This window comes from Moschus berezovskii, chromosome 14 (assembly GCF_049115385.1).
Source record: "Moschus berezovskii isolate FMDL1 chromosome 14, NW_MosBer_1.0, whole genome shotgun sequence".
NCBI lineage: Eukaryota > Metazoa > Chordata > Mammalia > Artiodactyla > Moschidae > Moschus > Moschus berezovskii.
The window spans coordinates 2227413-2371016 of record NC_142473.1 but is presented as its reverse complement, the minus strand read 5'-3'; positions in this window follow the sequence as shown (position 1 = coordinate 2371016).

The window sequence follows — 143604 nt, the reverse complement described above, 5'->3', positions numbered from 1 at the left end:
AGCCCTTTATTGGGAATAGGACCTCTTCTCGAGTTGAGTCCATAAAGTGTGTTCTCCTCTCCAATGGGGACGGATGTTAGGAAACTTTCTGAGTGGCATAAAGTGTGTCAAGTACCCTTTTGCCTTTCAAGCGGGAATGTGGGATTTTTCTTGAGATGCTGCAGCGCAAAATTACCTCATCTCGCATTGAGGGGATAATTTTTTGGTATTTCTCGAATTTCGGCAGGAACCTGGGGGTACTTCTCGAGTTTTGACGGGGACTTTAGGAAATCGCTCAGGTTGCTTCAAGAAGTCAAGTCCTCTTTTGTGTTGCAAGGGGAACTTCCGGATTACTCTCTAGCCCTTTAATGGAAATAGGGCCTCTTCTCGAGTTGCATCCATAAAGTGTGTTCTCCTCTCCAATGGGGATGGAAGTTAGGGAATTTTCTGAGTGGTATAAAGTGTGTCAAGTACACTTTTGCCTTTCAAGCCAGAATGTGGGATTTCTCTTGCGATTCTGCAGCGCAAAATTGACTCATCTCACACTGAGGGGATAATTTGGTGGTTTTTCTCGAGTAGCGTCGGGAGCAGGGTGTAATTCTTGAGTTGCGACGGGGACCTCAGGAACTCGTTCCGGTTGCTTCAGCGAAGTTAAGTCTCCTTTTGTGTTGAAAGGGGAACTTCTGGATTACTCTCGAGCCGTTAAATGGGAATATTGCCTCTTCTCGATTTGACTCCATTAAGTGTGTTCTCCTCTCCAATGAGGACATAGGTTAGGGAACATTCTGAGTCGCCTCAAGGGAGTCAAGTACCCTTTTGCTTTCAAGCAGGAATGTGGGATTTCTCTTGAGATTCTGCAGGGCAAAATTTCCCCATCTCGCATTGAGGGGATAATTTTTTGATATTTCTCAAGTTGCGGCGGGAAGCTAGGGGTACTTCTCGAGTTTTGACGGGGACCTCAGGAACTCGCTCGGGTTGCTTCAGGGAAGTCAGGTCACCTTTGTGTTGGTAGGGGAAATTCCGGTTTACTATCGATCCGTTAAATGGGAATAGGGGATCATCTCGTATTGAGTCCATAAAATGTGCTTTCCTGTCCAATGTGGACTGATGTTAGTGAAATTTTTGAGTCACATAAAGGGAGTCAAGTACCCTTTTGCCTTTCAAGCGGGAATGTGGAATTTCTCTTGAGATTGTGCAGCGCAAAATTTCCTTATCTCGCATTGAGGGGATAATTTTGTGGTGTTTCTATAGTTGAGCGGGAAGCTGGGTGTATTTCTCGAGTTCCGACGGGGACTTCAGGACCTCGCTCGGGTTGATTTAGGGAAGTCAGGTCCCCTATAGATTTGGAAGGGAAACTTCGGGTTTACTCTCGAGCCGTTAAGTGGTAATACCGGCTCATCTCGAATTGTGTCCATAAAGCTTGTCCTCCACTCTAATGGGGACAGATGTGTGATGGAACTTTCTGAGTCGCATCAAGGTTGTCAAGGGCTCTTTTGCATTTCAAGAGGGATTGTGGTATTTCTCTTGAGATTCTGCAGCACCAAATTTCCTCATCTCGCATTAAGGGAATAATTTTGTGGTGTTTCTTGAGTTGCGACGGGAAGCTGGGGGGTACTACTAGATTTGCGATGGGGACCTAAGGAACTCGCTCGGGTTGCTTCAGAGAAGTCAGGTCCCCTTTTATGTTGGAAGGGGAACTTCCGGTTTCCAATCGAGCCGTTAAATGGGATTAGGGGCTCATCTCGAATTGAGTCCATAAACTGTGTTCTCCTGTCAAATGGGGACAGCCGTGTGAGGGAAATTTCTGAGTCGCATAAAGGGTTTCAAGTACCTTTTTGCCTTTCAAGAGGGAATGTGGTATTTCTCTTGAGATTCTGCAGCGCAAAATTGCCTCATCTCGCATTGAGCGGAAAATTTTGTGGTGTTTCTCAAGTTACAGTGGTAAGCTGGGAGTACTTCTCGATTTGTGATGGGGACCTCAAGAACTCACTCGGGTTGCTTCAGGGAATAAGGTCCCCTTTGGTGTTGGAAGGGGAACTTCCGGTTTACTCTCGAGCTGTTAAAAATGAAGAGGAACTCATCTCGATTTGAGTCCATAAATTGTGTTCTCCTCTCCAATGGGTTCTGAAGTTAGTGAAATTTCTGAGTCGCATAAAGTGTGTCAAGAACACTGTTGCCTTTAAAGAGGGAATGTGCTATTTCTCTTGAGATTCTGTAGCGCAAAATTTCCCCATCTTGCATTGAGGGGATAATTTTGTGGTTCTCGAGTTGCGGCGGGAAGCTGGGGATACTTCTCGAGTTGCGACGCAACCTCAGGAACTCGCTTGGGTTGCTTCAGGAAAGTAAGGTCCCCTTTGGTGTTGGAAGGGGAACTTCCGGTTTACTCTCGATCCCTTGAATGGGAATAGGGGCTCATCTCGAATTGAGTCCATAAAGTGTGTTCTCCTCTCCAATGGAGACTGATGTTAGTGAAATTTCTGAGTCGCATAAAGGGTGTCAAGTACCCTTTTGCCTTTCCAGAGGGTATGTGGTATTTCTTTTTAGATTCTGCAGCGCAAAATTTCCTCATCTCGCATTGAGGGAATAATTTTGTACTGTTTCTCGAGTCGCGGCGTGAAGCTGGGGGTACTTCTCGAGTTGCAACAGGGACCTCAGGAACTCGCTTGGGTTGCTTCAGGGAAGTCAGGTCACCGTTTGTGTTGGAAGGGGAACTCCGGTTTACTCTCGATCCGCTAAATGGGAATAGGGCCTCTTCTCTAATTGAGTCTCTAAAGTGTGTTCTCCTCTCCAATGGGGACTGATATTAGTAAAATTTCTGAGTCGCATAAAGGGTGGCAAGTACCATTTTGTCTTTCAAGAGCGAATGTATTATTTCTCATGAGATTCTGCAGAGCCAAATTTCCTCATCTCGCATTGAGGGGATAATTTTGTGGTGTTTCTCGAGTTGCGGCGGGAAACGGGATTTACTTCTCAAGTTGCGACAGGGTCCCCAGGAATTCGCTCGGGATGCTTCAGGGAATTTAAGTCCCCATTTGTGTTGGAAGGGGAACTTCCGGATTACTCTCGAGCCATTTAATGGTAATAAGGCCTCTTCTCGATTTTAGTCCATAAATTGTGTTCTCCTCTCCACTGAGGAGGAATGTTAGGGAATTTTCTGAGTGGCATAAAGTATGTCAAGTACCCTTTTCCTTTTGAAGCTGGAATGTGGGATTTCTCTTGAGATTCTGCAGCGCAAAATTACCTCATCTCGCATTGAGGGGACAATTTTGTGATGATTCTGGAGTTTCGGCAAGAAGCAGGGGATACTTCTCCAGTTGGTATGGGGATCACAGGAAATCACCTGATTTGCTTCAGGGAAGTTAAGTTCCCTTTTGTGTTGGAAGGGGAACTTTCGGATTACTCTCGAGCCGTTAAATGGAAATATTGCCTCTCTTGATTTGAGTCCATAAAGTGTGTTCCCCTCTCCACTGAGGACTGATGTTAGGTAATATTTTGAGTCGCGTAAAGGGAGTCAAGTACCCTTTTGCCTTTCAAGCGGGAATGTGGGATTTCTCTTGAGATTCTGCAGCGGAAAATTTCCTCATCTCGCATTGAGGGAATAATTTTGTGGTGTTTCTTGAGTTGCGGCGGGAAGCTGGGGGGTACTACTAGATTTGTGATGGGGACCAAAGGAACTCTCTCGGGTTGCTTCAGAGAAGTCAGGTCCCCTTTTGTGTTGGAAGGGGAACTTCCGGTTTCCAATCGAGCCGTTAAATGGGATTAGGGGCTCATCTCGAATTGAGTCCATAAAGTGTGTTCTCCTGTCAAATGGGGACAGCTGTGTGAGGGAAATTTCTGAGTTGCATAAAGGGTTTCAAGTACCTTTTTGCCTTTGAAGAGGGAATGTGGTATTTCTCTTAAGATTCTGCAGCGCAAAATTTCCTCATCTCGCATTGAGCGGATAATTTTGTGTTGTTTCTCAAGTTACAGCGGTAAGCTGGGGGTACTTCTCGATTTGTGACGGGTACCTCAAGAACTACTCGGGTTGCTTCAGGGAAGTAAGGTCCCCTTTGGTGTTGGAAGGGGAACTTCTGGTTTACTCTCGAGCTGTTAAAAATGAAGAAGAACTCATCTCGATTTGAGTCCATAAATTGTGTTCTCCTCTCCAATGGGTTCTGAAGTTAGTGAAATTTCTGAGTCGCATAAAGTCTGTCAAGAACACTGTTGCCTTTAAAGAGGGAATGTGCTATTTCTCTTGAGATTCTGTAGTGCAAAATTTCCCCATCTCGCATTGAGGGGATAATTTTGTGGTGTTTCTCGAGTTGCGGCGGGAAGCTGGGGGTACTTGTCGAGTTACGACGCGACCTCAGGAACTCGCTTGGGTTGCTTCAGGAAAGTAAGATCCCCTTTGGTGTTGGAAGGGGAACTTCCGGTTTACTCTCGAGCCCTTGAATGGGAATAGGGGCTCTCCTCGAATTGAGTCCATAAAGTGTGTTCTCCTCTCCTATGGAGACTGATGTTAGTGAAATTTCAGAGTCGCATAAAGGTTGTCAAGTACCCTTTTGCCTTTCCAGGCGGAATGTGGTATTTCTTTTTAGATTCTGCAGCGCAAAATTTCCTCATCTCGCATTGAGGGAATAATTTTTCTAGTGTTTCTCGAGTCGCGGCGTGAAGCTGGGGGTACTTCTCGAGTGGCGGACCTCAGTAACTCGCTTGGGTTGCTTCAGGGAAGTCAGGTCACCGTTTGTGTTGGAAGGGGAACTCCGGTTTACTCTCGAGCCGCTAAATGGGAATAGGGCCTCATCTCGAATTGAGTCTCTAAAGTCTGTTCTCCTCTTCAATGGGGACCGATATTAGTGAAATTTCTGAGTCGCATAAAGGGTGGCAAGTACCCTTTTGTCTTTCAAGAGGGAATGTGGTTTTTCTCTTGAGATTCTGCAGCGCAAAATATCCACATCTCGCATTGAGGGGATAATTTTGCGGTGTTTTTTGAGTTGCGGCAAGATGCTGGGGTACTTCTCCAGTTGCGACGGGGACTTCAGGAACTCGCTCGGGTTGCCTCAGGGAAGTCAAGTCCACCTTTGTGTTGGAAGGGGAATTTCTGGATTACTCTCGAGTCCTTTAATGGGAATAGGGCCTCTTCTCGAGTTGAGTCCATAAAGTGTGTTCTTCTCTCCACTGAGGACGGATATTATGGACCATTTTGAGTCGCATACCGGAACTTAAGTACCCTTTTGCCTTTCAAGCAGGAATGTGGTATTTCTCTTGAGATTCTGCAGCCCAAAATTTCCTCATCTCGCATAATGGGATAATTTTGTGGTATTTCTCGAATTGCGGCAAGAACCTGGGGGTACTACTGGATTTGCGAGGGGGACCTCAGGAATTCACTTGTCTTGCTTCAGGGAAGTCAGGTCCCCTTTTGTGCTGGAAGGGGAACTTCCGAATTACTCTCTAGCCCTTTAAATTTAATAGGGCGTCTTCACGTGTTGAATCCATAAAGTGAGTTCTACTCTCCAATGGGGACAGATGTTAGGGAAATTTCTGAGTGGCATAAAGTTTGTCAAGTACCCTTTTGCCATTCAAGCGAGAATGTGGGATTTCTCTTGAAATCCTGCAGCGCAAAATTACCTCATCTCGCATTGAGGGTATAATTTTGTCCTGTTACTTTAGTTGCGACGGGAAGCCGGGGGTACTTCTGGATTTGCGAAGGGACTGTCAGGAAGTCGCTAGGGTTGATTCAGGGAATTCAAGTCCCCTTTTGTGTTGGAAGGGGAACTTCCGGGAAACTCTCGAGCCGTTAAATGGGAATATTGCCTCTTCACGATTTGATTCCATAAAGTGTGTTCTCCTCTACACTGAGGTCGGATGTTAGGGAACATTCTGAGTCGCATAAAGGGAGTCAAGTAACCTTTTGCCTTTCTAGCGGGAATGTGGGATTTCTCTTGAGATTCTGCTTCACAAAATTACCTCATCTCGCATTCAGGGGATAATTTTGTTTGTTTCTTTAGTTGCGGCGGGAAGCCGGGGGTACTTCTAAATATGGGAAGGGAACGTCTGGAACTCGCTAGAGTTGCTTTAGGAAAGTCAAGTTCCCTTTCGTGTTGGAAGCGGAACTTCCGGGTAACTCTTAAGCCGTCGAATGGGAATATTGCCTCTTCTCAATTTGAATCCATAAACTGTGTTCTCTTCTCCACTGAGGACGGATGTTAGGGAACATTCTGAAAGTCACAAAGTGTGTCAAGTATGCTTTTGCCTTTCAAGCAGGAATGTGGGATTTCTCTTGAGATTCTGCAGCACAAAATTTCCTCATCTCGAATTGAGGGCATAATTTTGTGGTATTTCTCTAATAGTGGTAGGAAGCTGGGTGTACTAATGGAGATGTGACGGGGACCTCAGGAAATCACTTGAGTTATTTCAGGGAAGTCTGGTCGCCTTTTGTGCTGCAAGGGGAACTTCTAGATTACTCTCTAGCTCTTTAATTGGAATAGGGCCTCTTCTGGTGTTGAATCCATAAAGTGTGTTCTCCTCTCCAATGGGTACGGATGTTAGGGAACTTTCTGAGGGGCATGAAGTGTGTCAAGTACCCTTTTGCCTTTCAAGCGGGAATGTGGGACTTCTCTTGAGATTCTACACCACAGAATTTCCTCATCTCACTTGGAGGGGATAATTTTGTGGTGTTTCTCGAATTGCGGCGGGAAGCTGGGGGTACTTCTCAAGTTGTGACTTGGACCTCAGCAACTCATTCGTGTTACTTCAGGGAAGTCAGGTCCCGTTTTTTGCTAGAAGGGGAATTTCTGGATTACTCTCGAGCCCTTAATAGGGAATATTGCCTCCTCTCGATTTCAGTGCATAAATTGTGTTCTCCTCTCCTTGAGGACGGATGTTAGGGAACATTCTGAGTCGCCTAAAGGGAGTCAAGTGCACTTTTACGTTTCAAGCGGGAATATGGGATTTCTCTTGAGATTCTGCAGCACAAAATTTCCTCGTCTCGCTTTTAGGGGATAATTTTGTGGTGTTTCTCGAATTGCGGCAGGAAGCTGGGGGTACTTCTCGAGTTTCGACGCGGACCTCAGCGACTAACTCGAGTTACTTCAGGGAAGTCAGGTCCCCTTTTTTGCCGGAAATGGAACGTCCGTATTACTTTTGAGCCCTTTAAAGGGAATAGGGCCTGTTCTCGATTTGAGTCCATAAAGCATTCTCCACTCCACTGAGGACGGATGTTAGGGAACATTCAGAGTCACATAATGGGTATCAAGTACCCTTTTGCCTTTCAAGCGGAAATGTGGGATTTCTCTTGAGATTCTGCAACGCAAAATTACCTCATCTCGCATTGAGGGGATAATTTTGTCGTGTTTCTTTAGTTGCGACCGGAAGCCGGGGGTACTTCTGGATTTGCGAAGGGAACGTCAGGAAGTCGCTAGGGTTGCTTCAGGGAATTCAAGTCCCCTTTTGTGTTGGAAGGGGAACTTCCGGGTTACTCTGGAGTCGTTAAATGGGAATACTGTCTCTTCACGATTTGAGTCCATAAATTGTGTTCTCCTCTCCACTGAGGACTGATGTTAGGGAACATTCTGAATGGCAAAATTGTGTCAAGTACGCTTTTGCCTTTCAAGCGGGAATGTGGGATTTCTCTTGAGATTCTGCTTCACAAAATTACCTCATCTCGCATTGAGGCTACAATTTTGTGATGATTCTAGAGTTTCGGCGGGAAGCAGGCCGTATTTCGGGAGTTGCGATGGGGATCACACGAACTCGCTCGATATTCTTTAGGGAACTCAAGTTCCCTTTTGTGTTGGAAGGAGAACTTTCGGATTACTCTCGAGCCCTTAAATGGAAATATAGCCTCATTTGATTTGAATACATAAAGTGAGTTCCCCTCTCCACTGAGAATGGATGTTAGGGAACATTTTGAGTCACATAAAGGGAGTCAAGTGCACTTTTTCCTTTCAAGCGTGAATGTGGGATTTCTCTTGAGATTCTGCAGCGGAAAATTTCCTCATCTCGCATTGAGGGGATAATTTTGTGGTATTTCTTGAATTGCGACGAGAAGCTGGTGTACTTATCGAGGTGCGACAGGGACCTCAGGAACTCACTCGAGTAACCTCAGGGAAGTCAGGTCTCCTTTTGTGCTGGAAGGGGAACTTCCGGATTACTCTCTAGCCCTTTAATTGGAATAGGGCCTCTTCTCGTGTTGAATCCATAAAGCGCGTTCTCCTCTCCAATGTGGACGGATGTTAGGGAACTTTGAGAGTGGCTTAAAGTGTGTTAAGTAACCTTTTGCCTTTCAAATGGGAATGTGGGATTTCTCTTGAGATTTGCAGTGCAAAATTACCTCATCTCGCATAGAGGGGATAATTTTGTGGTGTTTCTCGTGTTGTGGCGGGAAGCAGCAGGTACTTTTTCGATTTGCGACGGGAACCTCAGGAACTCGCTCCAATTGTTTCAGGGAAATCAAGTCCCCTTTTGTGTTTGAAGGGGAACTTCCAGGTTACTCTCGAGCCGTTAAATGGGAATATTGCCTCTTCTCGATTTGAGTCCATAAAGTGTTCTCCACTCCACTGAGGATGGATGTTAGGGAACATTCAGAGTCGCATAATGGGTATCAAGTACCCTTTTGCCTTTCAAGCGGAAACGTGGGATTTCTCTTGAGATTCTGCAACGCAAAATTACCTCATCTCGCCTTGAGGGGATAATTTTGTCATGTTTCTTTAGTTGCGACTGGAAGCCGGGGGTACTTCTGGATTTGCGAAGGGAACGTCAGGAAGTCGCTAGGGTTGCTTCAGGGAATTCAAGTCCCCTGTTGTGTTGGAAGGGGAACTTCCGGGTTACTCTGGAGTCTTTAAATGGAAATACTGCCTCTTCACGATTTGAGTCCATAAAGTCTGTTCCCCGCTCCACTGAGGACTGATGTTAGGGAACATTCTGAGTCACCAAGGGGAGTCAAGTACCCGTTTACTTTTCAAGCGCGAATGTGGGATTTCTCTTTAGATTCTGCAGCACAAAATTTCCTCACCTCCCATTGAGGGGATAAATTTGTGGTGTTTCTCGAATTGCAGCGGGAAGCTGGGGATAATTCTCGAGTTGCTATGCCGACCTCAGGAACTCACTCGAGTTACTTCAGGGAAGTCAGGTCCCCTTTTGTGCTGGAAGGGGAACTTCCGAATTACTCTCTAGCCCTTTAATTGGAATAGGGCGTCTTCACGTGTTGAATCCATAAAGTGTGTTCTCCTCTCCAATGGGGACGGATGTTAGAGAACTTTGTGAGTTGCATAAAGTGTGTCAAGTACCCTTTTACTTTCAAGCGGGAATGTGGGATTTCTCTTGAGATCCTGCAGCGCAAAATTTCCTCAAATCGCATTGAGGGGATAATTTTGTGGTGTTTCTCGAATTGCGGCGGGAAGCTGAGGGTACTTCTCGAGTTGCGGCAGGGATCTCAGGAACTCGCTCGGGTTGCTTCAGGGAAGTCAAGTCCCCTTTTGTGTTGGAAGGGGAACTTATGGAATACTCTCGAACCATTAAAAAGGAATATTGCCTCTTCTCCATTTGAGTCCATAAAATATGTTTCCTCTCCGCTGAGGATGGATGTTAGGGAATATTCTGAATCGCATAAAGGGAGTCAAGTACCCTTTTTTTTTCAAGCGGGAATGTGGGATTTCTCTTGAGATTCTGCAGCGCAAAATTTCCTCATCTCGTATTGAGGGGATAATTTTATGGTGTTTCTCGAATTGCGGCGGGAAGATGGGGGTTCTTTTGGATTTGCGACGGGGACCTCAGGAACTCACTCCAGTTACTTCAGGGAATTCAGGTCCCATTTTGTTCTTGAAGGGGAACTTCCGGATTACTCTGGAGCCCTTTAAATGTAAAAGGGCCACTTCGGGAGTTGAGTCCATATAGTGTATTCTCCTCTCCAATATGGAAGGATGTTAGGGAACTTTCTGAGTGACATAAAGGGAGTCAAGTACGCTTTTGCCTTTCAATTGGGAATGTGGGATTTCTCTTCAGATTCTGTAGCACAAAGTTTCCTCATCTCGCATTGAGGGGATAATTTTGTGGTGTTTCCCGAATTTCGGCGGGAAGCTGGGGGTACTTCTCGAGTTTCAGCGGGGACCTCAGGAACTCACTGGAGTTACTTCAGGGAAGTCAGGTCTCCTTTTGTGCTGGACGGGGAACTTTCGGATTATTCTCGAGTCCTTAAAAGAAATAGGGGCTCTTCTGGAGTTGAGTCCATAAATTGTGTACACCTCTGCAATGGAGACGGATTTTAGGGAACTTTCTGAGGGGCATAAAGTATGCCAAGTTCCCTTTTGCCTTTCAAGCGTTAATGTGGGATTTCTCTTGAGATTCTGCAGTGCAAAATTACCTCATGTCGCATTGAGGGGATAATATTGTGTTGTTTCTCGAATTGTGGTGGGAAGTAGGGGATACTTCTGGAGTTGAAACGGGAACCTCAGGAACTCTCTCGGGTTGCTCTAGGGAAGTCAAGTCCCCTTTTGTGTTGGAAGGGGAACTTCTTGATTATTCTTGAGCCTTTAAATGGGAATATTGCCTCTTCTCGATTTCAGTGCATGAAGTGTGTTCTCCACTCCACTGAGGATGGATGTTAGGGAACATTCTGAATCGCATAATTGGAGTCAAGTACCCTTTTGCCTTTCAAGAGGGAATGTGATATTTCTCTTGAGATTCTGCAGAGCAAAATTTCGTCATCTCGCATTGAGGTGATAATTTTGTGGTGTATGTCGAGTTGAGTTGGGAAGCTGGGGATACTTCTCGAGTTGCGATGGGAACATCAGGAACTCGCTCGGGTTTCTTCAGGTAAGGCAGGTCCCGTTTTGTGTTTGAAGGGGAACTTCCGGTTTACTCTCGAGCCGTTAAGTGGCAATCGGTCCTCCTCTCGAATTGAGTCCATAAAACCTGTTCTCCTCTCCAATGGGCACTGCTGTATGATGGAACTTTCTGAGTCGCATAAAGGGTGTCAAGAGTCGTTTTGCCTTTCAAGAGGGAATGTGGTATTTCTCTTGAGATTCTGCAGCGCAAAATTTCCTCATCTCACATTGAGGGGATAACTTTGTGGTGTTTCTCGAGTTGCGGCTGGAAGCTTGGGGTATTTGTCAAGTTGCGACGGCGACCTCAGGAACTCGCTCGGGTTGCTTCAGGGAGGTCAGGTCCCCTTTTGTGTTGTAAGGGGAACTTCCGGATTACCCTGGAGCTGTTAAATGGGAATAATGCCTCTTCTCAATTTGAGTCCATAAAGTGTGTTTTCCTCTCCACTGAGGAAGGATGTTAGGGAACATTCTGAGTCACCTAAAGGGAGGCAAGTACCCTTTTGCCTTTCAAGCGGCAACGTGAGATTTCTCTTGAGTTTCTGCAGCGCAAAATTTCCTCATCTCGCATCGAGGGGTTAATTTTGTGGTGTTTCTCGAATTGCGGCAGGAAGCAGGGGGTACTTCTAGAGTTGCGGCAGGGACCTCAGGAATGCACTCGAGTGACTTCACTGAAGTCAGGTTCCAGTTTGTGCTGGAAGGGGAACTTCCGAATTACCCTCGAGCCCTTTAATGGGAATAGGGACTTTTCTGGAGTTGAGTCCATAAAGTGTGTATGCCTCTGCAATGGGAACGGATGTTAGGGAACTTTCTGAGGGGCATAAAGTGTATCAAGTTCCCTTTTGCCTTTCAACTGGGAATGTGGGATTTCTCTTTGGATTCTGCAGCGAAAAATTTCCTCATTTCGCATTGAGGGGATAATTTTGTGGTGTTTCTCGAGTTGTGGCAGGAAATAGGGGGTACTTCTCTAGTTGCAGTGGGGACCTCAGGAACTCGCTCGGGTTAATTCAGGGAAGTAAAGTCCCCTTTTGTGTTGGAAGGGGAACTTCCGGATTACTCTCCAGCTGTTAAATGGGAATATTGCCTCTTCTCGATTTGAGTCCATAAAGTGTGTTCTCCTCTCCACTGAGGAGGGATGTTATGGACCATTCGGAGTCGCCTCAAGGGAGCCAAGTACACTTTTACCTTTCAAGTGGGAATGTGGGAATTCTCTTGAAATTCTGCAGCGCAAAATTTCCTCATGTTGCATTGAGGGAATAATTTTGTGCTGTTTTTCGTATTGTGGCGAGAAACTGGCGGTACATCTCAAGGTGCCATGGGGACTTCAAGAACTCACTCGAGTTACTTCAGGGAAGTCAGGTCCCCTTTTGTGCTGGAAGGGGAATTTCCGGGTTACTCTGAGCCGTTAAATGGGAATATTGCCTCTTCTCTATTTGAGTCCATGAAGTGTGTTCTCCTCTCCAGTGAGGATAGATATTGTGGAACATTCTGAGTCGTATAAAGGGAGTCAAGTAACCTTTTGCCTTTCAAGTGGGAATGTGGGATTTCTCTTGAGATTCTGCAGCGCAAAATATCCTCATCTTGCATTGAGTTGATAATTTTGTGGTGTTTCTGGAGTTGTGGCGGGAAGCTGGGGGTGTTTCTCGACTTGCGCCGGGGACCTTAGGAACTCGCTCGGGTTGCTTCAGGGAATCAGGTCCCCTTTGGTGTTGGAAGGGGAACTTCCGGTTTCCTCTCGAGCCCTTAAATGTGAACAGGGGCTCATCTCGAATTGAGTCCATAAAGTGTGTTCTCCTCTCCAATGGGGACTGTTGTGTGAGGGATCTTTCTGAGTCGATTAAAGAGTGTCAATTTCCTTTTTGCCTTTCAAGAGGGAAAGTGGTATTTCTCTTGATATTCTGCATCGCAAAATTTCCTCATCTCGCATTGAGGCGCTAATTGTGTGGTGTTTTTCGAATGGGGCAGAAAGCAGGCATTGCATCTCGAGTTGAAATGGAGACTTCAGGAACTCGCTCAGGTTGCTTTAGTGAAGTCAAGTCACCTGTGTATTGGAAAGGGAAATTCCGCATTTCTCTCGAGCTCTTAAATGGGAATATCGCCTCTTCTCCATTTGAGTCCATAAAGTGTGTTCTCCTCTCCTATGAGGATGGATGTTAGGGAGCAGTTTGAGTCTCCTAAAGGGAGTCAAGTACTTTTTTTGCCTTTCAAGTGGGAATGTGGGATTTCTCTTGAGATTCTGCAGTGCAAACTTTCCTCATCTCGCTTTGAGGGGATAATTTTGTGGTGTTTCTCGAGTTGCGACGGGAAGCAGGATGTACTTCTCGAGTTGAAACGGGGACCTCAGGAAGTCGCTCGGGTTTCTACAGGGAAGTCCGGTCCCCTTTGTTGTTGGAAGGGGAACTTCCGGTTTACTTTCCAGGCTTTAAATAGGAATAGGGCCTCATCTCGAATTGAGTCCATAAAGAGTTTTCTCCTCTCCATTGGGAACAGATGTTAGTGAAATTTATGAGTGCATATAGGTTGTCCAGTAACCTTTTGCCTTTCAAGAGGAAATGTGGTGTTTCTCTTGAGATTTGCAGCACAAAATTTCGTCATCTCGCATTGAGCGGATAATTGTGTGGTGTTTCTCGAGTTGCGGCGGGAAGCTGTGGGTACTTCTCGAGTTGCGACAGGGACCCCAGGAACTCGCTTGGGTTGCTTCAGGGAAGTCAGGTCCCATTTGGTGTTGGAAGGGGAACTTCCGTTTTACTCTCAAGCGCTTAAATGTGAACAGGGCTTTCTCAGTGGCATAAATTGTGTCAAGTACACTTTTTCCTTTCAAGCGGGAATATGGGATTTCTCTTGAGATTCTGTAGCACAAAATTACCTCATCTCGCATTGAGGGGATAATTGTGTGGTGTTTTTCGAGTTGGGGCGGAAAGCAGGCGTTGCATCTCGAGTTGCAACGGAGACCTCAGGCACTCGCTCGCGTTGCTTCCGGGAAGTCAAGTACCTTTTGTATTGGAAAGAGAAATTCCGGATTACTCTCGAGCCCTTAAATGGGAATATTGCCTCTTCTCCATTTGAATCCATAAAGTGTGTTCTCCTCTCTAATGAGGATGGATGTTAGGGACCATTTTGAGTCTCCGACTCTTGAGAGTCCCTTATACTGCAAGGAGATCCAACCAGTCCATTCTAAAGGAGATCAATCCTGGATGTTCATTGGAGGGACTGATGCTAAAGCTGAAACTCCAATACTTTGGCCACCTCATGCGACGGGTTGACTCACTGGAAAAGACTCTGATGCTGGGAAAGGTTGGGGGCGGGAGGAGAAGGGGACGACGGAGAATGAGATGGCTGGATGGCATCACCGACTCTGTGGACATGAGTTTGAGTGTACTCCGGGAGTTGGTGATGGACAGGGAGGCCTGGCGTGCTGTGATTCATGGGGTCGCGGAGAGTCGGACACGACTGAGCGACTGAACTGAACTGAACTGAACTGAAAAGGAGTCAAGTACCTTCTTGCCTTTCAAGTGGGAATATGGGATTTCTCTTGAGATTCTGAATCACAAAATTTCCTCATCTCGCATTGAGGGGATATTTTTGTGGTGTTTCTCGAATTGCGTCGGGAAGCTGGGGGTAATTCTGAAGTTGCGACGGAGACCTCAGGAACTCCCTCGGTTTGCTTCAGGGAAGTCAGGTCCCCTTTGTTGTTGGAAGGGGAACTTCCGGTTTCCTCTCGAGCCTTAAATGTGAACAGGGGCTCATCTCAAATTGAGTCCATTAAGTGTGTTCTCCTCTCCAATGGGGATGACTGTGTGAGGGAACTTTCTGAGTCGAATAAATGGTGTCATGCCTTTTGGCCTTTCAAGAGGGAATGTGGTATTTCTCTTGAGATTCTGCATCGCAAAATTTCCTCATCTCACATTGAGGGGAAAATTTGGTGGTGTTTCTCGAGTTGCGGCGTGAAGCTGGGGATACTTCTCGAGTTGCGACGGGGACCTCAGGAACTCGCTCGGGTTGCTTCAGGGAAGTCAGGTCCCCTTTTTTTCTTGAAGGGAAGCTTCCGGATTACTCTCGAGCTCTTTTAATGGAATAGGACCTCTTTGCGAGTTGAGTCCTTAAAGTGTGTTCTCCTCTCCTTGGGGAAGGATGGTAGGTACTTTCTGAGTGACATAAAGGGAGTCAAGTACGCTTTTGCCTTTCAATTGGGAATGTGGTATTTCTCTTCAGATTCTGCAGCGCAAAGTTTCCTCATCTCGCATTGAGAGGATAATTTTGTGGTGTTTCCCGAATTCGGCGGGAAGCTGGGGGTACTTCTCGAGTTTCAACGGGGACATCAGGAACTCACTGGAGTTACTTCAGGGTACTCAGGTCCCCTTTTGTGCTGGACGGGGAACTTCCGGATTACTCTCGTGCCCTTTAAGGGAATAGGGGCTCTTCTGGAGTTGAGTCCATAAATTGTGCACGCCTCTGCAATGGGGACGGGTTTTAGGGAACTTTCTGAGGGGGATAAAGTATGCCATGTTCCCTTTTTCAAGCGGGAATGTGGGATTTCTCTTGAGATTCTGCAGCGTAAAATTTACTCATCTCGCTTTGAGGGGATAATATTGTGTTCTTTCTCGAGTTGCGGCTGGAAGCATGGTGTACTTCTGGAGTTGAAACGGGAACCTAAGGAACTCTCTCGGGTTGCTCCAGGGAAGTCTAGTTCCCTTTTGTGTTGGAAGGGGAACTTCTTGATTATTCTTGAGCCTTATAATGGGACTATTTCCTCTTCTCGATTTGAGTGCATGAAGAGTGTTCTCCTCTCCACTGAGGATGGATGTTAGGGAACATTCTGAGTCGCATAAAGGGAGTCAAGTACCCTTTTGCCTTTCAAGCAGGAATGTGGGATTTCTCTTGAGATTTTGCAGCGAAAAATTTCCTCATCTCGCTTTGAGGGTATAATTTTGTGGTGTTTCTCCAGTTGCGTCGGGAAGAGGGGGTATTTCTCGAGTTGCGGCGGGGACCTCAGGAACTCACTCGGGTTGCTTCAGGGAAGTCAATTCCCCTTTTGTGTTGGAAGGGGAACTTCCGCATTACTCTCGTGCCGTTCAAAGGGAATATTGCCTCCTCTCCATTTGAGTCCATAAAGTGTGTTCTCCTCTCCAATGAGGACGGTTTTAGGGGCCATTCTGAGTCGCCTAAAGGCAGTCAAGTTCCCTTGTGCCTTTCAAGTGGGAATGTGGGATTTCTCTTGAGATTCTGCAGCAAAAATTTACCTCATCTCGCATTGAGAGCATAAATCTGTGGTGATTCTCGAGTTGCTACGGGAAGCAGGGTTTAATTCTCGAGTTTCGAAGGGGAACTCAGGAATCGCTCGGGTTGCTTCAGGGAAGTAAAATCCCCTTTTGAGTTGGAAGGGGAACTTCCGGTTTACTCTCGAGCTGTTAAATGGGAATATTGCCTCTTCTCGATTTGAGTCCATAAAGTGTGCTCTGCTCTCCCTTGAGGAGGGATGTTAGGGCTTATTCGGAGTCGCCTCAAGGGAGCCAAGTACACTTTTGCCTTTCAAGTGGGAATGTGGGATTTCTCTTGAAATTCTGCAGCTCAAAATTTCCTCATGTTGCATTGAGGGGATAATTTTGTGGTGTTTCTGGAATTGCGGCGGGAAGCTGGGGGTACATCTCGAGGTGCCAAAGGGACTTCAGGAACTCACCCCAGTTACTTCAGTGAAGTCAGGTCCCCTTTTGTGCTGGAAGGGGAATTTCCGGGTTACTCTGGAGCCGTTAATTGGGAATATTGCCTCTTATCGATTTGAGTACATAAAGTGTGTTCTCCTCTCCAATGAGGACAGATGTTAGGGAACATTCTGAGTCGTATAAAGGGAGTCAAGTACCCTTTTGCTTTTCAAGCGGGAATGTGAGATTTTTCTTGAGATTCTGCAGCGCAAAATTTCCTCATCTCGCATTGAGGCGGTAATTTTTTGGTGTTTCTCGAATTGCGGCACGAAGCTGGGTGTACTTCTGGAGTTGCGATGGGGACCTCAGGAATTCACTCGAGTTACTGCAGGGAAGCCAGGTCCCCTTTGTGCTGGCAGGGGAACTTCCGGATTACTCTCGAGCCCTTTAATGGGAATAGGGCCTCTTCTGGAGTTGAGTCCATAAAGTGTGTTATCTTCTTCTCTGAGGACGAATGTTAGGGACCATTCTGAGTCGCCTAAAGGGAGTCAACTACCCTTTTGCCTTTGAAGCAGAAATGTGGGTTTTCTCTTGAGATTCTGTAGCGCAAAATTTCCTCATCTCACATTGCGGGGATGATTTTGTGGTGTTTCTCGAGTTGCGATGGGGACCACAGAAACGTACTCGAGTGTCTTCAGGGAATCAAGTCCCATTTGTGCTGGAAGGGAAAATTCAGGATTAGTTTCGAGATCTTTAATGGGTATAGGGCCTCTTCTGGAGTTGAGTCCATAAAGTGTGTATGCCTCTCCAATGGGGACGGATGTTAGGGAACTTTCTGAGTGGCATAAAGTGTGTCAAGTTCCCTTTTGCTTTCAAGAGGGAATGTGGGATTTCTCTTGGGATTCTGCAGGACAAAATTTCCTCATCTCGCATTGAGGGGATAATTTTGTGGTGTTTCTCGAATTGCGGCGGGAACCTGGGGGTACTTCTCCAGTTGCGACAGAACCTCAGGAAATCCCTCGAGTTACATCAGGGAATCAGGCCCTTTTGTGCTGGAAGGAGAACTTCCAGATTACTCTTGAGCCCTTTAATGGGAATAGGGCCTCTTCTGGAGTTGAGTCCATAAAGTGTGTTATCCTCTCCTCTGAGGACGAATGTTAGGGATCATTCTGAGTCGCCTAAAGGGAGTCAAGTACCCTTTTGCCATTGAAGTGGAAATGTGGGATTTCTCTTGAGATTCTGCAGCACAAAATTTCCTCATCTCACATTGTGGGGATAATTTTGTCGTGTTTCTCGAGTTGCGTAGGGGACCACAGAAACTTACTCGAGTTACTTCAGGGAATCAAGTCCCATTTGTGCTGGAAGGGGAACTTCCGGATTAGTCTCGAGAACTTTAATGGGAATAGGGCCTCTTCTGGAGTTGAGCCCATAAAGTGTGTATGCCTCTCCAATGGGGACGGATGTTAGGGAACATTCTGAGTGGCATAAACTTTCTGAGTGGCATAAAGTGTGCAAATTACCCTTTTGCCTTTCAAGCGGAAAGGTGGGATTTGTCTTGAGATTCTGCAGCGCAAAATTACCTCATCTCGCATTGAGGGGATAATTTTGTGGTGTTTATCCAGTTGCGGCGGGAAGCAGGGTGTACTTTGGAGTTGCGACGGGGACCTCAGGAACTCATTCGAGTTACTTCAGGGACGTCAGGTCACCTTTTGGGTTTTTAAAGGGAACTTCCGGATTATTTACGAGATGTTAAATGGGAATATTGCCTCTTCTCGATTTGAGTCCAAAAAGTGTGTTCTCCTCTCCACTGAGGACCGATGTTAGGGACCATTCTGAGTGGCCTAAAAGGAGTCAAGTACCTTTTGCCTTTCAAGCGGGAATGTGGGATTTATCTTCAGATTCTGCAAGGCAAAATTTCTTCATCTCGCATTGATGGGATAATTTTGTGTTGTTTCTCGAAAAGGGACGGGACGCTGGGGGTACGTCTCGAGTTGCGACGGGGAGCTCAGGAACTCACTCGAGTTACTTCAGGGAAGTCAGGTCCCCTTTTGTGCTGGAAGGGGAACTTCTGGATTACTCTCGAGCCCTTTAATGGGAATACGGCCTCTTCTCGAGTTGAGTCCATAAAGTGTGTTCTCCTCGCCTATGAGGACGTATGTTATTGAACTTTCTGAGTGGCATAAAATGCGTCAAGTACCCTTTTGCCTTTCAAGCGGGAATGTGGGATTTCTCTTTAGATATTGCAGCGCAAAATTACCTTATCTCGCATTGAGGGGATAATTTGGTGGTGTTTCTCGAGTTGCGGCGGGAAGCAGGGGGTACTTCTCGATTTGCGACGGGGACCTCAGGATCTCGCTCAAGTTACTTCAGGGGAGTCAAGTCCCCTTTTGTGTTGGAAGGGGAACTTCCGGATTACTCTCGAGCCTTTAGATTGGAATATTGCCTCTTCTCGAGTTGAGTCCATAAAGTGTGTTCTCCTCTACAATGGGGATATATGTTAGGGACCTTTCAGTGGCATAAAGTGTGTCAAGTACCCTTTTGCCTTTCAAGCGGGAATGTGGGATTTCTCATGAGATTCTGCATAGCAAAATTACCTCATCTCGCATTGAGCGAATAATTTTGTGGTATTTCCAGAGTTGTGGCGGGAAGCAGGGGGTACTTCTCGAGTTGTGACGGGGATCTAATTTACTCGCTCGGGTTGCTTCAGGGAAGTAAAGTCCCCTATTTTTTTGGAAAAGGAACTTCCAGATTTTTCTCGAGCAGATAAATTTTAGTATTTCCTGTTCTCGATTTGAGTCCATAAAATGTGTTCTCCTCTCCAATAAGAACGGATGTTAGGGACCATTCTCAGTCGCCTAAAGGGAGTCAAGTACCCTTTTGCCTTTCAAGCGGGAATGTGGGATTTCTCTTGAGATTTTGCAACGCAAATTTACCTCATTTTGCATTGAGGGGATAATTTAGTAGTGTTTCTCGAGTTGCGGCGGAAAGCAGGGGGTACTCTCGAGTTGCGACGGGGACCTCAGGAAATCACTAGGGCGCTTCAGGGAAGTGAAGTCCCCTTTTGTGTTGGAAAGGGTACTTCCGGATTACTCTCCAGCCGTTAAATGGGAATATTGCCTCTTCTCGATTTGAGTCCATAAAGTGTGTTCTCCTCTCCACTGAAGACGGATGTTAGGGACCATTCTGAGTCGCCTAAAGGGAGTCAAGTACTCTTTTGCCTTTCAATCGGGAATGTGGGATTTCTCTTGAGATTCTGCAGCGCAATATTTCTTCATCTCGCATTAAGGAGATAATTTTGTGGTGTTTCTCGGATTGCGACTGGACGCTGTGTGTACGTCTAGAGTTGCGACGGGGACCTCAGGAACTCACCCGAGTTACCTCAGGGAAGTCAGTTTCCCTTTATTGCTGGAAGGGGAAATTCCAGATTACTCTCAAGCCAAAAAATAAGAATATTGCCTCTTCTCGATTGGAGTTTATAAAGTGTATTCTCCTCTCCAATGAGAACGGATGTTAGGGACCATTATGAGTCGCCTAAATGGAGTCAAGTACCCTGTTGCCTTTGAAGAGGGAATGTGGAATTTCCCTTGAGATTCTGCAGCGCACAATTTCCTCATCTCGTTTTGAGGAGATAATTTTCTGGTGTTTCTCGAGTTGCGGCAGGAAATAGGGGTTACTTCTCGAGTTGTGACGGGGACTTCAGGAACTCGCTCGGTTTGCTTCAGGGATGTAAAGTCCTCTTTTTTGTTGGAAGGGAAACTGCCAGATTACTCTCGAGCCTTTAAATTGGAATATTGCCTTTTCTCGAGTTGAGTCCATAAAGTGTGTTCTCCTCTACAACGGGGACGGATGTTATTGACCTTTAAGTGGCATAAAGTGTGTCAAGTACCCTTTTGCCTTTCAAGCGGGAATGTGGGATTTCTCTTGAGTTTCTGCATTGCAAAATTACCTCATCTCGCATTGAGCGAATAATTTTGTGGTGTTTCTGGAGTTGCGGCGGGAAGCAGAGGGTACTTCTCGAGTTGTGATGGGGATCTAATTTACTCGCTCTGTTTGCTTCAGAGAAGTCAGGTCCCCTTTTGTGTTGGAAGGGGAACTTCCTGCTTACTCTCGAGCCATTAAATGGGAATAGGGGCTCATCTCGAATTGAGTCCTTAAAGTGTGTTCTTCTCTCCAATGCGGACTGATGTTAGTGACATTTCTGAGTCGCATAAAGGGTGTCAAGTACCCTTTTGCCTTACAAGAGGGAATGTGGTATTTCTTTGAGATTCCGCAGCACAAAATTTCCTCATCTCGCATTGAGGGGATAATTTTGTTGTGTTTCTCGAGTTGCGGCGGTAACCTGGGGGTACTTCTCGAGATGCGACGGTGACCGCAGGAACTGGCTCGGTTGGCTTCAAGGAAATCAGATCCCCTTTTGTTTTGGAAGGGGATCTTCCGGTTTGCTCTCGAGCTGTTAAATGGGAATAGGACCTCATCTCGAATTAAATCCATAAAGTGTGTTATTTTCTTCAATGGGGCCTGATGTATTCAAATTTCTGAGTCGCATAAAGGGTGTCATGTACCCTTTTGCCTTTCCAGAGGGAATGTGGTATTTCTCGTGAGATTCAGCAGCGCCAAATTTCATTTCCCACTTAGGGGATAATTTTTTGGTGTTCTCGAGTTGCGGCGGGAAGCTGGGGGTTCTTCTCGAGTTGCGACGGGGACCTCAGGAACTAGCTCGGGTTGCTTCAGGGAAGTCAGGTCCCCTTTTGTGTTGGAAGGGGAACTTCCGGTTTACTCTCGGGCCGTTAAATGGGAATAAGGCCTGATCTCGAATTGAGTCCGTAAAGTGTGTTCTCCTGTCCAATGGGGATGGCTGTGTGAGGAAACTTTCTGAGTCCCAAAAAGGTTGTCAAGGACCCTTTTGCCTTTCAAGAGGGAATGTGGTATTCCTCTTGAGATTCTGCAGCAAAAAATTTCCTCATCTCGCATTGAGGGAATAATTATGTGGTGGTTCTCAAGTTGCGGCGGAAAGCTGGGGGTACTTCTCGAGTTGCCACGGGGACCTCAGGAACTCGTTTGGGTTGCTTCAGGGAAGTCAGGTCCCGTTTTGTGTTAAAAGGGGAACTTCCGGTTCACTCTAGAACCGTTAAATGTGAATAGGACCTCAGCATGAATTGAGTCCATAAAGTGTGTTCTCATCACCAGTTTGGAATAATGTTAGTGAAATTTTGAGTCGCATAAAGTGTGTCAAGTACCCTTTTACTTTTCAAGAGGGAATGTGGTATTTCTCTTGAGATTCCGCAGTGCAAAATTTCCACATCTCAATTGAGGGGATAATTTTGTGTTGTTTCTCGAGTTGCGGCGGGAAGCTGGGGGTACATCTCGAGTAGCGACGGGGACCTCAGGAACTCCCTGGGGTTACTTCAGGGAAGGCAGGTCCCCTTTTGTGTTGGAAGGGAAACTTCCGGTTTACTCTAGAGCCGTTAAATGCGAATAGGGCCTCATTTCCAATTGAGTCCATAAAGTGTGTTCTCCTGTCCAATGGTGACGGCTGTGTGAGGGAACTTTCTGAGTCGCAAAAATGGTGTCAAGTACCCTTTTGCCTTTCAAGAGGGAATGTGTTATTTCTCTTGAGATTCTGCAACGCAAAATTTCCTCATCTCGCATTAAGGGGATGATTTTGTGGTGTTTCTCGTGTTGCAGCGGGAAGCTGGGCGTACTTCTCGAGTTGAGTCGGGGACTTCAGGGACTCGTTTGGGTTGCTTCAGGGAAGTCAGGTCACCTTTTGTGTTAAAAGGGGAACTTCCCTTTTACTCTCGAACCGTTAAATTTGAATCAGGCCTCATAATGAATTGAGTCTATAAACTGTTTTCTCATCTCTGGTTTGGGCTGATGTTAGTGAAATTTTGAGTCGCATGGTCAGAAAAGAGTCCGAAATGCAGTACTTGGATGCAATCTTAAAAACGACAGAATGATTTCTGTTCGTTTCCAAGGCAAACCATTCAACATTACAGTAATCCAGGCCTATGCCCCAAACAGTAACCCTGAAGAAGCCGAAGTTGAACGTTTCTATGAAGACCTACAAGACCTTTTAGAACTAACACCCGAAAAAGATGTCCTTTTCATTATAGGGGACTGGACTGTAAAAGTAGGAAGTCAAGAAACACCTGGAGTAACAGGCAAACTTGGCCTTGGTACACGGAATGAAGCAGGGCCAAGGCTAATAAAGTTTTGTCAAGAGAACGCACTGGTCATAGCAAACACCCTCTTGCAACAACACAAGAGAAGACTCTACACGTGGACATCACCAGATGCTCAACACCAAAATCAGATTGATCATATTCTTTGCAGCCAAAGACAGAGAAGCTGTATACAGTTAGCAAAAAAAGACCAGAAGCTGACTGTGGCTCAGATCATGAAATCCTAATTGCCAAATTCAGATTTAAATTGAAGAAAGTAGGGAAAACCCCTAGACCATTCAGATATGACCTAAATCAAATCCCTTATGATTATACAGTGGAAGTGAGAAAAAGATTTAAGGGACTAGATCTGAGAGATAGAGTGCCTGATGAACTCTGGATGGAGTTTCGTGACATGGTACAGGAGACAGGGACCAAGAGCATCCCCATGGAAAAGAAATGCAAAAAAAGCAAAATGGCTGTCTGAGGTGGCCTTACAAATAGCTGTGAAAAGAAGAGAAGCGAAAAGCAAAGGAGAAAGCGAAAGACATAAGCATTAGAATGCAGAGTTCCAAAGAATACCAAGGAGAGATAAGAATGCCTTCCTCAGTGATCTATGCAAAGAAATGGAGGAAAAAAAACAGAATAGGAAAAACAAGAGATCTCTTCAAGAAGATTAGACATTCCAAGGGAACATTTCATGCAAAGATGGGCTTGATAAAGGACAGAAATGGTATGGACCTAACAGAAGCAGAAGATAATAAGAAGAGGTGGCAAGAATACACAGAAGCACTGTACAACAAAGATCTTCACGACCAGGATAGTCACGAAAATGTGATCACTGACCTGGAGCCAGACATCTTGGAATGTGAAGTCAAGTGGGCCTTAGAAATCATCACTACGAACAAAGCTAGTGGAAGTGATGGAATTCCAGGTGAGCTTTTTCAAATATTGAAAGATGATGCTGTGAAAGTGCTGCACTCAATATGCCAACAAATTTGGAAAACTCAGCAGTGGCCACAGGACTGGAAAAGGTCTGTCTTCATTCCAATCCCAAAGAAAGGCAATGCCAAAGAATGCTCAAACTACCGCACAATTGCCCTCATCTCACACGCTGGTAAAGTCATGCTCAAAATTCTCCAAGCCAGGCTTCAGCAATATGTGATCCGTGAACTCCCAGATGTTCAAGCAGGTTTTAGAAGAGGCAGAGGCACCAGAGATCATATTGCCAACATCCACTGGATCATGGAGAAAGCAAGAGAGTTCCAGAAAAACATCTATTTCTGCTTCGTCGACTATGTCAAAGCCTTTGACTGTGTAGATCACAATAAACTGTGGAAGATTCTAAAAGAGATGGGAAGCCCCCGCCACCTGAGCTGCCTCTTGAGAAACCTGTATGCAGGTCAGGAAGCAACACTCAGAACTGTACATGGAACGACAGACTGGTTCCAAGTAGGAAATGGACTTCGTCAAGGCTGTATATTGTCACCTTGCTTATTTAACTTATATGCAGAGTACATCATGAGAAATGCTAGGCTGGAAGAAACACAAGGTGGAATCAAGATTGCTGGGAGAAATATCAATAACCTCAGATATGCAGATGACACCACCCTTAGGGCAGAAAGTGAAGAGGAACTCAAAAGCCTCTTGATGAAAGTGAAAGAGGAGAGTGAAAAGGTTGGCTTGAAGCTCCACATTCAGAAAACAAAGATCATGGAATCTGGTCCCATCACTTCACTGGAAATAGATCGGAAAACAATGGAAACAGTGTCAGCCTTTATTTTTGGGGGCTCCAAAATCACTGCAGATGCTGATTGCAGCCATGAAATTAAAAGGCGCTTATTCCTAGGAAGGAAAGTTATGACCAACCTTGATAGTATATTAAAAAGCAGAGACATTACTTTGCCAACAATGGTCCATCTAGTCAAGGCTATGATTTTTCCCGTGGTCATGTATGGATGTGAGAGTTGGACTGTGAAGAAAGCTGATCGCCGAAGTATTGACGCTTTTGAACTGTGGTGTTGGAGAAGACTCTTGAGATTCCCTTGTACCGCAAGAAGATCCAACCAGTCCATTCTAAGGGAGATCAATCCTGGGTGTTCATTGGAAGGATTGATGCTAAAGCTGAAACTGCAATACTTTGGCCACCTCAGGCGACGAGTTGACTCACTGGAGAAGATTCTGATGCTAGCAAAGGGTGGGGCTGGGGGAGAAGGGGACGACAGAGAATGAGATGGCTGGATAGAATCACAGATTCTGTGGACATGAGTTTGAGTGAATTCCGGAAGTTGGTGATGGACAGGGAGGCTTGGCGGACAGTGATTCATGGGGTCGTGGAGAGTCGGACACGACTGAGCGACTGAACTGAACTGAAGTGAAAAAAGTGTGACAAGTACCCTTTTGCCTTTCAGGCGGGAATGTGGAATTTCTCTTGATTGTGCAGTGCAAAATTTCCTCATCTCGCCTTGAGGGAGTAATTTTGTGGTGTTTCTCGAGATGCGGCTGGAAGCTGGGGGTTCTTCTCGAGTTGCGACAGGGACCTCAGGAACTCTCTCGGGTTTTTACAAGGAAGTCAGGTCCCCTTTTTTATTGGAAGTGGAACTTCGCGATTACTCTCGAGCCGTTAAATGGGAATATTGCCTCTTTTCGATTTGAGTCCATAAAGTGTGTTCTCCTCTTCAATGGGGACAGATGTTAGGGTAATTTCTGAGTGGCATAAGGTGTGTCAAGTACCCTTTTTTCTTTCAAGCGGGAATGAGGGATTTCTCTTGACATTCTTCAGCACAAAATTTCCTCATCTCTAAATGAGGGGATAATTTTTGGTGTTTCTGGATTTGCAGCGGGAAGCTGGGGGTACTTCTCCAGTTGTGACGCGGACCTCAGGAACTCGCTCGGTTGCTTCAGGGAAGTCAACTTTTTGTGCTGAAAGGGGAACTTCCGGATTACTCTTGAGCCTTTAATTGAGAATATTGCCTCTTCTCGATTTGAGTCCATAAAGTGTGTTCTCCTCTACACAGAGGACGGATGGTAGGGACCATTCTGAGTCGCCTAAGGTGTGTCAAGTACCCTTTTTCCTTTCAAGCGTGAATGTGTGATTTCTCTTGAGATTCTGCAGCGCAAAATTTCCTCATCTCGCATTGAGGGGATAATTTTGTGGTGTTTCTCGAGTTGCTGCGGGAAGCAGGGGTTACTTTTGAGTTGCAACGGAGACCTCAGGAACTCGCTCGGTTTGCTTCATTGAAGTCTAGTCCCCTTTTGTGTTGGAAGAGGAACTTTCAGATTACTCTCGAGCCGATAAATGGGAATATTGCTTCTTCTCGTTTTGCGTCCATAAAGTGTGTTCTCATCTCCAATGAGACCGGATATTAGAGACCATTCTGAGTCGCCTAAATTGAGTCAAGTACCCTTTGAACTTTCAAGCGGGAATGTGGGATTTCTCTTGAGATTCTGCAGTGTAAATTTACCTCATTTCCTAATGAGGGGTTAATTTTGTGGTCTTTCTTAAGTTGGGGCTTGAAACAGGGGGTACTTCTCGAGTTGCGATGGGGACCTCAGGAAGTAACTCGAGTTAATTCAAGGATGTCAAGTCCCCTTTTGTATTGGAAAGGGAACTTACGGATTACTCTCGAGCCGTTAAATGGGAATATTGCCTCTTCGCAATCTGAGTCCATAAAGTGTGTTCTCCTCTCCACTGAGGACGGATGTTAGGGAACATTCTGAGTCGCCTAAAGGGAGTCAAGTACCCTTTTGCCTTTCAAGCGGGAATGTGAGATTTCTCTTGAGATACTGCAGCACAAAATTTCTTCATCTCGCATTGAGGGGATAATTTTGTGGTGTTTTTCGAATGCAACGGGACGTTGGGGGTAATTCTCGAGTTGCAACGGGGACCACAGAAACTCACTCGAGTTACTTCAGGGAAGTCAGGTTCCCATTTGTGCTGGAAGGGGAACTTCCGGATTACTCTCGAGCCCTTTAATGTGAATAGGGCCTCTTCTCGAGTTGAGTCCATAAATTGTGTTCTCCTATTCAATAGGGACTGATGTTAGGGAAATTTCTGAGTGGCATAAAGTGTATCAAGTACCCTATTGCCTTTCATGCGTGGATGTGGGAAATGTCTTGAGATTCTGCAGTGCAAAATTACCACATCTCGCATTGAGGGGATAATTTTGTGGTGTTTTCGTGTAGCGGCGGGAAGGAGGGGGTACTTCTCGAGTTGCGACTGGGACCTCATGAACTCGCTCGGGTTGCTTCAGAGAAGTCAAGTCCCCTTTTGTGTTTGAAGGGGAACTTCCGGATTACTGTTGAGCCGTTAAATGGGAATATTGCCTCTTCTCGGTATGAGTCCATAAAGTGTGTTCCATTCGCCACTGAGGACGGATGTTAGGGACCATTCTAAGTCGCCTAAAGGGAGTCAAGTACCCTTGGCCTTTCAAGCGAGAATGTGGGATTTCTCTTGTGGTTCTGCAGCGCAAAATTTCCTTATGTCGCATTGAGGGGATAATTTTGTGGTGTTTCTCGAATTGTGGCGTGAAGTTTGGGGTACTTCTCGACTTGCGACGTGGACCTCAGGAACTCACTCGAGTTACTTCAGGAGAATCAGGTCCCCTTTTGTGCTGGAAGGGGGACTTCCGGATTACTCTCGAGCACTTAAATGGGAATAGTGCCTCTTCTCGAGTTGAGTCCATAAAGTGTGTTCTCCTCTCCAATGGGGACGGATGATAGGGAACTTTCTGAGTCGCATAAAGTGTGTCAAGCACCCTTTTCCCTTTCTAGTGGGAATGTGGGATTTCTCTTGAGATTCTGCAGCGCAAAATTACCTCATCTCGCATTGAGGGTTTAATTTTGTGGTGTTTCTCGAGTTGCGGCGGGAAGCAGGAGGTACTTCTAGAGTTGTGACAAGGACCTCAGGAACACGCTTGGGTTGCTTCAGGGAAGTCAAGTCCCCTTTTGTGTTGGAAGGGAAACCTCCAGATTACTCTCGAGCCGTTAAATGGGAATAGGGCCTCTTCTCGAGTTGAGTCCATAAAGTGTGTTTTCCTCTCCAATGGGAACGGATGCTAGGGAACTTTCTTAGAAGCATAAAGTGTTTCAAGTACCCTTTTGCCTTTAAAGCGTTAATGTGGGATTTCTCTTCAGATTCTGTAGCACCAAATAACCTCATCTCGCATTGAGGGGATAATTTTGTGGTGTTTCTCGAGTTGCGGCGCGAAGCAGGGGGTACTTCTCGAGTTGCGACGGGTACCTCAGGATCTCGCTCTGGTGGCTTCAGGGAAGTAAGTCCCCTTTTGTGGTGGAAGGAGAACTCCAGATTACTCTCGAGCCGTTAAATGGGAATATTTCCTCTTCTCGATTTGAGTCCATAAAGTCTGTTCTCCTCTCCACTGAGGACTGATGTTATGGACCATTCTGAGTCGCCTCAAGGGAGTCAAGAACCGTTTTGCCTTTCAAGCGATAATTTGGGATTTCTCTTGTGATTCTACAGCACAAAATTTCCTCATGTCGCATTGAGGAGACAATTTTGTTGTGTTTCTCGAATTGCAGCGGGAAGCAGGGGGAACACCTCGAGTTGCGACGGGAACCTCAGGAACTCACTCGAGTTACTTCAGGGGTGTCAGGTCCCCTTTTGTGCTGGAAGGGGAATTTCCGGATTTCTCTGGAGCACTTTACTTCTCAAGTTGCGACGGGTACCTCAGGACCTCGCTCTGGTGGCTTCAGGGAAGTCAAGTCCCCTTTTGTGGTGGAAGGGGAACTCCGGATTACCCTGGAGCCGTTAAATGGGAATATTGCCTCTTCTCGAGTTGAGTCCATAAAGTGTGTTCTCCTCTCCAATGGGGAAGATTGTTAGGGTACATTCTGAGTGGAATAAGCAGTGTAAAGTACACTTTTGCCTTTTAAGAGGGAAGGTGGTATTTCTCTTGAGATTCTGCAGTGCAAAATTTTCTCATCTCGCATTGAAGGGATAATTTTGTGGTGTTTCACGAGTTGCGGCAGGAAGCTGGGGGTACTTCTCGAGTTGTGACGAGGCCTAGGAACTCACTCAGGTTACTTCAGGAAAGTCAGGTCCACTTTTGTGTCGGAAGGGGAACTTCCGGTTTACTTTCGAGCACTTAAATGGGAATAGGGGCTCAACTCGGAATGAATCCATAAAGTGTGTTCTCCTCTCCATTGGGGCCGGCTGTGTGAGGGAACTTTCTGAGTCGCATAAAGGGTGTCAAGTACCCTTTTGCCTTTCAAGAGGGATTGTGGTATTTCTCTTGAGATCCTGCAGCTCAAAATTTCCTCATCTCGCATTGAGGGGATAATTTTGTGGTGTTTCTCGAGTTGCGGTGGTAAGCTGGGGGTACTTCTCGAGTTTCGACGGGGAACTCAGGGACTCGCTCGGGTTGCTTCAGAGAAGTCAGTTCCCCTTTGGTGTTGGAAGGGGAAGTTCCGGTTTACTCTCGAGCCGTTAAATGGGAATAGGGGCTCATCTCGAATTGAGTCCATAAAGTGTGTTCTCCTGTCCAATGGGGACTGCTGTGTGAGGGAACTTTCTGAGTCGCATAAATGTTGTCAAGTACCCTTTTGCCTTTCAAGAGGGAATATGGTATTTCTGTGGAGAATCTGCAGCGCAAAATTTCCTCAACTTGCATTGATGGGATTATTTTGTGGTATTTCTCGAGTTGCGGCGGGAAGCTGGGGGTTTTTCTCGAGTTTCCACGGGGAACTCAGGAACTCGCTCGAGTTGCTTCAGAGAAGTCAGTTCCCCTTTGGTGTTTGAAGGGGAACTTCCGTTTTACTCTCGAGCCGTTAAATGTGAATAGGGGCTCATCTCGAATTGAGTCCATAATGTGTGTTCTCCTCTCCAACGGGGACTGATGTTAGTGAAATTTCTGAGTCGCAAAAAGGGTGTCAAGTACTCTTTGCCTTTCAAAAGGGAATGTGGTATTTCTCTTGAGATTGTGCAGCGCAAAATTTCCTCATCTCGCATTGAGGGGAAAATTTTGTCGTGTTTCTCGTGCTACGACGGGAACCTTGGGGTAATTCTCGAGTTGCAGCCGGGACCTCAGTAAGTCTCTCAGGTTTCTAGAGGTGAGGAGGTGCCCTTTTGCATTAGAAGGGGAACGTCAGGTTTACTCTCGAGCCCTTAAATGTGAATAGGGTCTAATCTCGAATTGAGTCCATAAAGTTTGTTCTCCTCTCCAATGGGGACTGATGTTAGTGAAAATTCTGAGTCGCATAATGGGTGTCAAATACACTTTTGCCTTTCAAGAGGGAATGTTTTATTTCTCTTGAGATTCTGCAGCGCAAAATTTCCTCATTTCGCATTGAAGGCATAATTTTGTGGTGTTTTTCGAGGGCGGCGGGAAGCTGGGGGCAATTCTCGAGTTGCCACAGGGACCTCAGGAACTCGCTCGGGTTGCTTCAAGGAAGGCATGTCCCCTTTTATGTTGGAAGTGGAACTTCCTGTTTACTCTCTACCTGTTAAATGAGAATAAGGGCTTATCGCGAATTGAGTCCATAAAGTGTGTACTCCGCTCCAATGGGGACTGATGTTATTGAAATTTCTGAGTCTCATAAAGGGTGTCAAGTACCTTTTGCCTTTCAAGAGGGAATGTGGTATTTCTCTTGGGATTCTGCAGCGCTATATTTCCTCATCTCGCATTGAGGGGATAATATTGTGGTGTTTCTTGAGTTGCAGCTGGAAGCTGGGGGTACTTCTCGAGTTGCGACGGGGACCTCAGGAACTCGCTTGGGGTGCTTCAGGGAAGTCAGGTCCCCTTTGTTGTTGGAAGGGGAACTTCCGGTTTACTCTCGAGCCGTTAAATGGGAATAGGGGCTCATCTCGAACTGAGTCCATAAAGTGTGTTCTCCTCTCCAATGGGGTCGGCTGTGTGAGGGAACCTTCTGAATCACATAAAGGGTGTCAAGTAACCTTTTGCCTTTCAATAGGGAATGTGGTATTTCTCTTGAAATTCTGCAGTGCAAAATTTCCTCATTAGGCATTGAGGGGATAATTTTGTGGTGTTTCTCGATTTGCGGCGGGAAGCTGGGGGTATTTCCCGAGTTGTGACGGGGACCTCAGGAAATCGCTCTGGTTGCTTCAGGGAAGTCATTTCTCCTTTGGTGTTGGGAGGGGAACTTCCGGTTTACTCTCAAGCCGTTAAATGTGAATCGTGTCTCAGCTCGAATTGAATCCATGAAGTATGTTTTCCTGTCCAATGGGAAAGGCTGTTTGAGGGAACTTTCTGAGTCGCATAAAGGAGGTCAAGTACCCTTTTGCCTTTCAAGAGGGAGTGTGGTATTTCTCTTGAGATTCTGCAGCGTAAATTTCGTCATCTCGCATTGAGGGGATAATTTTGTGGTGTTTCTCGAGTTGCAACGGGGACGTCAGAAAACTCGCTCGGGTTGCTTCAGGGAAGTCAGGTCCCCTTTGGTATTTGAAGGGGAACTTCAGGTTTACTCTCGAGCCGTTAAATGGGAATATTGCCTCTTCTCGAGTTGAGTCCATAATTGTGTTTTCCTCTCCAATGGGGACGGCTGTGTTATGGAACTTTCTGAATCCCATAAAGGTTGTCAAGTTCCCTTTCGCCTTTCAAACGGGAATGTCGGATTTCTCTTGAGATTCTGCTGTGCAAAATTTCCTCATCTCGCATTGAGGGGATAATTTTGTTGTGTCTCTCCAGATTCGGCGAAAAACTGGGTGTACTTGTCGAGTTGCGACGGGGACCTCAGGAACGTGCTCGGTTGGCCTCAGGGAAGTCAGTTCGCCTTTTTTGAAGAAAGGGGAACTTCGGGATTACTCACGAGCCATTAAATGGGAATAGGTCCTCTTCTCGAGTTGAGTCCATAAAGTGTGTTCTCCTCTCCAATGGGGACGGATGTTAGGGAACTTTCTGAGTCGCATAAAGGGTGTCAAGTAACCTTTTGCCATTCAAGCGGCAATGTGGGATTTCTCTTGAGATTCTGCAGCGCAAAATATCATCATCTTGCATTGAGGGGATAATTTTGTGTTGTTTCTCGAGTTGCGGCGGGAAGCTGGATGTACTTCTTGAGTTGTGAAGGGGACCTCATTAACTCCCTTGGGTTAATTTAGGGATGTCAGGTCCCCTTTTGTGTTGGAAAGGGAACTCCCGGATTACTCTCGAGCCATTAAATGAGATAACGCCCTCATCTCCAGTTGAGACCAAAAAGTGTGTATTCATCTCCAAAGGTAACGGCTCTCTGAGGGAACATTCTGACTCGCATAAAGGGTGTGAAGTACCTTTTTGCCTTTCAAGCGGGAATGTGCGATTTCCCTTGAGATTCTGCAGCACAAAATTTCCTTATCTATCTTTGAGGGAATAATTTTGTGGTTTTTCCCGAGTTTCGGCGGGAAGTTGGTGGTACCATTCGAGTTGCCATGGGGATCTCAGGAACTCGCTCGGGTGGCTTCAGGGAAGTCAGGTCCCCTTTTGTGTTGGAAGGGGAACTTCCGGATTACTCTCGAGCCATTAAATGCGAATAGGGCCTCTTCTCGAATTGAGTCCATAAAGTGTGTTCTCCTCTACAATGGGGACGGATGTTTGGGAACTTTCTGAGTCGCATAAAGGGTGTCTAGTACCCTTTTGCTTTTCAAGCGGGAATGGGGTATTTCGCTTGAGAATCTGCGGGGCAAAATTTCTTCATATCGCATTGAGGGGATGATTTTGTGGTGTTTCTCGAATTGTGTTGGGAACCTGGGTGTTCTTCTCCAGTTGTGACAGTGACCTGAGGAACTCGCTCGGGTTGGTTCAAGCAAGTCAGATCACCTTTTGTGTTGGAAGGGGAACTTCCAGATTACTTTCGAGCCTTTAAATGGGAATAGGGCCTCATCTCGCGGTGAGTCCAAAAAGTGTCTTTTCCTCTCCAAAGGGGATGTCTGTTTCGGGGAAATTTCTGAGTCGCATAAAGGTTGTCAAGTACTCTTTTGCTTTTCAAGTGGGAATGTGGAATTTCTGTTGAGATTATGTAGCATAAAATTTCTTTATCTCGCATTGAGGGGATAATTTTGTGGTGTTTCTCAAGTTTCGGGGGGAAGCTGGGGGTACTTCTCGAGTTGCAACGGGGACCTCAAGAACTCGCTCGGCTTGCTTCAGGGAAGTCAGGTCCCTTTTGTGTTTGAAGGGGAATTTCCGGATTACTCTAGAGCCGTTAAATGGGAATAGGGCCTCTTCTCGAGTTCAGTCCATAATATGTGCTCTACTCTCCAAGGGGACAGTTGTTTGAGGGAATTTTCTGAGTCGCATAAAGGGTGTCAAGTTTCCTTTTGCCTTTAAAGCCTGAATGTTGGTTTTCTCTTGAGATTCTGCAGCGCAAAATTTCCTCATCTCGAAATTAGGGGATAATTTTGTGGTGTTTCTCGAGTTACAGCGGGAAGCTTGGGGTACTTCTCGAGTCGCGTTGGGAAACTCAGGAACTCGCTAGGGTTGCTTCAGGGAAGTCAGGTCCTCTTTTTGTTGGAAGGGAACTTCCGGATTACTCTCGAGCCTTTAAATGGTATTAGGGCCTCTTCTCGAGTTGAGTCCAAAAAGTGTGTTTTCCTCTCCAATGGGGACGGCTGTTTGGGGATAAGTTCTGAGTCTCATAAAGGGTGTCAAATACCCTTTTGCCTTCAAAGCGGGAATGTGGGATTTCTATTGAGATACTGCAAGGCAAAATTTCCTCATCTCGCATTGAGGGGATAATTTTGTTGTTTCACTCCAGATTCGGCGAGAAGCTGGGTGTACTTCTCGAGTTGCGACGGGGACCTCAGGAACTTGCTTGGGTTGCCTCAGGGAAGTCAGTTCCAGTTTTCTGAAGGAAGGGGAACTTCGGTATTACTCTCGAGCTGTTAAATGGGAATAAATCCTCTTCTCGAGTTGAGTCCATAAAGTGTGTTCTCCTCTCCAATGGGGACGGATGTTAGGGAACTTTCTGAGTCACATAAAGTGTGTCAAATACCGTTTTGCTATTCAAGCGGGAATGTGGGATTTCTCTTGAGATTCTGCAGCGCAAAATTTCCTCAACTCTCATTGAGGGGATAATTTTGTGATGTTACTCGAACTGCGCCGGGAGGCAGGGGTATTTCTCGAGTTGTGATGGGGACCTCAGGAACTCGCTCGGGTTGCTTCAGGGAAGTCAGGTCCCATTTTGTGTTGGAATGGGATCTTCCGGATTTCTCTCGCGCCGTTAAATGGTAACAGTGCCTCTACTCGAGTTGAGTCCATAAAGTGTTTTCTCCTCTCCAATGGGAATGGCTGTTAGGGAACTTTCTGAGTCGCATAAAGGGTCTCAATAATACTTTTGCCTTTCAAGCGGGAATGTGGGATTTCTCTTGAATACTGCAGCGAAAAATTTCCTCCTCTCGCATTGAGGGGATAATTTTGTGGTGCTTCTCGAGTTGCGGCGGGAAGCTGAGGGTATTTCTCGAGTTGTGACTAGGCCCTCAGGAACTCGCTCGGGTTCCTTCAGTGAAGTCAGGTCCCCTTTTGTATTGGAAGGGGAACTTCTGGATTACTCTCGAGCCGTTAAATCGGAATAGGGCCTCTTCTCCAGTTGAGTCCATAAAGTGTGTTCTCCTCTAAAATAGGGACGGATGTTGGGGAACTTTCTGAGTGGCATAAAGGGTGTCAAGTACACTTTTGCCTTTGAAGGGGGAATGTGGGCTTTCTGTTGAGATACTGCAGCGTAAAAATGAGGTCAATCCTGGGTGTTCTTTGGAAGGACTGATGCTAAAGTTGAAACTGCAATACGTTGGCCACCTCATGCGACGAGTTGACTTACTTGAAAAGACTCTGATGCTGGAAAAGGTTGGGGGCGGGAGGAGAAGGGGACGACAGAGAATGAGATGGCTGGATGGCATCACGGACTCCGTGGTCATGAGTTTGAGTGTACTCTAGGAGCTGGTGATGGACAGGGAGCCCTGGCGTGCTGTGATTCAATGGTTCGCGGGGAATCGGACAGGACTGAGTGACTGAAATGAACTGAACTGAACTTTGTGGTGTGTCTCGAGTTGCGACGGGAAGCTTGGTGTACTTTCCGAGTTGCGACGGGGACATCAGGAACTCTCTCGGGTTGCTTCAGGGAAGTCAGGTCCCCTTTTGTGCTGTAAGGGGAACTTCGGCATTACTCTTGAGCCTTTAAACGGGAATAGGGCCTCTTCTCGAATTGAGGCCATAAAGTGTGTTCTCCTATCCAATGTGGATGTCTGTTAGGGAACTTTCTGTGTCGCATAAAGGGTGTCAAGTATCCTTTTGCCTTTCAAGCGGGAATGTGGGATTTCTCTTGAGATTCTGGAGTGCAAAATATCCTCATCTTTCATTGATGGGATAATTTTGGGGTGTTTCTCGAGTTGCGGCGGGATGCTGTTGATACTTCTCGAGTTGCGACTGGGACCAGAGGAATTTGCTCGGGTTGTTTCAGAGAAGTCGGGTCCCCTTTTGTGTTGGAAGGGGCACTTCGTGATTACTGTCCTGACGTTAAATGGAAATAGTGCCTCATTTCTATTGAGTCCATAAAGTGTGTTCTCCTCTCCAATGGGGACGGCTGTGTGAGGGAACCTTCTGAGTGGCATGAAAGCTGTCAAGTACACTTTTGCCTTTCAAGCGGGGATGTGGGCTGTCTCTTGAGATTCTGCAGTGCAAAATATCCTCATCTCGCATTTAGGGGATATTTTTCTGGTGTTTCTCGAAATTCGGCGGGAAGCTAGGGGTACTTCTCGAGTTGTGACGGGACCTCAGGAACCAGATCGGGTTGTTTCAGGGAAGTCAGTTCCCCTTTGTGTTGGAAGGGGAACTTCGGGATTACTCTCAAGCTGTTAAAAGGGAATAGGGCCTCTTCTCGAGCTGAGTGAATAAAATGTGTTCTCCTCTTCAATGTGAACGGCTGTGTGAGGGAACTTTCTGAGTCGCATAAAGGGTGTCAAGTAACTTTTGCCTTTCAAGCGGGAATGTGAGATTTCTCTTGAGGTGCTGCAGAGCACATTTTCCTCATCTCGCATTGAGGGGATAATTTTGTTTTATTTCTCTAGTTGCGGCGGGAAGCTGGGGATATTCTTGAGTTGTGACGGGGACCTCAGGAACTCGCTCGGGTTGCTTCAGGGAAGTCAGATCTCCTTTTTAGTTGGAAAGGGAACTTCCGGATTACTCTCAAGCCGTTGAATTGGAATATGGCCTCTTCTCGAGTTGAGTCCATAAAGTGTGTTCTTCTCTTCAAAAGGTACGGATGTTAGGGAATTTTCTGAGTCTCATAAAGTGTATCAAGTACCATTTTGCCTTTCAAGCGGTTGTGGGATTTCTCTTGAGATTCTGCAGCGAAATATTTCCTCATCTCGCATTGACGGGATAAATTGTGGTGTTTCTCGAGTTGCGACGGGAAGCTGGGAGTTCATCTCAATTTTCGACGTAGACCTCACAAACTCACTATGTTTGCTTCAGGGAAGTAGGTCCCCTTTTGTATTAGAATGACAACTTACTGATTACTCTCCAGCCATTAAATGGGAATAGGGCCTCTTCGTGTGTTGAGTCCATAAAATGTCTTCTAGTCTCCAATTGGTATGACTATGAAGGAACTTTCTGAGTGGCATAAAGTGTGTCAAGTACCCTTTTTCTTTCAAGCGGGAATGTGGGATTTCGCTTGAGATTCTGCATCGCAAAATTTCCTCATCTCGCAGTGAGGGGATATTTTTGTGTTTTTTCTTGAGTTTCGGGGGGAAGCTAGGAGTACTTCTCGAGTTGCAACGTGGAATACAAGAACTTCGTCGGGTTGCTTCAGGGAATTCAGGACCACCCCTTTTTTTTGTTGGAAGGGGAAATTCGGGATTACTCTCGAGCTGTTAAATGGCAATAGGGCCTGTTCTCCAGTTGAATCCATAAAACTTGTTCTCCTCTCCAATGGGGACGGTTGTTTGTGGGAACTTTCTGAGTCGCATAAATGGTGTCAAGCACATTTTTGCCTTTCAAGCGGGAATGTGGGATTTCTCTTGAGATTCTGCAGCGCAAAATTTCCTTATTTCGCAAGGAGGGGATAATTTTTGGTGTTTCTCGAGGTAGGGCGGGAAGCTGTGGGTACATCTCAATTTGCGATGTAGACCTCAGGAACTCGCTTTGGTTGCTTCAGGGAAGTCAGTTCTCCTTTTTGTTGGAAGGGTAACTTACTGATTACTCTCAGCCATTACATGGGAATAGGGCCTCTGCTTGTGTTGAGTCCATAAAGTGTCTTCTCCTCTCCAATTGGGACGGCTATTAGGGAACTTTCCGAGTCACACAAAGAGTGTCAAGTACCCTTTTCCCTTTCAAGGGGGAAGGTGGGATTTCTCTTGAGATTCTGCGGCACAAAATGTCCTCATCTCGCATTGAGGGGATAATTTTGTGGTGTTTCTCGAGTTGCAACGGGAAGCTGGGGGTATATCTCGAGTCGCGATGGAGACCTCAGGAACTGGCTCGGGTGGCTTCAGGGAAGTCAGGATTCCTTTGTGTTGGGAGGGGATCTTCGGGATTACTCTCGAGCCGTTTAATGGGAATCGGCCTCTTCTCGAGTTGAGTGCATAAATTGTGTTCTCCTCTCCAATGGGGACGGCAGTTTGAGGGGACTTTCTGAGTCGCATAGAGAGTGTCAAGTACACTTTTGCCTTTCCAGAGGGAATGTGGGATTACTCTTGAGATTCTGCATTACAGAATTCTTCATCTCGAATTGACGAGATAATTCTGTGGTGAGTCTCGAGTTACAGCGGAATGCTGAGAGTACTTCTTTAGTTGCGACGGGAACCTCAGGAACTCGCTCAGGTTTCTTCAGGGAAGTCAGGTCCCCTTTTGTGTTGTAAGGGGAACTTCCGAATTACTCTTGAGCTGTTAAAAGGGAATAGGGCCTCTTCTCGAATTGATTCCATAAAGTGTGCTCTCATCTCCAATGGGGATGGCTGTTTGAGGGAACTTTCTGAGTCGCATAAAGGGTGTCAAGTACCCTTTTGCCTTTGAAGGGTGAATGTGGGTTATCTCTTGAGATTCTGCAGCGGAAATTTTCCTCATCTCGCATTGAAGGGATAATTTTGTGGTGTTTCTCGAGTTGCAGCAGGAAGCTGGGGGTACTTCTCCAGTTGTGACGGGGACCTCAGTAACTCGCTTGGGTTGCTTCAGGGAAGTCAGGTCCTCTTTTTGTTGGAAGAGGAGCTTCGGAATTAAACTTGAGATGTTAAATGGGAATTGGCTTCTTCTTGATTTGAGTCCATAAATTGTGTTCTCCTCTCCAATGGGGACGGCAGGTGGAGGGAACATTCTGAGTCGCATAAAGGGTTTCAAGTACCCTTTTGCATTTCAAGAGGGAATGTGGGATTTCTGTTGAGATTCTGCAGGGCAAAATATCCTCTTCTTGCATTGACGGGATAATTTTGTGGTGTTTCTCGAGTTGCGGTGAGAAGCTGGGGGTAATTCTCGAGTTGCGACGGGGACATGAGGAACTCGCTCGGGTTGCTTCAGGGACGTCAGTTCCCCTTTGTGTTTGAAGGGGAACTTCAGGATTATTTTCAAGCCCTTAATTGGGAAAAGGGCTTCCTCTCGAGTTGAGTCCATAAAATGTGTTCTGCTCTCCAATGGGCACGGCTGTTAGGGAACTTTCTGAGTCGCATAAATGTGTCAAGTACCCTTTTGCCTTTCAAGTGGAAAAGTTGATTTTATCTTGAGATTCTGCAGCCCAAAAAATTTCCTGGTCTCGCATTGAATGGATAATTTTGTGGTGTTTCTCGAGTTGCGGTGGGAAGTTGCGGGCATTTCTCGAGTTGAGACGGGGACCTCAGGAACTCGGTCGGGTTGCTTCAGGGAAGTCAGGTACCCTTTTGTGCTGAAAGGGGAACTTTTCGAACACTCTCAAGCCGTTAAATAGGAATATGGATTCTTCTCGAGTCGAGTCCTTAAAGTTTGTTCTCCTCTCCATTGGGGACGGCTGTTAGGGATATTTCTGAGTCACATAAATATGTCAAGTACCCTTTTGCCTTTCAGATGGGAATGTGGGATTTCTCTTGATATTCTGCAGCACAAATTTCCTCATCTCGCATTGAGCGGATAATTTTGTGGTGTTTCTCGAGTTGCGACGGGAAGCTCGGTGTACTTCTCGAGTTGCGACGGGGACCTCAGGAACTCGCTTGGGTTGCTTCAGAGAAGTCAGGTCCCCTTTTGTGTTGGAATGGGATCTCCGGGATTACTCTCGAGTCGTTAAATAAGAATAGGGCCTCTTCTCGATTTGAGTCCATAAAGTGTGTTCTCCTCTCCAATGGGGACGGCTGTGTGAGGGAACTTTCTGAGTCGCATAAAGGGTGTCTACTACCCTTTTGCCTTGGAGAGTGAATGTGGGATTTCTCTTGAGATTCTGCAGCGGAAATTTTCCTCATCCCGTATTGAAGGTATAATTTTTGTTGTTTCTCGTGTTGCGACGGGAAGCTGGGGATACATCTCAAGTCGAGATGGAGACCTCAGGAACTCGCTCGGGTGGCTTCAGGAAAGTCAGGATCCCTTTTGTGTTGCAAGGGGATCTTCGGGATTACTCTCGAGCCGTTTAATGGGAATCGGCCTCTTCTCAAGTTGAGTGCATAAAGTGTGTTCTCCTCTCCAATGGGGACGGAAGTTTGAGGGGAATTTCTGAGTCGCCTAGAGAGTGTCAAGTACATTTTTGCCTTTTCAGAGGGAATGTGGGATTACTCTTGAGATTCTGCATTGCAAAATTCCTCATCTCGAATTGACGAGAAAATTTTGTGGTGAGTCTCGAGTTACAGCGGTAAGCTGAGAGTACTTCTTGAGTTGCGACGGGAACCTTAGGAACTCGCTCAGGTTTCTTCAACGAAGTCAGGTCCCCTTTTGTGTTGTAAGGGGAACTTCCGAATTACTGTTGAGCTGTTAAATGGGAATGGGGCCTCTTCTTGAATTGAGTCCATAAAGTGTGTTCTCGTCTCCAATGGGGATGGCTGTTTGAGGGAATTTTCTGAGTCGCATAAATTATCTCGCATTGAAGGGATAATTTTGTGGTGTTTCTCGAGTAGCGGCGGGAAGCTGGGGGTACTTCTCGAATTGCAACGGGGACCTCAGTAACTCACTCGGGTTTCTTCAGGGAAGTCAGGTCATCTTTGTGTTGGAAGGGGAGCTTTAGGATTACTCTCGAGACATTAAATGGGAAGTGGCCTCTTCTCAATTTGAATCCATAAAGTGTGTTCTCCACTCCAATGGGGACGGCAGGTTGAGGGAACATTCTGAGTCGCATAAAGGGTTTCAAGTACCCTTTTGCATTTCAAGAGGGAATGTGGGATTGCTGCTGAGATTCTGCAGCACAAAATTTCCTCTTCTTGCATTAAGGGTATAATTTTGTGGTGATTCTCGAGTTGCGGTGGGAATCTTGGGGTACAACTCGAGTTGCGATGGGTACCTCAAGAACTCGCTCGGGTTGCTTCAGGAAATTCAGGTCCCCTTTTGTGCTGGAATGGGAACTTATGGAATACTCTAGAGCCATTAAATGGGAATAGGGCTTCTTCTCGAGTTGAGTGCATAAAGTGTGTTCTCGTCTCCAATGGGTATGGCTGTGTGAGGGAACTTTCTGAGTCACATAAAGGGTGTCAAGTACGGGAGAGAGGGGAGAGATCCCGGCCCCGGCCGTGCAGATGTGAGAGACGCCGGCCCTGCCTGCGCAGATGCGAGAGACCCCGGCCCTTTCCATGGAGTCCCGAGACACACTGACCCTACCCGCGCAGACGTGAGAGTCGCCGGCCCCAGTGCACCGACCATTCAAAGATGCACGGCTGTGAGGAGCTACCCCACGCCTGAGGCCAGGGCAGAGAGCCGAGAGGAGCTACCCAACGTCAAATAGGATGTGGCTTTGCGGGGGAGGGCCGAGAGGAGCTACTCACGTTCAAGGTCAGGAGGGGCGGCCTTGAGGACATACCCCTCATCCAAGGTAAGGTGCAGCGGCTGCACTTTCTTGAAGTAGCTGTGAAGAGATATCATACACCCAAGGTAAGAGAAACCGAAATAAGACAGTAGGTATTGCGAGGGGGCATTAGAGGGCAGACACACTGAAATCATAATCACAGGAAACTAGTCAATCTGATCACATGGACCACAGCCGAATGTGGTCCACTGGAGAAGGGAATGGCAATCCACTTCAGTATACTTGCCTTGAGAACCCCATGAACAGTATCAAAGGGCAAAATGACAGGATACTGAATGAGGAATTCCCCAGGTCGGTAGGTGCCCAGTATGCTACTGGAGATCAGTGGAGAAATAACTCTAGAAGGAATGAAGGGATGGAGCAATAGCAAAATAAGTACCCAGTTGTGGATGCGACCAGTGATAGAAGCAAGGTCCGGTGCTGTAAAAAGCAATATTGCATAGGAACCTGGAATGTTAGGTCCATGAATCAAGGCCAATTGGAAGTGGTCAAACAGGAGATGGCAAGAGTGAACATAGACATTCAAGGAATCAGTGAATTAAAATGGACTGGAATGGGTGAATTTAACTCAGATGACCACTATATCTACTATTGTGGGCAGGAATCCCTTAGAAGAAATGGAGTAGCCATCATGGTCAACAAAAGAGTCCGAAATGCAGTACTTGGATGCAATCTTAAAAATGACAAAATGATTTCTGTTCGTTTCCAAGGCAAACCATTCAGCATTACAGTAATGCAGGCCTATGCCCCAACCAGTGACGCTGAAGAATGCAAAGCTGCACGGTTCTATGAAGACCTGCAAGACCTATAAGAAGTAACACACAGAAAAGATGTCCTTTTCATTATAGGGGAATGGAATACAAAAGTAGGAAGTCAAGAAACACCTGGAGTAACAGGCAAATTTGGCCTTGGAGCATGGAATGAAGCAGAGCCAAGGCTAATAGAGTTTTTTCAAGAGAACACACTCGTCATAGCAAACACCTTCTTCCAACAACACAAGAGAAGACTCTACACGTGGACATCACCAGATGGTCAACACCGAAATCAGATTGATTATATTCTCTGCAGCCAAAGAAGGAGAAGCTGTATACAGTTAGCAAAAACAAGACCAGGTGCTGACTGTGGCTCAGATCATGAACTCCTTATTGCCAAATTCAGACATAAATTGAAGAAAGTAGGGAAAACCCCTAGACAATTCAGATATGACCTAAATCAAATCCCTTATAATTATACAGTGGAAGTGAGAAATAGATTTAAGGGACTAGATCTGATAGATAGAGTGCCTGATGAATTCTGGACGGAGGTTCGTGACACTGTAGAGGATACAGGGACCAAGAGCATTCCCATGGAAAAGAAATGCAAAAAAAGCAAAATGGCTGTCTGAGGTGGCCTTACAAATAGCTGTGAAAAGAAGAGAAGCGAAAAGCAAAGGAGAAAGGGAAAGATATAAGCATTAGAATGCAGAGTTCCAAAGAATAGCAAGGAGAGATAAGAAAGCCTTCCTCAGTGATCAATGCAAAGAAATAGAAGAAAACAACAGAATAGGAAAAACAAGAGATCTCTTCAAGAACATTAGAGATTCCAAGGGAACATTTCATGCAAAGATGGGCTCGATAAAGGACAGAAATGGCATGGACCTAACAGAAGCAGAAGATATTAAGAAGAGGTTGCAAGAATACACAGAAGAACTGTACAAAAAAGATCTTCACGACGAGGATAGTCACGAAAATGTGATCACTGACCTGGAGCCAGACATCTTGAATTGTGAAGTCAAGTGGGCCTTAGAAAGCATCACTACGAACAAAGCTAGTGGAAGTGATGGAATTCCAGTTGAGCTATTTCAAATCTTGAAAGATGATGCTGTGAAAGTGCTGCACTCAATATGCCAACAAATATGAAATACTCAGCAGTGGCCACAGGACTGGAAAAGGTCAGTCTTCATTCCAATCCCAAAGAAAGGCAATGCCAAATATTGCTCAAACTACCGCACAATTACACTCATCTCACACGCTAGTACAGTCATGCTCAAAATTCTCCAAGCCAGGCTTCAGCAATATGTGATCCGTGAACTCCCAGATGTTCAAGTAGGTTTCAGAAAAGGCAGAGGCACCAGAGATCAAATTGCCAACATCCGCTGGATCATGGAGAAAGCAAGAGAGTTCCAGAAAAACATCTATTTCTGCTTCATTGACTATGCCATAGCTTTTGACTGTGTGGATCACAACAAACTGTGGAAGATTCTAAAAGAGATGGGAATATCAGACCACCTGAGCTGCCTCGTGAGAAACCTGTATGCAGGTCAGGAAGCAACAGTCAGAACTGTACATGGAACAACCGACTGCTTCCAAATAGGAAAAGGAATACGTCAAGGCTCTATATTGTCACCTTGCTTATTTAATTTCTATGCAGAGTACATCATGAGAAACGCTGGGTTGGAAGAAGAACAAGCTGGAATCAAGATTACTGGGAAAAATATCAATAACCTCAGATATGCAGATGACACCACCCTTAGGGCAGAAAGTGAAGAGGAATTCAAAAGCCTCTTGATGAAAGTGAAAGAGGAGAGTTAAAAGGTTGGCTTGAAGCTCAACATTCAGAAAATAAAGATCATGGCATCTGGTCCCATCACTTCATGGGAAATAGATGGAAAAACAGAGGAAACAGTGTCAGACTTTATTTTTTGGGTCTCCAAAATCATTGCAGATGCTGATTGCAGCCAGAAAATTAAAAGGCGCTTACTCCTTGGAAGGAAAGTTATGACCAAACTTGATGGTATATTAAAAAGCAGAGACATTACTTTGCCAACCAAGGGCCGTCTATTCAAGGCTATGGTTTTTCCCATGGTCATGTATGGATGTGAGAGTTGGACTGTGAAGAAAGCTGATCGCCGAAGAATTGATGCTTTTGAAATGTGGTGTTGGAGAAGACTCTTGAGAGTCCCTTGTACTGCAAGAAGATCCAACCAGTCCATTCTAAGGGAGATCAATCCTGGGTGTTCTTTGGAAGGACTGATGCTAAAGCTGAAACTGCAAAACTTTGGCCAACTCATGCAATGAGTTAACTCACTGCAAAAGATTCTGATGTTAGGAAAAGTTGGGGGCGGGAGGAGAAGGGGACCACAGAGAATGAGATGGCTGGATGGCATCACCAACTCTGTGGACATGAGTTTGAGTGAACTCCAGGAGATGGTGAAGGACATGGAGTAAAGGTGTACAATTATTCATGGGGTCGGGGAGATTCGGACACGACTGAGTGACTGAACTGAACTGAATAAAGTGTGTCAAGAACCCTTTTACCTTTCAGGCGGGAAGGTGGGATTTCTCTTGTATGTGCAGAGCAAAATTTCCTCATCTCGCATTGACGGGATAATTTTGTGGTGTTTCTCGAGTTGCGGCTGGAACCTGGGGGTACTTCTCGAGTTGCGACTGGACCCCAGGAACTCGCTCAGTTTGCTTCAGGGAAGTCAGGTCCCCTTTTGTGTTGACAGGGGAACTTCGGGATTTCTCTCGAGCCGTTCAATGGGAATACGGCCTCTTCCCTCGTTGAGTCCATAAAGTGTGTTCTCCTCTCCAATGGGGACAGCTGTGTGAGGGAACTTTCTGAGTCGCATAAATGGTGTCAAGTACACTTTTGCCTTTCAAGTGGGAATGTGGAAATTCTCTTGAGATTCTGCAGTGCAAAATTTCCACATCTCACATTGAGGGGATAATTTGTGGTGTTTCTCGTGTTGCGAGGCGGACCTCCGGAACTTTCTCGGGTTGCTTCAAGGAAGTCAGGTCCCCTTTTGTGATGGAAGGGGAAATTCGGGATTTCTCTCAGGCCGTTAAATGGGAATAGGGCCTCTTCTCGTGTTGAGTCCAAAACGTGTGTTCTCATCTCAAAAAGTGGATGGCTGTGTGAAGGAAATTTCTGAGCCGCATAAAGGGTGTAAAGTACCCTTTTGACTTTATAGAGGGAATTTGGGATTTCGCTTGTGGTTCTGCAGCGCAAAATTTCCTCATCTCCAATTGAGGGGATAATTTTGTGGTGTTTCTCGATTTGCGGCGGGAAGCTTGGGGTACAACTCGAGTTGCGACGGGGACCTCAGAAACTCCCTCGGGTTGCTTCAGGGAAGTTAGTTCCCCTTTTGTGTTGGAAGGGGAAATTCCGGATTACTCTCGAGCCATTAAATATGAATAGGGCCTCTTCTAGATTTGAGTACAAAAAGTGTGTTTTCCTCTCCAATGGGGACAGCTGTATGAGGGAAATTTCTGAGTCGCATAAAGGGTGTCAAGTACCCTTCTGCCTTTCAAGCAGGAATGAGGGATTTCTCTTGAGATTCTGCAGCACTAAATTTCCTCATTTCGCATTGAAGGGATAAATCTGTGTTGTTTCTCGAGTTGCGGCCGGAAGCTGGGGGTACTTTTCGAGTGGTGTCGGGGTCCTCAGGAACTCGCTCTGTTTGCTTCAGGGAAGTCAAGTCCTCTTTTGTGTTGGAAGAGGAAGTTCTGGATTACTCTCGAACCGTTAAAAGGGAATAGCGTGTATTCTCGAGTTGAGTCCATAAATTGTGTTCTCCTCTCCAATGGGGACCGCGGTTTGAGGGAACTTTCTGAGTCGCATAAAGGGTGTTAAGTACCCTTTTGCCTTTCAAGCGGGATGTGGGATTTCTCTTGACATTCTGCAGTGCAAAATTTCCTCATCTCGCAATAAGGGAAGAATTTTGTAGTGTTTCTCTAGTTGCGGCAGGAAGCTGGGGTATTTCTCCGTTGGGCCGGGGACCTGAGGAACTCACTCGTATTTCTTCAAGGAAGTCAGTTCACCTTTTGTGAAGGAAGGGGAACTTCGGGATTACTCTTGACCGTTAAATGGGAATAGGGCCTCTTCTCGGGTTGAGTCCATATAGTGTGTTCTCCTCTACATTGGGGACTGCTGTATTAGGGAACTTTCGGAGTGGCATGAAGGGTGCCAAGTACTCTTTTGCCTTTCAAGCGGGAATGTGGGATTTCTCTTGAGATTCTGCAGCGTAAAATATCCTCATGTCGCATTGAGGGGCAATTTTGTGGTTTATATTGTGTTGTGGCGGGAAGCTGTGGGTACTTCTCGAGTTGCGATGAGGACCTCAGGAACTCGCTCGGGTTGTTTCAGGGAAGTCAGTTCCCCTTTTGTGTTGGAAGGGAAACTTCCAGATTACTCTCGAGGCATTAAATGGCAATAGGGCCTCTACTCGAGTTGAGTCCATAAAGTGTTTTCTCCTATCCAATGGGAACGGCTGTTAGGGAACTTTATGAGTCGCATAAAGTGTGTCAAGAACGCTTTTGCCTTTCAAGCGGGAATGTGGGATTTCTCTTGAGATTCTGCAGCGCAAATTTCCTCATCTCGCATTGAGGGGATAATTTTGTGGTGTTTCTCGAGTCTCGGCGGAAGCTGGGGGTACTTTACGAGTTGCAAATGGGAATACAGAGACTTCCTCGGGATCCTTCAGGGAATTCAGGACCCTTTTTTGTGTTGGAAGGGGAGCTTCGGGATTACTCTCGAGCCCTTAAATGGGAATAGGGTTTCTTCTTGAGTTGAGTTCATAAAGTTTGTTCTCCTCTCCAATGGGGACGGCTGTTTGAAGGAACATTCTGAGTCTCATAAATGGTGTCAAATACACTTTTGCCTTGGAGAGTGAATGTGGGATTTCTCTTGAGATTCTGCGGCACAAAATGTCCTCATCTCGCATTGAGGGGATAATTTTGTGGTGTTTCTCGAGTTGCAACGGGAAGCTGGGGGTATATCTCGAGTCGCGATGGAGACCTCAGGAACTGGCTCGGGTGGCTTCAGGGAAGTCAGGATTCCTTTGTGTTGGGAGGGGATCTTCGGGATTACTCTCGAGCCGTTTAATGGGAATCGGCCTCTTCTCGAGTTGAGTGCATAAATTGTGTTCTCCTCTCCAATGGGGACGGCAGTTTGAGGGGACTTTCTGAGTCGCATAGAGAGTGTCAAGTACACTTTTGCCTTTCCAGAGGGAATGTGGGATTACTCTTGAGATTCTGCATTACAGAATTCTTCATCTCGAATTGACGAGATAATTCTGTGGTGAGTCTCGAGTTACAGCGGAATGCTGAGAGTACTTCTTTAGTTGCGACGGGAACCTCAGGAACTCGCTCAGGTTTCTTCAGGGAAGTCAGGTCCCCTTTTGTGTTGTAAGGGGAACTTCCGAATTACTCTTGAGCTGTTAAAAGGGAATAGGGCCTCTTCTCGAATTGATTCCATAAAGTGTGCTCTCATCTCCAATGGGGATGGCTGTTTGAGGGAACTTTCTGAGTCGCATAAAGGGTGTCAAGTACCCTTTTGCCTTTGAAGGGTGAATGTGGGTTATCTCTTGAGATTCTGCAGCGGAAATTTTCCTCATCTCGCATTGAAGGGATAATTTTGTGGTGTTTCTCGAGTTGCAGCAGGAAGCTGGGGGTACTTCTCCAGTTGTGACGGGGACCTCAGTAACTCGCTTGGGTTGCTTCAGGGAAGTCAGGTCCTCTTTTTGTTGGAAGAGGAGCTTCGGAATTAAACTTGAGATGTTAAATGGGAATTGGCTTCTTCTTGATTTGAGTCCATAAATTGTGTTCTCCTCTCCAATGGGGACGGCAGGTGGAGGGAACATTCTGAGTCGCATAAAGGGTTTCAAGTACCCTTTTGCATTTCAAGAGGGAATGTGGGATTTCTGTTGAGATTCTGCAGGGCAAAATATCCTCTTCTTGCATTGACGGGATAATTTTGTGGTGTTTCTCGAGTTGCGGTGAGAAGCTGGGGGTAATTCTCGAGTTGCGACGGGGACATGAGGAACTCGCTCGGGTTGCTTCAGGGACGTCAGTTCCCCTTTGTGTTTGAAGGGGAACTTCAGGATTATTTTCAAGCCCTTAATTGGGAAAAGGGCTTCCTCTCGAGTTGAGTCCATAAAATGTGTTCTGCTCTCCAATGGGCACGGCTGTTAGGGAACTTTCTGAGTCGCATAAATGTGTCAAGTACCCTTTTGCCTTTCAAGTGGAAAAGTTGATTTTATCTTGAGATTCTGCAGCCCAAAAAATTTCCTGGTCTCGCATTGAATGGATAATTTTGTGGTGTTTCTCGAGTTGCGGTGGGAAGTTGCGGGCATTTCTCGAGTTGAGACGGGGACCTCAGGAACTCGGTCGGGTTGCTTCAGGGAAGTCAGGTACCCTTTTGTGCTGAAAGGGGAACTTTTCGAACACTCTCAAGCCGTTAAATAGGAATATGGATTCTTCTCGAGTCGAGTCCTTAAAGTTTGTTCTCCTCTCCATTGGGGACGGCTGTTAGGGATATTTCTGAGTCACATAAATATGTCAAGTACCCTTTTGCCTTTCAGATGGGAATGTGGGATTTCTCTTGATATTCTGCAGCACAAATTTCCTCATCTCGCATTGAGCGGATAATTTTGTGGTGTTTCTCGAGTTGCGACGGGAAGCTCGGTGTACTTCTCGAGTTGCGACGGGGACCTCAGGAACTCGCTTGGGTTGCTTCAGAGAAGTCAGGTCCCCTTTTGTGTTGGAATGGGATCTCCGGGATTACTCTCGAGTCGTTAAATAAGAATAGGGCCTCTTCTCGATTTGAGTCCATAAAGTGTGTTCTCCTCTCCAATGGGGACGGCTGTGTGAGGGAACTTTCTGAGTCGCATAAAGGGTGTCTACTACCCTTTTGCCTTGGAGAGTGAATGTGGGATTTCTCTTGAGATTCTGCAGCGGAAATTTTCCTCATCCCGTATTGAAGGTATAATTTTTGTTGTTTCTCGTGTTGCGACGGGAAGCTGGGGATACATCTCAAGTCGAGATGGAGACCTCAGGAACTCGCTCGGGTGGCTTCAGGAAAGTCAGGATCCCTTTTGTGTTGCAAGGGGATCTTCGGGATTACTCTCGAGCCGTTTAATGGGAATCGGCCTCTTCTCAAGTTGAGTGCATAAAGTGTGTTCTCCTCTCCAATGGGGACGGAAGTTTGAGGGGAATTTCTGAGTCGCCTAGAGAGTGTCAAGTACATTTTTGCCTTTTCAGAGGGAATGTGGGATTACTCTTGAGATTCTGCATTGCAAAATTCCTCATCTCGAATTGACGAGAAAATTTTGTGGTGAGTCTCGAGTTACAGCGGTAAGCTGAGAGTACTTCTTGAGTTGCGACGGGAACCTTAGGAACTCGCTCAGGTTTCTTCAACGAAGTCAGGTCCCCTTTTGTGTTGTAAGGGGAACTTCCGAATTACTGTTGAGCTGTTAAATGGGAATGGGGCCTCTTCTTGAATTGAGTCCATAAAGTGTGTTCTCGTCTCCAATGGGGATGGCTGTTTGAGGGAATTTTCTGAGTCGCATAAATTATCTCGCATTGAAGGGATAATTTTGTGGTGTTTCTCGAGTAGCGGCGGGAAGCTGGGGGTACTTCTCGAATTGCAACGGGGACCTCAGTAACTCACTCGGGTTTCTTCAGGGAAGTCAGGTCATCTTTGTGTTGGAAGGGGAGCTTTAGGATTACTCTCGAGACATTAAATGGGAAGTGGCCTCTTCTCAATTTGAATCCATAAAGTGTGTTCTCCACTCCAATGGGGACGGCAGGTTGAGGGAACATTCTGAGTCGCATAAAGGGTTTCAAGTACCCTTTTGCATTTCAAGAGGGAATGTGGGATTGCTGCTGAGATTCTGCAGCACAAAATTTCCTCTTCTTGCATTAAGGGTATAATTTTGTGGTGATTCTCGAGTTGCGGTGGGAATCTTGGGGTACAACTCGAGTTGCGATGGGTACCTCAAGAACTCGCTCGGGTTGCTTCAGGAAATTCAGGTCCCCTTTTGTGCTGGAATGGGAACTTATGGAATACTCTAGAGCCATTAAATGGGAATAGGGCTTCTTCTCGAGTTGAGTGCATAAAGTGTGTTCTCGTCTCCAATGGGTATGGCTGTGTGAGGGAACTTTCTGAGTCACATAAAGGGTGTCAAGTACGGGAGAGAGGGGAGAGATCCCGGCCCCGGCCGTGCAGATGTGAGAGACGCCGGCCCTGCCTGCGCAGATGCGAGAGACCCCGGCCCTTTCCATGGAGTCCCGAGACACACTGACCCTACCCGCGCAGACGTGAGAGTCGCCGGCCCCAGTGCACCGACCATTCAAAGATGCACGGCTGTGAGGAGCTACCCCACGCCTGAGGCCAGGGCAGAGAGCCGAGAGGAGCTACCCAACGTCAAATAGGATGTGGCTTTGCGGGGGAGGGCCGAGAGGAGCTACTCACGTTCAAGGTCAGGAGGGGCGGCCTTGAGGACATACCCCTCATCCAAGGTAAGGTGCAGCGGCTGCACTTTCTTGAAGTAGCTGTGAAGAGATATCATACACCCAAGGTAAGAGAAACCGAAATAAGACAGTAGGTATTGCGAGGGGGCATTAGAGGGCAGACACACTGAAATCATAATCACAGGAAACTAGTCAATCTGATCACATGGACCACAGCCGAATGTGGTCCACTGGAGAAGGGAATGGCAATCCACTTCAGTATACTTGCCTTGAGAACCCCATGAACAGTATCAAAGGGCAAAATGACAGGATACTGAATGAGGAATTCCCCAGGTCGGTAGGTGCCCAGTATGCTACTGGAGATCAGTGGAGAAATAACTCTAGAAGGAATGAAGGGATGGAGCAATAGCAAAATAAGTACCCAGTTGTGGATGCGACCAGTGATAGAAGCAAGGTCCGGTGCTGTAAAAAGCAATATTGCATAGGAACCTGGAATGTTAGGTCCATGAATCAAGGCCAATTGGAAGTGGTCAAACAGGAGATGGCAAGAGTGAACATAGACATTCAAGGAATCAGTGAATTAAAATGGACTGGAATGGGTGAATTTAACTCAGATGACCACTATATCTACTATTGTGGGCAGGAATCCCTTAGAAGAAATGGAGTAGCCATCATGGTCAACAAAAGAGTCCGAAATGCAGTACTTGGATGCAATCTTAAAAATGACAAAATGATTTCTGTTCGTTTCCAAGGCAAACCATTCAGCATTACAGTAATGCAGGCCTATGCCCCAACCAGTGACGCTGAAGAATGCAAAGCTGCACGGTTCTATGAAGACCTGCAAGACCTATAAGAAGTAACACACAGAAAAGATGTCCTTTTCATTATAGGGGAATGGAATACAAAAGTAGGAAGTCAAGAAACACCTGGAGTAACAGGCAAATTTGGCCTTGGAGCATGGAATGAAGCAGAGCCAAGGCTAATAGAGTTTTTTCAAGAGAACACACTCGTCATAGCAAACACCTTCTTCCAACAACACAAGAGAAGACTCTACACGTGGACATCACCAGATGGTCAACACCGAAATCAGATTGATTATATTCTCTGCAGCCAAAGAAGGAGAAGCTGTATACAGTTAGCAAAAACAAGACCAGGTGCTGACTGTGGCTCAGATCATGAACTCCTTATTGCCAAATTCAGACATAAATTGAAGAAAGTAGGGAAAACCCCTAGACAATTCAGATATGACCTAAATCAAATCCCTTATAATTATACAGTGGAAGTGAGAAATAGATTTAAGGGACTAGATCTGATAGATAGAGTGCCTGATGAATTCTGGACGGAGGTTCGTGACACTGTAGAGGATACAGGGACCAAGAGCATTCCCATGGAAAAGAAATGCAAAAAAAGCAAAATGGCTGTCTGAGGTGGCCTTACAAATAGCTGTGAAAAGAAGAGAAGCGAAAAGCAAAGGAGAAAGGGAAAGATATAAGCATTAGAATGCAGAGTTCCAAAGAATAGCAAGGAGAGATAAGAAAGCCTTCCTCAGTGATCAATGCAAAGAAATAGAAGAAAACAACAGAATAGGAAAAACAAGAGATCTCTTCAAGAACATTAGAGATTCCAAGGGAACATTTCATGCAAAGATGGGCTCGATAAAGGACAGAAATGGCATGGACCTAACAGAAGCAGAAGATATTAAGAAGAGGTTGCAAGAATACACAGAAGAACTGTACAAAAAAGATCTTCACGACGAGGATAGTCACGAAAATGTGATCACTGACCTGGAGCCAGACATCTTGAATTGTGAAGTCAAGTGGGCCTTAGAAAGCATCACTACGAACAAAGCTAGTGGAAGTGATGGAATTCCAGTTGAGCTATTTCAAATCTTGAAAGATGATGCTGTGAAAGTGCTGCACTCAATATGCCAACAAATATGAAATACTCAGCAGTGGCCACAGGACTGGAAAAGGTCAGTCTTCATTCCAATCCCAAAGAAAGGCAATGCCAAATATTGCTCAAACTACCGCACAATTACACTCATCTCACACGCTAGTACAGTCATGCTCAAAATTCTCCAAGCCAGGCTTCAGCAATATGTGATCCGTGAACTCCCAGATGTTCAAGTAGGTTTCAGAAAAGGCAGAGGCACCAGAGATCAAATTGCCAACATCCGCTGGATCATGGAGAAAGCAAGAGAGTTCCAGAAAAACATCTATTTCTGCTTCATTGACTATGCCATAGCTTTTGACTGTGTGGATCACAACAAACTGTGGAAGATTCTAAAAGAGATGGGAATATCAGACCACCTGAGCTGCCTCGTGAGAAACCTGTATGCAGGTCAGGAAGCAACAGTCAGAACTGTACATGGAACAACCGACTGCTTCCAAATAGGAAAAGGAATACGTCAAGGCTCTATATTGTCACCTTGCTTATTTAATTTCTATGCAGAGTACATCATGAGAAACGCTGGGTTGGAAGAAGAACAAGCTGGAATCAAGATTACTGGGAAAAATATCAATAACCTCAGATATGCAGATGACACCACCCTTAGGGCAGAAAGTGAAGAGGAATTCAAAAGCCTCTTGATGAAAGTGAAAGAGGAGAGTTAAAAGGTTGGCTTGAAGCTCAACATTCAGAAAATAAAGATCATGGCATCTGGTCCCATCACTTCATGGGAAATAGATGGAAAAACAGAGGAAACAGTGTCAGACTTTATTTTTTGGGTCTCCAAAATCATTGCAGATGCTGATTGCAGCCAGAAAATTAAAAGGCGCTTACTCCTTGGAAGGAAAGTTATGACCAAACTTGATGGTATATTAAAAAGCAGAGACATTACTTTGCCAACCAAGGGCCGTCTATTCAAGGCTATGGTTTTTCCCATGGTCATGTATGGATGTGAGAGTTGGACTGTGAAGAAAGCTGATCGCCGAAGAATTGATGCTTTTGAAATGTGGTGTTGGAGAAGACTCTTGAGAGTCCCTTGTACTGCAAGAAGATCCAACCAGTCCATTCTAAGGGAGATCAATCCTGGGTGTTCTTTGGAAGGACTGATGCTAAAGCTGAAACTGCAAAACTTTGGCCAACTCATGCAATGAGTTAACTCACTGCAAAAGATTCTGATGTTAGGAAAAGTTGGGGGCGGGAGGAGAAGGGGACCACAGAGAATGAGATGGCTGGATGGCATCACCAACTCTGTGGACATGAGTTTGAGTGAACTCCAGGAGATGGTGAAGGACATGGAGTAAAGGTGTACAATTATTCATGGGGTCGGGGAGATTCGGACACGACTGAGTGACTGAACTGAACTGAATAAAGTGTGTCAAGAACCCTTTTACCTTTCAGGCGGGAAGGTGGGATTTCTCTTGTATGTGCAGAGCAAAATTTCCTCATCTCGCATTGACGGGATAATTTTGTGGTGTTTCTCGAGTTGCGGCTGGAACCTGGGGGTACTTCTCGAGTTGCGACTGGACCCCAGGAACTCGCTCAGTTTGCTTCAGGGAAGTCAGGTCCCCTTTTGTGTTGACAGGGGAACTTCGGGATTTCTCTCGAGCCGTTCAATGGGAATACGGCCTCTTCCCTCGTTGAGTCCATAAAGTGTGTTCTCCTCTCCAATGGGGACAGCTGTGTGAGGGAACTTTCTGAGTCGCATAAATGGTGTCAAGTACACTTTTGCCTTTCAAGTGGGAATGTGGAAATTCTCTTGAGATTCTGCAGTGCAAAATTTCCACATCTCACATTGAGGGGATAATTTGTGGTGTTTCTCGTGTTGCGAGGCGGACCTCCGGAACTTTCTCGGGTTGCTTCAAGGAAGTCAGGTCCCCTTTTGTGATGGAAGGGGAAATTCGGGATTTCTCTCAGGCCGTTAAATGGGAATAGGGCCTCTTCTCGTGTTGAGTCCAAAACGTGTGTTCTCATCTCAAAAAGTGGATGGCTGTGTGAAGGAAATTTCTGAGCCGCATAAAGGGTGTAAAGTACCCTTTTGACTTTATAGAGGGAATTTGGGATTTCGCTTGTGGTTCTGCAGCGCAAAATTTCCTCATCTCCAATTGAGGGGATAATTTTGTGGTGTTTCTCGATTTGCGGCGGGAAGCTTGGGGTACAACTCGAGTTGCGACGGGGACCTCAGAAACTCCCTCGGGTTGCTTCAGGGAAGTTAGTTCCCCTTTTGTGTTGGAAGGGGAAATTCCGGATTACTCTCGAGCCATTAAATATGAATAGGGCCTCTTCTAGATTTGAGTACAAAAAGTGTGTTTTCCTCTCCAATGGGGACAGCTGTATGAGGGAAATTTCTGAGTCGCATAAAGGGTGTCAAGTACCCTTCTGCCTTTCAAGCAGGAATGAGGGATTTCTCTTGAGATTCTGCAGCACTAAATTTCCTCATTTCGCATTGAAGGGATAAATCTGTGTTGTTTCTCGAGTTGCGGCCGGAAGCTGGGGGTACTTTTCGAGTGGTGTCGGGGTCCTCAGGAACTCGCTCTGTTTGCTTCAGGGAAGTCAAGTCCTCTTTTGTGTTGGAAGAGGAAGTTCTGGATTACTCTCGAACCGTTAAAAGGGAATAGCGTGTATTCTCGAGTTGAGTCCATAAATTGTGTTCTCCTCTCCAATGGGGACCGCGGTTTGAGGGAACTTTCTGAGTCGCATAAAGGGTGTTAAGTACCCTTTTGCCTTTCAAGCGGGATGTGGGATTTCTCTTGACATTCTGCAGTGCAAAATTTCCTCATCTCGCAATAAGGGAAGAATTTTGTAGTGTTTCTCTAGTTGCGGCAGGAAGCTGGGGTATTTCTCCGTTGGGCCGGGGACCTGAGGAACTCACTCGTATTTCTTCAAGGAAGTCAGTTCACCTTTTGTGAAGGAAGGGGAACTTCGGGATTACTCTTGACCGTTAAATGGGAATAGGGCCTCTTCTCGGGTTGAGTCCATATAGTGTGTTCTCCTCTACATTGGGGACTGCTGTATTAGGGAACTTTCGGAGTGGCATGAAGGGTGCCAAGTACTCTTTTGCCTTTCAAGCGGGAATGTGGGATTTCTCTTGAGATTCTGCAGCGTAAAATATCCTCATGTCGCATTGAGGGGCAATTTTGTGGTTTATATTGTGTTGTGGCGGGAAGCTGTGGGTACTTCTCGAGTTGCGATGAGGACCTCAGGAACTCGCTCGGGTTGTTTCAGGGAAGTCAGTTCCCCTTTTGTGTTGGAAGGGAAACTTCCAGATTACTCTCGAGGCATTAAATGGCAATAGGGCCTCTACTCGAGTTGAGTCCATAAAGTGTTTTCTCCTATCCAATGGGAACGGCTGTTAGGGAACTTTATGAGTCGCATAAAGTGTGTCAAGAACGCTTTTGCCTTTCAAGCGGGAATGTGGGATTTCTCTTGAGATTCTGCAGCGCAAATTTCCTCATCTCGCATTGAGGGGATAATTTTGTGGTGTTTCTCGAGTCTCGGCGGAAGCTGGGGGTACTTTACGAGTTGCAAATGGGAATACAGAGACTTCCTCGGGATCCTTCAGGGAATTCAGGACCCTTTTTTGTGTTGGAAGGGGAGCTTCGGGATTACTCTCGAGCCCTTAAATGGGAATAGGGTTTCTTCTTGAGTTGAGTTCATAAAGTTTGTTCTCCTCTCCAATGGGGACGGCTGTTTGAAGGAACATTCTGAGTCTCATAAATGGTGTCAAATACACTTTTGCCTTTCAAGAGTGAATGTGGCATTTCTATTGAGATTCCACAGCAGAAAATTTCCTCATCTTGCATTGAGGGGATAATTTTGTGGTGTTTCTTGAGTTGGGGCGGAAAGCTGCGGGTATTTCTCCAGTTGCAACGGGGACTTCAGTAACTCGCCCAGGTTGCTTCAGGGAAGTAAGCTCCCTTATTTTGAAGGAAGGGGAACTTCCCGATTACTCTCGGGCAATTAAATGGGAATAGGACCTCTTCTCGAGTTGAGTCCAAAAATTGTGTTCTCCTCTCCAATGGCGACAGCTGTGTGAGGGAATTTTCTGAGTCGCATGAAGGGTGTCAAGTACCCTTTTGCCTTTCACAGGGAATGTGGGATTTCTCTTGAACTTCTGCAGCACAAAATTTCCTCATCTCGCATTGAGGGGGTAATTTTGTGGTGTTTCTCGAGTTGCGGCCGGAAGCTGGGGGTACTTCTCGAGTTGCGACGGGGACCTCAGGAACTCGCTCGGGTTGCTTCAGGGAATTCAGGTCCCATTCTGTGTTGGAAGGGGAAATTCCGGATTACTCTTAAGCCGTTAAATGGGAATAGGGCCTCTTATCGAGTTGAGTCCATAAAGTGAATTCTTCTCTCCAAAGGGGCGGATGTTAGGGAACTTTCTTAGTCGCATAACGGGTGTCAAGTACCATTTTGCCTTTCAAGCCGGTTGTGGGATTTCTCTTGAAACTCTGCAGCACAAAATTTCCTCATCTCACATTGAGGGGATAACTTTGTGGTGTTTTCGAGTTGCGTGGCGGACCTCAGGAAATTTCTCAGGTTGCTTCAAGGAAGTCAAGTCCCCTTTTGTGATGTAAGGGGAACTTCGGTAATTCTCTAGAGCCATTAAATGGGAATAGGGCCTCTTCTCGTGTTGAGTCCAAAAGGTGTGTTCTCCTATCCAATGTGGACCGCTGTGTGAGGGAAATTTCTGATTTGCATAAAGGGTGTAAAGTACCCTTTTGACTTTATAGCGGGAATTTGGGATTACTCTTGAGATTCTGCAGCGGAAAATTTCCTCATCTCGCATTGAGTGGATAATTTTGTGGTGTTTCTCAAGTTGCGTCGGGAAGCTGGGGGTACTTCTCGAGTTGTGACGGGGACCTCAGGAACTCGCCTGGGTTGCCTCAGGGAAGTCAGTTCCCCTTTTATGTTGGAACGGGAACTTCGGGATTACTGTCAAGATCTTAAATGGGAATAGGGCCTCTTCTCGATTTGAGTCCATAAGGTGTGTTCCTCTCTCCAATGGGGACGGCTGTTTGAGCGAACTTTTGAGTCGCATTAAGGGTGTCAAATACCATAGTGCCTTTGAAGCGAGAATGCGGGATTTCTCTTGAGATTCTACAGCTCAAAATTTCCTCATTTCGCATTGAGCAGATAATTTTGTGGTGTTTCTCAATTTGCAGCGGGAATTGGGGGTACTTCTTGAGGTGCGACGGGGACCTCAGGAACTAGCTCGGGTTGCTTCAGGTAATTCAGGTCCCCTTTTGTGTTGGAAGGGGAACTTCGGGATTACTCTCAAAACTTTAAATTGGAATAGGGCTTCATCTCGAGTTAAGTCCATAAAGTGTGTTCTCCTCTCAAATGGGGATTGCTGGGTGAGGGAAATTTTGGAGTCGCTTAAAGGTTTTCATGTACCCTTTCTCCTTTCAAGCGGGAATGTGGGATTTCACTTGAGATTTTGCAGCGCAAAATTTCCTCATCTCGCATTGAGGGGATAATTTTGTCTTGTTTCTCGTGTTGCGGCGGGAAGCTGGGAGTACTTCTCGAGTTAAGACTGGGACCTCAGGAATTCGTTCGTGTTGCTTAGATAAGTCAATTCCCCTTTTGTGCCAGAAGGGAAAATTCCGGATTACTGTAGAGCCGTTCAATGAGAATAGGGACTCTTGAGCTGAGTCCAAAAAGTGTGTTTTCCTCTCCAATGGGGACGGCTGTGTGAGGGAAATTTCTGTGTCGCATAATTGTGTCAAGTACCCTTTTGCCTTTCAAGTGGGAATGTGGGTTTTCTATTGAGATTCTGCAGTGCAAATTTACCTAATCTCGCATTGAGGGGATAATTTTGTGGTGTTTCTCAAGTTGCGCCGGGAAGTTGGGGGTACTTCTCGAGTTGCAAAGGGGACCTCCGGAACTGACTCGGGTTGCTTCAGGGAAGTCAGGTCCCCTTTTTTGTTGGAAGTGGAACTTCCGGATTACTCTCGAGCCCTTAAATGGGAATAGGGAGTCTTCTCGAGTTGAGTCCATAAAGTGTGTTCTCCTCTCCAATGGGGACGGCTGTGTGAGGGAATTTTCTCAGTCGCATAAAGGGTGTCAAGTACACTTTTGCCTTTCAAGCGGGAATGCGGGATTTCTCTTGAGATTCTGCAGCGCAAAATTTCCTCATCTCGCATTGAGGGGATAATTTGGTGGTGTTTCTCTAGATTCGGCAGCAAGCTGTGGGTACTTCTCAAGTTGCGACGGGACCTCACGAACTCTCTTGATTGATTCAGGGAAGAGAGGACACTTTTGTGTTGGAAGGGGAACTTCAGGATTACTCTCGAGCCATTATAAGGGAATAGGGCCTCTTCTCGAGTTGAGTCCATAAGGTGTATTCTCCTCTCCAATGGCGACGTCTGTGTGAGGGAACTTTCTGAGTCGCATAAAGGGTGCCAATTACCCTTTTGCCTTTCAAGCAGGAATGTGTTTTTTCTCTTGAGATTCTGAAGTGCAAACTTTCCTCATCTCGCATTGAAAGGATAATTTTGTGGTGTTTCTCTAGTTTTCGCTGGATACTGGGGGAACTTCTCGAGTTTTGCCGGGGACCTCAGGAACTCGCTCGGGTTGCTTCAGGGAAGTCAGGTCCCCTTTTGTGTTGGAAGAGGAATTTCGGAATTACTCTCTAGCCATTAAATGGGAATTGGCCTCTTCTCGAGTTGAGTCCTTAAAGTGTGTTCTCCTCCTAAATGTGGATGGCTGTTTGAGGGAATTTTCTGAGTTGAATAATGGGTTTAAAGTAACTGTTTGCCTTTCAAGCGGGAATGTGGGATTATCATTGAGATTCTGTCTCGCAAAATTTCCTAATCTCGCATTGAGGTGATATTTTTGTGGTGTTTCTTCAGTTTCGACGGGAAGTTGTGGGTACTTCTCGAGTTGCGATGTGGAACGTAAGAGCTCGCTCAGGTTGTTTCAGCATGGTCAGGTCCCCCTCCGTGTTGGAAGGGGAACTTCGTGTTTACTCTCGAGCGGTTAAATGAGAATAGGGCCTCTTCTCAAGTTGAGTCCATAAAGTGTTTGTTCCTCTCCAATGGGGACGGCTGTATGAGGGAACTTTCTGAGTAGCATAAAAGGTGTCAAGTACCCTTTTGCCTTTCAAGCGGGAATGTGGGATTTCTGTTGAGATTCTGCAGCGCAAAATTTCCTCATCTCGCATTGAGGGGATAATTTTGTGGGGTTTCTCGAGTTGCGGCGGAAAGCTGGGGGTACTTCTCGAGTTGCTACGGGGAACTTAGGAGCTCGCTAGAGTTGCTTCAGGGAAGTCATGTCCCTTTTTTTGGAAGGGGAACTTATGGATTACTCTCCAGCCATTAAATGGGAATAAGGCCTCTTCTCGATTTGAGTCCATAAAGTGTGTTCTGCTCTCCAATGGGGAATGCTGTGTTAGGGAACTCTCGGAGTCGCATAAAGGGTTTCAAGTACCCTTTTGCGTTTCAAGCGGGAATGTGGAATTAATCTTGAGACTCTGCCACTCAAAATTTACTCATCTCGCATTGACGGGATATTTTGTGGAGTTTCTCGAGTTTCGGCGGGAAGCTGAGGGTACTTCTCCAGTTGGGACGGGAACATCAGGAACTCGCTCGGGTTGCTTGAGGCAAGTCACTTACCCTTTTGTGTTGGAAGGATAACTTCGGGATTACTCTCGAGCCTTTAAATGGGAATTGGTCTCTTCTCGGGTTGAGTCCATAAAGAGTGTTCTCCTCTCCAAAGGGGATGGCTGTGTGAGGGAACTTTCTAAGTCACATAAAGGATGTCAAGTTGCCTTTTGCCTTTCAAGCGGAATGTGGGATTTCTCTTGAGATTCTGCATCACAAAATTTCCTCATGTCGCATTGACGGAATAATTTTGTGCGGTTTCTCGCATTGTGGCGGGAAGCTGGGGGTACTTCTTGAGTTGTGACGGGGACCTCAGGAACTCGCTCGGGTTGCTTCAGGGAAGTCAGTTCCCCTTTTGTGTTGGAAGAGGAATTTCGGCATTACTCTCTAGCCATTAAATGGGAATTGGCCTCTTCTCGAGTTGAGTCCTTAAAGTGTGTTCTCCTCCTAAATGTGGATGGCTGTTTGAGGGAATTTTCTGAGTTGAATAATGGGTTTAAACTAACCTTTTGCCTTTCAAGCGGGCATGTGGATTTATCATTGAGATTCTGTAGCACAAAATTTCCTCATCTCGCACTGAGGTGATATTTTTGTGGTGTTTCTCCAGTTTCAACTGGAGGTTGTGTGTACTTCTCGAGTTGCGACGTGGAACTCAGGAGCTCACTCCGGTTGTTTCAGGCTAGTCAGGTTCCCCTCCGTGTTGGAAGTGGAACTTCGTGTTTACTCTCGAGCGGTTAAATGGGAATAGGGCTTCTTCTCAAGTTTAGTCCATAAAGTGCCTTCTCCTCTCCAATGAGGACGGTTGTGTGAGGGAACTCTCTGAGTAGCTTATAGGGTGTCAAGTACCCTTTTGCCTTTCAAGCGGGAATGTGGGATTAACCTTGAGACTCTGCCACTCAAATTTTCCTCATCTCGCATTGAGGGGATATTCTGTGGTGTTTCTCGAGTTGCGGCGGGAAGCTGGGGGTACTTCTCCAGTTGCGATGGGAACATCAGGAACTCCCTCGGGTTGCTTCAGGGAAGTCAGGTCCCCTTTTGTGTTTGAAGGATAACTTCGGGATTATTCTCCAGCCTTTAAATGGGAATTGGTCTCTTCTCAGGTTGAGTCCATAAATTGTGTTCTCCTCTCCAATGGGGACGGCTATGTGAGGGAACTTTCTGAGTCGCATAAACAGTGTCAAGAACCCTTTTGCCTTTCAGCGGGATTGTGGGATTTCCCTTGAGATGTGCCACACAAAATTTCCTCATCTCGCATTGGGGGATAATTTTGTGGTGTTTCTCGAGTTGCGGCGGCAAACTGGGGGTACTACTCGAGTTGCGACGATGACCTCAGGAACTCGCCCGGGTTGCTTCAGGGAAATCAGGTCCCCTTTTGTGTTGGAAGGGCAACATCGGGATTACTCTTGACCTCTTAAATGAGAATAGGGCCTTTTCTCGACTTGAGTCCATAAAGTGTGTTCTACTCTCCAATATGGACGGATGTTAGGGAACTTTCTGAATCTCATAAAGTGTGTCAAGTACAATTTTGCCTTCAAGCAGGAATTTGGGATATCCCTTGAGATTCTGCAGCGTAAAATTTCCTCATCTCCCATTGAGGGGATAATTTTGCTTTGTTTCTCCAGTTTCGGTGGGAACCTGGGGTTACTTCTCGAGTTGCGACGGGGACCTCAGGAAATCACTCGGGTTGCTTCTGGGAAGTCAGTTCCTCTTTTGTGAAGGAAGGGGAACTTGGGGATTACTCTCGTGCCATTCAATGGGGATAGGGCCTCTTCTCGAGTTGAGTCCATCAAGTTCGTTCTCTTTTCCAATGGAGACGGCTGTAAATGAACTTTCTTTTTCACATAAAGCGTGTTAAGTAGACTTTTGCCTTTCAAGTATGAATGTCTGATTTCTCTTGAGATTCTGCTGCGCAAAATTTCCTCATCTCGAATTGAGTGGATAATTTTGTGGTGTTTCTCAAGTAGCGGTGGGAAGCTGGGGGTACTTTGAGTTGAGACCATAAAGTGTGTTCTCCTCTGCAAAGGAAAGTCTAGGTGAGGGACCTTTCTGAGTCGCATAAAGGGTGTCAAGTACCCTTTCGCCTTTCAAGCGGGAATGTGGGATTTCTCTTGAGAATCTGCAGCGAAAAATGTCCTCATCTCGCATTAGGGGATAATTTCCTGGTGTTTCTCAAGTTGCAGCGGGAAGCTCTGGGTCCTTCCTGAGTTGCGACGGGGACTTCAGGAACTCACTCGGGTTGCTTCAGGTAAGTCAGGTCCCATATTATGTTGGAAGGGGAACTTCCGGATTACTCTCGAGCCTGTAAATGGGAATAGGGCCTCTTCTCGTGTTGAGTCCAAAAAGTGTGTTTCTCTCCAATGTGGACTGCTGTGTGAGGGAACTTTCTGAGTCGCATAAAGTGTGACAAGTACCCTTGTGCCTTTCAAGCGGGATTGTGGGATGTCTCTTGAGATTCTGCAGCGCAAAATTTCCTCATCTCGCATTGAGGGGATAATTTTGTGGTGTTTCTCGAGTTGCGCCGGGAAGCTGCGGGTACTTCTCGAGTTGTGACGGACACCACAGGAACTCACTCGTGTTGCTTCAGGGAAGTCAGGTTCCCTTTTGTGCTGTAAGGGAAACTTCCGGATTTCTCTTGATATTTTAAATGGGAATACGGCCTATTCTCCATTTAGGCCATAAAGTGTGTTCTCCTATCCAATGAGGATGGCTGTTAGGGAGCTTACCCTTTTGACTTTCAAGCAGGAATGTGGGATTTCTCTTGAGATTCTGCAGCGGAAAATTTCCTCATCTCGCAGTGAGGGGATAATTTTGGGGTGTTTCTCGAGTTTTGGTGGGAAGCTGGGGGTACTACTACTGTTTCGATGGGGTCCTCGGGAACTCTCTCGGGCTGCTTCAAGGAAGTCAGTTCCCCTTTTGTGTTTGAAGGGGAATGTCGGGATTACTCTCAAGTCGTTAAATGGGAATAGGGACTATTCGCGAGTTGAGTCCATAAAGTGTGTTCTCCTCTCCAGTAGGGACGGCTCTGTGAGGGAACTTTCTGAGTCCCACAAAGGGTGTCAAGTACCCTTTTGCCTTTCAAGAGGGAATGTGGGATTTCTCTTGAGATTCTGCAGCACAAAATTTCCTCATCTCGCTTTGAGGGGATAATTTTGTGTTGTTTTTCGAGTTGCAGCGTAAAGCTGGGGGTACTTCTCCAGTTGCGACTGGGACCTCAGGAACTCGCTCTGGTTGCTTCAGGGAAGTCAGTTCCCCTATTTTGAAGGAAGGGGAACTTCCGGATTACTCTCGCGCCATAAAAGGGGAATAGGACCTCTTCTTGAGTTCAGTCCAAAATATGTGTTCTCCCCTCCAATGGCGATGGCTGTGTGAGCAAATTTTCTGAGTCGTATGAAGGGTGTCAAGTACCCTTTTGCCTTTCACAGGGAATGTGGGATTTCTCTTGAGATTCTGCAGCGCAAATTTTCCTCATCTAGCATTGAGGGGATAATTTTGTGGTGTTTTTCGAGTTTGGGCCGAAGGCTGGGGGTACTTCTCGAGTTGCGACGTGGAGTGACGGAACTAGCTCGGGTTGCTTCAGGGATGTCAGGTCCCCTTTGTGTTGGAAGAGGAACTTCTGGATTACTCTCAAGCCGTTAATTGGGAATGGGTCCTCTTCTCGAGTTGAATCCATAAAATTTGTTCTCCTCTCCAATGGGGACATCTGTGTGAGGGAAATTTCTGAGTGGCATGAAGGGTGTCAAGTACCCTTTTGCCTTTCATTGGGGAGTGTTGGATTTCTCTTGAGATTCTACAGCGCAGAATTTCCTCATCTCGCACTGAGGGAATAATTTTGTGGTTTTTCTCGAGTTGCGGCCGGAAGCTGGGGGTACTACTCGAGTTGTGATGGGAACTCAAGAACTCGCTCCGATTGCTATAGGGAAGTCAGGTCTCCTTTTGTGTTGCAAGGGGAACTTCCGGATTACTCTCGAGCCATTAAATGGAAATAGGACCTCTTCTCCAGTTGAGTCAAAAAAGTGTGTTCTCCTCTCCAATGGCGACGGCTGTGTGAGGGAATTTTCTAAGTCGCCTGAAGCGTGTCAAGTACCCCTTTGCCTTTCACAGGGAATGTGGGATTTCTCTTGAGATTCTGCAGCACAAAATTTCCTCACCTCGCACTGAGGGGATAATTTTGTGGTGTTTCTCGAGTTGCGGCTGAAAGCTGGGGTTATTTCTTGAGTTGCGACAGGGACCTCATTAACTTGATCGGGTTGCTTCAGGGAATTCAGGTCCCCTTTTATGTTGGAAGGGGAACTTCTGGATTACCTCAAGCCATTAAATTGGAATACGGCCTCTTCTCGAGTTGAATCCATATAAAGTGTTCTTCTCTCCAATGGGTTGTATGTTAGGGAACTTTCTGTGTTGCATAAAGCGAGTCAAGTACCGTTTTGCCTTTCAAGAGGGTGGTGGGATTTCTCTTGAGATTCCGCAGCACAAAATTTCCTCATCTCGCATTGAGGGGATAATTTTGTGGTGTTTCTCGAGTTGCGGTGGGAAGGTGGGGGTACTTCTCGAGTTGCATCGGGGACTTCAGGAACTCACTCGGGTTGCTTCAAGGAAGTAAGGTCACCTTTTGTTTTGGAAGGGGAACTTCCGGATTTCTCTCGAGCCGTTAAATTGAAATAGAGCCTTTTCTCGAGTTGAGTCCATAAAGTGTGTTCTCCTCTCCAATGGGGACGGCTGTTTGTGGGAACTTTCTGAGTCGCCTAAAGGGTATCGAGTACACTTTTGCCTTTCAAGCGGGAATGTGGGATTTCTCTTGAGATACTGCATCGCAAAATTTCCTCATCTCGCATTGAGAGGATAATTTTGTGCTGTTTCTCGAGTTGCGGCAGGAAGATGAGGGTACTTTTCGAGTTGCGACGGGGACCTCAGGAACTCGCTTGGGTTTCTTCAGGGAAGTCAGGTTCCCTTTGGTGTTGGAAGGGGAGCTTCCGGATTACTCTTGATCCCTTAAATGGGAATAGGGCCTCTTCTCGAGTTGAGTCCATAAAGTGTGTTCTCCTGTCCAAAGGGAACGGCTGTGTGAGGGAACTTTCTTAGACGCATAAAGCGTGTCACGAACACTTTGCCTTTCAAGCGGGAATGTGAGATTTCTCTTGAGATTCTAGAGCGCAAAATTTCCTAATCTCACATTTAGGGGATAATTTTGCTGTGTTTCTCGAGTTTCAGCGGGAAGCTGGGGGTACTTCTCGAGTTGCAACGGGGACTACAGGAACATGCTTGGGTTGCTTCAGGGAATTCATGTTCCCTTTTTGTGTTGGAAGGGTAACTTCAGGATTACTCTCGAGCCCTTAAATGGCAATAGGGCCTCTTATGGAGGAGAGTCCATAAAGTGTGTTCTCCTCTTCAATGGGGACGGCTCTAAGAGGGAAATTTTTGATTCGCATAAAGGGTGTCAAGTACTCTTTTGCCTTTCAAGCGGGAATGTTGGATTTCTCTTGAGATTCTGCAGCGCATATTTTCCTCATCTCGCATTGAGGGGATAATTTTTGGTGTTTCTATAGTTGCGGCGGGAACCTGGGAGTACTTCTCGAGTTGCAACGGGGACCTCAGTCATTCGCTTGGGTTTCTAGAGTTAAGTCAGGTCCCGTTTTTTGTTGGAAGGGGAACTTCTGGATTTCTCTCCAGCCGTTAAATGGGAATAGGGCCTCTTCTCGGGTTGAGTCCATAAAGTGTGTTCTCCTCTCCAATGGAGACGGCTGTTAGGGAACTGATTCAGGTAAAGGGTGTCAAGTACTATTTTGCTTTTCAAGCGGGAATGAGGGATTTCTCTTGAGATTCTGCAGCACAAAATTTCCTCATCTCGCATTGATGGGATAATTTTGTTCTGTTTCTCGAGTTGCGGTGGGAGAGTGGGGGTACTTCTCAGGTTGCGACGGGGACCTCAAGAACGTTCTCGGGTTGCTTCAGGGAAGTCAAGTCCCCTTTTGTGCTGGAAAAGGAACTTCCTTATTACTCTCTAGCCCTTAAACGGGAATAGAGCCTCTTCTACATTTGAGTCCATAAAGTGTGTTCTCCTCTCCAATGGGGACTGCTGTTAGGGAACTTTCTGATATTCATAAAGGGTGTCAAGTACCCTTTTGCCTTTCAAGCGGGAATGTGGGTTTTCTCTTGAGATTCTGCAGCGCAAAATTTCCTCATCTCGCATTGAGGTTATAATTTTGTGCTGTTTTTCGGACCTCAGGAACTCGCTCAGGTTGCTTCAGGGAAGTAGCTCCCCTTTTGTGAAGGAAAGGGAACTTCATGATTACTCTCCAGCCGTTAAATGGGAAAAGGGCCTATTCTCAACTTGAGTCTATAAAATGTGTTCTCCTCTCCAATGGGGACGGCTGTGTGAGGGAACGTTCTGAGTCGCATAAATGCTGTCAAGTACCTTTGCCTTTCAAGCGGGAATTTGGGATGTCCCTTGAGATTCTGCAGGGCAAAATTTCCTCATCTCGCATTGAAGGGATAATTTTGTGCTGTTTTTCGAGTTGCGGCAGGAAGCTGGGATTACTTCTCAAGTTGCGACAGGGACCTAAGGAACTCTCTCGGCTTGCTTCAGGGAAGTCAGTTCCCCTTTTGTGAAGGAAGGGGAATTTCCGTATTTCTCTCGCGCCGTTAAATGGGAAAAGGGCCTCTTCTCGAGTTGAGTCCATAAAGTGTGTTCTCCTCTCCAATGGGGATGGCTCTGTGAGGGAACTTTCTGAGTCGCATAAAGGGTGCCAAGTACCCTTTTGCCTTTCAAGCGGGAATGTGGGATTTCTCTTCAGATTCTGCAGCGCAAAATTTCCTCATCTCACATTTAGGGGATAATTTTTTTGTGTTTCTCGAGTTTCACCGGGAAGCTGGAGGTACTTCTCGAGTTGCCACGGGGACTACAGGAACTTACTTGGGTTGCTTCAAGGAATTCAGGTCCCCTTTTTGTGTTGGAAGGGTAACATCGGGATTACTCTAGAGCCCTTAAATAGGAATAGGGCCTCTTCTCGAGTTGAGTCCATAAAGTGTGTTCTCCTCTCCAATGGGGATGGCTCTGTGAGGGAACTTTCTGAGTCGCATAAATGGTATCAAGTCCACTTTTGCCTTTCAAGCGGGAATGTGGGATTTCTCTTGAGATTCTGCAGCACACAATTTCCTCATCTAGCATTGAGGGGATAATTTTGTGCTGTTTATCGAGTTTTGGCAGGAAGCTGGGGTACTTCTCGAGTTGCGACAGGGACCTCAGGAACTCGCTCGGGTTGCTTCAGGGAAGTCAGGTCCCCTTTTTTGCTGGAAGAAGAACTTCCGGACTACTCTCCATCAGTTAAATGGGAATAGGCCCTCTTCTCGAATTGAGTCCATAAATTGTGTTCTCCTCTCCAAAGGGGTCGGCTGCGTGAGGGAACTTTCTGAGGTGCATAAAGGGTGTCAAGTACCCTTTTTCCTTTCAAGCATGTATATGGGATTTTTCCTGAGATTCTGCATAGCAAAATTACCTCATCTCGCATTGAGGGGATAATTTCGTGGTGTTTCTGGAGTTTCAGCTTGAAGCTGGGGGTACTTCTCGAGTTATGATGGGGACCTCAGGAACTCGCTTGGGTTTCTTCAAGGAAGTAAGTTCCTCTTTTGTGAAGGAAGGGGAACTTCAGTATTATTCTCGAACCGTTAAATCGGAATAGGGCCTGTTCTCGAGTTGAGTCAAAAAGTGTATTCTCCTCCCCAAAGCCGACGGCTGTTTGAGGGAACTTTCTGAAGCGCATAAAGCGTGTCAAGTACTGTTTTGCCTTTCAAGTGGGAATGTGGGATTTCTCTTGAGATTCTGCAGGGCAAAATTTCCTCATCTTGCATTGAGGGGATAATTTTGTGGTGTTTCTCGAGTGTAAGTGGGAAGCTGGGTCTACTTTCCGAATTGCGACGGGGACCTCAGGAACTCGCTCGGGTTGCTTCAGTGAAGTCAGTTCCCCTTTTGTGAAGTATGGGGAAATTCAGGATTACTGTCGAGCCATAAAATGTGAATACGGCCTCTTCTCCATTTGAGTCCATAAACTGTATTCCCCTCTCCAATGGGGATGGGTGTTTGAGGGAAATTTCTGAGTCACATAAATGGTGTCAAGTACCCTTTTCCCTTTCAAGGGGAATTTGGGATTTCTCTTGTAATTCTGCAGCGCATATTTTCCTCATCTCGCATTGAGGGGATAATTTTGTGGTGTTTCTCGAGTTGCGGGGGGAAGCTGGGGTACTTCTCCAGTTGCGACACAGACCGCAGGAACTCGTTCGGGTTGCTTCAGGGAAGTCAGATCCCCTTTTGTGTTGGAAAGGGAGACTCGGGATTACTTTTGAGCCGTTAAATAGGAACAGGGCCTCTTTTCAGAATTGAGTCCATAAAGTGTGTTCTCCTCTCCAAAGAGGACGGTTGTGTGAGGGAACTTTCTAAATCTGAAAATGGGTGTCAAGTACACTTTGTCTTTCAAGCAGGAATGTGGGATTTCTGTTGAGAATCTGCAGCAAACAATTTCCTCATCTCGCAGCATTGAGGAGATAATTTTGTGGTGTTTCTCGAGTTGAGGCGGGAAGCTTGGGGTTCTTCTCGAGTAGTGACTGGGGCCTCAGGAACTCGCTCGGATTGCTTCAAGGAAGTCAGGTCCCCTTTTGTGTTGAAAGGGGAACTTCGGGATTACTCTCGAGCCGTTAAATGGGAATAGGGCCTCTTCTCGTGTTGAGTTCATAAAGTGTGTTCTCCTCTCCAATGTGGACTGCTGTGTGAGGGAACCTTCTGAGTCGGGTAAAGGGTGTCAAGTACACGTTTGCCTTTCAAGCGGGAATGTGGAAATTCTCTTGAGGTCCTGCACTGCAGTATATCCTTATCTCGCATTGAGTGGATAATTTTGCAGCGGTTTTGGATTTGCGCCGGGAAGCTTGGGGTATTTCTTGAGTTGGGACTGCGACATCAGGAACTCCTTCAAGTTGCTTCAGGGAAGTCAGGTCCCCTTTTGTGTTGAAAGGGGAAGTACCAGATTAATCTCTAGCTGTTATATGGGAATAGGGCCTCTTCGCAAGTTAAGTACATAAAGTGTGTTCTCCTCTCCAATGGGGTCGGCTGTGTGAGGGAACTTTGTGAGTCGCATAAAGGGTGTCAGTACCCTTTTGCCTTTCAAGCGAGAATGTGGGATTTCCCTTGAGTTACTGGAGTGCAGTATATCCTTATCTCGCATTGAGGGGATAATTTTGTGGTGTTTCTCAAGTTGCGGTGGGAAGCTCGGATACTTCTCGATTTTCGACGGGGAACTCGCTCGGGTGCTTCAGGGTAGTCAGGTCCACTTTGGTGTTGGAAGGGCAAATTCGGGATTACTCTCGAGCTGTAAAATATGAATACGGCCTCTTTTAGACTTGAGTCCATAAACTGTGTTCTCCTCTCCAATGGGGACGGCTGTTTTAGGGAACTTTCTGAGTCACATAAATGGTGTCAAGTACCCTTTTGCATTTCAAGGGGAATTTGGGATTTCTCTTGTAATTCTTCAGCGCCCATTTTCCTCATCTCTCATTGAGGGGATAATTTTCTGGTTTTTCTCGAGTTGTGGTGGGAAGCTGGTGGTTTTTGTTGAGTTACGACGGGGACCAGTGGAACTCGCTCGGGTTGCTTCAGGGAAGTCAGGTCCCCTTTAGTGTTGGATGCGGAACTTAGGAATTACTCTCGAAACTTTAAATAGGAATAAGGCCTCTTCTCGGGTTGAGTCCATAAAGTCTGTTCTCCTCTCCAATGGGGACGGCTGTGTGAGGGAACTTTCTTAGTCTGAAAATGGTTGTCAAGTACCCTTTGCCATTCAAGTGGGAATGTGGGATTTCTCTTGAGATTCTGCAGCACACAATTTCCTCATCTCGCATTGAGGGGATAGTTTTGTGGTGTTTCTCGAGTTGCGGCGGGAAGCTGGGGTTAATTCTCGAGTTGCAACTGGGACCTCAGAAACTCTCTGGTGTTGCTTCAGGTAGGTCAGGTCCCCTTTGTATTGGTTGGGAAACTTCGGGATTACTCTCAAGCCGGTAAGTGGGAATTGAGCCTCTTCTAGGTTTGAGTCCGTACCATGTGTTCTCCTCTCCAACGGGGACAGCTGTGTGAGGGAAATTTCTCAGTCGCATAAAGAGTGTCAAGTATTCTTCTGCCTTTCATGCGGGAATGTGGGATTTCTCTTGAGATTCTGCAGTGCACCATTTCCTCATCTCGCATTGAGTGGATTTTTTTGTGGTGTTCCTCGAGTTGCGGCGGGAAGATTGGGGTACTTCTCAAGTGGCAACAGGGACTTCAGGTACTCGCTCGTGTAGTCCCTGGGAATTCAGGTCGCCTTTCGTTTTTGTTGGGGAACATCGAGATTACTCTCTAGGCGTGAAATGCAAATAGGGCCTCAACTTAAGTTTAGTCCATAAATTCTTTTCTCCTCTCAAATGGGGATAGCTATGTCAGGGGATGTCTTGAGTCGCATAAAATGTGTCTAGTACCTGTTCGCGTTTCAAGCGGGAATTTGGGATTTCTCTTGAGACTCTGCAGGGGAAATTTTCCTCATCTCACCGTGAGTGCAGAATCTTGTGGTTTTTCTCGAGTTGCGGCGGGAAGATTGGGGTCCTTCTCAAGTGGCGACAGGGACTTCAGTTACTCGCTTGTGTAGTCCCTGGGAATTCAGGCCTCCTTTCGTTTTTGTAGGGGAACATCGGGATTACTCTCGAGGCGTGGAATGCGAATAGGGCCTCATCTTAAGTTTAGTCCATAAATTGTTTTCTCTTCTCAAATGGGGATAGCTATGTCAGGGGATGTCTTGAGTCGCATAGTGTGTCAACTACCCGTTCGCTTTTCAAGTGGGAATGTGGGATTTCTCTTGAGACTCTGCAGGGGAAACTTTCCTCATCTCAACTTGCGTGCACAATCTTGTGTTTCTTCAGAAGTTGCTTCAGGAAGCTTGGGGTCCAACTAAGGGGCGACAGGGACCTAACGAACTCGGTCGTGTAGTCCCTGGGAAATCAGGTCTCCTTTCGTTTGGTAGGGGAACATCGTTATTACTCTCAAGGCGAGGAGTGGTAAGAGGGCCTCTGCTAAAGTTGAGTCCATAAATTGTGTTCTCCCCTCAAGTGTGGACACGTATGTCAGGGAATGTTTTGTGTCGCATAAAGTGTGTCGAGTACCCATTCGACTTTCAACCAGAAATGTTGGGTTTCTCTTGAGACTATTCAGGGGAAATTTTCCTCATCTCACCTTGAGTGAAGAATCTTGTAGCTTTTGTCGAGTTGCGGCCGGAAGCTTGGTGTCCTCCTCGAGTTGCGACAGAGACCTCAGGAACTCACTCATGTAGTCCCTGGGAAGTCAGGTCTCCTTTCGTTTTGGTTGGGGAATTTCGGGATTACTCTTGAGAGGTGGAATGGGAATGGGGCCTCATCTAAAGGTGAGTGCATAAATTGTGTTCTCCTCTCAAGTGGAGATAGCTATGTAAGGGAATGTCTTGAGTCGCATAAAGGGTGTCAAGCACCAGTTCGGGTTTCAAAGCGGGAATGTGGGATTTCTCTTAGGACTCTGCAATGGAAATTTTCCTCATCTCACCTTAAGTGAAGAATCTTGTGGTTTTTCTCGAGTTGCCTCAGGATGTTTGGTGTCCTTCTCGAGTTGCACCAGGGACCACAGGACATCACTCGTGTAGTCCCTGGGAAGTCAGATCTCCTCTTGTGTTGGTGGGGAAACATAGGGAATACTCTTGAGGCGTGGAATGAGCATATTGCCTCATCTAAATTTGAGTCCATAAATTGGGTTCTCCTCTCATATGGGGACAGATATGTCAGTTTATGTCTTGAGTAGCATAAAGGGTCTCAAGTACACTTCACGTTTCAAGGGGAAATGAGGGATTTCTCTTGAGACTCTACAGGGGAAATTTTCCTCATCAAACCTTGAGTACAGAATCTTGTGGTTTTTCTCGAGTTGCGGCGGGAAGCTTGGGGTCCTATTCGAGGGGCGACAGGGACTTCAGGAACTCGCTTGTGTAGTCCCTGGGATGTCAGGTCTCTTTTCGTTTTGGTAGGGGAACATCGGGATTACTCTCGAAGCGTGGAGTGGGAATAGGCTCTCATTTAAAGTTGAGTCCATAAATTGTGTTCTCTTCTCAAGTGGGGACAGCTAGGTAAGGGAATGTCTTAAGTCGCATAAAGGTTGTCAAGTACCCGTTCGCGTTTCAAGCAGAAATGTGGAATTTCACTTGAGTCTCTGCAGGGGAAATTTTCCTCATGTCACCTTGAGTGCAGAATCTTGTGGTTTTTGTCGAGTTGCGGCGGGAAGTTTGGGGTCCATCTCGAGTTGCGACAGGGACCTCAGGAACTCGTGCGTGTAGTCCCTGGGAAGTCAGATCTCCTTTCCTTTTGGTTGGGGAATATCGGGATTACTCTCGAGACGTGGAATGGGTATAGGGCCTCATCTAAAGTTGAGTCCATAAATTGTGTTCTCCCTTCAAGTGGCGACAGCAATGTCAGGGAATATCTTGAGTCACATAAAGGGTGTCAAGTACCCGTTCGAGTTTCAAGAGGGAATATGCGAATTTTCTTGAGACTCTGCAGGTGAAATTTTCCTCAACTCTCCTTGAGTGCAGAATCTTGTGTTTTTTCTCGAGTTGAGGCGGGAAGCTTGGGTCCTTCTCGAGTTGCGACAGGGACCTCAGTAACTCGCTCGTGTAGTCCCTGGAATCAGGTCTCCTTTCGATTTGGTAAGGGAACATCTTGATTACTCTCGAGGCGTGGAATGGGAATAGGGCGTATTCTAAATTTGATTCCATTAATAGTGTTCTCCTCTCAAGTGGGGACAGCTATGTCAGGGTATGTCTTGAGTTGCATAAAGGTTGTGAAGTACCCGTTCGAGTTTCAAGTGGGAACGTGTGATTTCTCTTGAGAATCTGCAGTGGAAAATTTCCTCATTTCACCTTGAGTGCAGAAAATTGTGTTTTTTCTCGAGTTACGGCAGGAAGCTTCGTGTCCTTCTCAAGTTGCAACATGGACCTCAGATACTCGCTTATGTAGTCCCTGGCAATTTAGGTCTCCTTTCGTTTTAGAAGGGGAACATCGGGATTACTCTCGAGGCGTTTAATGCGAATAGGGCCTCATCTAATGTTGAGTCCATAAATTGTGATCTCCTCTGAAGTGGGGACAATATTGTCAGGGAATATCTTCAGTCGCATAAAGGGTGTCAAGTACCCTTTCGCGTTTCAAGCTGGAATGTGAGATTTCTATTGGGACTCTGCAGGGGAAATTTTCCTCATCTGACCTTGAGTGCAGAATCTTGTGGTTTTTCTCGAGATGAGGCGGGAAGATTCGGGTCCTTCTAGAGTTGCGACCGGGACCTCATGAACTCGCTTGTGTAGTCCCTGGGAAGTCAGGTCTCCTTTCGTTTTGGTAGGGGAACATCGGGATTACTCTCGAGGCGAGGAAGGGGAATTTGGCCTCATCTAATTTTGAGTCCATTAATTTTGTTCTCCTCTCAAGTGGGGACAGCTATGTCAGGGATAGTCTTGAGTCGCAAAATGGATGTCAAGTACCCGTTCGAGTTTCAAGCGGGAATGTGGGATTTCGCTTGATACACTGCAGGGGAAATATGCCTGTTCTCACCTTGAGTGCAGAATCTTGTGGTTTTTGTCGAGTTGCAGCGGGAAGCTTGGGGTCCTTCTCAAGTTGTGACAGGGACCTCAGGAACTCCCTTGTTTAGTCCCTGGAAGTGAGGTCTCCTTTCGTTTTAGTAGGGGAACATCGGGATTACTCTCGAGGCGTGGAATGGGAATAGGCCTTCATCTTATGTTGAGACCATAAATTGTGTTCTCCTCTCAAGTGGGGAGAGTTATGTCAGGGAATGTCTTGAATCGCATAAAGAGTGTGAAGTACCCGTCCGAGTTTCAAGGGTGAATGTGGGATTTCTCTTGAGACTCGGCAGGGGAAATTTTCCTCATTTCACCTTGAGTGCACAATTTTGTGGTTTTTCTAGAGTTGCGGAGGGAAGCTTGGGGTCCTTCTCGAGTTGCGACAGGGACCTCGGGAACTCACTCATGTAGTCCCTGGGAAGTCAGGTCTCCTTTCGTTTTGGTAGGGGAACATCGGAATTACTCTCGAGGCGTGGATGGGAATAGGGCCTCATCTAAAGTTGAGTCCATAAATTGTGTTTGCCTCTCAAGTGGGACAGCTATGTCAGGGAATGTCTTGAATCGCATAAAGGGTGTGAAGTTCACGTTCAGGTTACAAGCGGGAATGTGGGGTTTCTCTTGAGACTCTGCAGGGGAAATATTCGTCATCTCACCTTGAGTGCAGAATCTTGTGGTTTTTCTCGAGTTGCTGGAGAAGATTGGGGTCCTTGTTGAATTGCGACAGTGAACACAGTAACTCGCTAGTGTAGTCCCTGGGAGGTCAGGTTTCCTTTCATTTTGTTAGGGGAACATCGCGATTTCTCTCGAAGCATGGAATGGGAATAGGGTCACATCTAAAGTTGAGGCCATAAATAGTTTTCTCCTTTCAAGTGGCGACAGCTATGTCAGGGAAAGTCTTGAGTCGCATAAAGGTGTCAAGTACCCGTTCGAGTTTCATGCGGGAATGTGGGATTTCTCTTGAGACTTTGCCGGGGAAATTTTCCTCATCTCACCTTGCGTGCAGAATCTTGTGGTTTTTCTCGAGTTGCAGCAGGAAGCTTAGGGTCCTTCTCGAGTTGTGACAGGGATATCAGGAATTCGTTCGTGTAGTCCCTGGAAACTCAGGATTACTTTCGTTTTGGTAGGGGAGCAGCGGGAGTACACTCGAGGCATTGAATGGAAATAGGCCCTTATCTAACGTTGAGTCCATAAATTGTGTTCTCCTCCTAAGTGGGGAGAGCTATGTCAGGAAAAGTCTTGAGTCGCATAAAGGGTGTTCAGTGCATGTTCGAATTTCAAGCGTGAATGTGGGATTTCTCTTGAGAATCTGTCGGTGAAATATTCATCATCTCACCTTGAGTGCAGAATCTTGTGGTTTTTCTCGAGTTGCGGCGGGAAGCTTGGGGTCGTTCTCGAAATGCGACAGGGACCTCAGGAATTCACTCAAGTAATACCTGGGAAGTCAGGTCTCCTTTCGTTTTGCTAGGGGTCACCGAGATTACTCTCGAGGCATGGAATGCGAATAGGGCCTCATCTAACATTAAGTCCATAAATTGTGTTCTCCTCCCAAGTGGGGAGAGCTGTGTCAGGGAATGTCTTGAGTTGCCTAAAGAGTGTGAAGTACCCGTTCGGGTTTCATGCGGGAATGTGGGATTTCTCTTGAGATTCTGCAGGTGAAATTTTCCTATCTCACCTTGAGTGCAGAATCTTGTGGTTTTTCTCGAGTTGCAGCGGGGAGTTTGGGGTCTTTCTCGAGTTGCGACAGGGACCGCAGCAAGTCACTCGTGTATTGCTGGGAAGTCAAGTCTCCTTTCGTTTTGGTAGGGGAATATGGGGATTACTCTCGAGGCGTGGAATCTGTATAGGGCCCCATCTAAAGATGAATCCATAAATTGTGTTCTCCTCTCAAGTTTGGACACCTATATCAGTGAATGTCTTTAGTCGCATAAAGAATGTGAAGTACCCATTCGAGTTTCAAATGGGAATGTGGGATTTCTCTTGAGAATCTGCAGGGGAAATTTTCCTCATCACACCTTGAGTGAAGAATTAGGTTGTTTTTCTCGAGTTGCGGCAGGAACCTTGGGGTGCTTCTCGAGTTGCGACAGGGACCTCAGGAACTCACTCAAGTAATTCCTGGGAAGTCAGGTCTCCTTTCGTTTAGCTATCGGAACATCGGAATTACTCTTGAGGGATGGAATGGGAATAGGGCTTCCTCTAAATTTGAGTGCATTAATTGTGTTCTCCTTTCAGTTGGGGAGAGCTATTTCAGTAAATGTCTTGAGTCGCATAAAGGGTGTGATGTACCCGTTCGAGTTACAAGCGGGAATGTGGGATTTTTCTTGAGACTCTGCAGTGGAAATTTTCCTCTTCTCACACTGAGTGCAGAATTTAGTGTTTTTTCTCGAGTTGCGGCGGGAAGCATGGGGTCCTTCTCGAGTTGGGACAGGGACCTCAGGAAATCTCTCCTGTATTCCTTGGGTAGTCAGGTCTCCTTTCGTTTTGGTATGGGAACATCATGATTTTTCTTGAGGCGTGGAATGGCAATAGGGCCTCATCTAAAGTTTTGTCCATAAATTGTGTTCTCCTCTGAAGTCGGGACAGCTATGTAAGGGAATGTATTGAGTCGTATAAAGGGTGTGATGTACCCGTTCGAGTTACAAGCGGGAATGTGGGATTTCCCTTGAGACTCTGCAGGTGAAATTTTCTTCATCTCACCTTGAGTGCAGAATCTTGTGCTTTTTCTCGGGTTGCAGCGGGAAGTTTGATGTCCTTCTCGAGATGCTACAGGGACCTCAGGAACTCGCTTATGTAGTCCTTTGGAAGTCAATCTCATTCCTTTTTGGAAGGGGAACATCAGGATAACTCTCGAGGGCTGCAATGGGAATAGGGCCTCACCTAAAGGTGACTCCATTAATTGTGTGCTCCTCTCAAGTGGGGACAAATATGTCAGGGAATGTCTTGAGTCGCAAAAAGGGTGTGAAGTACCCGTTCGAGTTTCAAGCGGGAATGTGCGATTTTTCTTGAGTCTCTGCAGGGGATATTTTCCTCATCACACCTTGAGTGCAGAATCTTCTCGTTTCTCTTGAGTTGCGGCGGGAAGCTTGGGTTCCTTCTCCAGTGGCAACAGCGACCTAAGTTAATCGCTAGTGTAGTCCCTGAGAAGTCAGGTCTCCTTTCGTTTTGGTACGGGAACATCAGGATTACTCTTGAGGCGTGGATTGGGAATAGGGCCTCATCTAAATTTGAAAGCTAAAGTCTGTTCTCCTGTCAAATGGTGACAGCTTGTCAGGGACTGTCTTGAGTCGCATAAAGGGTTTCTGTACCCGTTCAAGTTTCAAGCGGGAATGTGGGGTTTCTCTTGAGACTCTGCAGAGGAAATTTTCCTCATCTCACCTTGAGTGCACAATCTTGTAGTTTTTTTCGAGTAGCGGCGGGAAGCTTGGGGTCGTTCTCGAGTTGCAACAGGGAAATCAGGAACTCTCTAGTGTAGTCCCTGGGAATTCAGGTCTCCTTTCTTTATTGTAGGGGAACATAGGGATTACTCTCGAGGCGAGGAATGTTAATAGGGATTCCTCTAAAGTTGAGTCCATAAATTGTGCTCTCCTCTCAAGTGGGGAGAGCTATGCCAGGGAATGTCTTGAGTCGCATAAACGGTGTCAAGTACCCTTTCGAGTTTCAAGCTGGAATGCGGGATTTCTCTTGAGACTCTGCAGGGGAAATTTTCTTCATCTCACCTTGAGTGCAGAATCCTGTGGTTTTTCTGGAGTTGCAGCGGGAAGATTGGGGTCCTCCTCGAGTTCTGACAGGGACCTAAGGAACTCGCTCGTTTAGTGCTGTGAAGTCAGGTCTCCTTTTGTTTTTATCAGGGGAACATCGGGATTACTCTCGAGGCGTGGAATGGGTATAGGGCCATATCTAAAGTTGAGTGCATAAATTTTGTTCTCCTCTCAAGTGGGGACAGCTATGTCAGGGAATGTCTTGAGTGGTATAAAGGGAGTCAAGTACCCTTTCGAGTTCAAGTGGGAATGTGGGATTTCTCTTGAGACTCTGCAGGGGAAATTTTCCTCATCTCACCTTGAGTGCAGAATCTTGTGCTATTTCACGAGTTGTGGTGGTAAACTTGGAGTCCTTCTCGAGTTGCCATAGGGACCTCAGGAACTCTCTTGTGTAGTCCCTGGGAAGTCAGATCTATGGTCATTTTGGTAGGGGAATATCGGGATTAATCTCGAGGCGTGGTGTAGGAATAGGGCCTCATTTAATTTGAGTCCATAAATTGTGTTCTCCTCTCAAGTGGGGACAGCTATGTCAGGGAATGTCTTATTCGCAAAAAGGGTGTCAAGTACCCGTTCGCGTTTCAAGGGGGAATGTGGGATTTCCCTTGAAACTCTTCAGGGGAAATTTTCCTCATCTACCTTCAGTGCAAAACTTGTGGTTTTTCTCGAGTTGCAGCTCGAAACTTCCGGTCCTTCTGAGTTGTGATAGGGACCTCAGGAACTCACTCTTGTAGTACCAGGAAAGTCAGGTCTCCTTTCCTTTTGGTACGGGAACATCGGCTTTACTCTCTAGGCGTGGAATGTGAATAGGGCCTCATCTAAAGTTGAGTCCATTAATTGTGTTCTCCTCTCAAGTGGGGACAGCTATGTCAGGAAATTTCTTGATTCGCATAAAGAGTGTCAAGTAGCAGTTCGCGTTTCAAGTGGAATTTCTCTTGATACTATGCAGGGGAAAGTTTCCTCATCTCACATTGAGTGCTGAATTTTGTGATTTTTCTCGAGTTGAGGCGGAAAGCTTGGGGTCCATCTCGAGTTGTTACAGGGAACTCAGGAACTCGCGCTTGTAGTCTCTGGGATGTCAGGTCTCCTTTCATTTTGGTAGGGGAACCTCGGGATTACTGTTGAGGCGATGAGTAGTAATAGGGCCTCATCTAAAGTTGAGTCCATAAATTGTGTTCTCCTCTGATGTCGGGACAGTTATGTCAGGGAATGTCTTGAGTCGTATAAAGGGTGTGAATTACCCGTTCAAGTTTCAAGAGGGAATGTGGGATTTCCCTTGAGACTCTGCAGGGGAAATTTTCCTCATCTCACCTTGAGTGACGAATCTTGTGGTTTTTGTCGAGTTGCGGCGGGAAGTTTGGGGTCTTTCTCGAGTTGCGACAGGACCTCAGGAACTTGCTCGTGTAGGCCCTTGGAAGTCAGGTCACCTTTCGTTTTGGTAGGGGAACATCGGGTTTACTCTCGAGGCGTGGAATGGGAATATGGAATCATCTAAAGTTAAGTCCATAAAGTGTGTTCTCCTCTCAAGTGGGGACAGCTATGTCAGGGAATGTCTTGAGTCGCATAAAGGGTGTCAATTATGCGTTCGAGTTTTAAGCTGGAATGTGGGATTTCTCTTGAGCCTATGCAGGGGAAATTTTCCTCATCTCACCTTGAGTGCAGAATCTTGTGGTTTTCCTCAAGTTGTGGCAGGAAGCTTGGGGTCCTTCTCAAGTTGCTGCAGAGACCTCAGGAACTCGCTCAAGTAGTTCCTGTGAAGTCAGGTCTCCTTTCGCTTTGGTAGGGGAACATCGGGATTACTCTCGAGGTGTGGAATGGGAATAGGTACTCATCTAAAGTTGAGTCCATAAATTGTGTTCTCTTCTCAATTGGGGAGAGCTATGTCAGTGAAAGTCTTGAGTCGCATAAAGAGTGTGATGTACCCGTTCAAGTTTCAAGCGGGAATGTGGGATTTCTCTTGAGACTCTGCAGGGGAAATTTTCCTCATCTCACCTTGAGTGCAGAATCTTGTGATTTTTCTCGAGTTGTGGCGGCAAGCATGGGGTCCTTCCTGAGTTGCGTCAGGGACCTCAGGAAATCGCTCCTGTATTCCCTGGGTAGTCAGGTCTCCTTTCGATTTGGTATGGGAACATCAGTATTATTCTCGAGGCATGGAATGGGAATAGGCCTCATCTAAATTTAAGTCCATAAATTGTGTTCTCCACTGAAGTGGGGACAGGTATGTCAGGGAATGTCTTGAGTTGCATAAAGGCTGTCAAGTACCCTTTCGAGTTTCAAGCTTGAATGTGGGATTTCTCTTGTGTCTCTGCAGGGGATATTTTCCTCATCTCACCTTGATTGCAGAATCTTGTGGTTTTTAACGAGTTGTGGCGGTAAGCATGGGGTCCTTCTCGAGTTGCCACAGAGTCCTCAGGAACTCGCTCCTGTAGTCCCTGGTAAGTCAGGTCTCCTTTCGTTTTGTTAGAGGAATATCGGGATTACTCTCGATGCGTGGAATGGGAATAGGGTTTCATCTTAAGTTGAGTCCATAAAGTGTTTTCTCCTCTCCAGTGGGGAGAGCTATGTCAGGGAATGTCTTGAGTCGCATAAAGGGTATTCAATACGCCTTCGAGTTTCATGCGTCAATTTGGGATTTCTCTTGAGACTCTGCAGGGAAAATATTCGTCATCACACCTTGAGTGCAGAATCTTGTGGTTTTTCTCGAGTTGCGGCGGGATGCTTGGGGTCCTTCTCGAGTTGGACAGGTACATCAGGAATTCGCTCGTGTAGTCCCTGGGAAGTCAGGATTACTTTCGTTTTGTTAGGGGAGCAGTGGAAGTTCCCTTGAGGCATGGAATGGGAATAGGCCCTCATCTAACGCTGAGTGCATAAATTGTGTTCTCCTCTCAAGTGGGGAGAGCTATGTCAGGGAAAGTCTTGAGTCGCATAAAGGGTGTTCAGTACGCGTTTGAGTTTCAAGCATTAATGTGGGATTTCTCTTGAGACTCTGCAGAGGAAAATTCCTCATCTCCCATTGATGGGATAATTTTGTCGTGTTTCTCGATTTCTGGCAGGAAGCTTGGGGTTCTTCTTACGTTGCGACTGGGATCTCAGGAACTCGCTCCTATTGCCCCAGGGAAGTCAGGTCGCCTATGTTGGTGAAAGGGGAACTTCGGAATTACTCTTGAGCCATTAAATGGGAATAGGGCCTCATCTCGAGTTGAGTCCCTAAATTTTGTGCTCCTCTCCAGTGTGGACGGCTATGTTAGGGAACTTTTTGAGTCACATAAATGGTGTCATGTACCCGTTCAAGTTTCAAGCGGTAATGTGGGATTTCTCTTGAGATTCTGCAGAAGAAATGTTCCTCATCTCGTATTGATGGGGGAACATTTTCATTTTTCTTGAGTTGCAGCAGAAAGTTAGGGGATGCCCTCGAGTTGCGACGGGGACCTCAGGCACTAGCTCGTGTTGCCCCAGGTAAGTCAGGCCTCCTGTCATGTTGGAAGGGGAACCTCGGGATTCCTCTCGAGGCGCAGCAGGGGAACAGGGCCGCATCTAGTGTTGAGTCGGTCAACTGTGTGTTCCTTGTTTGTGACGACAGGGATATCGGAGTTGGTCTCAAAATTCACCTGGGATGTCAGGCCTCATCTCATGTTAAGATATCGAACTGCGCTTTCTTCTCGAGTAGTAAAACGGGTGTTAGGTCACATTAGATTTGAATTTTTACCTGGAGATTTTATCGTGTATGCTCTGAGAGTCAGGTGTCCACTGATCCTGTGAATTGATACTTGAGGATACATTTGAATCTGTGCAGTAGAATCAGACAATATCTTGAGTGGGTGTTGACATACGTAACTTTTCCATTTCTGTTTTGAAAACCTGGGGATCCTCCTGAGTTTCAACGTGGTACACGCCTCCTCGTACTCTGTGACTGGAACATCTGAATTCCATTCCAGAGAAAGCAGAGAAATCGACTCTCATCTAGAAATGAGGACTGAAAAACAGGACAAGTTAGTTGTCAGTGTGGCAGGTAACTCAGTTTTCCTCTCGGTTGGGCTGTGCATATCGGTTTAATTTTTGAGTCGCATAAAGGATGTTAAGTAGTAACCTGTCGAGTTTCAAGCGGGAATGTGGAATTTCTCTTGCGAATCTGTAACGGAAATGTTCTTCGTCTCGCCTTCAGGGCAGAATCTTGTGGTTTTTCTCGAGTTGCCGCGGGAAGCTTGAGTTCCAACTCGCGTTGGGCCATGGATGTCTGGAACTCACTCCTGTTGCTTCAGGGATGAGAGGTCTCCTTTGTGTTGGAAGGGGAACTTCAGGATTACTCTGGGACCCTTAAATGGGAATAGGACCTCATCTCGAGTTGAATCCATAAACTGTGTGCTCCTCTCCAGTGGGGTCATCTATGTTAGGGAACTTTTTGAGTCGCATAAAGGGTGTCAAGTACCCGTTCGAGTTTCAAGCGGGAATGTGTAATTTCTCTTCAGATTCTGCAGCAGAAATTTTCCTCATCTCCAATTGATGGGGTATTTCTCGCTTTCCTCGAGTGGTGGCAGAAAGCTTGGGGTTCCTCTCGAGTTGTGACGGGGACCTTAGTAACTCGCTCGCGTTGTCCCAGGGAAGTTAGCTGTCCTTTACTGTTGGAAGGGGAACCTCAGGATTCCTCACGAGGCGCTGGAGAAGAATAGAGCGGAATGTAGTGTTGTGTATGTAAATTGTGTGCTCCACTTCAATGTGGACAGCTATGTTGGGGAAGTTTCTGGGTCGCATAAAGTGTGTCTAGTACCCGTTCGAGTTTCAAGCGGAATGTGGGATTTCTCTTGAGATTCTGCAGCGGAAAATATCTTCATCTCGCATTGAGGGGAAATTTTGTGGTGTTTCTCGTTTTGTGGCGGGAAGCTTGGGGTTCTTCTCGAGTTGCGACCTCAGGAACTCGCTCGTGTTCCCCCACAGAAGTCAGGTCTCCTATCCTGTCGGAAAGGGAACCCCGGGATTCCTCTCGAGGCGCAGCAGAGGAATAGGGCCTCATCTAACTTTAGGTCGGACAACTGTGTGATCCTTGACAGAGGTGACAGGGATCTCGCGGTTGCCTTCAAAATTCACCTGGGGAGTCAGGCCTCGTCTTTTGTTCAGACATGTGACTGCGCTTTTTCTCGAGTTGTAAAACGGGTGTTAGGCCACTTTAGAGTTGAATGTGTACCTGGAAATTGTATGCTCGGCGTGTCAGGTCTCCACTCGTCTGGTGAGTTGATAATCAAGGGCACATGTGAATCTGTTCAGGAGAATCAGACAATATCTCGAGTGGCTGGTGACATCTGCACATTTTCCATTTGTATTTTGAAAACCTGGGAATCCTCCCGAGTTTCAGCATGGTACACACTTCCTCGTACATTGCGACTGGATCGTCCGGATTCCATTCCACAGGAAGCAGAGGAATCGACTCTCATCTGGAAAAGAGGACTGAAAAACGAGGCAATTTGTCAGTGTGGCAGGAAACTCGGGGTTCCTCTAAATTGGTACTGTGTATATCAGTTTAATTTTTGAGTCGCATAAAGGATGCTAAGTAACCTGTTGAGATTCAAGAATTAAGGTGGAATTACACTTGCGAATCTCAAAGGAAATGTTCCTCATCTCGCCTTGAGGGCAGAATGCTGTGGTTTTTCTTGAGATGTGGCGAGAAGCTTGGGCTCCCTGTCGAGTTGAGCCAGGGACGTCAGGAACTCGCTCGTGTTGCTTCAGGGAAGTCAGGTCTCCTTTGTGTTGGAAGGGGAAATTCTGGATTACTCTCTCGAGCCATTAAATGGGAATAAGACCTCATCTCGAGTTGAATCCATAAATTGTGTGCTCCTCTCCATTGGGGACGGCTATTTTAGTGAACTTTTAGAGGCGCATAAAGGGTGTCAAGTACCCGTTTGAGTTTCACGAGGGAATGTGGGATTTCTCTTGAGATTCTGCAGCATTATTGTTCCTCATCTCTCATTGATGGGGGAACATTGTCATTTTTCTCGAATTGCGGCAGAAAGCTTGGGGTTCCTCTCGAGTTGCGTCGGGGATCTCAGGAACTCGTTTGTGTTGTGCCAGGGAAGTTAGGTCTCCTTTCGTGTTGGAAGGGAAACATCAGGATTATTCTCGAGTCACGTTAGAGGAATAGAGTCACATCTAGTGTTGTGTACGTAAATTGTGTTCTCCTCTTCAATGTGGACGGCTATGTTGGGGAAGTTTATGGGTCGCATAATGGGTGTCAAGTACCCGTTAGAGTTTCAAATGGGAATGTGGGATTTCTCTTGAGACTCTGTAGCAGAAATATTCCTCATCTCGCATTGAGGGGATAATTTTGTGGTGTTTCTCGAGTTGCGGCGGGAAGATTGGGGTTCTTCTCGAGTTGCGACGGGGACCTCAGGAACTCGCTCATGTTGCACTAGGGAAATAAGGTCCCCTATCGTGTTGGAAAGGGAACCTCGGGATTCCTCTATAAGGAGCAGCAGAGTAATAGGGCCACATCTAGCGTTGAGTCGGTCAACTGTTTGTTATTCTCCACTTGCGACAGGGATCTTGCTGTTGTTGCGGGTGAAATGACACAAAGACAAGACACACAAAAGACAGACAAAGACACAACTCCAGCCGGAAGAAAAATTTTGCTCAAGCCCCCTTGCGGTTTATTTTTATACCCCGGTAGCTGGACACATACCAAAATCTAAGCAATGCATTCTTCTACCAAATAAGGACAAAAAGCCAAGCACATTTCAAGGACGGGAGGAAGAAAGGGAGGAAGTGACAACATCATGTTTATTACGAAGCCTGCCGAGAACTCCAGCCTCTTCCTTATTTTTAAGGAGCGCATGTTCCTCGTATGCAAGCGGACCATTAACCTTGGGTATTGTGTGCAGGCTTCCTGGCAGAACATCCTGTTTCAAGCATGCTCTGCCCAAGCAGAGAGTCTTGTTTGCAGGCTTCCTTAACCATTCTTTCTCGTGGTCATTGTCGGGCTCCTACATTTCCCCCTTCTTTCTGAGAGGCAGTAGCAAGCTGTAAGGCGGCAATAAGGCATTGTCTGTCCTTTTTTAGTTGTTGCCTTCTCCACCAGCACCGGAAGACTAGAATAATAACACAGCATAATATTATTATGAACAAAGTATTCCCAAAGAAGTTCCAATTAGAGTAGATACATGCCCAAAAAGATTCAAATTTTTCATAACTTCCTGCAAATCCTTTAACAGATTGGACCCAGTAATATCAGGTAGCGTTTTGCTAAATGTATACAAAATTTGTTGCTCTAATTCCATAATTTCCCTGGTTAGGTTATGATGCCCTGTTAAAGACCGTTTCACCTTTTCCCAACCCTCACTCATGTTGAAAGGCACAGGTGTTATACATAATTGAGAGCAGTTCCAGTCACATTTCACACACTTCTTGTGGATAAGACAGTTAATTGATCCCCAAGCCAAGAAACAGTATGTTGAAGTTTATGCACATAATTTGCAAGTTGGGTATCCAAATCTCGTTGTTGTTGCCATAATAAATGAGAGTCTTTATGCCATTCCCGCACAAAGTCTGCTGTTTGGATTCCTTGATGCAAAGCAAGTCCAGCCATGGCAGCGGTTGTAGTAACTGAAGCCACTGCAAGAACTGAAGCTATGATTACTCCAAGCATGCATCGGGATCAATGAAGCAAAGTCTGTACAGCAGTCACCAAATGAGATACAGCTAAAGAGTCTGACCAAGGTCTTGTCAAACTTACAGGTAGCCATACTTCGGTTTGAGTTTTAACAACCACCATAGAAAACTTAGAATTGCGATTTTGTATGTCAAAATTTTTCCACCATGATTGATTTACACATTGTGTTAAATTACAATGATTACACGATATAGATCCCTCAGTTGCATTTCAAGTCCAATTCCCATACAACAATGCAAAGGTGTATTTTAAACAAGCCGTAGCAGAATAAGATTTATTAATATGCAAGTTAACATGTAAGGGATCTGAACTGTCACTTGTATCCAAAGTATAGTTTTCCGACCATATAGTGAGATTCCCGGAAACTGCCCACAATTTCCAAATATTCCCTTGGAAGTGGGGATACCCTAACAATTGCAACTGAGGGGGAATGAGTGCAAACTGCTGCCATTTTACGGTTTCATTACCGTTACCCATTAAAGTACCAATAATTCGATGCCATTTTAGAGTTTTGTTAGACCATTTTTCCAAAATTTGGCTATGATCAGGGCTCTTATCTACAATAACAAATCCAGAATAGTTCATGACTTTGAAACGCCAATGACCTTGGCAACTTTCCCATTCCAAGGATTCTAGAGAAGAAATAAAAAATTTAGAAGGGCATAATGGTATAAAGGTATCAGAATGATGACTCATTGGTGTCTTAGAAGTTTTGAATCCCCTGGTGGAAACAAGCACAGTAAAGACAGCAGGATGATAATTATTATATTATACCCCCCAAGGTATTATAAGAGTGATGATTATGCTTTTTTGTAGAAAGGCAAAAGGGATGTCCTCTAATGCACAAGGGGAGGCCCTCCACTGCAACAGTAACATTATTTATGTTATATTGATTATTATGGTGATACAAATGCTCAATTTCTCCACACGCGGGTGGTGGGAAGAATGCAGTTTCATTGGTGCATACCTATACTTCAGGTTCACCCCAAGAGACAGCTCTCACAAGAGGAGGATTAGGAACATAAACCGAATAAGTATATTCTATCGCTTGCGCATACATTACCTGACAGGTAACCACAGCCATCATAGCCAACAGCCAATTAGTAGGATTGAGAGGTTGACCAGCATTAACGAGGGTTTTTTTAGCCTCCTGTGTAAGCTTCTTCAGTTGCCCCCATGTTGGAAGGGACGCAGATAGGGGAGGGAAAGTAAAGCTCAGCTGTGCAGAAAGCTCTTCAAATTTTCGCACAAAGTGGTCATCCATGATGAATCTTGATCAACCGAGTTGGTGTCCAAAATCTTAAATTATCAACAGATATGAAAGCATAACCTCGTCCTAAATATATCAGTGATGCTGGAACCCAACCTTTTTATCATTATACCAAAGGAGTATATTCAAGATCTTCTTATCCTCATCTTTTCTTCGAAAATGCAATTCTGCTGCTGATAGAATTTCTTTGCGTCAAATATTCAAAAAATTTAAAGTAAGTAAGGTTTTATTCAAGATATCTTTTGGTTTCATAAATCTCTCCTGTTCCCCTTTTTTTATTTTTTCAATATATTTACGTAAATTACGATTAGTTCTTTCAATGGTAGCTTGTCCTTGACTATTATAAGGGATGTCAAAAGTATGAGTTATATGATATTGGGATAAAAAGTGAGCTAATTTAGCTGATTGGTAAGCAGGTGCATTATCAGTTTTTAATTCAATTGGTATTCCCATAATTGCAAAACAAGATAATAAATGAGTAATAGCAGCGTCATCTTTTTCAGAATGTAATGCAGTAGCCCATTGGAAATGTGTGCATGTATCTATAGTATGATGGACACATTTTTGTTGCCCAAAAGATGAAATAAAAATTAGATCCATTTGCCATATCTGATTTGCTTGTAGTCTTCTTATGTTGACACCTGGTTGGGTAAATGGTAAAGCAAAAGGCTCACATTTGGGACATGAGCGAACAATATTTTCAGCTTGTTTTTGAGCAATATCATAAGACATTTTTAATCCTTTAGAGTTAGTGTGTGGCAGATGATGCTCTTGTTTTGCTACTTTTATATGATAAAGTAATGCATGAATTGCAGCATTTCCGAAGGACAAGGGTCCAGGAAGGGTGGAATGAGCATGGATATGAGTAAAGAAAATTGATTTTGAATGTTGTAGAAGCAATTGCTGCACCTGATAAAACAATTTATCAATATCTGTCTTAAGAGTTATAGGTAGGGAAACTTGAAGAAGTTGAAGACAAGAGAGAACAGCATATCGAGAATTTGAAACAATGTTAACAGGAAGTTGAGGAAAATCTTGCAAAACTAAATAAATAGCCCACAACTCATCAGGCTGTGCAGAGGAGAATGAATGTGGAAGAACTTTAGAACATTCAAAAGTAAAATGTCCAGCGGTGTTTTTATTTGCATCAGTAAAAACAGTGGCTCTTTTAACTGGAACATCTGAAATCGGAGATTTCATGGCGTTGGCTCGAAGAAAATCAATCAATTTAGATGACGGATAATGATTCGAAAATGAACCAGGAAATGAAGCAAGAGAGATTTGCCAATTTTTACTAAATTGTAAACATAAAGATATCTGAGCATTTGTTAATTGAATGAAAATTTGGTGTGGTTTTTTTTCTGATAATTGTAAAATACGATTGCGACCCTTTTGTATAAGAAAGGCTAATTTATCCATATATATATATATATATAGTTAATTTTTTAGAGAAACTATTAGGTAAAAAAAAACATTTTATTAATCCTTTTCCTTGAGCAATTGCACCAGATGGAGAATGAGGGGTACGAAATATTATGAATGCAATAGTTTGAGATGCAGAAATATATGTTAAAAAAACATCATTTAATCTTTGTTCAACAAACTGAAGCTCTTGCAAAGCCAAGGGGGTTAAGATTCGGGGAATATCTAAAGCTGTGTCTCCTTTTAAAGTAGAAAATAAGTGTTGTAATTGATAAGTAGGAATCCCAAGTACCGAGTGAAGCCAATTAATATCTCCTCATAATTTCTGGAAGTCATTTAAAGTTTTTAAATGGTATCTTTTTATTTGCAAATTTTGAGGCCAAATTTGGTGTTGTTCTAATATGGTCCTTAAATAAGAAATGGGAAAATCCTTTTGAATTTTCTCTGGTGCTATCAGCAAGTTATATTATTTCAAAGCCTCCTGTACTTTTCAGAAGAATTTATCACGTTCAGCGATACAGGGAACTGCCAATAAGTGATCATCCATATGATGATAGAGAATATAATTAGGATATTCTTGACAGATAGATTGTAAGGAGCGAGTTACAAACTCTTGATATAAGTTAGGACTATATATCATTCCCTGTGGCAAGATTGTCCAATGGTAGTGCTTAACGGGCTGAGCATGATTAAGAACAGGAACCATGAAAGCAAATTTATCTCTATCTTGTAATTGTAAGGGAAGAGTAAAAGAAAAAAAAAAAAACAATCTTTAAGATCTAATACCATTAAAGACCAATTTTGTGGAAAAAGAGCAGGAGAAGGAAGGCCCAACTGTAAGGCTCCCATGGGTTCAATACATTTATTAACTTCTCTTAAATCAGTCAACATTTTCCATTTTTCAGATTTCTTTTTTTATAACAAATACAGGAGAACTCCAAGGGGAAGTAGAAGGCTCTGTATGGCCAAGTTGAAGTTGTTTGTTATTAATTACTCTAAGGCCTCGAGCATCATTTTTGGTAATGGCCACTGCTCAACGCATTTAGGAGTATTAATTATCCATTTTAATTAGAGTGCTCGAGGAGTTTGAATAGTGGCTGTTAGTTTCCCGACGGAGTGCTTACAGAGGCTCCCATGGGAGAGAGAATATCTCTTCCCCATATATTAATAGGTATACTAACAATATAAAAAGTGACAAAAACTGTTTTTCCATTATGGAACTGGCATTGTTAAGGACGAGTACTTTTTCAAACATCTGCAATGGAGCCTATTCCGGTCAACATTAGAGGACTCTTTTCTTTGCTCCAGTCTTGGGGCCGTTGTTGGGAGGATATGACTGAAACATCTGCCCCGGTGTCTATTAGCCCTTCAAAGTTCTTTCCTTGTATGGTCAAGGAAAGGACAGGATGAGAATCCTTGATGAGCATCTCCCAAAATATATGTTGCCCAGTACTTCTTAAACCTCCTGACCTTTCATAAGGAAGAGCAGAAAATGGTAGATAAGATAAAAGAAGTACTTTTGCTATACGTTCTTAAGCCAATAGTGAAATTGTAACAGAAGTAGAGACCAAAATTAAAATTTCTCCAACAAAATCAGAGTCTATTACTCAAGGAATTATGGTTAGGCCTCTTAGAGCGGCATTATTGTGGCCCAATATTAAGCCAAAAGTGCCTTTAGACAATGGGCCAAATACGTTTGTTCTTAATTTATAAATGCCACAGCCCGGAGACAAAAGAATATTTTCAGCGAGAGGCAAATCAGCAGCATCTCTTCTTGAAGTTGCAGAGCGTAAATCTGACACCATTAGAGGTTTGGTTTTTCCTGTTGTAGTGGTCATCTCTAAGGGTTGTTGGGAAACAAAGGAGTTACGTGAGGAGCAGGAGGCATGGTTAATTGCATCCCCGGCATTGATCCTGGGACCCAGGGACTGAGGCACGCTAAGTAGTTTCCGAATGTGGGTTACCAATAGGATTGCCATATTTATTAATTTTAGAGAGGCATTCATTGGTCCAATGAAGCCCTTTACCACATTGGCGGCAAAGCCCATGGGGCTTATTTTGTTTTGTATATCCTTGTTTTGCCTTTATTATTTGCTATCCTTTTTCATATGTCCAGGTTTCCCACAATGGTAACAATTTTTGCCCTTAGAGGGCTTCATAACTTGAGCCAAGGCAGTAGCAAAAACAGTAGCACTATGTTCAGTTCCTCCCACTCCCGAACAAGCTCTAATATATTTAGCTATAGAAGCCCCCTGTCCCGTTAAAGGACCAAAAATACATTTACATTCTGGCTTTGCATTTTGGAAAGCAAGTGTTTGTAAAAGTATCTCTGAAATTTCATCACGTCCAACAGCCCCTAAACAGCCACCCACAATCTAGCAAGAAAATCAGTATAAGGTTCATTGGGTCCTTGTAAAGTTTTTGTGAAAGAAGGCTGAGCGTGGCCAGTAGGTACAATATGGCGCCAAGCCCTAAGAAATACTTGGCGCACCTGTTGTAAATCCTGGTCAGAATATTGAGCCTGATCTCTTAATGCTCGAAATTGTCTTTCTCCCATCAATTTATCTTCTAAAGGACCACGAGGGTTCTGTCCCTCATTAATTTGAGCCTGTGTTTGGGCTTTTTCTTCTCACCAACTCTTTAATTGCAACTACTGGGATCCTTTAAGCAGAGCCTGGGCTATGGACTCCAAATCGAAGGGAAGAATCAATTTTGTCTTCTCTACAGAATCTAACATAGCTAATACAAAAGGGGATTGGGGACCATATTGAGCAACAGCAGCTTTAAGATCCTCGAAAAATTTATATTTAAAAGGCGAATATTGAACATTAATCATATTGTTGGGAGCTGCTTGCCATTTAATTGGAAATAACTGTGGAGGATCTGTAAAACCACCAGAGGGCACAGGGATATCATCATCATAAAACATGGACTCGGGAAATGAGAAAGAGGGCCCCTATTGGCCTACATCTGGAGAACGATGCAATACCGGAAAAAGAGAAGCATAGGGAGGGGCTGTAGGAGTAGGAACCCTCTTTGTTCCTACATTCTGTGTTTTCCACCATTGTTGAAAATTTCGGGTCACTTTATCAATATCGTCGTTCCCTTCGGACGACGAGGAGAAATCACTAGCACTATCAGATTTGATGTCTGATTCCCCATCCCTGGAATGCAAAGCAGTGGCCACGGAAGTGTCATTTAAAGCGGCACCATTTGATTTTTTGTTTGTTTGTTTCTCAATAGGACTTCCTCATAAATTACCTCAGATTTTGTAGATTTAGTTTCACTATCGGTGGAAAGCAATGCAAGTGCTTGAGTGATAGCTCTACATAGAGTCCACAATTTCAAAAGAATAATGTTCCCCTTCTGATGCTGTTGCCGTAATTCTTTCTGTATTAATTTTCATTCCTTTAAGTTTGATTGTACTTTAGGTTGGCACTTAAACCAATAACAGTGCTGCTCCACAAGGGGAAATAACTCCGATAAACGACGACTAGATGCCTTTACCCCGCTGGAGTGGAGAAGTCCTTTGACTAGCTCCATGTATTGTGCCTTTGCTGATGGGGAATTCCCCATAATTTTCCCGAAAGTTCCCCTGCCTTGGACCTACAATGCCCGAGGGGGTACTCACCCTTTCGGTTTCGCTTGGGCCCCACGTTGGGCGCCAGATGTTGTGGGCTAAACGACACAAAGACAAGACACACAAAGGACAGACAAAGACACAACTCCGGCCAGAGGTAAAATTCTGCACAAGCCCCCTTGCGGTTTAATTTTATACCCCGGTAGCTGGGCACATACCAAAATCTAAGCAATGCATTCTTCTACCAAATAAGGACAAAAAGCCAAGCACATTTCAAGGATGGGAGGAAGAAAGGGAGGAAGTGACAACATCATGTTTACTGCAAAGCCTGCCCAGAACTCCAGCCTCTTCCTTTTTTTTAAGGAGGACATGTTCCCTCGTATGCGAGTGGAACATTAACCTTGGATATTGTGTGCAGGCTTCCTGGAAGAACATCCTGTTTGCAAGCATGCTCTGCCCAAGCAGAGAGTCTTGTTTGCAGGCACATCTCTGCTTCCTTAACCATTCTCTCTTGTGGTCACTGTCGGGCTCCTAAACGCGGTTGCTCTCAAAATTTTCCAGGGGATTCATCCCTCGTCTCTTGTTCAGACATGGAACTGCGCTTTCTTCTCGAGTTGTAAAACGGGTGTTAGGCCCCATGAGAGTTGATTTAGTAACTGAAGATTATATCGAGTATGCTCAGGGAGTCAGGTCTCCACTCGTCTTCTGAGTTGATACTCAAGGCTACATTTGAATCTGTGCAGTAGAATCAGACAATATTTCCAGTGGGTGGTGACATCGGTACCTTTTCCATTTGTATGTTGAAAACCTGGGGATCCTCCCGAGTTTCAAATTGGTACCTGCCTCCTCGTACTGTGCGACAAGAACATCCGGATTCCATTCCAGAGAAAGCAGAGGAATCGACTCTCTCATCTGGAAAAGAGGACTGGAAAACGGGGTAATTTGTCACTGTGGCAGGAAACTCGGTGTTCCGCTGGATTGGGGCTGTGTATGTCGGTTTAATTTTTGAGTCGCATAAAGGATGTTCAGTAACCTGTCGAGTTTCAAGTGGGAATGTGTAATTTCTCTTGCGAAGCTGCAACGGAAATGTTCCTCATCTCGCCTTGAGGGCAGAATCTTGTGGTTTTTCTTGAGATGCAGCAGGAAGCTTGGGGTCCCTCTCGAGTTGCGCTGGGGACCTCAGGAACTCTCTTGTGTTTCTTCAGGAAAGTCTGGTCCCCTTTTGTGTTGGAAGGGGAACTTTGGGATTACTCTCGAGCCATTAAATGGGCTTAAGGCCTCATCGTGAGTTGAGTCCATAAATTGTGTGCTCCTCTCCAGTGGGGACGGCTATGTAAGGGAGATTTTTGAGTCACATAAAGGGTGTCAAATACCTCTTCGAGTTTCAACTGGAAATGTGGGATTTCTCTTGAGATTCTGCAGCAGAAAATTTCCTCATCTCGCATAGATGGGGGAACTTTGTCTTTTTTCACGAGTTGAGGTGGAAAGCTTTGGGTTCCTCTCGAGTTGCTATGGGAACGTCAGGAACTCACTCGCGTTGTCCCAGGGAAGTTGGGTCTCTTTGCTGTTGGAAGGGGAACCTCAGGATTCATCTAGAGGCGCGGGAGAAGAATAGGGTCGTTATCTAGTGTTGTGTAGGAAAATTGTGTGCTCCACATCAATGTGGATGGCTATGTTGGGGAATTTTTTGAGTCGCAAAAAGGGTTTCAAGTACCCGTTCGAATTTCAAGCGGGAATGTGGGATTTCTCTTGAGATTCTGCAGCGGAAAATTTCCTCATCTCGCATTGAGGGCATAATTTTTTGGTGTTTCACTAGTGCAGCGGGAAGCATTGGGTTTTTCTCGAGTTGTAACGGGGACCTCAGGAAATCCCTCGTGTTGCCCCAGGGAAGTCAGGTTTCCTATTGTGTTGGAAGGTGAACCTCTGGATTCTTCTCAAGGCGCAGCAGAGGAATAGGGCGGCATTTAGTGTTGATTCGTTCAACTGTGTGTTCTTTGCCAGTGGCAACAAGTATCTCGGGGTGGCTCTCAAAATTCACCTGGGGAATCAGGCCTCGTCTATTGTTCAGACATAGAACTGCACTTTCTTCTCGAGTTGTAAAATGGGTGTTAGGCCACATTAGAGTTGAATTTGTACCTAGAGATTGTATCGAGTATGCTCGGGGAGTCAGGTCTCCACTCGTCTTATGAGTTGATACTCGAGTATACATTTGAATCTAGGCAGTAGAATCAGACAACATCTCAAGTGGGTTTTGACATCCGTACCTTTTCCATTTGTGTTTTGAAAACCTGGGGATCCTCCTGAGTTTCAAGGCGGTACCCACCTCCTCGTACAGTGCGACCTGAAGGTCCGGATTCCATTCCAGAGAAAACAGAGGAATCTCTCATCTGGAAAAGATGACTGGAAAACGGGACAATTTGTCAATGTGGCCCAAAACTCGGTGTTCCTCTCGACTGGGGCTGTGTATTTCGGTTTAATTTTTGAGTCGCATAAAGGATGTTCAGTAACCTGTAGAGTTTCAAGTGGGAATGTGGATTTCTCTGGTGAATCTGCTACGGAAATATTCCTCATCTTGCCTTGAGGGCAGAATCTTGGTTTTTCTCCAGTTGAGGCGGGAAGCTTGGGTTCCCTCTCGAGTTGCACCGTGGACCTCAGGAACTCGCTCATGTTGCTTCAGGGAAGTCTTGTCCCCTTTTGGGTTGGAAGGGGAATTTCGGGGTTACTCTTGAGCCGTTAAATGGGAATAGGCCCTCATCTCATGTTGAGTCCGTTAATTGTGTCCTCCTCTCCAGTGGGGACGGCTATGTTAGGGAACTTTATGAGTTCCATAAATTGTGTCAAGTACCCTTTCGAATTTCAAGTGGGAATTTGGGATTTCTCTTGATATTCTTAAGCAGAAAATTTCCTCATCTCACATTAATGGGGGAACGTTGTCGTTTTTCTTGAGTTGCGGCGGAAAGCTAGGGGTTCCCTGCGAGTTGCGACGGGGAACTCAGGAACTCGTTCGCGTTGTCCCAGGGAAGTTAGTGCTCATTTGCTGTTGGAAGGGGAACCTCAGTATTCCTCTCGAGGCACGTGGTAGGAAAAGGGCCGCATCTAGTGTTGTATACGTAAATTGTGTGCTCCGGTTCAATATGGACGGCTATGTCCTGGAAGTTTTTGGGTCGCATAAAGGGTATCAACTACCCGTTCGAATTTCAAGCGGGAATGTGGGATTTCTCTTGAGACTCTGCAGTGGAAATATTCCTCATCTCTCCTTGAGGGCAGATTTTTATGGTTATTGTCTAGTTGTGGCAAGAAGCTTGGGCTCCCTCTCGATTTGCGACGGGGACCTCTGGAACTCGATGGTGTTGCTTCAGGGAAGTCAGGTCTCCTTTCGTGTTGAGGGGAACCTCGGGATTCCCCTCGACGTGCGGCAGAGAAATAGGGCCGCATCTAGCGTTGTGTACCTAAACTGTGTGCTCCTCTTCAGTGGGGACAGCTCTGTCGGGGAAGCTTTGATTCGCATAAAGGGTGTCAAGTACTTGTTCGAATTTCAAGTGGGAATGTAGGATTTCTCTTGAGACCCTGCAGCGGAAAAATTTCTCATCTCGCATTGAGGGGAAAATCTGATGGCTTATCTCTAGTTGCAGCAGTAAGCTTGGGGTTCTTCTCCAGTTGTGACGGGGACCATATGAAATCGCTCGTGTTGCCCCAGGGAAGTCAGGTCTCCTTTCGTGTTGAAAGGGGAACCTCGGGATTTCTCTCGAGGTGCAGCAGAGGAATAGGGCCGCATCTAGAGTTGAGTCTGTCAACTCTGTGTACTTTTCCAGTGGCGACAGGGATCTCGGGGCTGCTATGAAGTTTCTACTGGGGAGTCAGGCTTCATCTCGATTTGAAGCATGGAATTCTGCTTTCCTTTCTAGTTGTAAAAGGGGAATCATTCTTCGTGTCTTGATCAGGAGGTTCATTAGGGCTTTTTCTCTTGGCTGAGCATGGGTGTCAGGTTTCTCATCATGTTGTGAGGGGATAGTCGGTGTTCCATTGGAGCTTTGCTAGATCATCAGGACTTACCTCGATTGGAGGTGGAACTCAGAGTCCTCAGCAGCTTCCGCGGGAGGGCACTTGAGTTTCAATAGGGGACAGAGGCTCCTCTTGTGGTGGGAGAAGAAGAAAGGATACATCTAGAGTTGAAGCAGGGTTTGAATGCTCATATCTTGAGGACGTGGGGAATACAGAGCTCTTCTAGAGCTGTGCACGGAAACTGGGCTTTTCTCTCAATTGAAGATGGATATTCTGGGAGCCCCTTCAATTTTAAATAAGGATTCAAGTCTCCTGTGATATCTTCAGAGAGAACTCGGGATTGCTCTCCAGGCACTGTAGGAAAAAAGGGCCTCAAGTGACGTTGCCTGGGGCTTCTCGTGGTATATGGCGATTGCAAAGGGAAGTATGGCTTTCATTTCGAGTTATGCCAAGGAACTCAGGGAGACACTCATATTGCCTCAGGGAAGAAAAGTTGTGAGGGGAAGTTCGTGATTGATCTCGAGTCAATGCAGAGGAATCGGGCTTCAATTCACATTGAAAGTGGTAATCCCAAAGTGTTTCTCGAATTTGGGCAGGAATCTTTCGGATCCCTCGAGTTGCAAAAGGGGCCTCACGGATCCTCTCAAGTTGTCTCTGGGAAGTCCAGAAACCTTTTGTAGTGTGGAGAGCCTTTGGGATGCCTTTCGAGACAGTGCAGGGGAATAGGGTCTCATCTGGAGTTGAGGCGCTAACCTCAGTGTGCCTCTCCAGTTCTTACATGGATCACAGTGTTCTTACGAAGTTTCAAAAGGGGAGTCATGCCAAGTCTCTTGATGAGGCATGGAACTCCACTAACTTTTCGAGTTGTAAAAGGGGTGGTCGGCCTCCTGTTGAGTTGATTTTCTGTCCTGGGGCTTTTTCTCTATGATGCACCTGGGAAATCAGGCATCCCTGAGTGGTGTTACTTGATCCTGGGAATTCCCTTTGAATTGGGACGGTGGAATCAGTCCTTATATTGAGCGGATGGTTAAATTGGTGTCTTTTTGAATTGTGGCACGACTCCCCGGGTCCTCTCGAGTTTTAAGAGGACATAGGCCTCCTCTTCAGATTTGACAGAAACATCGGGATTAATTTCCATACGAAGCAGGGCAATCGATCCTCACCTTGAGATGATGAGTGGAAAGCGGGTCTCTTCTTGAGCTGTGGCAGGAACCTCGCTGCTCCTCTTGAGTTTAGCCGGGTATCTCGGGGAAACGCTTAAGTTGCCTGTAGTGTCCCGAGTATCCTTTCGAGTTTGAAGAGGGAATGTGGGACTTCTCTTAAGACGCTGCAGCAGAAAAGGGCGTCCTGTCGCGTGGAGTGGAGAATTTCATGGTTTATCTGGAGTTGCAGCTTGAAGCTTGGAGGTATTCTCGCATTATGACGGGAACCACTTGGACTTGCTAGTTTTGCCTCAGGGAAGTCAGGTCTCCTTTCCCGTTGAAAGTGGAACTTTGCAATTCCGTTGGAGTCGCTGCAGGGCATGAGGGCCACATTTAGACTTGAGTGGGTAAACTCAGTATTCCTTTCAAGTGACCACATGGATTTTGGTGTTGCTCTGATGGTTGCACTGGGGAATCAAGCCTAGTCTTTGTTGAGGAGGGAGCTCTACTTTACCCCCGAGTTGTAAAAGGACTATCAGGTCTGCTTTCTGTTTTAGCGGGAAATTTGCGCTTTTTCGAGAGTCTCAGCAGGGAATTCATGCCTCCGATCATGTTGCGAGTTGATACTCTGTGTTCTACTGGAGCTGCTGCAAACACAACACGACTCATCTCTAGTTGAGTGTGAACTCGGAGTCCTTTGAACATGCTGCAGTATCTACAGTGTTGCCCTCAAGTGTAAACAGATGTGACAGGACTCGTCCTGTGGTACGAGGTGAAATTGGGATTCCTCTTCAGTTGAAGGTGGAATGCTCATTATCTTCAGCTGAGGTGTGATCACTGGCCTTTTCTTAAATTGTGATCGGGAAAATCGGTTTTCTTCTCTCATTGGGACTGGTAGCTCTGGGAGACCCTTAAGTGGCATCAAGGAACTCAAGCCTAATCGAATTTGGAGAAGGAACTTGGGACTTTTGTCTACGTGCTGTAGGAAAAAAAAGGGGGCATCATCTTGCTTTGAAAGGGGAATTTCGAGGTTATTCTCGAGTTGCGGCGGGAAATGTGGTGATCATCTCGAGTGACGATGGATATATCAGGGAGCCGCCTGTGTTGTTTCTGGGAAGTCAGAACGCCTTTCCATTTGCAAGGGGAACCTCGGGATTCTTTTGGAGTCATTGCCGAGAAGTAGGTCTGCATCTAGATTTGAGTCCGTTTAACTCAGAATTCCTCTCAGGAGCGAAAGTGTTGCTCTCAAAATTGTCTTGGGGAGTCAGGCCTCGTCTCGTGTTCAGACATGGTACTCCACTTTCTTCTCGAGTTGGAAAAGGAGTGTTAGGCCACAATTGAGTTAAATTTTACCTGGAGATTTTGTTGAAAATCCTCAGGAGACAGGTCTCCACTCGTCTTGTGAGTTGATATTCAAGGATATATTTGAATCTGTGCAGTGGAATCAGACAATATCTCGAGTAGGTGGGGACATTGGTACCTTTCCCAACTGTGTTTTGAAACCCGGAATTCTCCCGAGTTTCAAGGTGTTACCGGTCTCGTACTGTGCGACGGGAACGTCCGGATTCCATTCCAGACAAAGTGGGGGAATCGACTTTCATCTGGAAAAGAGGACTGGAAAACAGGACACTTTGTCAGTTGTGGCAGGAAATTCGGTGTTCCTCTTGGTTCAGTTCAGTTCAGTCGCTCAGTCCTCTCCCACTCTTTGCGACCCCATGATTCACAGCACGCCAGTCCTCTCTGTCCATCACCCTTTCCCACAGTTCATTCAGTCTCATGTCCATCCAGTCGGTGATGCCATCCAGCCATCTCATTCTCTGTCGTCTACGTCTCCTCCCACCCCCAATCCCTCCCAGCATCAGACTCTTTTCCAGTGAGTCAACTCGTCACATGAGGTCGCCAAAGTATTGGAAAAGTTTCGGCTTTAGCATCAGTCCTTCCAATGAACACCCAGGATTGATTTCCTTTAGAATGGACTGGATGGATCTCCCTGCAGTCCAAGGGACTCTCCAGAGTCTTCTCCAGCACCACAGTTCAAAAGCATCAATTCTTCGGTGATCAGCTTTCTTCACAGTCCAACTCTCACATCCATACATGACCACGGGAAAAATCATAACCTTGACTAGACGGAACTTGGTTGCCAAAGTAATGTCTCTGCTTTTTAATATGCTATCTAGGTTGGTTATAAATTTCCTTCCAAGGAGTAAGCGTCTTTTAATTTCCTGGCTGCAATCACCATCTGCAATTTTCTTGGAGCCCCACAAAAATGAAAGTCGGACGGTTTCCAAGGATTCCTCATCTATTGCCCATGAAGTGATGGGACCAGATGCCATGATCTTCGTTTTCTAAATGTTGAGCTTCAAGCCAAATTTTCACTCTCCTCTTTCACTTTCATCAAGAGGCCTTTGAATTCCTCTTTACTTTCTGCCATAAGGGTGGCGTCATCTGCATATCTGAGGTTATTGATATTTCTCCCAGCAATCTTGATTCCAGCTTGTGCTTCTTCCAGTCCAGCGTTCCTCATGAGGTCCTCTGCATATAAATTAAATAAGCAGGGTGACAATATACAACCTTGACGTACTCCTTTTTGATTTGGAACCAGTCGGTTGTTCTATGTACAGTTCTGACTGTTGCTTCCTGATCTGCATAAAGGTCCCTCAAGAGGCAGGTCAGGTGGTCTGGTATTCCCATCTCTTTCAGAATGTTCCACAGTTTATTGTGATCCACACAGTCAAAGGCTTTGGCATAGTCAATGAAGCAGAAATAGATGTTTTTTCTGGAACTCTCTTGCTTTCTCCATGATCCAGCGGATGTTGGCAATTTGATCTCTGGTGCCTCTGCTTTTTCTAAAACCTGCTTGAACATCTGGGAGTTCACGGTTCACATATTGCTGAAGCCTGGCTTGGAGAATTTTGAGCATGACTTTAGTAGCGTGTGAGATGAGTGCGATTGTGCGGTAGTTTGGGCATTCTTTGGCATTGCCTTTCTTTGGGATTGGCATGAAGACTGACCTTTTCCAGTCCTGTGGCCACTGCTGAGTTTTTCAAATTTGCTGGCATATTGAGTGAAGCACTTTCACAGCATCATCTTTCAGGATTTGAAATAGCTCAATTGGATTTCCATCACCTCCGCTAGCTTTGTTCATAGTGATGCTCTCTAAGGCCCACTTGACTTCACATTTCAAGATATCTGGTTCCAGGTGAGTGATCACGCCATCGTGATTATCTTTGTCCTGAAGATCATTTTTGTATAGTTCCTCTGTGTATTCTTTCCACCTCTTCCTAATATCTTCTGCTTCTGTTAGGTCCATACCATTTATGTCCTTTATCGAGCCCATCTTTGCATGAAATGTTCCCTTGATATCTCTAATTTTCTGGAATGGTTATGTCAGTGTCACTTTTGAGTCCCCTAAAGGATGTTAAGTAACCTGTCGAGTTTTAAGCAGGAACGTGGGATTTCTCCTGAGATTCGACAATGGAAAAGTTGAACATCTCGCCTTGAGGGCAGAATCTTGTGATTTTTCTCGAGTTGTGGCGGGAAGCTTTAGGTTCCTCTTGAGCTATGACGGGGAATTCAGGAACTCGCTCGTGTCGTTCCAGAAAAGTCATGTCTCATTTTGTGTTGGAAGGGGAACCTCGGGATTTCTCTCGATGTGTGGCAGAGGAATAGGACTGCATTTAGCGTTGTGTACATAAACTGTGTGCTCCTCTTCAGTGGGGATGACTATGTCGGGGAAGTTTTGAGTTGTATAAAGGGTGTCAAGTACCCATTCAAATTTCAAGTGGGAATTTGGGATTTCTCTTGAGACTCTGCAGTGGAAATGTTCCTCATCACGCATTGCGTGGAGAATCAGGCTGTTTTTCTCGAGTTGCGGCGGGAAGCTTGGTATTCTTCTCAAAATGTGACGGGGACCTTATGAACTCGCTCGTGTTGCCCCAGGGAAGTCAGGATTCCTCTCGTGTTGAAAGAGGAACCTCGGGATTTCCCTCGAGGCACAGTAGAGCAATAGTGTCCCATCTTGCGTTGAGTCAGTCAACTGTGTTTTCCTCTCCAGTGGCGACAGGGATCTCGGGGTTGCTATGAAGGTTCTTCTGGGGAGTCAGGTTTTGTCTCGATTTGAGGCATGGAATTCTGCTTTCCTTTCGAGTTGTAAAATGGGAACCAGTACTCTTGTCGTGACCAGGCTGTTCATTAGGGCTTTTTTTATAGGCTCAGCATGGGTGTCAGGATTCCCATCACATTGTGAGGGAATCATCGGTTTTCCATTGGAGCCTTGCTAGATCATCAGGACCTACTTAGATTGGAGGTGGAACACAGAGTCCTTTTTTCTTGCATCAGGACCCTCGGGAGTGCCCTCGAGTTTCAATAGGAGACAGCGGCCTTATCTTGTGGTGGGAGAGGAAAAAAGGATTCCTCTAAATTTGAAACAGGGTTTTAAGGATCATATTGTGAGGAGATGGGGAATACAGTGGATGGAAACTCAGGGTTTCACTCGACTGAAGATGGGTATTCTGTGAGCCACTTGAATTGTAAATAGGGATTCAAGCCTCCTATGTTATCTTGATAGTCAACTCGGGATTGCTCTCCAGGCGCTGCAGGAAAAAAAGGGCCTCATGTGAAGGCAATGGCAAGCCACTCCAGTACTCTTGCTTAGAAAATCCCATGGATGGAGGAGCCTGGTAGGATGCAGTCCGTGGGGTCGCTAAGGGTCGGACACGACTGAGTGACTTCACTTTCACTTTTCACTTTCACACATTGGAGAAGGAAATGGCAACCCACTCCAGTGTTCTTGCCTGTAGAATCCCAGGGACTGGGGAGCCTGGTGGGCTTCCGTCTATGGGGTCACACAGAGTCGGACACGACTGAAGTGACTTAGCATGTGAAGTTGCCTGGGGCTTCTCGTGGTTTTTGTCGAGTTGCAAAGGTAAGTTTGGATTTCCTTTCGAGTTACGCCAGGAACTCAGGGAGACACTCGTGTTGCCTCAAGGAAGTCAATTTGCAAGAGGAAGGTCGTGATTTTTCTCGAGTCAATGCAGAGGAATCGGGCTTCAATTCACATTGAAAGGGGTAATGCCAGAGTGTTTCTAGGTTGGGGGCAGGAAACTTTCAGATCCCTCGAGTTGCAGAAGAGGCCTCACGGAGCATCTCAAGTTGTCTCTGAGAAGTCCGGAATCCTTTTGAGCTGTGAGAAGCCTTTGGGATGTCTTTCGAGTCAGTGCAGGGGAATAGGGTCTGATCTGGAGTTGAGGCGCTAACCTCAGGGTGTCTCTCCAGTTCTGACATGGGTCTCAGTCTTCCTATGAAGTTTCAACAGGGGAGTCATGCCACGTCTCTTGTTGAGGCTTGAAACTCCGCTATCTTTTCGAGTTGTCCAAGGGGTGGGAGGCCTCCTGTTGAGTTCAATTTCTGTCCTGGGGCTTTTACTCCATGATGCACCTGCGAAGTCAGGCCTCCCTTATTGTTGTTATTTGATCCCGGGAGTTCTTTTTGAATCAGCACAGTGGAATCAGTCCTTATTCGAGCGGATGGGATAATCCGTGTCTTTTTGAATTGCGACACGACTCCCCAGGGTCCTCTGGAGTTTCAACGGGACATACTCCTCCTCTTCACATTCAACAGGAACATCAGGATTAATTTCCAGACGAAGAAGGGGAATCGATCCTCACCTCGACATGACGAGTGGAAAACTGGTCTCTTCTTGAGTTGTGGCAGGAACCTCACTGCTCCTCTTGAGGTTGGTCGGGTATCTCGGGGAACTCTTTGAGTTGCATATAGGGTGCTGAGTATTCTTTCAAGTTTGAAGAGGGAATGTGGGATTTCTCTTAAGATGTTAAGCAATTAGACTATCCCAGCTGCTAGAGCTGCTGCATCCATTCAACTGTGGAAATTCAGGCTAAAAAAACCCCGCATCTTTCCGAGAAGTTCTCCAAATGGGTTTAGGAACAACACGTTTGCAAACCAGAGTTGATGACATGCATGTCCATGGAAACTTGACACCTCTCAACAAATGCACTACACATGATTCCTAGACATACATTCCATGCAAAACGGATCACAAATCCAGAAGGAAATGGAGCAGACATTAGACATGAGCTCTGAGTCTTCACACACAATACAGAATGGCACTACACAAAGAGTAACCAGGGAACAGTGAACTTTGTCAAATCCAAGATTTGGACTCTGGGAAAGACCTTCTGAAAAATGCAAACAAGACATCCCACGTTGGGAGACAACTGTTTGCATACACAGACCTTAGGTAGGATTTGGCTCTTAATACACAAAACACATGATCACAAACGAGCCTGAAGGAGGGGTCTGAAGGGACACCAGGTGAAGGAAGGGACACGGAGAGTACACCGAATGATGCCCAGCACTGAGGGCCTGAAAAATACAATCTAGCTGCACTTCCCGAGACGCGTGTTACCCTGGACTAGGCCTGTTCTACCTGGAGGCTCAGAGAGATGTACAGTGAGGAAGGGGAAGAGAAATCCTTGGCATTTCTATCACTCACAGCAAACACTTAGAAGGAGAAGGCAAGTATCAACCCGACCGACGGTGACATTCCCTGAAAGGCATTAGCAAGGAGTCCATCTAACCCAGGAGGGAAGCCCCTCTTCTCAGAGAACTGCAAGAGATGGATGAAAGAAGGTGAAGCCCACCAATCCAATGGAAAATAAGCTGTGCTCACGGATCAAAAGAATTCCTCCTGGTAAGATGATGTCGGTTCCCCCTCCCCCCAACCCCCACCGTGGGGCAATCCAGAGGTTCCACGCTATTCCTCTCAAAATACCAACAGCTGTTCTCAGGGTAATATAACCAAAGAATTCCAAAATGTCTATGGAAATATTAGGAGTCAAAGGAGTCAATGCAATCTGCCGCAAAGTCGTGAAATGGACACCACAGGCTGCCTGATAGCCAGTTAGACTATCACACTAAGATCATCAGGACAGCATGGTACTGGGAAGAAATGAAATACGCAGAACCAGATACCTGGAATGGAATTGAGGGTCCAGAAATAAACCCAAGCTTCTATGGTCAATTCCTCGATGCCAAAGGAGGGTACACAATACGAATGGGAACAAGAGTCTCTGCAACGAAAGACAATGGGAATTGGAGATGGTTCCATCTGAAAAATCACATTGGCTTTTGGTCTCATAACACCTCAGATTCAGTGAAACACATCAACGCAAATCTGAAGAGATGAAAGTCCTGGAAATAAACAAGGGACATTGATTCCTTAATGTCAGGGACTTCTCAACATGTGTGCGGGGGGGTGAAGCAAAATTGGGTGTCTTCAAGTCAAGTAAACAGGAAACCAAAGGACACCAAGGGGCTTGCATCCATTTGAACAGCTATGCAACAGAAAAGCTAAGCATTCACAAATCAAAATGGTAACAAACTGAACACAAAAGAATATTTGGAAGCAGAATATCGGCGAAGGGGTTCCTTCGTAAAAGAGAGTGAGAAATCCCACCACTAAGTCTCCCAGAATTGACCACAGACGAATCCCTTCCCCTCACACAAACTCCAGTCCCAAATCATTACCTCACTCGAAAGGAAAAACTATAGCCTCACCCTAGGTCAATATTATACATGTGTACATACATTCACAGTTTGTGAGCATCCACAAGAGAGACACAGAGAAGAAGAGACAGACTGAATTTGGACAGGTCATAAAAGAGACGGAACGAGGGACAGAGACTGAACAATGGAGAGAGGAAATGAGTCAATTTCACAGAATTTGCATGAATCTCTCTTGAGGATGGAAACAATGACAGTGCCTATTCCCCCTCGATGATTAGACTCAAAGACAAGGATGTGGGGAGCCACTGTTGGAACAGCCTCCCCCACCCCTTGAGGCTGAGTGGGACACTTGAGTAGGACGAGGAAAGTTGATATCAGAAGGGGCGATGTCTGAATATGACCTTCTGATCCTCCAAATGCGGGGGTCAAGAAATAGGCAGGAAGGGGACTGCCTTCGCCCAGGTCCCAGAGCCCATCCAGGCCTGATTCTGCCCCATTCTGTGCTAGGTCAGCCCTGTGTGGAATCCTTCCTTTGGGAAGTCTGTGTCCAAGCTCCTTTTGATGGAGGCCCAAAGTTTGAACAGGCATTGGAACTGTTCGTAGGCTGACAGACCTAGGCAGGAGATGGGAGAGGGACACCGACTCTGCACACGGAGAGACTGGGGAAACCCTGCGGGGCACATGTCTTGCCCAGGGCCACATCACTCCTGAGAAGAAGGAGCCTGGGTTGAAAGCAGCTCTATCCTCAGAGCTCAGGCTCTGGTTGCACCAAGTTCTCCCCAAGGCTGTTGGATGGGGTGTGTAGGTGTCACTTTGCCTGCACGTGGACTAAGGGCGTTGGGGAACAGCCAGAAACCAGAGGTTCCCTTTGGGAGCTTGTGGAAGGGACCTCAGCCACGAACCCAGGAAATGATATCACTTCCTGGCAACAGAACCCAACAGAACCCGCTGCTTTTGCCTGCCTGCCCTTCTGCTCCAAGAAAGACCAGAGACACAAGTGTCTGCTCAGATACCCACCCGGAAGGACGGAGAACCTCATGAGGGTGTGCGGCCAGCATGGGCAGCTGGCACTGCCCGGACTCTCCTCATGCCACCCAGCCTGCTCTCCCCTGGGGTGTGGCCACAAGCAGCCCATGGACTGTATATTTTGCTCCTAAGTGTGTGTCAATAAAGCTTCCTTCGTTGATGCCAGTTGGGAATATGGAGGCCTTCACAATGCTGTGTAAGCATCACCAATGTTTACATTGGGACGCCCTCATTCTATCCACGCTCACTTCAAAAAAAAAAAAAAAAAACTTCGATTCATGGCAAGCAGTCCCCATCCAACTCTCCTCCACCTGACAACATTGCGTCGTCTTCTCTCTGCATTTCTTCCCATCCTTTCGGGGTCCCCAGTCAATGCCAATCAATAAAATGAGAGGAAACTGGATTTTGCTCTGACTAAAGGTGAAAGTTATAGTCTCTCAGTATTGGTAGTCTTGGCATTCCCATGAATTCTACAGTCCATGGAATTCTCTAGGTCAGAATCCTGGAGTCGGTAGCTTTTCCTTTCTCCAGGGGATTGTTCTGATTCCCCACATATTGGAAGACCAAACTGGAGAATTCTGGTTTCCATGTCATTTGAAGGATACTTTGGGTATCTGATAGGACCAGGTAGATTCTTTCAAGATGTCATCTGCCAAACGAAGCCCTCTCGGCAAATGTGTTCAGAATCTCCAGGTAGCATTGCTGTTGCAAGTGGGACACCTCAGGCACAAGAGAAAGGCTGAGTTCTTCCGCCAGCACAAACAAACTCACAGCAATAAACCAGGCAGGAGAAATGGAAAGATAAACCCACACCAACAAAGGGACAAGTGTTCCTCAGAACACAAGGCCAGAGAAAGACCCAGGATTCTTGTGGCCCCCACATGCTGGAGAAAATCAGTGATCGGGAAGGAAACAGAAGAAACATGTGTAGGTCCAATAAGAGGCAATGCACATGGCTAGTGTAGCTCAGAGACAGCCTGACGCTTCACATGGACATGAGGACAAAGGGAAACACAGTGCAAGTGGTGCTGGTCGTCATCTCAGAGCTAGGTGCTCAGGATGGTGACAACCAAGCTTCAGGACCACGAGAGGGAGTGGAGGGCCTTTCAGAGCCCATAGACATTTCTCTCGTTCTCTGGCAGAAGAGTGTGACAGACCCATCAAAGTCCCACAGGAACATCTCTTGACGATAAGTGCCCACCCTCAGGGTGGATCCCACTCCACTTCTGGCACGGTTGTTCCTCTCCTCTGAAATGCTCACCTCTAGCGGTCCGAAACCACAGGCCTGCTGGGCGCCTGTGGAGTCGAAACTCACTTCAACTACTCACACAGCCAAGGACACTCGAGGATTCTTGTGGCCTCTGGCTCAAAGATGGAAGATCAGCACCCTGTCAACCCGACCTGGGGATCGGTGCTGAAAGGGAGGCCGCACCCGACTCCCTTTTCACTGGACACAGCGTCCCTGCTGCTAGAGCTGCTGAATCCATTCATCTGCGGAAATGCAAGCTGAAAAACCCCCATCTTTCCAAGAAGGTCTACAAAAGAGTTTATGAGCTCCTGAATCCATTCATCTGCGGAAATGCAAGCTGAAAAACCCCCATCTTTCCAAGAAGGTCTACAAAAGAGTTTATGAGCATTTGGAAACCAGAGAGGATGACATGCATGTCCAAGGAAACTTGACACCTCTCAACAAATGCACTTCAAATGATTCCTAGACATACGTTCCATGCAAAACGGTTCACAAATCCAGAAGGAAATGGAGCAGACATTAGACATGAGCTCTTAGTTTCCACACACAATACAGTAAGGCACTACACAAAGAGTAACCAGGGAACACAGTGAACATTGTCTAACCAAGATTTGGAATCTGGGAAATACGGTCTGTAAAACACAAACGACACCTCCCAAGCTGGGAGACAACTGTTTACAGACACAGAACTTAGGCAGGATTTGGCTCCTAATACACAAATTACATGAGCACAAACGAGCCTGAAGGAGAGGACTGTGAAGGGACACCAGGCGAAGGAAAGGACACAGAGAGTACATCGAGTGATGCCCAGCATTGAGGGCCTGAGAAACACGGTCTATCTGCACTCCCGAGACTCGTGGGACCCTGGACTTGGCCGGTTCTACAAAGAAACTCAAAGAGATGGACAGTGAGGATGGGGAAGAGAAATCCTTGGCATTTCTAACACTCACTGCAAACGCTTAGAAGGACAAGGCAAGGATCAACCCCACCGACAGTGACATTCCCTGAAAGGGAATAGCTAGGAGTCCATCTAACCCAGGAGGGAAGTCCCTCGTCTCAGAGAACTACAAGAAATGGATGAAAGAAAGTGAAGCCCACAAATCCAATGGAAAATAAGCTGTGCTCACGGAGCAGAAGAATTCCTCCTGGTAAGATGATGTCAGTTCCCCATCCCCCCGATCCCCACAGTGGGGCATTACAGAGGTTCCACGCTATTCCTCTCAAAATACCAACTGCTGCTCTCAGGGCATTATAACGAAAGAATTCCAAAATGCCTATGGAAACACAAAGGAGACAAAAGTTTCAATGCAATCTGCCGCAAAGCCCTGAAATGGACAAAGCAGGCTGCCTGATAGCCAATTTGATTATCACACCAGGATAACAGGACAGCATGGTACTGTGAAGAAACGAAACACGCAGAACCAGATCCATGGAATGGAATTGAGGGTCCAGAACTAAACCCAAGCTTCTATGGTCAATTCATTGACGCCAAAGGAGGGGAGGCGATAAGAATGGGAACAAGAGCCTCTGGAACGAAAGGACGTGGGAAAAGGAGATGGTTCCATCTAAACAATCACATTGGCTTTTGTTCTCAGAACACGTCAGATTCAGTGAAACACATCAACGCAAAGCCTGAAGTGATGAAACTCCTGGACATAAGCAGGGGCCATAGGGTCCTCCTTGTCAGGGATTTCTCAACATGTGTGTGTGTGGGGGGGAAGCAAAATTGGGTCTCTTCAATTCAAGGAAACAGGAAACCAAGGGACACCCACCAGCTTCCATCCACTTGAACAGCTTTGCAACAGAAAAGCTAAGCATTCACAAATCAAAATGGTAACAAAGTGAACACACAAGCATATTTGCAAGCAGAATATCGGAGAAGGGGTTATTATGTAAGAGAATGAGAACTCACACCACTAAGTCTCCCAGAACAAACCCCAGACCTAACCCTTCCCCTAACACCAACTCCAACCCCAAACCTTTACCTCACTCAAAATGAAACCCTAAAGCCTCAGCCTAGGCCAAAAATATACATGCGTACATGCCTTCACAGGCATGCGAGCATCCACAGGAGAGACACAGAGTGGAAGAGACAGACTGAATTTGCAAAGGTCAAGAAAGAGAGGAAATGAGGGAGAGAGTCTGAACAACGCAGAGAGCAAATGAGTCGATTTCACAGAATTTGCATGAATCTCTCTTGAATTTGGAAAAAATGACTGTGCCTATTCTCTTGCAAGTGGTAAAATGACCCAAGATGATGGGACTCAAAGACAAGGATGCGGGGAGCCACTGTTGGGGAGGCCTCCCCTCCCCTCGAGACTGAGTGGGACACTTGAGCAGGACGAGGAAGGTTGATATCAGAGGGGTGGATGTCTGAATATGACTTTCTGGTCCTCCCAATCTGGGGGTCAAGAAATAGGCAGGAAGGGAACTGCCTTTTCCCAGGTAACATAGCCCATCCAGGCCTGATTCTGCCCTTTTCTGTGTTAGGTCAGCCCTGTGTTGAATCCATCCTTTGGGAAGTCTCAGTGTCCAAGCTCCATGTGAGAGCGGCCCACAGTTTGAACAGGCACTGGAGCTGTTCGTAGGTTGACAGACCTAGGCAGGAAATGGGAGAGTGAGCCCCACTCTGCAGATGGAGAGACAGGAAACCCTGCAGGGCACATGGCTTGCCCAGGGCCACATCACTTCTGAGAAGAAGAAGCCTGGGCTGAAAGCAGCTGTGTCCTCAGAGCTCAGGCCCTGGCTGCACCCAGGTCTCCCCAAGGCTGTGGGGTGGGCTGTGTGGGTGTCAATGTGCCTGCACGTGGCCTAAGGAAGTGGGGGAACAGCCAGAAACACAGAGGTTCTCTTGGGGAGCTTTGTGGAAGGGACCTCAGCCACGAACCAGGAAATGATGTCATTTCCTGGCAACAGAACCCAACAGAACCCGCAACCCGTGTATCCAGGCCTGGCCAGCGGAGAGGAGCCCCTGGTCAGATCGCTTGCTGTCAAGATGCTTTGCTGTTTGCCCCTGCCCAGAGGCCGGGGCCTCAGGCGAGCTCACAGGCCGAGTGTGTGGGAATGCAGTCGATGCTGGCTCAGGGGCCCCCCGAGAGGCCTCTGGCCCTTTGCCTGAAGGGACAGAAAGGTAACAGGGGAGGCCCAGGCTGGGTCCGGCCACCTCTCCCATCCCACCCGGGGAAGCCTGAAGCCTTTCCTGTGTGCGGATGGGGGTTTCTTGGTGTGTGTCTGCCTCAAGCACGCCCAGCCGCATGTGGGTCAGGAGCCCGTGGGATGCTTGTGTCCACACCCCAGGGGAGAGCAGGCTGGGTGGCATAGGCAGAGTCCGGGCAGAGCTGGCTGCCCAGGCTGACCTCACGCCCTCATGGGGGTCTCCGACTTCCCGGGTGGGTATCTGAGACACACGTCTCTCTGGTCTTTCTAGGAGTAGAAGGGCAGGCGGGCAAAAGAAGCAGCCATCCTGGCCAGGCTCAGCTCAGAAATATTGAAGCGGGGCTGGCTGATGGTTACTGTAATTGCAGATCGTCCGAGGGGCACACCACATCCACATCCCAGAGGGAGGGCCCAGAGGACCAGCCCTCTGCCTGGGAGGTCCAGTGCAGGCTCCAGGTGAGCGTGGTCAAGGAGGGCTCAGCCCACCTGGTGATTAGGAGGAGGCGGGCAAGACTTGCTGCCCAGACGCCACCCAGCACAAACCCCGGGGCCCACTCTCAGCCTGCCATGGAGCTTAGCACAGCCGGCTTTGACCCAGAGCTTCGAGATACCCTGCCTCGGATGCAGCAGGAAGACCTGGAACTCAGTACGGCAGAGCACGGAGGTGAGTTGGCTGGGGCTAATGCCTGTGAGCGTGGGGACGCGGTGCTGAGCCACACAGGGAGGAGTCCCACAGAGCTGGGGCTGGGCCTGGATCAAAGGCTGGTCTCACACCACCCATCTTGGAGACTTCAGAGAAGACTCCGATGCTGTGACTTCTTAGCGAATCTCTAGGAAGCTTTCGTGCCCACTTAGGCACATGGCAAGGCTGGCCTGTGGCAAATTTTTCTTCTCCCACAGCTCTAGCTCTGGACATCAAACACAGCCAGCCTCCACGTCCAAGACCTGTCCCTAAGGAGGTGGGAGCTCAAGGAGAAGGACCCAGGAATCCACTGAGGGGAGATCGAGACCTGAAACGTCCCCTCCCAATGTCATGGGGCCAGTCGGGTACTGGCCAGCACCTTCAGCACATCAGAAATCTGTGCCTGCACGACCGCCAACCCTAGGCACTGATGTCCCACCCCACCTTCCAGAAACTCCACCTCCATGTGCACTTGTACCTGCTCAGGCTTTGGTGGCAGAACCCGAGTCAGGGCCTGAGTGACTACTTTCGCAGTGGCAGCCTGACCTGCCTCCTACCAAGGACTGAGACGCCCACCATGACTGTCCCAACCTTGCAGGGAGAACAGGCCCCTGCTCTGGACAGAAGCCCAGAGCACTTTGGCAACCACATCATCCAGGGACGCGGTTGGCTCTGCAAGCTCCATCCCTGTGTGTTCCCCATGGACGCCGTCCACTCCCTCCCCACCCAGGGAGATTTACATTCCTTACCCTGAGCTGATTTTCATCAGGGTCCTAGGCATTTTGCTCCTCGTCCGAAATGCAGTACTTGGATGCAATCTTAAAAAAGACAGAATGATTTCTGTTCGTTTCTAAGGCAAACCATTCAATATTACAGTAATCCAGGCCTATGCCCCAACCAGTAATGCTGAAAAAGCTGAAGTTGAACGGTTCTATGAAGACCTACAAGACCTTTTAGAACTAACACCCAAAAAAGATGTCCTTTTCATTCTAGGGGACTGGAATGCAAAAGTAGGAAGTCAAGAAACACCTGGAGTAACAGGCAAATTTGGCCTTGGAGCATGGAATGAAGCAGGGCCAAGGCTAATAGAGTTTTGTCAAGAGAATGCACTGGTCATAGCAAACACACCCTTCCAACAACACAAGAGAAGACTCTACACGTGGATATCACCAGATGGTCAACACCGAAATCAGATTGATTATATTCTTTGCAGGCAAAGATGGAGAAGCTGTATACAGTTAGCAAAAACAAGACCAGGAGCTGACTGTGGCTCAGATCATGAACTCCTTATTGCGAAATTCAGACTTAAATTGAAGAAAGTAGGGAAAACCACTAGACCATTCAGGTATGACTTAAATCAAATCCCTTATGATTATACAGTGGAAGTGAGAAATAGATTTAAGGGACTAGATCTGATAGATAGAGTGTCTGATGAACTCTGGACGGAGGTTCGTGACACTGTACAGGAGACAGGGACAAAGACCATCCCCATGGAAAAGAAATGCAAAAAAAGCCAAATGGCTGTCTGAGGAGGCGTTACAAATAGCTGTGAAAAGAAGAGAAGCGAAAAGCAAAGGAGAAAAGGAAAGATATAAGCATCTGAATGCAGAGTTCCAAAGAATAGCAAGGAGAGATAAGAAAGCCTTCCTCAGTGATCAATGCAAAGAAATAGAGGAAAACAACAGAATAGGAAAAACAAGAGATCTCTTCAAGAAAATTAGAGATTCCAAGGGAACATTTCATGCAAAGATGGGCTCGATAAAGGACAGAAATGGTAGGGACCTAGCAGAAGCAGAAGATATTAAGAAGAGGTGGCAAGAATACACAGAAGAACTGTACAAAAAAGATCTTCACGACCAAGATAGTCACGATAACGTGATCACTGACCTAGAGCCAGACATCTTGGAATCTGAAGTCAAGTGGGCCTTAGAAAGCATCACTACGAACAAAGCTAGTGTTGGTGATGGAATTCCAGTTGAGCTATTTCAAATCTTGAAAGATGATGCTGTGAAAGTGCTGCACTCAATATGCCAGAACATTAGGAAAACTCAGCAGTGGCCACAGGACTGGAAAAGGTCAGTCTTCATTCCAATCCCAAAGAAAGGCAATGCCAAAGAATGCTCAAACTACCACACAATCGCACTCATTTCACTCGCTACTAAAGTCATGCTCAAAATTCTCCAAGCCAGGCTTCAACAATATGTGATCCGTGAACTCCCAGATGTTCAAGCGGGTTTTAGAAAAGGCAGAGGCACCAGAGATCAAATTGCCAACATCCGCTGGATCATGGAGAAAGCAAGAGAGTTCCAGAAAAACATCTATTTCTGCTTCATTGACTATACCAAAGCCTTTGACTGTGTGGATCATATTAAACTGTGGAAAATTTTGAAAGAGATGGGAATAACAGACCAACTGACCTGCCTCTTGAGAAACCTGTATGCAGGTCAGGAAGCAACACTCAGAACTGTACATGGAACAACAGACTGGTTCCAAATAGGAAAAGGAGTACGTCAAGGCTGTATATTGTCACCTTGTTTATTTAAATTATATGCAGAGTACATCATGAGGAACGTTGGGCTGGAAGAAGCACAAGCTGGAATCAAGGTTGCTGGGAGAAATATTAGTAATCTCAGAAATGCAGATGACACTACCCTTATGGCAGAAAGTGAAGAGGAACTCAAAAGCCTCTTGATGAAAGTGAAAGAGGAGAGTGAAAAGGTTGGCTTGAAGCTCAACATTCAGAAAACGAAGATCATGGCATCTGGTCCCATCACTTCATGGGAAATAGATGGAAAAACAGCGGAAACAGTGTCAGACTATATTTTTTTGGGCTCCAAAATCATTGCAGATGCTGATTGCAGCCATGAAATTAAAAGACGCTTACTACTTTGAAGGAAAGTTATGACCAACCTTGATAGTATATTGAAAAGCTGAGACATTACTTTGCCAGCAAAGGTCCGTCTAGTCAAGGCTATGGTTTTTCCCATGGTCATGTATGGAAGTGAGAATTGGACTGTGAAGAAAGCTGATCGCCCAAGAATTGATGCTTTTGAACTGTGGTGTTGGAGAAGACTCTTGAGGGTCTCTTGTACTGCACGAAGATGCAACCAGTCCATTCTAAGGGAGATCGTTCCTGGGTGTTCATTGGACGGACTGATGCTAAAGCTGAAACTGCAATACTTTGGCCACCTCATGCGTCAAGTTGACTCACTGGAAAAGACTCTGATCCTGGGAAAGTTTGGGGGCGGGAGAAGGGGACGACCGAGAATGAGATGGCTGGATGGCATCACCGACTCTGTGGACATGAGTTTGAGTGTACTCCGGGAGTTGCTGAAAGATAGGGAGGCCTGGCGCGCTGTGATTCATGAGGTCGCGGGGAGTCGGACACAACTGAGCGACTGAACTGAACTGAACTGACTGATAGCTTTCTGTATATTTTGCTCGTAAGTGTGTGTCATTAAAGTTTTCTTCCTTGATGCCAGTGGGAATATGAAGGCCTTCACAATGCTGTGTAAGCATCAACACTGTCTACATTTGGACACCCTCATTCTATCCCGCCCCACTTCCAGCAAAGCCTGTATTCATTGCAAGCAGTCCCCATTCCACTCTCCCCCGCCTGACAACATTGAGTCTTCTTCTCTCTGCATTTCTTCCCATTTTTGGGGGTTCAACAATCAATGCCAATCACTAAAATGAGAGGAAACTGGATTTTGCTCTGACTGAAGGTGAACGTTATAGTCTCTCAGTATTGTTAGTCTTGGCATCCCCATGAATTCTACCATCCATGGAATTCTCTAGGCCGGAATCCGTGAGTTGGTAGCTTTTCCCTCCTCCAGGGGATTGTGCTGACTCCCCACATATTGGAAGACCAAACTGGAGAATTCTGGTTTCTATGTCATTTGAAGGATACTTTGGGTATCTGAAAGGACCGTGTAGGTCCTTTCAAAATGTCATCGGCCAAACGAAGCCCTCTCAGCAAATGTGTTCAGAATCTCCAGGTAGGCATTGCTGTTGTAAATGGGACACCTCAAGCACAAGAGAAAGGCTGAGTTCTTCCGCCGGCACAAACAAACTCACAGCAATAAACCAGGCAGGAGAAATGGAAAGATAAACCCACACCAACAAAGGGACAAGTGTTCCTCAGAACACAAGGCCAGAGAAAGACCCAGCATTCTTGTGGCCCCCACATCCTGGAGAAAATCAGTTATCGGGAAGGAAACAGAAGAAACATGCACAAGTCCAATGAGAGGCAATGCACATGGCTAGTGTAGCTCAGAGACAGCCTGACGCTTCGCATGTATACGCGGGCAAAGGGAAACACAGTGCAGGTGGCGGTGGTCATCATCTCAGAGCTAGGTGCTCAGGATGGTGATAACCAGCCTTTGGGACCCAAAGAGGGAGCAGAGGGCCTAGCAGAGCCCACAGACATCTCTCTCACTCTCTAGCAGAAGAGTGTGCCAGACCCATCAAAGTCCCACAGAAGCATCTCTTGACGATAAGTGCCCAACCTCTGGGTGGATCCCACTCTACTTCTGGCACGGTTGTTCCTCTCCTTTGAGATGCTCACCTCTGTCGTTCCGAAGCTGCAGGCAAGCTGGGTGCCTGTGGAGATGAAACTCCCTTCAGCTGCTCATACAGACAAGGGCACACAAGGATGCCTGTGACCTCTGGCTCATGGATGGAAGATCAGTGCCCTGTCTACTGGAAATGGGGATCGGTGCTTAAAGGGAGGCCGCACCAGACTCCCCTTTCACTGGACACAGCATCCCTGCTGCTAGAGCTGCTGAGTCCAATCATCTGTGGAAATGCAAGCTGAAAAACACCCATCTTTCCGAGAAGGTCTCCAAAAGAGTTTAGGAACAATGCATTTGGAAACCAGAGGGGATGACATGCATGTCCATGAAAATTTGACACCTCTCAATAATTGCACTTCAAATGATTCCTAGACATATGTTCCATTCCAAATGGTTCACAAATCCAGAAGGAAATGGAGCAGACATTAGACATGAGCTCTTAGTTTTCCTACACAAAGAGTAACCGGGGAACACAGTGAAATTTTTAAAATCCAAGATTTGGCCCATTTTTTGATTGGGTCACTTATTTTTCTGGAATTGAGCTGCAGGAGATGCTTGTATATTTTGGAGATTAATCCTTTATCAGTTGCTTCATTTGCTATTGTTTTCTCCCATTTTGAAGGCTGTCTTTTCACCTTGCTTACAGTTTCCTTTGCTGTACAGAAACTGTTGATTTTATTTAAGTCCCATTTGTTTATTTTTGCTTTTATTTCCAATATTCTGGGAGGTGGGTCATGGAAGATCCTGCTGTGATTTATGTCGGAGAGTGTTTTGCCTACGTTCTCCTCTAAGAGTTTTATAGAATCTGGTCTTACTTTTAGCTCTCTAATCTATTTTGAGTTTATTTTGTTGTGTGGTGTTAGGCAGTGTTTTAGTTTAATTCTTTTACAAGTGGCTGACCTGTTTTCCCAGCACCACATGTTAAAGAGACTGTCTTTTCTCCATTTTATATTCTTGCCTCCTTTGTCAAAGATAAGGTGTCCATAGGTGCGTGGATTTATCGCTGGGCTTTCTATTTTATTCCATTGATCAATGTTTCTGTCTTTATGCCAGTACCATACTGTCTTGATGACTGTGGCTTTGTAGTAGAGCCTGAAGTCCAGCAGGCTAATTCCTCCAGTTCCATTCTTCTTCTTCAAGATTGCTTTGGCTATTCGAGGTTTTTTTGTATTTCTATACAAATTGTGAGATTATTTGTTCTAGCTCTGTGAAAAATATTGTTGGTAGCTAGATAGGGATTGCATTGAATGTATAAATTACTTTGGGTAGTATACTCATTTTTACAATATTTATTCTTCCAATCCACGAACATGGTATATTTCTCCATCTATTAGTGTCCGCCCTGATTACTTTCACTAGTGCTTTATAGTTTTCTATGTACAAGTCTTTTGTTTCCTTAGGTAGATATATTCCGAAGTATTTAATTCTTCTCATTGCAACAGTGAATGGAATAGTTTCCTTAATTTCTCTTTCTATTTTCTCATTATTAGTGTATAGGAATGCAAGGGATTTCTGTGTGTTGATTTTATATTCTGCAACTTTACTGTATTCATTGATTAGCTCTAGTAGTTTTCTGGTAGAGTCTTTAGGGTTTTCTGTGTAGAGGATCATGTCATCAGCGAACAGTGAAAGTTTTACTTCTTCTTTTCCAATCTGTATTCCTTTTATGTCTTTTTCTGCTCTGATTGCTGTGGCCAAAACTTCCAGAACGATGTTGAATAGTAGTGGTGAGAGTGGGCACCCTTGTCTTGTTCCTGACTTTAGGGGAAATGTTTTCAATTTTTAACCGTTGAAGATAATGTTTGCTGTGCGTTTGTCATACATAGCTTTTATTAAGCTGAGATATTTCCATTCTATTCCCACTTTCTGGAGGGTTTTTACCATAAATGGATGTTGTATTTTATCAAAGGCTTTCTCTGCATCTATTGAGATAATCATATAATTTTTATTTTTCAGTTTGCTAATGTGGTGTATTACGTTGATTGATTTGCGGATATTGAAGAATCCCTGCATCCCTGGGATAAAGCCCACTTGGTCATGATGTATGATCTTCTTAATGTGTTGTTGGATTCTGATTGTTAGAATTTTGTTAAGGATTTTTGCATATATGTTCATCAGTGATATTGACCTGTAGTTTTCTTTTTTGGGGGGATCTTTAGCATGATGGTGGCCTCATAGAATGAGTTTGGAAGTTTCCCTTCCTCAGCAATTTTCTGGAAGAGTTTGAGTAGAATAGGTGTTAGCTCTTCTCTAAATTTTTGGTAGAATTCAGCTGTGAAGCCGTCTGGACCTGGGCTTTTGTTTGCTGGAAGTTTTCCGATTACTTCCTCTAGATCCGTGCTTGTGATGGGTCTGTTCAGATTTGCTATTTCTTCCTGGTTCAGTTTTGGCAAGGTGTACTTTTCTAGGAATTTGTCCGTTACTTACAGGTTATTCATTTTATTGCCATATAATTGCTAATAGTATTCTCTAATAATCCTTTGTATTTCTGTGTTGTCGGTTGTGATCTCTTCATTTTCATTTCTAATTTTATTGATTTGGTACTTCCTCCTTTGTTTCTTGATGAGTCTGGCTAGCGATTTGTCAATTTTATTTACCTTCTCAAAGAACCAGCTTTTGGCTTTGTTGATTTTTGCTATGGTCTTTTTTGTTTCTTTTGCATTTATCTCTGCCCTAATTTTTACGATTTCTTTTCTTGTACTAACCCTGGGGTTCTTCATTTCTTCCTTTTCTAGTTGCTTTAGATGTAGAGTTAGGTTATTTAGTTGACTTTTTTTCTTGTTTCTTGACGTGTGCCTCTATTACTGTGAACTTCCCCCTTAGCACTGCTTTTGCAGTGTCCCAGATGTTTGGAGTTGTTGTGTTTTCATTTTCATTCATTTCTATGCATATTTTGATTTCTCTTTTGATTTCTTCTATTATTTGTTCATTATTCAGCAGCGTGTTGTTCAGCCTCCATATGTTGGCATTTTTAATAGTTTTTCTCCCATAATTGAGATCTAATCTTACTGCATTGTGGTCAGAAAAGATGCTTGGAATGATTTCAATTTTTTTGAATATACAAGGCTAGATTTATGGTCCAGGATGTGATCTGTCCTGGAAAAGGTTCCGTGTGTGCTTGAGAAAAAGATGAAATTCATTGTTTTGGGGTGAAATGTCCTATAGAGACCTGTTAGGTCTAACTGGTCTATTGTATCATTTAAAGTTTGTATTTCCTTGTTAATTTTCTGTTTAGTTGATCTATCCATAGATGTAAGTGGGGTATTAAAGTCTCCCACTATTATTGTGTTATTGTTAATTTCCCCTTTCATACTTGTTAGTAATTGTCTTACATATTGTGGTGCTCCTATATTGGGTGCATAAATATTTATAATTGTTATATCTTCTTCTTGGATTGATCCTTTGATCATTATGTAGTTTCCTTCTTTGTCTCTTTTCACAGTCTTTGTTTTAAGATCTATTTTATCTGATGTGAGTATTGCAACTCCTGCTTTCTTTTGGTCTCTATTTGTGTAGAATATCTTCCTCCAGCCCTTCACTTTCAGTCTGTATGTGTCCCTCGTTTTGAGGTGGGTCTCTTGTAGACAACATATATGGGGTCTTGTTTTTGTATCCATTCAGCCAACCTTTGTCTTTTGGTTGGGGCATTCAACCCATTTGTGTTTAAGGTGATTGTTGATAAGTATGATCCCGTTGCCATTTTCTTTATTGCTTTGGATTCTAGTTCGTATACCCTTTCTTTGTTTCCTGTCTATAGAAGATCCTTTAGTATTTGTTGGAGAGCTGGTTTGGTGATGCTGAATTCTCTCAGCTTTTGCTTGTCTGTAAAGCTTTTGATTTCTCCTTCATATTTCAATGAGATCCATGCTGGGTATAGTAATCTGGGCTGTAAGTTACTTTCTTTCATCACTTTAAGTATATCTTGCCATTCCCTCCTGGCCTGAAGGGTTTCTGCTGAGAGATTAGCGGTTATCCTTATGGGGATCAACTTGTGTGTTATTTGTTGTTTTTCCCTTGCTGCTTTTAATATTTGTTCAAAGACATAAAGATGGCTAACAAACACATGAAAAAATGCTCAACATCTCTCATAATCAGAGAAATGAAAATCAAAACCACAATGAGATACCATTTCACACCAGTCAGAATGGCTGCTATCCAAAAGTATACATGCAATAAATGCTGGTGAGGGTGTGGAGAAAAGGGAACTCTCTTACACTGTTGGTGGAAATGCAAACTAGTACAGCCACTATGGAGAACAGTGTGGAGATTCCTCAAAAAACTGGAAATAGAACTACCATATGATCCAGCAATTGCACTCCTGGGCATACACATGGAGGAAATCAGAATTGAAAGAAACACATGTACTCCAATTTTCATCGCTGCACTGTTTATAATAGCCAGGACATGGAAGCAACCTAGATGTCCATCTGCAGATGAATGGATAAGAAAGCTTTGGAACAAATACACAATGGAATATTTTTCAGCCATCAAAAAGAATGCACTTGAATCAGTTTTAATGAGGTGGATGAAATTGGAGCCTATTATACAGAATGAAGTAAGCCAGAAAGAAAAACACCAATACAGTATACTAACACATATAAATGGAATTTAGAAAGATGGTAACATTAACCCTGTATACGACACTGGAAAAGCGACATAGGTATATAAAACAGTCTTTGGGCTCTATGGGAGAGGGTGAGGTGGGATGATTGGAGAGAACGACATTGCAGCACATATATTATCATATGTGAAATGAATCACCAGTCCAGATTCGACACATGATATGGGATGCTTGGGGCTGGTGCATGGGGATGACCTGGAGGGAGGATATGGGGAAGAGGGAAGTGGGAGGGGCTTTCAAGAAAGGGAACACATGTACACCCGGAGAAGATTCGTCTCAATATATGGTGAAACCAACCAATATATTAATGTAATGTAATTTGACTCCAATAACATAAATTTAAAAAAAATCCAAGATTTGGACTCTGGGAAAGACCTTCTGAAAAACGCAAATGACACATCCCAAGCTGGGAGACAACAGTTTACAGACACAGAGCTTTGGCAGGATTTGGCTCCTAATACACAAACGACATGAACAGAAACAAGCCTGAAGGAGAGGTCTGAACGGACAGCAAGCGAAGGTAGGGACACGGAGAGTACACTGAATGATGCCCAGCACTGAGGGCCATAGAAACACGGTCTAGCTGCACACCCCGAGCACCATAGGTCCCTGAACTAGGCCTCTTTTACCTGGAGGCTCAGAGAGATGGACAGTGAGGAAGGGGAAGAGAAATCTTTGGCATTTCTAATACTCAGAGCAAATGCTTTGAAGGAGAAGTCAAGGAACAACCCCACCGACAGTGACATACCCAGAAAGACAATAGCTAGGAGTCCATCTAACCCAGGAGGGAAGTCCCTCGTCTCAGAGAAGTACAAGAGATGGATGAAAGAAAATGAAGCCCACAAATCCAATGGAAAATAAGCTGTGCTCACGGAGCAGAAGAATTCCTCCTGGTAAGATGATGTCAGTTCCCCATCCCCCCGATCCCCACAGTGGGGCATTACAGAGGTTCCACGCTATTCCTCTCAAAATACCAACTGCTGCTCTCAGGGCATTATAACCAAAGAATTCCAAAATGTCTATGGAAACACAAAGGAGACAAAAGGGTCAGTGCAATCTGCCGCAAAGCCCTGAAATGGACATAGCAGGCTGCCTGATAGCCAATTTGATTATCACACCAGGATAACAGGACAGTATGGTACTGGGAAGAAACGAAACACACAGAACCAGATCAATGGAATGGAATTGAGGGTCCAGAACTAAACCCAAGCTTCTATGGTCAATTCATTGACGCCAAAGGAGGGGAGGCGATAAGAATGGGAACAGGAGCCTCTGGAACGAAAGGACGTGGGAAAAGGAGATGGTTCCATCTAAACAATCACATTGGCTTTTGGTCTCAGAACACGTCAGATTCAGTGAAACACATCAACGCAAAGCCTGAAGTGATGAAACTCCTGGACATAAGCAGGGGCCATAGGGTCCTCCTTGTCAGGGATTTCTCAACATGTGTGTGTGTGGGGGGGAAGCAAAATTGGGTCTCTTCAATTCAAGGAAACAGGAAACCAAGGGACACCCACCAGCTTCCATCCACTTGAACAGCTTTGCAACAGAAAAGCTAAGCATTCACAAATCAAAATGGTAACAAAGTGAACACACAAGCATATTTGCAAGCAGAATATCGGAGAAGGGGTTATTATGTAAGAGAATGAGAACTCACACCACTAAGTCTCCCAGAACAAACCCCAGACCTAACCCTTCCCCTAACACCAACTCCAACCCCAAACCTTTACCTCACTCAAAATGAAACCCTAAAGCCTCAGCCTAGGCCAAAAATATACATGCGTACATGCCTTCACAGGCATGCGAGCATCCACAGGAGAGACACAGAGTGGAAGAGACAGACTGAATTTGCAAAGGTCAAGAAAGAGAGGAAACGAGGGAGAGAGACTGAACAATGCAGAGAGCAAATGAGTCGATTTCACAGAATTTGCATGAATCTCTCTTGAGTTTGGAAACAGTAACTGTGAATATTCCCCTGCCAGGGGGAAAATGACCCACGATGATGAGACTCAAAGACAAGATTGCGGGGAGCCACTGTTGGGGCAGACTCCCCCAACCCTTGAGGCTGAGTGGGACATTTGATTAGGACAGGGAAGGTTGATATCAGAGGGGTGGATGTGTGAATATGACCTTCCGGTCCTCCCAAATCAGGGGCCATAAACAGGCAGGAAGGGGACTGCCTTTTCTCAGGTCCCAGAGCAAATCCAGGCCTGATTCTGCCCATTGTGTGCTAGGTCAGCCCTATGTGGAATCCATCCTTTGGGAAGTCTGTGTCCAAGCTCCAAGTGAAAGCGGCCCAAATTATGAAGAGGCACTGGAGCTCCTCGTAGGCTGACAGACCTAGTCAGGAGATGGGAGATTGTGACCCACTCTGCAGATGGAGAGACGGGAAACCCTGTGGGGCACATGGCTTGCCCAGGGCCACAACACTTCTGAGAAGAAGTAGCCTGTTCTGAAAGGAGCTGTGTCCTCAGAACTCAGGCCCTGGCTGCACCCAGGTCTCCCCAAGGCTGTGGGGTGGGCTGTGTGGGTGTCACTGTGCCTGCACGTGGCCTAAAGGCATGGGGAAACAGCCAGAAAACCAGAAGTTCTGTTTGGGAGCTTTGTGGAAGGGACCTCAGCCACGAACCAGGAAATGATGTCACTTCCTGGCAACAGAACCCAACAGAACCCGCAACCTGTGTATCCAGGCCTGGAAGCAGAGAGGAGACCCTGTCCAGATTGCTAGCTGTGAAGATATTCTGCTGTTTGCCCCTGCCCAGAGGACGGGGTCTCAGGCTAGCTAACAGGCAGAATGCGTGGGAACACGGTCGACACTGGCTCAGGGCCCCCGCCGAGAGGCCTCTGGCCCTTTGCTGAAGGAAAAGAAAGGTAACAGGGGAGCCCCAGCCTGGGTTCGGCCACCTCTCCTGTCCCACACAGGGAAGCCTGAGGCCTTTCCCTGTGTGTGGATGGGGGTTTCTTGGGGTGTGTCTGCCTCAGGCAAGCCCAGCCGCATTTCAGTCAGGAGCCCATGTGCTTCTTGTGTCCACACCCTAGGGGAGAGCAGGCTGTGTGGCATGGGGAGTGTCCGGGCAGAGCCAGATGCCCAGGCTGACCTCATGCCCTCAGGGGATTCTCCATCCTCCCGGGTGGGTATCTGAGCAGACACTCGTGTCTCTGGTCTTTCTTGGAGTAGAAGGGCAGGCAGGCAGAAGCAGCAGCCATCCTTGCCAAGCTAACCTCACAAATATCGAAGCAGGGCTGGCTGATGGTCACTGACATTGCAGACCGTCCCACCCGAGGTGACCTCTGAGGGGCACACTCATCCACCTCCCAAAGGGAGGGTTCAGAACACCAGCCCCCTGCTCGGGAGGCCCAGTGCAGGCTCCAGGTGAGGGTGGCCACGGAGGGCTCAGCCCAACTGGCTATGAAGAGGAAGTGGGCAAGGTCTGCTGTCCAGACTCCACCCAGCACACACCCTGGGACCCAGCTGCCACGGAGCTCAGCACAGCCGGCTCTGATGCAGAACTCCGAGAAGCCCTGCCTCGGCGGCAGCAGGAAGACCTAGAGCCCAGCACGGAAGAGCACAGAGGTGAGTTGGCTGGGGCTACTGCCTGTGAGTGTGGGGAGGTGGTGCTGAGCCACACAGGGAGGTGTCCCCCAGAGCTGGGGCTGGGCCTGGAACAAAGGCTAGCCTCACACCACCCATCTTGGAGACTGCAGAGAAGACTCTGATGCTGGGCCTTCTTAGCAAATCTCTAGGAAGCTTTCGTGCCCACTTAGGCACATGGTAAGGCTGGCCTGTGGCAAACTTTTCTTCTCCCACAGCTCTAGTTCTGGCCGTCAAACTCAGCCAGCCTCCCTGTCTAAGTCCTGTCCCTACGGAGGTGGGAGCTCCTGGTGCAAGACTCACGGATCCACTGAGGGGAGATCGAGACCTGAGACGTCCCCTCCCAATGACACGGGGCCAGCCGGGTATTGGCCACCACCCTCAGCACATCAGATCTCTGTGCCTGCACAACAACCAGCGCCAGGCCAAGATGTCCCAACCCACCTTCAAGAAACTCCACCTCCATGTGCACTTGCACCTGCTCGGGCTTTGGCGGCAGAAACCGAGTCAGGGCCTGAGTGACCAACTTTGGAGCGGCAGCCTGCCCTGCCTCCTACCAAGGACTCAGACACCCACCATGACTATCCAACACTTGAAGGGAGAACAGGACCCTGCTCTGGATAGAAGCCCAGAACCCTTTGGCAACCACATCATCCAGGGGCGCAGTTGGCTCTGCAGCCTCCATCCCTGTGTGTTCCCCGTGGATGCCGTCTACTCCCTCCACACCCAGGGGAGATTGACTTTCCTTCCCCAGAGCTCATTTTCATCAGGCTCCTAGGCATCTTTCTTCTCATCTTTTATGTCTTTTATGGCTTTCTGTATATTTTGCTCCCAAGTGTGTGTCAATAACTTTTCCTTCCTTGGGAATATGGAGGCCTTTACAATGCTGTGTAAGCGTCACCACTGTCTACATTCAGACACCCTCATTCTATCCCCCCCCATTTCGCAGCAAAGCCTGGATTCATGGCAAGCATTCCCCGTTCCTCTCTCCCCCGACTCTCAACATTGAGTCCACTTCTCTCTGCATTTCTTCCCATCCTTTCGGGGTTCCCAATCAACGCTATTCACTGAAATGATAGGAAACTGGATTTTGCTCTTATTGAAGGCGAAAGTTATAGTCTCTAAGTATTGTTAGAGTCTTGGCATCACTCTGAATTCTACAGTCCATGGAATTCTCTAAGCCAGAATCTTGGGTGGGTAGCTTTTCCCTTCTCCAGAGGATTGTTCTGACTCCCCACATATTGGAAGACCAAAGTGTGAAGTAGCCTTTGGGGATCTGAAAGGACTTGTAGGTCTTTTATAATTTTATCATTCAAATGGAGCCCTCTCGGCTAATGTGCTCAGAATCTCCAGATAGGCAGTGCTGTTGTAAGTGGATCATCTCAGGCACAAGGGAAAGTCTGAGTTCTTCCACCAGCACAAACAAACTCACAAGAATAAACCAGGCAGGAGAAATGGAAACTATATGCCCACACCAACAAAGGAACAAGTGTTCCTCAGAACACAAGGCCAGAGAAAGACCCACCATCCTTGTGGCCCCCACATGCTTGAGAAAATCAGTGATCAGGAATTAAAAAGAAGAAATGTGTGAAGGTCCAATGAGAGGCAATGCACATGCCTAGTGTAACTCAGAGATGTCCTGACTCTTCGCATGGTCACATGGGCAAAGGGAAACACAGTGCAGGTGGCGGTGGTCATCATCTCACAGCTAGGTGTACAGGATGATGACAACCAGCCTTCGGGACCCAAAGAGGGAGCGGAGGGCCTAGCAGAGCCCATAGACATCTCTCTCGCTCTCTGGCAGAAGAGATTGCCGGACCAATCAAAGTCCCACAGTAGCATCATTTAATGATCAATGCCAACCTTCAAGGTGAATTCCACTTACTTCTGGCACGGTTGCTCCTGTCCCCTTAGATGTTCACCTGTAGCGATCCAAAGCTGTAGACCTGCTGGGCGCCTGTGGAGTAGAACCTCACTTCAGCTGCTCACACAGACAAGGACACACAAGGATGCCTGTGGCCTCTGGCTCACAGATGGAAGATCAAAGCCCTGTCAACCTGAACTGGGGAACAGTGTTGAAAGGGAGGACGCACCCGAATCCCCTTTCACTGGACACAGCGTCCCTGATGCTAGAGCTGCTGAATCCATTCAACTGTGGAAATTCATGCTGCAAAACACCCATCTTTCCGACAAGGTCTCTAAAAGGGTTTACGAGCAACGCATTTGGAAACCAGAGGGGATGACATGCATGTCCATGAAAATTGACACCTCTCAACAAATGCACTTCAAATGATTCCTAAACATATGTACCATGCAAAACGGTTCATAAATCCAGAAGTAAATGGAGCATACATTAGACATGAACTCTGAGTCTTTACACACAATACAGAAAGGCACTACACAAAGAGTAACCAGAGAACACAGTGAACTTTGTCAAATCCAAGATTAGGACTCTGGGAAAGACCGTCTGAAAAACGCAAAAGACACCTCCCACGCTGGGAGACAACTCTTTGCCTACACAGAGTTTAGGCAAGATTTGGCTCCTAATATGCAAACGACATGAACACAAACTAGCCTGAAGGAGAGGTCTGAAGGGATACCAGGCGAAGGAAGGGACACAGAGAGTATACCGAATGATACCCAGCACTGAGGTCCTGAGAAACACGGTCTAGCTGCACTCCCCGAGCCCCGTGGGACCCTGGACTAGGCCTCTTCCAACTGGAGGCTCAGAGAGATGGACAGTGAGGAAGGGGAAGAGAAATCCTCGGCATTTCTAACACTCACAGCAAACGCTTAGAAGGAGAAGGCAAGTATCAACCCCACCGACAGTAAATTCCCTGAAAGGCAATAGCTAAGAATCCATCTAACCCAGGAGGGGTGCCCCTCTTCTCAGAGAACGGCAAGAGATGGATGAAAGAAGGTGAAGCCCACCAATCCAATGGAAAATAAGCTGTGCTCATGGATCAGAAGAATTACTCATGAAAAGATGATGTTACTTCCCCCTCCCCCAGACCCACACCGTGGGGCAATCCAGAGGTTCCATGCTTATTCCTCTCAAAATAAAAACGGCTGCTCTCAGGGCATAAAAACCAAAGAATTCCTAAATGTCTATGGAAACACTACGGTGTCAAAAGAGTCAATGCAATCGGCCGCAAAAACCTGAAATGTATATAGCAGGCTGCTGATAGCCAATTAGATTATCACACTAGGATCATCAGGACAGCATGGTAGTAGGAAGAAATCAAACATGCAGAACCAGATCCATGGAATGGAATTGAGGGTCCAGACATAAACCCAAGCTTCTATGGTCAATTCCTCGACGCCAAAGGAGGGGAGGCGATAAGAATGGGACCAAGAGTCTGTGCAACGAAAGACCGTGGGAATTGCAGATGGTTCCACCTGAACAATCACGTTGGCTTTTGGTCTCAGAACACGTCAGATTCAGTGAAACACATCAAAGCAAAGCCTGAAGTGAAGAAACTCCTGGAAATAAGCACAGGACATAGGCTTTTAATGTCAGGGACTTCTCAACATATGTGGGTGGAAAAGCAAAATAGGGTCTCTTCAAGTAAAGGAAACAGGAAATGAAAGGACACCCACGAGTTTCCGACCACTTAAACAGCTTTGCAACAGAAAACCTAAGCATTCACAAATCAAAATGGTAACAAACTGAACACAAAAGGATATTTGCAAACAGAATATCAGAGAAGGGGTTCCTATGTAAAAGAGACTGAGAACTCACACAACTAAGTCTCCCAGAAAAAAACCCAGACCTATCCCTTCCCCTAACACCAACTCCAACCCGATACCATTATCTCACTCGACACGAAACCATAAAGCCTCACCCTAGGTCAACACTATACATGTTTACATGCATTCACAGACATGCGAGAATCCACAGGAGAGACACAGAAAGGAAGATACAGAATGAATTTGGAAAGATCAAGGAAGAGACGGAACGAGGGAGAGAGACTGAACAATAGAGAGAGGAAATGAGTCAATTTCACAGAACTTGCATGAATCTCTCTTGAGGATGGAAACAATGACAGTGCCTATTCCCCCTGCAAGGGGGAAAATGACCCAAGTTGATGAATCTCAAAGACAAGGATTCGGGGAGCCACTGTTGTTGCAGCCTCCCCCAGGCCTCGAGGCTGAGTGGGACATTTGAATAGGACGAGGAAGGTTGATATCAGAGGTCGGGTTGTGTGAATATGATTTTCCGGTCCTCCCAATGCAGGGGTCAAGAAATAGGCAGAAAGGGACTGACTTTTCCCAGGTCCCAGAGCCCATCCAGGCCTGATTCTGCCCATTCTGTGCTAGGTCAGCCCTGTGTTGAATCCGTCCTTTGGGAAGTCTCAGTGTCTAAGTTCTATGTGATAGCAGCCGAAAGTCTGAACAGGCACTGGAGCTGTTTGTAGGATGACAGACCTAGGGAGGAGATGGAAGAGTGACCCCCACTCTGCAGATGGAGAGACTGGGGAAACCAAGGGGGGCACATGTCTTGCCCAGGACCACATCACTTCTGAGAAGAGGGAACCTGGGCTGAAAGCAGCTGTGTCCTCAGAGCTCAGGCCCTGGCTGCACCCAGGCCTCCCCAATGCTGTAGGGTGGGCTGTGTGTGTCACTGTGCCTGCACGTGGCCTAAGGGCATAGGGAAATAGCCAGAAACCCAGGGGTTCCCTTGCGGAGCTTTGTGGAAGGGACCTCAGCCACGAACCAGGAAATGATGTCATTTCCTGGCAACAGAACCCAACAGAACCCACAACCGGTGTATCTAGGCCTTCCCAGGGGAGAGGAGGCCCCAGCCAGATCGCTTGCTGTCAAGATGTTCTGCTGTTTGCCCCTGCCCAGAGGCCAGGTCCTCAGGCGAGCTCACAGGCAGAGAGTGTGGGAAGGCCGTCGACGCTGGCCCAGGGCCCCTCCGAGAGTCCTCTGGCCCTTTGCCCGAAGGAACAGAAAGGTAACAGGGGAGGCCCAGACCGGGTCCGCCCACCTCTCCCGTCCCACCCATGGAAGCCTGGGGCCTTTCGCTGTGTGTGGATGGGGGTTTCTCAGGCTGTGTCTGCCTCAAGCAAGCCCAGCCACAGGTGGGTCAGGAGCCCGTGGACCGCTTGTGTCCACACCCCAGGGGAGAGCACACTTTGTGGCATGGTGAGCGTCCAGGCAGAGCCGTGTGCCCAGGCTGACCTCAAGCCCTTGGCGGGGGGTCTCCATCCTCCCTAGTGGGTATCTGAGTAGGCATTCATCTCTGTTCTTTCTGGGAGCAGAAGGGCAGACGGGCAGAAACATTAGACATACTGGCCAGGCTCAGCTCAGTAATATCGAAGTAGAGCTGGCTGATGGTCACTATCATTGCATAGCGTCCCACGCGAGGTGGCCTCTGAGGGGCACACCCCATGCACCTCCCAGAGGTAGGGTTCAGAGCACCACCCCGTGACCAGGAGGCGCAGTGAAGGTTCCAGGTGAGCATGGCCACGGAGGGCTCAGCCCAACTGGCAATGAAGAGGAGGCGGGCAAGTCCTGCTGTGAGACACCACCCAGCACACAAACTGGGGCCCAGTCTAAGGCTGTCACGGAGCTCAGCACAGCTGGCTCTGACACAGAGCTCCAAGAAGCCCTGCCTCAGAGGCAACAGTAGGACCTGAAGCCCAGCACGGCAGAGCTCAGAGGTGAGGTGGCTGGGCTTCTGCATGTGAGTGTGGGGAGGCGGTGCTGAGCCACACAGGGAGGAGTCCTACAGAGCTGGGGCTGGGCCTGGACCAAAGGCTGGCCTCAAACTACCCATCTTGGAGACTGCAGAGAAGACTCCGATGCTGGGCCTTCTTAGCGAATCTCTAGGAAGCTTTCGTGCCCACTTAGGCACATGGCAAGGCTGGCCTGTGGCAAACTTTTCTTCTCCTCCAGCTCTAGCTCTGGCCGTCAAACTCAGCCAGCCTCCATGTCTAAAATTTGTCCCTACAGAGGTGGGAACTCCAAGTGCAGGACCCAGGGATCCACTGAGGGGAGATCGAGACCTGAGACGTCCCCACCCAAAGATACGGGGCCAGGCATGCACTGGCCAGCACCCTCAGCACATCGGATCTCTGCATGCATGACGCCCAGCCCCAGGCCCTGATGTCGCACCACACCTTCCAGAGCCTCTACCTCCACCGGCACTTGCACCTGCTCGGGCTTTGGCGGCAGGACTAAAGTCAGGGCCTGATTGACAACCTGCACAGAGGGAGCCTGTCCTGGCTCCTGCCAAGGACTCAGATGCCCATCATGACTGTCCAACCCCTGCAGGGAGAACAGGCCCCTGCTCTGGACAGAGGCCCAGAACCCGTTCGGCAAATACCTTATCCAGGGGTGCAGTTGTTTCTGCAGCCACCATCCCTGTGTGTTCCCCATGGACGCCGTCCACTCCCTCCCCACCCAGGGGAGATTGACTTCCCTTCCCCTGAGCTCATTTTCATCAGGCTTCTAGGAATCTTTCTTCTCATCTTTTATGTCTTTTATGGCTTTGTGTATATTTTGCTCACAAGTGTGTGTCAATAAATTTTTCTTCCTTGATGCCATTGGGAATATGGAGGCCTTCAATGCTGTGTAAGGATCACCACTGTCTACATTCGGACACCCTCATTCTCCCCCCTCCCCAACTTCACAGAAAAGCCTGGATTCATAGCAAGCACTGCCCGTTCCTCTCCCCCCGCCTGACAACATTGAGTCTATTTCTTTCTGCATTTCTTCCCATTCTTTCGGGGTCCCCAATCAATGCCAATCACTGAAAAGATAGGAAACTGTATTTTGGTCTGACTGAAGGTGAAAGTTATAGTCTCTCAGTATCGTTCGAGTCTTGGCATTCCCATAAATTCTACAGTCCATGGAATTCTCTAGGCCAGAATCCTGGAGTGGGTAGCTTTTCCCTTCTCCAGGCAATTGTTCTGACTCCCCATATGTTGGAAGACCAAACTGGATTATTCTGGTTTCTATTTCATTTGAAGTAGCCTTTGGGTACCTGAAAGGACCGTGTAGGTCCTTTCAAGAAGTCATCTGCCAAACGAAGCCCTCTTGGCAAATGTGCTCAGAATCTCCAGGTAGTCAGTGCTGTTTCTGTGGGAAACTGCAGGCATAAGGGAAAGTCTGAGTTCTTCCCCAGGCACAAACAAGGGCTGACCTAGCACAGAATGGGGCAGAATCAGGCCTGGATGGGCTCTGGGACCTGGGAAAAGGCAGTCCCTTTCCTGCCTATTTCTTGACCCCCTCATTGGGAGGACCGGAAGGTCACAATCAACCATCGCTCCCTCTGATATCAACTTTCATCCTCCTGTTCAAGTGTCCCACTCATTTTCGAGGGGTGGGGGAGGCTGCCCCAAAAGTGGCTCCCCGCATCCTTGTCTTTGAGCCTGATCAACTTGGGTCATTTTCCCCTTTGCAGGGGGAATAGGCATTGTCATTGTTTCAAAACTCAAGATAGATTCATGCAAATTTTGTGGAATCAACTCATTTCCTCTCTCCATTGTTCAGTCTCTCTCCCTCCTTCTGTCTTTCTTGAACTTTCCAAATTCAGTCTGTCTCTTCCTTTCTGTGTCTCTGCTGTGGATGCTCACGTGCCTGTGAATGAATGTAAGCATGTATATTGTTGACCTAGAGTGAGGCTTCAAGGTTTCCTTTCCAGTGAGGTAAAGGTTTGGGGATGGAGTTGAGGTTAGGGGAAGGGATAGGTCTGGGGTTTGTTCTGTGAGACTTAGTCATGTGAGTTCTTGACTTTTTTACTTAGGAAACCCTTCTTCTATATTCTGCTTGCAAATATTCCTTTGTGTTCAGTTTGTTACCATTTTGATTTGTGAATGCTAAGCTTTTCTGTTTCAAAGCTGTTCAAGTGGATGGAAGCTAGTTGATGTTGTTTGGTTTCCTGTTTCCTTGACTTGAAGAGGCACAATTTTGCTTCTGCCACCACACACATGTCGTGAAGTCCCTGACATTAAGGAACCTATGGCCCGTGCTTATTTCCAGGAGTTTCATCACTTCAGGCTTTGCGTTGATGTGATTCACTGAATCTGAGGTGTTATGAGACCAAAAGCCAATGTGATTATTCAGATGCAACCATCTCCAATACCCACAGCTTTTCGTTGCAGAGGCTCTTGTTCCCATTCATATCGCCTCCCCTCCTTTGGCGTCAATGAAGTGACTATAGAAGCTTGGGGTTATTTCTGGACCCTCAATTCCATTCCATGGATCTGGTTCTGCATGTTTGTACCATGCTGTCCTGATGATCCTAGTTTGATAGTCTAATTGGCTATCAGGCAGCCTGCTATGTACATTTCAGGGCTTTGTGGCAGATTGCATTGACTATTTTGACTCCTTTCTGTTTCCATAGACATTTTGGAATTCTTTGGTTATAATGCCCTGAGAACAGCCTTTGGTATTTTGAGAGAAATAGCATGCAACCTCTGGATTACCCCACGGTGGGGGTTGGGGGGAGGGGGAAGTGACATCATCTTACCAGGAGGAATTTTTCTGATCCGGGAGCACAGCTTATTTTCCACTGGATTGGTGGGCTTCACCTTCTTTCATCCATCTCTTGCAGTTCTCTGAGAAGAGGTGCTTCCCTCCTGGGTTAGATGGACTCCAAGCTATTGCCTTTCAGGAAATGTCACTGTCGGTGGGGTTGATCCTTGCCTTCTCCTTCTAAGCGTTTGCTGTGAATGTTAGAAATGCCAAGGATTTCTCTTCCCCTTCCTCACTGTCCATCTCTCTGAGCCTCCAGGTAGAACAGGCCTAGTCCAGGGTCCCCAGGGGTTCGGGGAGTGCAGCTAGATCATGTTTCTCAGGTGCTCAGTGCTGGGCATCATTCGGTGTACTCTCCAGGTCCCTTCCTTCGCCTGGTGTCCCTTCAGACCTCTCCCTCAGGCTCCTTTGTGTTCATGTCACTTGTGTATTAGAAGTTAAATCTGCCTAAGCTCTGTGTATGCAAACAGTTGTCTCCCAGCATGGGATGTGTCATTTGCGTTTTACAGACCATTTTTCCCAGAGTCCAATTCTTGGTTAGACAAGTTCACTGTGTTCCCTGGTTACTCTTTGTGTGTGAAGACACAGAGCTCATGTCTAATGTCTGCTTCATTTCCTTCTGGTTTTGTGAACCATTTCCCATGGAATGTATGTCTAGGAATCATTTGAAGTGCATTTGTTGAGAGGTGTCAAGTTTCCATGGACATGCATGTCATCCCCTCTGGGTTCCATAGGCTTTGCTCCTAAACTTTTTAGGAGAACTTCTCGGAAAGATGGGTGTTTTTCAGCTTGCGTTTTCACAGTTGAATGGATTCAGCAGCTCTAGCAGAAGGGGTGCTGACTCCAATGAAGGGAGTCGGGTGCGGCCTCCCTTTCAGCACAAATACCCAGGTCGGATTGTCAGGGGGCAGATCTTCCATTTGTGAGCCACAGGCCACTGGCATCCTTGTGTGCCCTTGGCTGTGTGAGCAGCTGAAGGGAGTTTCGTCTCAGCAGGCGCCCAGCAGGCCTGTGGCTTCAGACAGCCAGAGGTAGGCATCTCAGAAGACAGGAGCTACTGTGCCAGAAGTGGAGTGGGATCCACCCTGAGGGTGGTCACTGATCGTCAATAGATGCTCCTATGGGACTTTGATGGTTCCGGCACACTCTTCTCCCAGATAGCGAGAGAGATGTCTGTGGGCTCTGTTAGGCCCTCCACTCCCTCTTGTGGTCCCGAAGGCTGGTTGTCACCATGATGAGCACCTAGCTCTAGATGATGACCACTGCCACCTGCACTGTGTTTCCTTTTGACCGCATGTCCACGCAAAGTGTCAGGCTGTCTCTGAGATGCACTAGCCATGTCCATTGCCTCTCATTGGACCTGAATATGTTTCTTCTCTTTCCTTCCCGATCATACATTTGCTCGAGCATGTGGGGACCACAAGGATGGTGGGTCTTTTTCTGGCCTTGTGTTCTGAGGAAGAGTTTTCCCTTTGTTGGTGTGGATTTTTCTTTCCATTTCTCCTGCCTGGTTTATTGTTGTGAGTTTGTTTGAGCCGGGAGAAGAACTCAGCATTTCCTTGTGTCTGAGGTGTCCCACTTAAAACACCACTACCTACCTAGAGATTCTGAGCAGTTATCGAGAGGGCTTCGATGGGCAGATGACATCTTGAAAGGACCTACACTGTCCTTTCATATACCCAAAGGCTCCTTCAAATGACATAGAAACCAGAATTCTCCAGTTTGGTCTTCCAATATGTGGGGACTCAGAACAACCCCCCGGAGAAGGGAAAAGCTACCCATTCCAGGATTCTGGCCTAGAGAATTCCATGCACTGTAGAATTCATGGGCATGTCAAGACTCTAACAATACTGAGAGACTATAACTTTCACCTTCAGTCACAGGAAAATCTACTTTCCTTTCATTTCAGTGATTGCATTGATTGGGAACCCCGAAAGGATGTGAAGAAATGCAGCAAGAAATAGACTCAATGTTGTCAGGCGGGGGAGAGAGGAATGGGCAGTGCTTGCCATGAATCCAGGCTTTGCTGGGAAGTGGGTGGGGGGATAGACTGAGGGTGTCCGAATGTAGACAGTGGTGATGCTTACACAGCATTGTGAAGGCCTATATATTCCCAAATGGCATCAAGGAAGGAAAATTTATTGACACACACTTGTGAGCAAAATATACAGAAAGCCATAAAAGACATAAAAGATGAGAAGAAAGATGCCTAGGAGCCTGATGAAAATCAGCTCAGGGGAAAGGAAGTCAGTCTCCCCTGGGTGGGGAGGGAGTGGACGGCATCCACAGGGAACACACAGGGATGGAGCCTGCAGAGCCAAACGCGCCCCTGGATGAGGTGTTTACTGAACGGGCTCTGGGTCTCTGTCCAGAGCAGGGGCCTTTTCTCCCTGCAGGGGTGGGACCATCATGGTGGGTGTCTGAGTCCTTGGCAGGAGCCAGGGCAGGCTGCCCTTGTGCAGGTGGTCACTCAGACCCTGACTCAGGTTCTGCCACCAACGCCCGAGCAGGTGTAAGTGCACGTTGAGGTGGATTATCTGGAAACGGGGTGGGACATTGGGTCCTGGGGCTGTGGGTCTTGCAGGCACAAAGATCCGATGTGCTGAGTGTGCCTGCCAATACCCGGTTGGCCACATGTCTTTGGGAGGGTACATCTCAGGTCTCGAACCTCCCTCAGTAGATCCCTGGGTCCTGCACCTGGAGCTCCCACCTCCGTAGGGACAGGTGTGGAGGTGGAGGCTCGCTGAGTTTGACGGCCAGAGCTAGAGCTGGGGGAGAAGAAAAGTTTGCCACAGGCCAGCCTTGCCATGTGCCTAAGTGGGCACGAAAGTTTCCTAGAGATTCGCTAAGAAGGCCCAGCATCGGAGTCTTCTCTGAAGTCTCCAAGATGGTTGGTGTGAGGCTAGCCTTTGGTCCAGGCCCAGCCCCAGCTCTGGGGGACTCCTACCTGTGTGGCTCAGCACTGAATCCCTACACTCATGTTCAGCAGTCCCATCCGCCTCACGTCTGTGCTATGCCGTTCTGGGTTTCAGGTCCTCCTGCTACCTCAGGTGCAGGGCTTCTCAGAGCTCTGGGTCAGGGCCGGCTCTGCGGAGCTCTGTGGCAGCCTGAGACTGGGCCTCGGGGTGCATGCTGGGTGGTGTCTGGGTAGCAGGCCTTGCCCACTCCGTCTTCATCTTCAGTTGGGTTGAGCCCTCCTTGGCCACGCTCACTTGGAGCCTGCACTGGGCCTCCTGGGCAGGGGGCTAGTGCTCTGAACCCTCCTTCTGGGAGGTGGATGGGGTGTGCCCCTCAGGGGTCAACTCGGGTGGGACGCTCTGCAATGATAGTGACCATCAGCCAGCCCTGCTTTGATATTTCCGGGCTGAGGCTGGCCAGGATGGCTGCTGCCTCTGCCTGTCTGCCCTTCTGCTCACAGAAAGAGCAAAGACAAAGATCTGCTCAGCTACCCACCCGGGAGGAGAGAGATACCCCTGAGGGTGTGAGGTCAACCTGGGCACGCGGCTCTGCCTGGACACTCCCCATGCCACCCAGCCTTCTCTCCCCTGGGGTGTGGACTCAAGCGACCCATGGTCTCCTGACCCACATGCGGTTGGGCTTGCTTGAGGCAGACACACCCCGAAAAACCCCCATCCACACACAGCGAAAGACCTCAGGCTTCGCCGGGTTGGACAGGAGAGGTGGCCGGACCTGGCCTGGGGCTCCCCTGTTACCTTTCTGTTCCTTCGGGCAAAGGGCCAGAGGACTCTCGGGGGGGGTTGCTGAGCCAGTGTCAACCGCGTGCCCACACAGTCTGCCTGTGAGCTCGCCTGAGGTGTCAGCAGCATCTGGGCAAGGACAAGCAGCAGAACATCTTGACAGAAAACGATCTGGCTGGGGGCTCCTCTCCGCTGGGGAGGACTGGATACCCGGTTTGTGGGTTCTGTTGGGTTCTGTTGCCAGGAAGTGATATCATTTCCTGGTTCGTGGCCGAGGTCCCTTCCACAAAGCTCCCCAAGGGAACCTCTGGATTTCTGGCTGTTCCCCCACGTCCTTAGACCACATGCAGGCACAGTGAAACCACACAGCCCACCCCACAGCATTGGGGAGACCTGGGTGCAGCCAGGGCCTGAGCTCTGAGGATACAGATGTTTTCAGCCCAGGATCCTTCTCAGAAATGATGTGGCCCTGGGCAAGGCATGTGCTCCTCAGGGTAACCCAGTCTCTTGATCTTCAGAGTGCGGAACACTCTCCCATCTGCTGCCTAGGTTTGTCAGCCTACGAACAACTCCAGTTCCTGTTCATACTTTGGGCCTCTATCACATGGAGCTTGGACACTGAGACTTCCCAAAGGACAGATTTCACACAGGGCTGACCAAGCACAGAATGGGGCAGAATCAGGCCAGGATGGGCTCTGGGACCTGGGAAAAGGCAGTCCGCTTCCTGCCTATTTCTTGACCCCCGCATTGGGAGGACCGGAAGGTCATATTCAGACATCGCCCCCTCTGATATCAACCTTCCTTGTCCTACTCAAGTGTCCCACTCAGCCTTGAGGAGTGGGGGAGTCTGCCCAAACAGTGCCTCCCCGCATCCTTGTCTTTGAATCTCATCATCTTGTGTCATTTTACCACTTGCAGGGGGAATACGCACTCTCAATGTTTCCAACCTCAAGAGAGATTCATGCAAATTCTGTGAAATCGACTCATTTCCTCTCTCCCTGGTTCAGTCTCTCTTCCGCGTTCCGTTTCTTTCTTGACCTTTCCAAATTCAGTCTGTCTTCCTCTCTCCTGTGGATGCTTGAATGCATGTGAATGTATGTAAGCATGTAAATTGTTGACCTATGGTGAGGCCTTAGTGTTTCGTGTAGAGTGAGTTAAAGGTTTGGGGTTGGAATTGGCGTTAGGGGAAGGGCTAGATCTGGGGTATGTTCTGGGAGACTTAGTGGTGTGAGTTCTCAGTCTCTTTCACATAGAAACCCCTTCTCCGATATTCTGCTTGCTAATATTCTTTTCTGTTCAGTTTGTTACCATTTTGATTAGCAAATTCTTAGCTTTTCTGTTGCAAAGCTGTTCAAGTGGATGGAAGCTGGTGGGTGTCCTTTGGTTTACTCTTTCCTTGACTTGAAGAGACCCAGTTTTCTTCCACCCCCACACACATGTTGAGAAGTCCCTGACATTAAGGTGCCTATGGCCCGTGCTTATTTCCAAGAGTTTCATCACTTCAGGCTTTGCATTGATGTGTTTCACTGAATCTGACGTGTTATGAGACCAAAAGCCAATATGATTGTTCAGATGGAACCATCTCCAATTCCCACGGCATTTCCTTGCAGAGGTTCTTTTTCCCATTCGTATCACCTCCCCTCCTTTGGCATCGAGGAATTGACCGTAGAAGCTTGGGTTTACGTCTGGAACCTCAAATCCATTCCATGGATCTGGTTCTGCGTGTTTGATTTCTTCCCAGTACTATGCTGTCCTGATGATCCTAGTCTGAGAGTCTAATTGGCTATCAGTCAGCCTGCTATGTCCATTTCAGAACTTTACGACAGATTGCATTGATTAGACTCCTTTGTGTTTCCATAGACATTTTGGATTCTTTGGTTATAATGCCCTGAGAAAAGCCATTGGTATTTTGAGAGAAATAGAGTGGATCCTCTGGATTGCCCCATGGTGGGGGTCCGGGGAGGGGGAATTGATATCATCTTACCAGGAGGAATTCTTCTGATCCTTGAGCACAGCTATTTTCCATTGAATTTGTGGGATTCACCTTCTTTATCCATCTCTTGCAGTTCTCAGAGAAGAGGGGCTCCCCTCCTGGTTTAGATGGACTCCTAGCTATTGCCTTTCAGGGAATGTAACTGTCGGTGGGGTTGATAATTGCCGTCTTCTAAGCGTTTGCTGTGAATGTTAGAAATGCCAAGTATTTCTCTTCCCCTTCCTCACTGTCCACCTCTCTGAGCCTCCAGGTAGAACAGGTCTAGTCCAGGGTCCCACGGGCCTCGGGGAGTGCACCTAGACCCTGTGGATCAGAACTTCAGTTCTGGGCATCATTTGGTGTACTCTCCGCATCCCTTTCTTCGCCTGGTGTCCCTTCAGACCTCTCCTTCAGTCTCCTTTGTGTTCATGTCATTTGTGTATTAACAGCCAAATCCTGCTTAAGCTCAATGTATGCATACAGGGTCCTGCCTCCTCTCCCATCCCATCCGGGGAAGCCTGAGGCCTTTCCCTTTGTGTGGAAGGGGTTTTCTCGGCTTGTGTCTGACTCAAGCAAGCCCAGCTGCATGTGGGTTTGGAGCCCTTTGACTGCTTGTGTCCACACGCCAGCGGAGAGCAGGCTGCCTGTCATGGGGAGCGTCCATTCAGAGCTGGTCAACCAGGCTGACCTCACGCCCTCGGGTGTGTCTCCGTCCTCTTGGGTGCGTATCTCAGCATATCTTTGTCACTGCTCCTTCTGGGAGCAGAAGGGCTGACGGGCAGAAGCAGTAGCCATACTGGCCAGTCTCAGCTCACAAATATCAAAGCAGGGCTGGCTGATGGTCTCTATCATTGCAAAGCGTCCAACCCGAGGTGGCCCCAGAGGGGCACACCCCATCCACCTCCCAGAGGGAGGGCTCAGAGCACTAGCCCCCTGCCCAGGAGGCTGAGTCCAGGCTCCAGGTGAGCGTGGCCACGGAGGGCTCAGCCCAACTGGCAATGAAGATGGAGCAGGCCAGGCCTGCTACACAGACACCACCCAGCACGCACCCCGGGGCCCAGTCTCAGGCTGCCACGGAACTCAGCAGAGCCTGCCCTGACACAGAGCTCTGAGAAGCCCTGCCTTGGAGGTAGCAGTAGGACCTGGAACCCAGGAGGGCAGAGCAAATAGACGAGGCGTTTGTGGCTGCTGCATGTGAGTGTGGGGAGGTAGTGCTGAGCCACACAGGGAGGTGTCCCCCAGAGCTGGGGCTGGTCCGGGACCAATGGCTGGCCTCACACCACACATTTTGGAGACTGCAGAGAAGACTCCGATGCTAGGCCTTCTTGTAGAATCTCTAGGAAGCTTTCATACCCACTTAGGCACATGGCAAGGCTGTCCTGTGGCAAACTCTTCTTCTCCACCAGCTCTAGCTCTGACCGTCAAACTCAGCCAGCCTCCACGTCCAAAACGAGTCCCTACAGAGGTTGGAGCTTCAGGTGCAGCACCCAGGGATCCACTGAGGGGAGATTGAGTCCTGAGACGTCTCCTCCCAAAGAAATGGGGCGAGCCGGGTACTGGTTAGCACCGTCAGCACATCCGAACTCTGTGCCTGCACGAACCAGAGCCCCAGGCTCCGATGTCCCACCACGTTTTCCAGAACCTCCACCTCCGCATGAACTTACACCTGCTCGGGCTTTGGCAGCAGAACCCGAGTCAGGGCCTGAGTGACCACCTGCAGAGGGGCAGCCTGCCTTGTCTCCTGCCAAGGACTCAGACGCCCAACATTCCTGTCCCACCCCTGCAGGGAGAACAGGCCCATGCTCTGGACAGAGACCCAGAGCCCTTTCATCAAAAACCTCATCCAGGGACGCGGTTGACTCTGCAGGCTCCATCCCTGCGTGTTGTCCATGGCAGCCGTCCACTCGCTCCCCACCCAGGGGAGATTGACTTCCATTCCCCTGAGCTGATTCTCATCAGGCTCCTAAGCATTTTTCTTTTCATCTTTTACGTCTTTCTGTATATTTTGCTCGCAACTGTGTGTCAATAAATTTTCCTTTCTTGATGCCATTTGGGAATATGGAGGCCTTCACAATGCTGTGTAAACATCACCACTGTCTACATTTGGACACTCTCATTCTATCCCCCCCACTTCCCAGCAAAGCCTGTATTCATGGCAAGCACTCCCCGTTCTTCTCTCCCCGCCTGACAACATTAAGCCTACTTCTCTCTGCGTTTCTTCCCATCCTTTCGAGGTCCCCAATCAATGCCAATCACTGAAATAAAAGGAAACTGGATTTTGCTCTGACTGAAGGCGAAAGTTATAGTCTCTCGGCATTGTTAGAGTCTTGGCATCCCCATGAATTCTAAAATCCATGCAATTCTCTAAGTCAGAATCCTGGAGTCGGTAGCTTTTCCCTTCTCAGTGGATTGTTCTGACTCCCCACATATTGGAAGACCAAACTGGAGAATTCTGGTCCCTATGTCGTTTGACGTAGCCTTTGGGTATCTGAAAGGACAATGTAGGTCTTTTCAAGATGTTATCTGCCAAACGAAGCCATCTCATCAAATGTACTCAGAATATGCAGGTAGGCAATGCTGTTGTAAGTGGGACACCTCAGGCACAAGGGAAATGCTGAGTTCTTCCGCTGGCACAAACAAACTCACAACAATAAACCAGGCAGGAGAAATGAAATGATAAACCCAAACCAACAAAGGGAGAAGTGTTCCACAGAACACAAGGCCAGATCCAACATCCTCGTAGCCCCCACATGCTCGAGAAAATCAGTGATCGGGAATGAAACAGAAGAAACATGTGCAAGTCCAATGTGAGGCAATGCACATGGCTAGTGTAGCTCAGAGATGTCCTGATGCTTCACATGGACACGTGGGCAAAGGGAAACACAGTGCAGGTGGCGGTTCTCATAATCTCAGAGCTAGGTGCTCAGGTTGGTGTCAACCAGCCTTCGGGACCACAAGAGGGAATGGACGGCCAGCAGAGCCCATAGACATCTGTCTTGCTCTCTGCCAGAAGAATGTGCTGGATCCATCAAAGTCCCACTGGAACATCTCTTGGCGATTAGTGCCCACCCTCAATGTGGATCCCATTCCACTTCTTGCACGGTTGATCCTGTCTTCTGAGATGCTCACCTCTGGTGGTCCAAAGCCGCAGGCTTGCTTGGGGCCTATGCAGACGAAACTCCCTTAAGCCGCTCACACGTCCAAGGGCACACAAGGATGCCTGTGGCTTCCGGCTCAATGGTGGAAGATCAGAGCCCTCTCAAGCAGACTTGGGGATCGGTGCTGAAAGGGAGGCCGCACCTGACTCCCCCTTTCACTGGACAAAGTGTCCTTGCTTCTAGAGCTGCTGAATCCATTCAACTGTGGAAATGCAAGCTGAAAAACACCCATCTTTCCGAGAAGGTCTCCAAAAGAGTTTAGGAGTGACACATTGGAAACCAGAGGGGATGACATGCATGTCCATGGAAAATTAACACCTCTCCACAAATGCACTTCAAATGATTCCTAGACATACGTTCCATGCAAAATGGTTCACAAATCCAGAAGGAAATGGAGCAGACATTAGACATGAGCTCTGAGTTTTCACACACAATACCAAAAGGCACTACACAAAGAGTAACCAGGGAACACAGTGAACTTTGTCAAATCCAAGATTTGGGCTCTGGGAAAGACCGTCTGAAAAACACAAACAACATATCCCAAGCGGGAAGACAACTGTTTGCATACACGGAACGTAGGCAGAATTTGGCTCCTAATACACAAACGACATGAACACAAGTTTGAAGGAGAGGTCTGCAGGGAAACCAGGCGAAGGAAGGGACATGGAGAGTATACCGAATGATGCCCAACAATGAAGGCCTGAGAAACACAGTCTAGCTGCACTCCCCAATAGCCGTGGGACCCTGGACTAGGCCTGTTCAACCTGGAGGCTCAGAGAGATGGACAGTGAGGAAGGGGAAGATAAATCGTTTGCATTTCTAATACTAACAGCAAATGCTTAGAAGGAGATGGCAATTATCAACCCCATCGACAGTGACATTTCCTGAAAGGCAATAGCTAGGGGTCCATCTAACCCAGGAGGGAGGCCGCTCTTCTAAGAGAACTGCAAGAGATGGATGAAAGAAGGTGAAGCCCACCAATCCAATGGAAAATAAACTGTGCTCCAGTATCAGAAGAATTTCTCCTGGTAAGAAAATGTCACTTTCCCCTCCCCCCGTCCCCCAACTTGGGGCAGTCCAGAGGTCGCACGCTATTCCTCTCAAAATACCAACGGCTACACAAATACAAAGGATTATTAGAGAATACTATCAGCATTTATATGGCAATAAAATGAATACCCTGGAAGAAATTGACAAATTCCAAGAAAAGTACAACTTTACAAAACTGAACCAGGAAGAAATAGAAAATCTGAACAGAGCCATCACAAGCTCGGAACTAGAGGCTATAATAAAAAATCTTCCAGCAAACAAAAGCCCTGGTCCAGACGGCTTCACGGCTGAGTTCTACCAAAAATTTAGAGAAGAGCTAACACCTATTCTACTCAAACTCTTCCAGAAAATTGCTGAGGAAGGGAAACTTCCAAACTCATTCTATGAGGCCACCATCACCCTAATCCCAAAACCTCGTAAAGATCCCACAAATAAAGAAAACTACAGGCCAATATCACTGATGAACATAGATGCAAAAATCCTTAACAAAATTCTAGCAATCAGAATCCAACAACACATTAAGAAGATCATATATCATGACCAAGTGGGCTTATCCCAGGAATGTAAGGATTCTTCAATATCCACAAATCAATCAACGTAATACACCACATCAACAAACTGAAAACTAAAAATCATGTGATTATTTCAATAGACGCAGAGAAAGCCTTTGACAAAATACAGCATCCATTTATGATAAAAACCCTCCAGAAAATGGGAATAGAAGGGACACATCTCAATATAATAAAAGCTATATATGACAAACCCACAGCAAACGTTATCCTCAACGGTGAAAAACTGAAGGCATTTCCCCTAATGTCAGGAAGAAGACAAGGGTGCCCATTCCCACCACTACTATTCAACATAGTTCTGGAAGTTTTGGCTACAGCAATCAGAGCAGAAAAAGACATAAAAGGAATACAAATTGGAAAAGAAGAATTAAAACTTTCACTGTTCACTGATGATGTGATCCTCTACACAGAAAACCCTAAAGAATCTACCAGAAAACTACTAGAGCTAATCAATGAATACAATAAAGTTGGAGGATATAAAGTCAACACACAGAAATCACTTGCATTCCTTTACACTAATAATGAGAAAATAGAATGAGAAATTAAGGAAACTATTCCATTCTCTGTTGCAACGAAAAGATTTAAATACTTAAGAATGTATTTACCTAAGGAAACAAAAGACTTGTACATAGAAAACTATAAATCACTAGTGAACATAATCAAAGAGTACACTAATAGATGGAGAAATATACCATGTTCGTGTATTGGAAGAATAAATATTGTTAAAATGAGTATAATATCTAAAATAACTTATACATTCAATGCAATCCCTGTCCAGCTACCAATGATATTTTTTATAGAACTAGAACAAATAATCTCACAATTTGTATGGAAATACAAAAAACCTCGAATAGCCAAAGCAATCTTGAGGAAGAAAAATGTAACTGGGGGAATTAGCCTGCCGGACTTCAGGCTCTACTACAGATCCACAGTCATCAAGACAGTATGGTACGGGCATAAATACAGAAACATAGATCAATGGAACAAAATAGAAAGCCCAGAGATAAATCCATGCACCTATGGATACTTATCTTTGACAAAGGAGGCAAGAATATAAAATGGAGAAAAGACAGTCTCTTTCACAAGTGGTGCTGGGAAAACAGGTCAGCCACTTGTAAAAGAATAAAACTAGAATACTTCCTAACACCATATACCAAAATAAACTCAAAATAGACTAGAGAGATAAACGTAAAACCAAAAACTATAAAACTCCTAGAGGAGAATGTAGGCGAAACACTCTCTGACATAAATCACAGCAGGATCCTCCAAGACCCACCTCCCAGAATATTGGAAATAAAAGCAAAAATTAACAAATGGGACCTAATTAAAATCAAAAGCTTCTTCACAGCAAAGGAAACTATAAGCAAGGTGAAAAGACAGCCTTCAGAATGGAGGAAAATAATAGCAAATGAAACAACTTATAAAGGATTAATCTCCAAAATACACAAGCAGCTCCTGCAGCTCAATTCCAGAAAAATAAATGAGCCAATCAAAAAATGGGCCAAAGAACTAAACAGACATTTCTCTAAAGAATTCATAAAGATGGCTAACAAACACATGAAAAAATGCTCAACATCTCTCATAATCAGAGAAATGCAAATCAAAACCACAATGAGATACCGTTTCACACCAGTCAGAATGGCTGCTATCTAAAAGTCTACATGCAATAAATGCTAGAGAGGTTGTGGAAAAAAGGGAACCTTCTTACACTGTTGGTGGGAATGCAAACTAGTACAGCCACTATGGAGAACAGTGTGGAGATTCCTCAAAAAACTGGAAATAGAAATGCCATATGATCCAGCAATCAGACTCCTGGGCATACACACCGAGGAAACCAGAATTGAAAGAGACACATGTACTCCAATGTTCATCGCAGCACTGTTTACAATAGCCAGGACATGGAAGCAACCTACATGTCCATCTGCAGACGAATGGATAAGAAAGCTTTGGTACATATACACAATGGATTATTACTCAGCCGTTAAAAAGAATGCATCTGAATCAGTTCTAATGAGGTGGATGAAATTGGAGCCTATTATACAGAGTGAAGTAAGCCAGAAAGAAAAACACCAATACAATATACTAACGCATATATATGGAATTTAGAAAGATGCAAATGATAACCCCGTATATGAGACAGCAAAAGAGAAACAGATGTATAAAACAGTCGGAGGGATTCTGTGGGAGAGGGTGAGGATGGGATGGTTTGGGAGAATGGCATTGAAACATGTATATTATCATATGTGAAATGAATCACCAGTTCAGGGTCGAGGTATGTTACAGGATGTTCAGGGCTTGTATGACCCAGAGGGAAAATAAAGGAAAGAGGGAGGTGGGAGTGGGGTTCGGGAGAGGGACCTCAGGTACACCCGAGGCAGATTCATGTCAATGTATGGCAAAACCAACCAATATAATATTGTAAAATAATTAGCCTCCAATAAAAAAAAAAAAAAAAAAAAACCAACGGCTGTTCTCAGGGCATCATAACCAATGAATTCCAAAATGTCTACGGAAA